The sequence below is a fragment of the Rhea pennata genome, chromosome 5 (genome assembly GCF_028389875.1).
Source record: "Rhea pennata isolate bPtePen1 chromosome 5, bPtePen1.pri, whole genome shotgun sequence".
NCBI lineage: Eukaryota > Metazoa > Chordata > Aves > Rheiformes > Rheidae > Rhea > Rhea pennata.
The window spans coordinates 59,616,742-59,760,920 of record NC_084667.1 but is presented as its reverse complement, the minus strand read 5'-3'; the positions used below and the strand labels follow the sequence as shown (position 1 = coordinate 59,760,920).

General features: G+C 42.5%; 1 protein-coding gene across 1 annotated transcript; it reads right to left on the bottom strand.

Annotated features, from left to right (window-relative positions):
• Window positions 1-39,766: 39,766 nt before the first annotated feature.
• KIF26A (kinesin family member 26A) lies at window positions 39,767-137,607 on the bottom strand. Its single transcript, XM_062577029.1, has 15 exons — window positions 137,288-137,607; window positions 136,922-137,167; window positions 105,383-105,871; window positions 88,227-88,384; window positions 68,501-68,684; window positions 55,969-56,178; window positions 54,007-54,100; window positions 53,260-53,522; window positions 52,859-53,042; window positions 52,400-52,559; window positions 50,559-50,721; window positions 46,613-49,988; window positions 42,793-42,983; window positions 41,807-41,957; window positions 39,767-41,247 (listed from the first exon to the last, which is right to left on the bottom strand). Exons 1-15 carry the CDS (start codon window positions 137,339-137,341, stop codon window positions 41,069-41,071), a joined length of 6,102 nt encoding a protein of 2,033 aa, XP_062433013.1. The 5' UTR covers window positions 137,342-137,607; the 3' UTR covers window positions 39,767-41,068.
• Window positions 137,608-144,179: the final 6,572 nt, after the last annotated feature.

The following is a 144,179-nucleotide window of genomic DNA, read 5'->3' as shown; positions in this document are numbered from 1 at the left end:
TAAGCAAATTCTGTCAAGAAATGCTGGTCCATAGGAAGTTATGGATTTCAAAGACATTTTAAATGATAGGTTTGGGGAGGCCTCTGATGAGCTTTTCACTAATTTGCATAGTCTCAGAGTGAAAGTTTGACTTTTCCAGGAAACTGAAGATTCAATCTCTTCTCAGTTCATATCATAGAATGTATTTTACTCTGCTGTAGAGCAAAGCAAATTTCCAACTTCAAAATCTGTCATCCCTGTCCAAGATTTATCTCCATTATTTGGTCCAGGATCATTTTGAGGTCATTTGTGTGGATCCCTAACAAACCCAAATTCTATATTGAGATAGGGCTACAACATATCACATCCTTTTTGAAAAGCATACTTGAATGCTTGAGCAAGACATACCTTTGGTGAACTTAAGAAAATACACAAGTCTTCATTACTAAGAATAACTCCTCAGACAGCTGCCCAAGTTATAGGTATTTGTATTTATAAGAGCACTGGAAATTACATCTTCTATCACTTGAAACAACTAAATTGACAAAGTTGAATCCTTACCTGATAGCACATAAACTGCAACAAATGTACATTGATGTGCCTCTGCTGAAGAGCTATTTAGAAGACTGAATACTCCTTTTATCTTCATGTCTTCCTTAGAGTAGGCATGTTCACTAAAATCTCTCCAAGTCACTATAATCTTCAGAGCTCAAGCATACGGAAGCAACATAGGAAACCGGAGTACATGCAACATGAGCAGCAATTAGCATTAGCCCAGATACGCATTCCAGGCACATTTTGTATAAAATCCAGCTCCATGGCCAGAGGTAACCAACTATTTACTCAAGGAGAAAAGCCAACAAACTGTTACTCCAGCATATCAAAGGGAGCATAAGCAAAGCACAGGACTGTTGCTACACTTGTCCTTTGGATGAACAGAATCATGATGGAACAGCTATAGTTTCAACAAAAAAAGTGCCAAGAAAAGTTTATCTACATTAGTCTGGACTTCTTCCCTGTGGTAATAATTCTTCATAGCTAAAGCTCTCCCCTAGATATTTCAGGCTCATCTTCCTTGGCCTGTCAGCTATCTTCAGGCAAACACCTCCACCCTGAATGCAGCCCTCCCACGGCATTTTTGATTGTGTCTAAATAATGTTCTCATCTTTCTTTCCAGTCATTCCCCACAGTAACCTCTGAAAGTTCTTCACTGTTTGTGGGACCCACAGGACTCTTTCTTTGCTGGACTTAGTACGATTGCTAGAGGTTGCTTCAGAGGTTTGACCTATAACAAACGCCTTCTGATGAATCTTGCTCATAAGGATTTAAAAGGTTATCATCTCCAATCACCTGTCTCAGTCTTCTGATCATGAGCAGAGGAGACTAATATATATCAGACACATCAGCCCTTGGTCCATTGCAGTATCTTAAACAGCTGAAAATTGTATTTTTATCTACTAAGGCAACAAGACTCACTCACATAAAGGATGTATACCTTTATTGGGAGAGCAGAGGTAAGGACACAGGGGCAGGCAGGCACAGGGGATTTGTAAGATCAACAGTTCAGACTATGACTTTGTCAAATCAAATATTATCAGGAAGTTTTCATAAGTTTATATTAATAGCTACAAGACATAACAGTTCCATAGCCCTTTTTCCAGAGCTCAATGAACTCTGAAAGCTTCCACTGAAATCTGACCTGAAAAATTAAAGCATTTCCAAAGTTAGAGCTCAGATAGGGTGTGAGTGAGTGGGAAGATAGGGGGTGCAGGGAAGGGGTATAAATAGGTTAAAGAAGTAAACATTCATAGTTAAAAATATCTTGGAAAAGCTGAGTTCCCACAGTTCTTTTCTCATTATCACGTGGGACCTTTTCTTCCAAGAAACTTCATAGTTTTTCCACTGGTTTACTTATCCCCCTGTCTGAATTAGTTTGTCAACATGCAGGCGACAAAATCAGGCATGGATTATAAAGCCTTGCATATCTTCTTTTTTACAGCTCCAGCTCCCCATCCCCCCTACTTTTAGTTGAACATTGCTGTTAGGTGGTTCCTCTTAATATGCAGCTAGTGAGGTTCTTCAGCATGCAAACTCCTGGACTCCTAGGACTAGCCTTAGCAAGATGACATATTCTAATTCCAGTCATTTTAAATTTTGTAACAGTGATCAAGAACAGAGGGATTTTCAATATTCAATTAAGAAACAGGCTAACAGCCTAAGAAAGCTTTAGCAAACACACTGAAGGTATTCTCAAATGTTAAAAAAAAATGCTGTGAGACAAAATAAGCATGATTTCTAAAGCTGCTTTCTGAAACTGCTGTTAGAGATAGCAGAATAAACTGTTGTAATCCTAGGCCTGAAAGCAGGGATATTGCAGCTTTCAAACTGCTGTGAGCAGTAACCAGGAGACCTTCCCCTGCCACTGCCACCACCACCACCCCACCACACCCCCCTACACACACACACACTTTCCCCAAGCCTTAAACCTGTTTCCAGCCCAGTGAAGTGGGAAATACAGGCAGTGATATCATGGGCCAGTTTGTCACCAAGCAGATGGTGACTGCTGGAAGCCAGCAACACAAATCCTAGTCACTGAAACTTTATCGGGAGTGCCCACCAATGTGAATAAATGTCTTTAGACGGACTAATTAAAAGGGCTCTTTTCATTAGTTATGACCATCTGTTAGGCCACAGACCTGGTGGAATTGCATACAGGTGGACATTCCTAGGTGGGAATCAGCACAAGAGCATCCCAAGGCTTGCATAGCTATTCTATTCCACTAACATACTAGTGATGTTCTCTGTAGCACAGTCCTTCAGCCTGTATCTACAAAAAAAAAAAAAAAAAAAAAAAAAAAAAAAAAAAAAAAAGATTTCCCCTGCTTCTCTCCCATCTTAGCTAGATACACACTGACTGGTGCCCCCAAGCTCATCAGCAGCTTAGTCTTCCTGGCCATATATACCAAATGTTTCTGGATGGATCACAAGTGGTTGTACCCTCCCATTGTTCTTTGTATTTCCACATTTTGAATCCACCCGTCCCTGCCCCAGCATCACTCTGATGAGAAAGGGAAAGAAACAATCAACATTTTCTGTTCAAATATGATAAAAGGCCAGCTTGAAAAGGGGCAGGAAAGGAAGTCTACAAGCAGAATGAACACAGAATCCACCACAATGGGTTTGGGCACAGAGAGAATAGTGGGTAAGAAATACTTCCAAGCTTTTGCTTAAAACCAAGCAGAGCAGTCTTCCACATCATACAGAGTAATTTGTATGAGACATCATTAATCAGTGTTTAAACCCCCCAAACTGACGACCACCTTCTTTCGAAACCGATAGGCACACATCAAAGACTTGCCATTTTACACCTATTCTTGTTTCCCCCTCACCCTCAGCACATGACACACAGCTCCTTGTCACTACTGCACTGCTTCCATTTGACAGCCATGCTTTCGAACAACAGGTATAAGCAGCTGCCTGTTAATGAAAGGTTTTTATTATGGATGTCAGTATTTTTATGCTTTGCTGTTTGCAAAAGTTGAGTGCTTGCCTTGTTCCTGGCATCTGCCACTGATATTCATAGCTCTTGAAGGCTGATGCCCAAACCCCTAATGGGTATAAGCCCCTGTAGGCCTTGCTGGGTCTACACCAAACACAGCAGCGGTCAGGCAGCCTCGGGTTTGAGCTGGCTATGGCCTCCATCATCTTAAGGTCACATTGTACAATCAGTGACTCTAACTACTTAAGGCAGCTATAAATGCTGTTAAGCCAGAAGACTCAGACCAAGTAGAAGTGTATTTTGAGCTCATGGCTAGATATTGACAAAAGCTTTAGTTTTATGCAGTATCTCTTTATGTGTTTTGATCTAGGAGCTTTGATTTCAAATTCTGCACAACATTCACCACTATTCACGGCAATAGCCATTTCTGCTCTTATTGAAGAGCAGCACACTTACATTTTGCAGTGTTTCACAGGAACATTGGTCCTGTCCTCCTTGCTTTGCTTCCAGAATTTGTCTGAGCACTAGAAAAACAATGAGCAAGCCTCCTACATTCCCAGCTGTGTCTAATTGGAAACTGTATGTTAGCAGTTGATTACTGTATTAAAAAAAAAAAAAATATCCAAATAACATGCTACCAGAAACACTCTCAATGCATCTCATCAAACACTCTAGACAATAATGGTGCTGGTTAGGAAAATGGTTGGAAGCAGTTCTCAAAACAGCAAATGAACCTTCCTTACCACTTAGATGTAATACAGGAAACTGCTCTCAACTGTCCCCCAGCTGGGACGGCACAGTCTGGCTTGGAATTCACTAACATGTCAAAAGGATACAAAAAAGTGCAAGGCCTGCCTTGACTGAGAACCCAATCAGATAATCAGAGTAACATAACCATGCTGTTTTCATAAAATCTGTTTAACTAAAGACAAAATTTTGATCTCCAGATCTAGACCCTGTTGTGCTCACACCCGGCCCCTTAACAAGTGATCTGACATTCAAAGCCTTTGGTCACAGCTCCTGCTGAACCCTGGAAGGACTTCCAGCTGCTCAAGGCTTTGAAGAAAGCTATCAAGCTGCATGCTTATCCCTGTGAAATAAGAAGCCCAAATGTAAACCCCAAATTATGACTGAAGCAATTCAACTCCAAAATTTCTCTTCTGCCAATTGCTCATGTTTCCTGACACATCAACTTCTAATTTTAGTATTACTTCTCATTTGCTTTTCTGTAGCACCTAGAATTCACGCACAGGCCAGAAAATACACAAAGAAATTAGAAAGGTTAAAAATCCCAGTCAAAACACAAATACAAGTATCAGTCATGACAATTCTCCTGTACTATCCCTATATCTATCAAAACTTCTGGAGGTGAGAGCTGCAAGGAGACAACTTCATTGACAACATAAGATAAAGATCTTTAAGGAAATATTTTCAAGAAAAATGTTGTTTCAGGCCTTAGTATACATAAAAAGGTCACCAATGGCTTGTCTCTTTCGCCCTTATACATCACCTTTAGACAGCCAAACAGTTACAGCAACACAGACATCCAGGAAGCTGGCCAGCCAACACACAAGCAGCTTCAAAAAACAGCAGAAAGGCCAATATGTTCCTATTTACAATATTTTGTGACCCTAACCTAATCATCATGTTTTATTATTTCCTCATTTTATAGCTCTGCTCTTCAAGAGAGCCAGCAGCCAACATTTCTTCTCTGCTGGCCAAAGGAGCAGCCAAGTGCCTGCTTCAGAGCCAGTATCAGTTACTGAACCATAGACAGCTAATACAGGGTTATGAATGCACAAGGTAGCAGCTGATTCCCTTCTCCTGGAAAATTAGACTTAGGTTTTAGGCACCTAAGGATTTTCTCCACTGATTTTCATTCATTTGGGGACCAGATTTGAGTTTGTTTGGTCAGATCTGGATTTAAATCAGGGCAGCCAATGGAACTATACTGATTTATGCCAGTTGAGGAGTATTTTAATACTACCTTCTCTTGATTCTGTGCAAGAGAACAAACAGGCAAGAATTCAAGTCTAAAGAAAATAAAATATCATTTTGTAATTTCAAGGCCAGATAGAAGTCTGTATGCTACAATGAGAAACCTTCAATTTAAAGAATATACCTTGACAAAACAGACATGTTTTTCCAGCCTAGGAGACTACAGACATCAGCAGAAGGCTTTCAAGTCTCATGAAGAGATTTGGTTATAGTTAGAGCTAGTCAAAAAGTATAATATACTGTATTCACTCTTAAAATCCTTAACAAACAGCAGTCATGGTTCTTAGATCCCTTCAGCTGACACTCCTACACACAACCAGGAGATTTGTAACTAAGCAATAAGATTGCAATGTTTCATTCCCATTATTTGCAACTCATATAAGCTTCACATAAAATGCAGCACCTTTTCAAGACCTTTGGTCCTAATGATGACTGATAATCTGCTCGTATAACACTGTTTCTGTGAAAGTAGCTTTGTGCAGACAGGAAACCAGTATGTTAAGCTTATCTGAAACCATCTTATCTGAATTCTTAGAAACTAGAGACTCACATTTAGAGATCATCTCACCCCAAAGCTTTATGGCATCCTGAAAGCCTTGAACCTGAGCATGTTTTGTACAGACTTGTGCTCAGGTAGGGATGTTCCAACAAGATATCCCAGGCTGAGTTTCTGATGAATAGAGAATCTAATTATAGCTTGTCTTAGCCAATTATATTAAAAGAAAAGATGGAGGCTGAAAGATCCTAGTGAAGTTCATGCTCATTGTTTACTTTCTAGGGATAAAAGGATCTTTAATTCACTAAACTCATTAGGGCCATCATCTAAGGATTTATATTGCCCTTATCCCTTTGTTGCCATTTTGCACAGATCCATGCAATATTCTCATAGAAAGTAGGCTACTCCTAAATATTAGCTACGCACAGGGACAAAAACTAGCTGAGTATTTGCTATGAAAAAGGATCAACCCAAAAATCAAACTCCTTTTTCAATAGCCAGCCTCCCCCTACCCATATGATTCAAATCAAGCCTGATACATAAGCGAGAAATCCTAAATGTGAACAGTGAAGTATTAAGAAATACAATATCAAATTTCCGCTAGAGTAACATGAGGTAGACTTCAGAAGGAATTTGAATCAATTAAGATGTATGTTAAGCACGAAGTAAGATGCTTCAGTGAGCAAAATTAGTCAATTGGTTTAAATAGCATTTTGTTTCAGCTAGGCACACAGATAGAATTAACCATATAGCGCACCTAGGATTCCATGTTTTTCTAGATAGAGGAAGGAATAACAAGTAGGTAAGATCAATACTGCAATTCCTTCTCAAAAGGAAATTATTTTTTCCAGTACACATCAGAAATGCCAGTCAACACCTTACTCACTTACAAGTTTGTATTCCAGTGCATTGCTTAGAGAGGATTCTTTTCTAACAAACCCAGCAGAAAAATTCTATAAGTTGATTGCTTAGGGTGCTATAAAATACTTTATTTCTCTGATCCTATAGGAACAGTAAAGAGCATTCATAATCCCAAATTTATCCAGTGCATTATCTGTTAAGGATACTTCACTTAACTACATAATTTTGGATTTTAAGAAGCAATTCCATTTTGGTGCCGACTCAAAAATAAGAGAGACCTTTAGTTTGCCTGCCATTAGGGGTTCAGAAGAGGAACATTATGTTAGAGAGATAGTTGAACTTCCCCATCCTCAACTCTGAAAAGAATTACCATAAGTTTAGGGAAGGTATCTCTACAGGAGCCTCTTGCTGCCTTGGTTTGAGAAAGACTAATTTTGAGGAGAGCATCTTTGGGGAGGAAGATGAACAGTGGCGGGGGGAGTACTTTATTATTATTATTATTATTAATGTTGTTTTAGTTCTCCATGTGGAAACATGCATTTTTAACAGCTTCTAACTTCAAAAAGCATGATAAGCTCTTAAGCAGCAGCAGCTAGTGAAATTCCAAGGAGACTTCCACATTCTCCAGTCCTGGCCTAAAAAAATTCTAACAGGTCTTCAGACACTCTAGTAAAAACTAGAATGATTCTAGAGATTGGTATTTATCTTTTGACATATCCCTAAAAAAATTATAAAATTAAAGCTTGCACTGAGGGTCAAATAGAGATTTTGTTCTTTCCTTTACACGTGTTAAATAGGCATCAATGCACTTTTACTGGCACATCAGCATAAGAGTCTGCAAGAGAAAAAGGAAACTGTTTTGAATCCTAGCTCCAGTAGCTTTATTCTTAAACCAGAAGGAACACAAATCCCCTAGACTGCATAGTTACAGTATAAGTTAAAACCTATTCTCCAAATCACATCTCATCTGTTATGCCTTAATGCTCTTTCTTCCTTCCATTTACATTTCATTCCAGTTTCAGTCAAAAAGCAAACCTGTCAACAGTTCCTTCATTCATAACCAGCACTCATCATGTATACTCAATAGAGGGCAACTTTATCCCCGGAGACTGAACATACCACCTCTGTGACATTTAAAACCTCTACAGACTCAAAGATCAAGAAGCGCAAATCCTTTTTTGAACGTGCAAATCAAGTAGTGCTGAGCCTTAGGCATTTTTAGGGGAGTTACAGTTGATCATTTAAAAAGATCATAAATGTGCACATAAAAAGTTGGGGGAAGAAAGTGGGACTAAGACATGCAGCTCAGAGCCACAAGCTGAGGAAAGACAAGTTTAAAATACAAGTTAAATAGGAATGAAAATTATTATTTAGAGTAACTAATCATGCATAAAGCATCACAGCTTGTCATCCCAACCCAACAGACAGGTTGGGAGTAGAGATGGGGGTCAGGGAACAGGAATGATTTACGTACTAACGCATACTGTAATAGCATCCTGAAACTACTGGCAACAGAGGAAGCACAACAAAATGAGTAAGACCGCTCAGCTAAGTATGCCATTACAATGCATGCGCAGTTGTTTCATTATATACAGGCTAGCAGAAGATTGGTACTCATCACCTAACAGCATACGATTAGGTTCACTTCAAAAGCAGATATAGACAGGCAATGCAAATATCTATAGAAACTAAACAAAGCAAAGAAAGGCTTTTAAAAAAATGGACAAACTTTGTCCTCTAAAAGGTGATGCACCTGGATAAGGGCAGAATGATATTTTCCCTCATCACATGTCAGGGGATAAAAAAAACATATTAAGAAAACTTCAATTTTTTTTGATTACATGCAACCATAAGCATCAGCTTGTTTTAATCAAAGGATGGAGTGCCAGCATTTAACAAGGTTTATAGGCACTGCTTAGAGGAGAACATGTCTTCACATTGTTATAATAATTGCACATATTAGAGGAGGGTACATTTCACCATGCCACATGCAAAATGCACATTTCTTAGCAGTGCTATTCAGGACTCCCTGCATGCTTTATGAATTCCACACAAATGAAAACAGTAGGCATGATGATCATGATGATGCCCATCTCACTCACCTAGATATGGACTGATCGTGCTCCATTTACTTCCATGGCACTGCAGTCATTGCCTCTGGGGAATTTTAACTAAGATTCCTCTAAAGCAGAACAAAATGTAACTTTTCTAATGCCTCAAGGAGACTGCTCCTAGCCAGCTGCCTAGCTGCAAAAATTTGCCAGGAATTATATAACCTTATTGGTCACCATTACATGATCCTGTTCTCAGGACACCAGTCCACCCTTTAGAACTTCCCCTGAGTTCAGATGACTTTCTTCCTCCCGGCTCTTGCTTTTTCTTTTTAATAATGGTTTTGGAGGTTTGGCGGTGGTAAGAAATGTAAAAAGTTTAATTTTGTGGTGTAATTTTATGCTCACACAATTTAAAAGTGGCTTTGATATAAGTATTAGAAGCAGGCACACAGAGACCACATGAAATAGTTATTTTAATTTTATATTAAAAAACCAGGCAAGACATGATCCTCACAAATTAACCAAAGGCTATGAGTCAGGTCTTCTGCAGCTGGTACAATAAAAAGCACAGTATCGTCAGCCTTCAAACATCAAACAGAACTCATGAGTCAGGTTCCCAACGTTCAGGAAACAAATGTCATCATTGCTCAGAAAATGAGTACAGAGATGTTTTTCTTGGACTTTCAGTGGTTGAGTCAACTTCAGTCACATTTGCAAACTTCTCACCACAAAAGGTAAACTAAGATTTTCAGGTACTAGCTTGAAATAAGGAAATAGAGCTTTAAGATTAACATCAAATATTAAGATTCAAAATAAAAGCTGAAGAGCTGGAAATACCAGTGCTCCCTTTAAAGCAAGAGAGCTGACTCCACTGAAAACCTAGGCCATGTTACCATTTCCACAGTTAAGAAATAATGTGCTTTCTTTGCCTAGCATTCAAAAGATAATTAGCAGCCAAATATCCAAGTTTTAACTCCTGCTCTACCCTTTACTTCAGGCAATTCACCCAGGTACCTAAAGCCAGTGAAAAACAGGGTGGTAACCTGACAGCCGGCAAGTGGACCATCACATATTAACTAAGCAAAAGTCTTGCTTTTTACCTAACCTGAGCCGATATTATTGTTTGGGATTTAGCCACATGAGTGCAACTGTTTTAGGAATCTAAGCCCTTAGCCTCAGTGGCTGTGGCAATGAATTCTGCAAATTAATAGCAGGAGTGAGGCAGATCAATTAATGAAGCTTGCTTGTGTGTATAAATATGTATGTACATACAAATACATTGGCACAGCTTCAGTTAAAAACCACAAATTACTGAGAACTCAGTGCACTGAGAGGAGAGTGATCTTGGTACCGTATTACATTCAAACATCCCCACGACTTGTCAGTCTGTAATGACACCTGAAGACCGTGACATCTTCTGCCAACTGCATTTGTACAAAATGCATGCTTTCTTCTTGTCCATAAACGTGGCCTTTGGCCCCTGACATGCAGCCACTACCCTGCAGAGCCCAGAGGGCAGCTGAAGCACCAGTTATACACACTGACTGGAAAAACACCTGCTGAGTTTTTCCTCCCATGCTGCAGGAATCAGCAGCTGCTCTTTAGCAAGCTCAGAAGTCCTTTTGCACACGTCCAGCAGAAGGAGCTGACCCTGGTATGAGACAGGATCTAACCTCATATTATGAGATTCTCACCATCGAGCTACTGGGGGAGGGGGGTCTTACTGCATTCCTTTCTACTCCAGAGCAGAGATGACAGGGTTTATTGCATGTCACTGTATTAGATATTGAAGAAATATATGAAATGGCACTATTTTAAGTAGAAAAATAAAAAGTTACCATTTAAACATGCATGCGTTTAAAAGACAACTAAACTGAAACGTTAAAGCAGCAGCAGGCAGAAAATTATGAGCTAGCACTGCTACTCAGTTCTTCCTGCAGCTCGTGTCACCACCAGCACTCCTTCTGGGCCTCCCCTCTGTCTAAATCACACACATGGTTATTTAAATTCATTTAATATACCTGTGCATTGCTCCTTCCTCAGCAAAACAGACAAACCCAAGAAGATAGTGATCAAAGACTTAAAACATCTGCAGTCGGAAGGACGTGGCTTACCCTCCCTTCTCTCTCCCCTTCTAGAATAAAAGGTAGAGGCTTATTGAGAACCAAAGGGAACTGGGGCTCCCTAGTTCCTTCTGATCCTTTAATTAGAGCAGCAGGGTAGGAGCAAATACATCCCGACTTCTACCTTTATGACCTTCAATTTCTGACAGGAACAAGCCACTCTGAAGAAACATTTTAATAACCAAATTCCTCATCAGAGAAGAGGAAGAAAGTGTCTGATCTTCTACTTCTGGTACAGTAGTTTGGAGATGACACACCAAATTTGACACACTTCTGTTCAATCAGCAAAAAATTAATGTTGCTTTCAGTTGAGTAGGGTATCAGGTACTTTGCTGCACAAGTAGAGTTCTGGGAGTTTTGTTTGATCTGGTTAATTTTCTAGTAGATATGATTTTTTTCAAAAACAATGAGTCTGCTTAATACAGCTCTTAAACATTTACTTGATGCTTTTAATAGCCTCTGTTTTGTTCACATAAACTCTGGAACACAAAATGAGACTTTTAATATAGGTCCTCAAGCTGGTATAAATTAAAATAGCTTCTCTAGTAGATTTACACTAGGGTGGGGTTTGAGTGCTTCATTTAAGCAAGTTTTGCTGGTTACCATTAGTTCAAAAAATATTCTGTGAAAAAAGAATATAGTGCAGAATTTTAAAAAGAATACAGCTAGAATTGTTTGGTGTAGTTCCACCAAATGTACTCAGCCAATCCACTTACATCAGCAAGTGTGGTCTGTGGCACGCACTAAGGTTTCAGGCACAAAGTGACAAACAAACAGTCCAGACCTTTAGCTAGCAGCAATATGTTACTAATTTCAGGGGATTCCTGTCAATTTGAAGCAGATAATTTGGTCCGATCCCTTCTTCCTCTGCCCAAATCCGAATGGAGATGCCTTTTAGAGGCATCTCAGGCTATTTAGAGAAACTTTTAAGAAATACCTTCCAAATTATTTGGACATAGCATGCAGACCACATCTTCAGTGGCAGTGTAATTGATGAATACTTCTTACGTGGGCCACCCAAGAAATGGCCATCTTTGAGCACAGAAGCAACCTTTCATTTCTCTGAGCAACACAAAACCTCCCTGAAGAGGTTCCTGTCATTCTGCAGGAGGTCTGAAAACAAGGGAATTGCTGTTAACCATGCCTCTCCAGCTCCGTTGTTAACACTGAAGTTTTCTTCTTTTCCCCTCACCTTTTGTTATATTTCCTCAGGCACATTTTTCTCCCTTTTTAAAATGGAGGCCTACTTGTCTCATGAAGATTAGAAATAAAGACAGTTCACAGAAAAGTCACCTTAAGTTTTCTATATGTTCATGCAACTTTACGACAAAGTGGGTTCACTTTTCTCCAGTATGTCCACGTGGCTCTATTTTATGAGGTAAAGTCATGGGATGGGAATAAGGCTCAGAAGCTGGATGTAATTCTAGTCCCTACTGCTAGCTCCTCATGAAACTTGTGCAAGGCTTTTAGCCTTTGTCTCATACACGCTAAATCCTCCAGACATGCCAGAAACCAGGTTTTGTGGTTGCTAACACCCACTCCCTTTCTGCTCTCAAATGCAGAAGTAAAGAGGACAGACTCCCACTAATCTGTTTTCACTAGTGAAAAAATTGAGGGGCTCCTATTCCATTGTGATTCTTCAAATGCATGTTTATTACTCCCATTTTAATTCACAGATGCCATTGCACTGATACTGCTTTCATATGAAAAACAAAATCACAAATCCTTTAATTTGCCTACAAATGACTTTTAATGCAGGTACAATGGGATTTAATGTACATTGAACAGGTCTGTTCTACTTCCATCACCACTCACCTGAGTTACCAGCTGCAGTAGAATAACTGTATAATCTAAATAACCAAAAAAGTCTCCAAGAAAGCACTAATAAGTGCCTGAAAAATTCTTCCTCACAAAAATTTTCTAATCTGAATTCTAGGGATAAGCGATTTCTATTTAAATTCAAAATAAAGTCTCGGGTGCACTTTTCAGCTAGCATCTGACATATACCACATTTTTACCTTAGTAAAAATGCGAGATCAAAAGAGCATAGCCAAGGGGTATAATTTTCTCCTCTTTTGTCACAACCCAAAATGTTAAGTACATGTTCTTTTCCAGCAATCCCCATACAAAAGGATGAAATGAGCACCAGTGAACTTCAGTCTATTAATGCCACCCAAAATAGGTAATTACCATATGCATGTTAAATGGATACAGTCCTCTCCTTACAAGGTCCCTTTTTACTATCCAGTATATTGGATCTTAATTGGTGTGGCAATGAAATCTCTTGGAGTTGCAATTCAAAGATCTCAAAAACTTCTTCCAATATCTTATTCTAAAGAGTATCAACAAAACTATATCAAGATGATCTTGAAAAAAAGAGTGCCATAAGCACATGTGACAATATATTACAGCCAGAATCACAAGCAAACCTTTAGATTCATGTCTATGCATAAGATCTACACAAGTCACTGTGAGCCAGGAATTGCTGGTCTGTTCCTTTATGGAAAGTTTTACTGCACCTCTGTCTGTATCCTTACCTGTGAGCATCAATAAAGTATGGACATGAGCATCAAGACCTTTCAAAGAATGGGAAAACAGGAAAAGTGTTGGCAAAGGCATCAGCTGACCACTTCAAACCAAGAACTACGTAAAACTTTGAGACTGCACATGAACAGAGCACTTGATTCATTCACTGAGGAGAAAGGAAAGCCATGCATTTCAGTTATATATAGGATTTCTCACTAAAATCCAGGGTTAGAGACAGAGTCTGATTCAGGTTCATCTCAAAGAAATATTTTACAGGGAATATCTTTTCTGATTCTTCTTTCACCAGCTGTCTGAAAATACGTGAAACGGAATGATTCTCCTGCATTCATATTACATCAACAGTAGCCGTGGGAAAACTCTTAAAATTAAGCATCAAAGGAGAAAGACTAGAAAGCACTGTAGTCCAAACAAGCAAAACGAGAAGCCATGTTACATCATGTTGTTTTTAGTTCAAGAAGTCCTAGCCAATTTTCTGTTTGAATTGACACAAAGCTCATACATTTATGCTTATGTCATTTAACAAACTAGAGGGTACTTATAGAGGGTACATATAAAATATGCTGATGTCTGAGAGACTGGATAAATGCTGGCATGTTTTTGAGAGCAGATGATCCACATTACCTTCAAATATTCATCTTCTGCTTCCAAACAGAGCAGCTGATGTTTACCATGAATGACAACTGTTATTCTAGGGGAGTCAGAATCTGAGAAGTGGCTTTTCAGATATGTTTCCTTTTGAAACAACATCTATACATAAATGCTCTGTGATTTTAGGGTCACATCATGTCACTGATCAGTCCATGCAAATTTCTAAAAAAAATCAGGAAGGAAGTTGCATATAGAAGCAAGCTCTGTGCTACCATCTTACTAGTAAGATTTAGAAATCTTACTAGTAAGATTTAGAAATCCTACATCCTTCCATGGGCTCAGCACTCAATTCTCCAAAGCCCACAGCTTTCTGCTTAAGCTGCAAGTCTTCCTTAACAAGTGCCTGTGAGAGTACTTCTGTACTCTTTGTGGGAAACATCTCCTTGCTTCCTCATTGCAGATTCCTGTGTAGAGGAGGTTCACCTTAGCACAAAGAACTGGGGAGAACAGGAAAGAGCAAAGATTTTAATTCCTCAATGACAAACTGTCCAAGAGCCTCCTTTAAATATCTGGCAGAAGTAGCTGCAGCAGAATGCAGGGAGCTGAGAATAACCAAAACCAGCTGCACTGGCAATGCACTGTGAACTGAGCCTCTTAGGAGATTCACCGCTAGTTTTATACTACCAGGAGCAAGGAGGTGAAAGGAAATTAGTTTCAAATTTGGTTTCATCTCACAAAGCTGAAGCTCCAAAAACACTCAATACAGGAGTGGGCTTTCACATTTCTATTCCAGTTTGACAGGGTATTTCTCCACTGCAGCCAAAACAAGCCTGGTTTCCGGGAGCAGACCTCATCCAGCTGGCACTGCTGGAGAAAAAAAAAAAAAAAAAAATCACATAGGCTTGGTGCACCAAGCTACCGCCTCTTTGAGATGAGTTACTATCCCTGCTCCACAGGCGAGCTTCCTGCTGGAGCAGAACCTGGGGAGGGAAGCAGCACTCCAACTCTGTGCACCTTTCTACTTAGGAGGGCTTTATATTTCCCCTAAAGTATTCAACACAGGCATTTATGATTTGGGGGAGTCACCATCATGCTAAACTGACAGAAAACTAGGCTTACCAATCCACAGCAGAAAGATTCAAGAGCAGCAAAGCAGCACAACATAAGTTAAGCAAGAGCAGCACAACTTCTGCACCAAAAACTTTATGGAGAAAGCTGTCTGTGATTCCACCTCCATCCCAGCAGCCACAATTTTCCCTCTCTCAAGGCAGGCATCATGTCCTGGGCCCACACTGCTTCCATCTGCTCTAGTCTGTGTTAAGCTTGGAAATCAACCACAGACCAACACAGATCTGACAAATATCAGTTCCAGATGGTCTAAGTTTTGCAGCTGTTCTTCAGGATCTGAGCCACAACTCATGGGCTAGTTCACCTGAAGAAGTCTTGCCAATTCCCCCACTTGATTCTGCCTGAGAAAAGCAGCAGCAACAATAGAAAAAGGTCATGAGCATCACTGTTCAGCATGTATATTTTCTGTGCTGAAATGTGTTCACAGGAGTTGCACAGATAGAAACCAATTCCTTTCTCCAGGATGCTGGAAAGGAAAGTGGTTTCCTCTACCAATGTGCTGGCAAGGAGAAATTTTTTACACGCTGGTGCTTTCAGATTGGAAGTTCTCCTTGCATCAGGATGCTGGCCAGCCTAACACAGCCCAGAAGTATCTCAAGGCTGACAGTTTTTATTTCCCCAGCAGTAACACTGAAATCTTCAAACACCAGCTTAATTAGACAAAGTAAGTATTATTAAGGATTATTTTAATATATACATTTTCATCCCCATCACTCATGCCTTTGTAGAGGCGCATGAACCATTCTACCATGAATCCAAAAACATAGGCTAAAAGAGCATAGGTTTAGCTTGTTTTGTGCTTGTGCAAAGAGGTTAATCTCTAGCCAGCTGGAACTTCAAATACATTTAATTGCTTGCAGTGTAACAGGGTTTTTTTTTCCTCCAGTTGGAGGATTGCTGCACCCAAAAAGAGTTCGAGCAAATCATTTATATTAGGGCAGCACTCAAGCATCCCAGCAAGAGCAAATTCAAGCACAGTGACTGACAGCCCCTGCCTATACAGAAAGGCAAGACTGGAAGAGGGCAGAGCAGAGAGAGGGCAACTTGCCCAATGCCACATGGAAGGTCAGCAGCAGGGCCAAGGCTGGAGCCCAGCATGTGAGCAGGCAGGACCAAGAGTCTATCCAATCTGCCATACAGGTACCTCTGTCATGTTCAGCTACATGAAACAAAAGTTAAGGGTAAAATGGAACTGATGCACAGTATTTGGCTAGCATTAGAAGTCGGTCATCAAACAGATCAACTGGAGAAGGCATATTAAAACTCAGCCCAAGTTTGGGCCTTTTAAAAATAAACAGTTCACAAGAGTTATTGAGAAAAAAAAATCCTGGTTTTCAAACTCAGGATATCTTTATATCCTCCAGGAAATAAAAGGTGAGAGAGCATACCTTTCATCTCAGATGACTTCCTGTTTGAGTCCCTAGGACCCTTTTCAAGTCACCAAGCATCTCCCCCTGAGCTTTACCTCCTTTTGCTCTACCTCAAATTTATACTCAAGATCTATTATACCCTGTGCAGCATTCAATCACACAACACAGTCACTTCAGCACTGTTAAGGCTTGCTTAATGGAGATGTGTGCTTGTCACTAACATACTGCCCATTGAGATCAACTTTCTTCTCCAATCCACATCAAAACCCTAATTTTGAAGCAAGAACATTCTCAGCTTTGCTACAAGCCACCAGATTTAGATTGAAAAAAAAAATTACCTCTACCTCACATTATATATAAATTAAAAAAAAAGAACTGCAAGAGCTAACTCACACTCCTCAGACACTGTTTGGCACAACAGTTTCTTGTGTAAAGTACACACTTTCTACTGCCTTATAGACACAATTCTGGAAGTGAGAATCAGCCTGTAATTTTTTTCCTCATCTTAAAAGAAATTGAGACTCCCTCATTCACTTGGAGCCTGCTTACAGCTGGCAGAAACCCCATATCCACACTACTACATTGCTTGAGTGTATAGTACACTACTACTTAGCAGGTTTCATTAGATTAGGTTCACTAACATCTACACGGCTTTTAAACAGGAACAGGCTTGGTACAAGGGTACAGAGCTGCATGCACCACACTATGTTGACTGATATATGTATGTGTAGGAATCCAAACCAAGGGCTATTTTTGACTTGAAACTCAGCATGATTCTGTCTTGCTTAACAGAGAAGCATTTTACAGCCAAGGTCTTCCTCAGACAGTTATTTCCTGCAAAATGAAAGCAAACTCTCTGGACAGCAAGTAGCTAACTCCCTGCAGAGTTAGTTCTCTATGCCCTTTAGATTAGTGAAATTGCAGATTTGTTTTCATTTTGAGAAATAAACTGATTAGCAGAAGGTTGTTCATCTCCACCCCCTCCCATCAACTCTAATGTAATATAAATGGAAATCTTACTTAAATGAACATTCAGAGAGCTCTCAGAAAAATCAGAATTCCTGTACATTAAGTGTATTTTTTGCAAATGAAGTGAATGTTTTTAAAGAGGCAGTTTCTATATTTGATTGATAGCATGCAATATGATTAAAATATATTGACCTGGACCTGCAAGTTTAAAATAAATATGGTTGAAAATTAACTCAGATGTTAGATTCAAACACTTCATTAGCTGAGCTTTACACACTGAATGGATATTCTTCAGGCTCTGAAGGTGCCATTCATCTTTGTTTCAACTCAGCATCCTTATCACCATGCCAAACCTCACTAACAGGTTAAAAGAGTACAAGAATCTAGGCAAGAAGGTACTCCTTTCAGGTTGCCACACTCTCCAGGGCCAAATCCTAATCTTTTGCCTAGACTTTCCATTGAAATGTGTTTGAAATCAAAGAATCAGAGCTCAGATTAACACCGAGTAGGGCTTGGGGAGAAGGCACACCAGGCATGCCCATGGAGGCCTGAGCCATGACTGGAAACAGGTAGAGATCATCTGCCACTGGTTTCCCCATGACCCAGGATGTGTCATTCTACACTTTCATTTCTTGCCTCTTCTCTGCCTACTCTACTGAAATTAGAAACTCTGATTCAGGGCTGTTCCTCACTGAGTGCTCACAGTAGCCTAAGGAAGCCTGGGCTGCAAGGGCTTTCCCAAGCATAGGACAATGAGGAAAACAACTCTGGAAGAGACAGTTATAGCACAGAGTGAGCTAGTCAAGGCAGCACAAGTAGTTCAGCATTGTGACTTTATCTTCAGGGGATGAACATCATTCTTTTCCCTTCCTGAAGGCTAGTTCCACAACACATGCAACCCCATGATTGTCCTAGTACCAGGGAGCTGCCAGCATCTTCACTTCTGCAGATGTGCTTTCTCCATCTTGCAGAAGGAGCTGTAGCAGCAGCAATATATCCCCATGCTCAGTCTGTAGTAAAGAGAATTGATCTGGTCCTTTATCCCATCTCATTAGATCTACCTTGTGCTCCCAGTTTTACACCTTTATAAAACACAACTCTTACAAAGCTTGCCAGCATCTGCACTCTCAATGTCAAAATGGCCAGCAGAGTTAAGCTTTTCCCCCCTGACATCACTTAAACCTAGTTCTATATTTTAATACAGTTTTGAGACATAACTAAGTTCAGCATTTCTGACAAATATTCAAAACAGTTTCTAGACCATGGATGAAGATTCACTTCGGGTTCAAGTGATTCCTGCCTAGAGCTTTTGCAGCTAAGCTATGTTAATAAGCTTAATTCTGACAGTAAGTCAGCCTGAGTTTTTTTTTTTTTTTAAAAAAAAAAAAAAAAAAAAACATATTTGCTCAAAGACAGTCAGCAACTTTCGTCTAGGAACTGAAAAGAGGAGGAAATATTGCATCAGGCTGACAAGTTCAGTAAAGAGCTCGTCTCCAAGATAGGTAGCAAAAGTTGCAGCACAGAGGAGTAGAAACGTAATGCTCCTGGGCACAACAGCAAATATCAGCTGTAGACTAAACAAACAGGCTATTTACAGCCAGAATCAGCATAAGCCACTGCAAACTACTGCAATAGAAAAAGACCCCATAATCAGCAAATGAGAAAACCAAAGGGAAAGGAAGGGGCTCTGCATGCAATCTGTATGTTGTTCTCCTACATATGACCAAGGCCCAGCAGTTCACAAGATGTGTCCCCCTGCATCAGCACACTTGAAGTACCAGCATTGTCCCAAGGACAGGAATTGCTGTCAAATACTTTCTCCCTGACCAATCCATAGACGACCAGTGGGGCAAGGCACACAGTAAATGAGTGTGCTTGTCTCTCTTTGAGAATATACCTCTACTCAACAGAGCATTTAAACATGTCAGTTATATTGCAGTCAGCAAGCCTTAAAATGATTAAGTGCTTTCCCAAACAACAGCTTAAAGAGGAAATAAAATTTTCCTGTATTCTTTTATATTTCAGACAAAGGCCCCTTGATTGAAATAAGTTTGTGTTTTAAACTATTTGACTCATGGTTTGAATTTCCTGCTGTATAACATTTCCCCAAAAAACACCTGGAAACAATGAAATATACAGATTTGTTTTAATAGCTATTTCCAGTCTTAGAGTAAGCGCATCAATTATCTGTTTCCTCCTAGACAATAAATGATAAATTGGCATATGAAAAAGGTCAGTCAGCTGTTAAAACATTCTTTAGAGTAGAATAAGATCTAGAGCTGTCATCCTAACCCAGAATCTGGAAAGGAACTGGACATGGCATCATCAGGAGCTCTGCAGTAGAGAGGGCCATAGGATCTCCTAATTCCTCTTTCATTCCTAGTATCTATTCCTGGTCATATTCTCCCCTTAAAAAACAAGTCTGCCTACCATCCCCAAGAAAACATTGAACTCCTACCTCAACTTGAGATCTGGAGCTCTGGAAAGTGGAAAAATCAGGGATCCTGACATTTAAACTCAACAGCCACCATCTAGGGGACAGTTTAAAACAGGCAGGCAAGGCTGAGCTCAGCCCTGTCCATCGGCAGCAGCACTCGTCCCTCCTACGGCGAGCATGGGCTCAGAGCCCAGACTGCAGCCAGTCACACAGATAAGGAGTGCTGGGCTGCAGGGACCTGGCACATTACCTTCATCCTGAAGCCTGTTCATCATGTAACGCAGGCCCTCCAGGGCTATGTTATCTCCAGGAACTCTTCCAGCCTCCTGGAATTCACATAGCTGCAAAACTTTGAACTCTTCCTAGCAGTTTGACTCCAAGAGAAAGAAAGAGTTAAGGATTTTTAAAGCCAAGAGACTGAATTTTTACTATGTGGAATGAATTCAACCAAAAACAGCAACTCTGTGGAGTCCCGAGATCTCTTTAAATGAACCCCTACAGCAGATAATCTCTTCTTAAGCAGTTTGATGCTCTGATAATCAGCTCCTATTTCTTAGCAGGGGCAGGAAAGTAGCAACTGAGTTGATGCTAGTTTAAAACAATATTCTGAGACAGAAGTGATTTGTGTATGCAAATGCCAGAAAGCCCTAATTTACAAACACAGGCAATTCACTTTTATTTCAGCTCCATAAGTCTGTTTGTCTAATCTCGGAACCTTTTGAGGGATTTTATGTTAGTCCACGTGCATATCATTCCACTTGCCTGCACCGCAAAATTTGCTTGAGTGTACAAAATATAGCAACTTGTTGGGCTGAGTAATAGCAATAATCCATCTAATCACAGTCAATTCAGCTGCTGGCTGCTTATGGGCATCTTTTACACATTAATTTCAGGACTGAATAAGCAAGATCAGAGCAGCTATTCAGCAAAAGCATATTCATACAGCTAACTCTAAGCACATCAACACAGAGAGCATGCCTAATTTCCAACATTCTTTTAAAGCACAAGCTTACTAGTTTTAATCTTTCCATCTTTCCAACAATCTCAAGTCTTTTTTTGGGGGGAGAGGGGGAAGGAGGGCTTAATTTATTGCTAAATAACACAAACTTCTGATCACCAATTTGGAACACTGAGGAAGAAGATTGATGCAAACAAATACTTGCATAAACACCTCTCACCCACTCACCTCACTCACAGCTTACCTTATTTTTGGGTTACACTCAGTCTGTCAAAACTCCTCCAGCATGGTGTCAGGAAATCAAGTAACAGGGGCCACAGCTTCTGCTGCTCTAACCCATGGTGTCCCCTCAGAGGAGTCTGCACCTGGGTGTGGGTCACCCAGATCGTACGCAGTCCCCTCAGGGTACCTGTGCCTGAACATGGGGCACCTGCAGGCCCCTCAAGGGTACCTGCACCTCAGGCTGTCCTCTCCATGGCATCTGCACCTCAGGTTGTCCATAGTGCCCTCAGAGGAGGCCACACCTAGGTGTGGGGCACCTTTGCCCAGGTGTGGGCCCCCATGGGCCCCCCAATGAGAGTTCCCACACACACATGGATATCTATACCATGGTCTGTCTCCCCCTTGAGTGGCACAAGTCCCTATAATTCACTGGTGTTAATACACTGGTTCACACCAAATGAAACCCTAGTCTAACGAACAATATCTTTTTCTTATTTACAATGGCAACTTAGCCTGAACTTAGTGAGCCCAGCCCTGACCTCAGTGAACATTCTCCACTGACAGGCATTTACATAAAAATCATGGATTTAGCCCTTTAAAGTTACTCCTGATAAATGTTAAAGCACAGCACAAGTGTTTGACCCAGTCACCCAGGAGCAATTCTCTGTACCGAGTTTTTCACACTTTTGCTGGAACCCATTGGGCATGCTCAGACTCAGTGATGGTCTCATGTCTTTCAACATACCAAACTATAAAGAGACTTAGATAAGAAATCATCAGTAGGTAATTATTATTCAAGCACAGCACATGTTTCACTGAACACACAGAAACACACCAAAATATGCACCAGACTAGATTATACCACAGGCAGCCTACATAATTGCATAGCAAACATGGTGCAATTACCTACAGTTCACAACCAGTAGGGTACAGAAAACACATCCATACATTGCTAATTCAGCTGTCCCAAGCTGACTGTAGCATGTTTCACTCCTGCTGCACCTTTGCTTTGGCAACTATTGTTTCCACTACCCTTCTAGACAAAAGACAGTGGCTTCACATACCTTTCTGCAAACACTCCTACAAGTAGTGCCACAATGCCTCTCCCTATTTGAATCAATGGACTGTACTCCAGAGCAGATACATCAACCCTTTCTGAGAAGGTATTAGCTATAACTAGCTAAAAGAAAATTAACAAATTCTATGTTTATCCTCCTAGAGATGCCCAAAGCAACTACACCAAAGTTTTAGTAAATAACAGAGCAAAAGATTAGAACCACTTACTAAGAGCTGCCAGACCCTGCTTCCCAGCATAGTCATTGCAAAGACATTCCTGTTATGTCTAAGGTAGGAGTCTAGACTATTTGGCCTGAAAACACCACAGAATTGACTAACCTCTCCCAATGAGGGAGAGAGAAGCTACAGGACAAGTATTCATCCCAAAGTGCTTCAACATCAGTGGCAATGTACATTGCATTCCGAGGAATTGTTCACAGGTGTGTGAAGACTCACCTCACCACATGAAGGTCACCACATCATTAACTTCCATCATTACACAGAAAAAAGGGTAAATCATGCCAGAGTCAGCAGATGCTGCTATCTAATCTCACACTAACTGGAGGAGATGCAATGACTTACCATTTCATAGAATCAGTAAGGTTGGAAGGGACCTCTGGAGATCATCTAGTCCAACCCCCCTGCTCAAGCAGGGTCACCTAGAACACGTTACATAGGGTTGCGTCCAGGTGGGCTTTGACTATCTCCAGAGAAGGAGAATCCACAACCTCTCTGGGCAACCTGTGCCAGTGCTTCGTCACTCCCACAGTGAATAAATTCCTCCTTGTATTCAGGCAGAACTTCCTGTGGTTCAATTTCTGCCCATTGCCTCTTGTCCTGTCACATGGGACAACTCAAAAGAGTTTGTCCCTATCCCCTTGACACTCTCCCTTCAGGTGCTTCTACACATTGATCAGATCCCCCCCTCAGCCTTCTCTTCCCCAGGCTGAAGAGGCCCAGCTCTCGCAGCCGTTCCTCAGAGGGCAGATGCTCCAGCCCTCTGATCATCTTCATAGCCCTACGCTGGATCTCAATTTTATTCAAACCAGGATGGGAAAGTGGAGAGATAATGGAATGATATTGACTTTGGCTTCAGTTTACCTTCAGCACTAGGCTTCTAATCAAATCACTAGACTTATTCTATATTCTCTTTTGAAGCAAGTTTTAGATGTATATGTATCATATACATATGTTTCTAATGCACAATGTTGATTTCAATATATAGTAAAGCACACAGTATCTCAAAGCCAGAAATCTCTTTCCTTCTCCACTATAAAACAAAATCTTAAAATTAACAGACCCTCTAGTTAGACTTGCAAGAAAGGGCACAAAGATTCAGCATTTCAAGTTTTCCCCTATAGTGTATATATGTTCTTCTACAACTCTTCAAGTGAGTAAGTATCAGTAAGTCTGTTCACCACAAGGGAATTACATTTGATAGCTTATTTAGTTCACAGGACTAGCACAGTTGCATTAAACAGAGGCTTCTAATAAAACATTACATCCCTCTCCCCTGGCACTCCATTTGCCATGATGTAAAAGGCAGACACCCCATAGAGAAATTAATCAGAAAGAAGGAGAATGAATCTAAGGAGTGAAAATTAAAGACCCCATGACATCTACATCCATCTACTACGTTCAGATGAAATGCTGTTCCTCCCAAGACTCAAGGATGTATTAAGATCCTTCTGAGAGATGGAAGTGGTTGTAAAATTGAGCATATTAACATCATAAATATAAATTATAGTTACTTAAGTGGAGAGATCTCTCTGCTCATCATAGAGGCTCCACAGAGAATGTGGTGTCTTTTAGATGAAAGCACACCTGTTTTGCTCAGCAAAGTGATGCAAAGACCTAAAGCTGGAAGGCAAGGTCCTGCAGATGCAGTGTTAGCCTGACTTCAGTAAATCCTTTACTGCTTTACCTCCACTAAGTACACAGCTTAAGCATCCACACTTCTCCCATGAGTGAAAACTAGAGGTAGTGTCTGTTCAAGGATGGAGAGATGATTGAGTGCCCCCAAATACTCTCAAAGCTTTCAAGCATAGAAACAAGTTAGGGTCCTTTTAGGGTGCTTCTCCACTTAATACCTGAATTATTCCAGCATAAGGAATGCCTTAAGGTCTCAAGGCCATCTTTGCTACTATTTAATCTCTAACTAGACACTCAGTATCACTAAGAGAGAGGGGAAAAAAAGAAAAAGAGAAGAAAGGAAAGATTTTAAGGTCAATTCCTCAGAGCTTCTGGCACTCCTGGATAAGCTCAGATGCAACAAGTGTGCCTGTACAGAGGCCATACCAGCCAGGTAGAGAGCAGCAATGGCAACAGACCAGGGGGGAAGCATGTTCCAGTAACTGATGGTACCCAAACAGGTGATTAGAAGCACAGCAATAATATCAGGGAGCACTCCTGAAACCAGAGTGTTTTTATTCAACTCAGCATTTGAACACAGGTTTTACTTTTCACTGAGAGTTCAGCATCTAAGGTGTGTATAGGAAGTATCACAAATGCCTGGGGTAACAATTTGGCTGAAACACCAGAATGAATTAACCTGCGTGAGTTGAAACAGAAGCAGTCTTGGCCGTAAGCACATGTGCACAACACACGTTTTAGACTTGAACTCGGTACAGAAGCAGCTTTAATCAGCAGTGAACATAAAACATTCTGAAAAGGGCACATATTCTGCATCGTGTACTCTTATCACGTGTTGTAATCAAGCACATGAGTACATGGGTGTTGCAACACCCCAGATACTGGGATCTTAATCTACAGCATTCAAACACAAGTATACAAGAAGGAAAAAGTTTCATAAGCCCTAGATGTTGCAGACACAAGGCAGGGTACTGTATGAGATTTAAGAAATGATAGCCAGGTTAGAGCAGCTTGGGAATTTTTTTCTTTCAGCTAACCTTTTTTCCATTCTTCATTAGAAAACATCAATCTGTCAAAGTTAAAACTTCCTTGGGATACAGGAAGTTTTCCTTCTCCACCACAGTGAAGCTTCTGATTAACAGAACAGCTCCAGAAAAACAATCAAATAAAAAATAAAGATTATTCTTAGTCCCCTGAGCTAACTAAATGGAGCGTTCTTGATAATCTGAAAGGCTTCTTTCCCTCAGCCCCTCATTTCAGAGATGTTACACTTTGCATAAATAATGTATAGTGGTAACCAAATAGACAACTGGCTCAGCACAGGTAGAAAAAACAACTGCAAGATCAAATCTTTAACATGAATCAGGTCTAACAAGTTTGAAAGTAGTATTTCACATCCCACACTACTGACTTATTTTGAGAAGTCTCCTTATCCTTCTAGACCAAAAATAAGCTAACAGCTTTCTGGTGTCATTCAGGAACAATTTGGAGAAGCTTTGGAGTATGAAAGAGCTTTAAAGGGTGGGAAAATTATTTCCCACATGCTTCCATCCAATACTGCACCTGGCTAACAGAGTAGCATCTGTAGCACTGATTTTTATAGAAGAGCCAGCTGAAATCCTCTCCAGTTTGACTGTAGGTACTGATTCATAAACCAGGGAAATAACAAGAGCTGAAGATAAAAATATCATCTCCCTCAGCTGTAGCTGTCGGACCCCCTCGTAAGAAGCTTCCCTACAATTAGGCACTAGTACAGTTACAGAGTGCTGTTTTACATGCATCACTCCACTATGGTTCCTAACCCGCAGAGGTCAACAGACCTAAACCTTTTGAGATTTGAATGGCTTACTCCATACATTTTGCATCACCACCCCCCCCCCTTTTTTTTTTTTTTTTTTTTTTTTAAGTGTTTGCAATAGTCATTCACATTGCTCAGTATCATTTTTCAGACTCAGAATAGTCCACTAGTAACAGTCTAGAAAAATCTATTCTAACAGCAACCACTCCTCATGGATATAGACATTCCCACATCTCGCCAACCTTTGCTGCCCCTTCGCTTGTATGGCTGCCACAGTTAACCCTTCATGAGGCTAACTGGAAGCTAATAGAACCACCAAGATGAAAAAGGTAATTTTATCAGAAATAATAAATTTGAGTGCAGATACTTACTGCAGGTATTTGCAGGCTGAATAAAGTGCCCAAGGCTAAAACATTTCACTTTCATTTATTTTAAATTCTATTTAAACTCATCTCTTTTAGAGGCACATAGCCTTAACTTGCTTTTAGGAGAGACTGCAAAAATCTCAGCAGGACAAGAATTTGCAGTGTTAAAATGCTTCTTCTTTCATACACCAAGATTATTCCAATCTTTGCATCTTTGGGTCAGCTATCACAACTGGGCCCCAGAAGATTATTAAATCAGTATTAAAGCAAGATGAGGACTATATTACATGCTCCTACTAGACAGAGTCTCACACTTTCTATGTCACAAAAGCTGTTACTTTTCAGCAAGTGGCTGCATACCAGAAAATAGATAGGCAATAGTAATTTCAGTTAGAGCTGATTTTCAAAACACATGTCAATTTATTCAGAGTGAGAAAAGCTTCTCACCCTGTGCTCTTGCAGGCTGGTGAGTTGAGGAGAATACAATGATTTGACCTCTTTCTCAGGAGGGATAGTACCATCAGATTCCTGCTGAGGGTGGAAAGGGTCCTGTTTAAAAAATGTGTTCATATCCTCATTCCAGTATGAACCACGATCACAGCAGATTGACAGCAATTAGAGACTGTGCTCCCATTAGCTGCTACTGGTGCAAGCCCACTGCCGCTTTTTAAAGCGGAAATTTTCAAATCAATGTCCGATCGGTTTGTGTAGTTTCATCCACATGCCTCCACAAAGACTTGCTCTAGCTCTAGAAACTCCGTTAGAACCTGCTTAGTACTTCTTGGGAAAAAAACACAAAACAAAAAATCCCACATCAGTTCACCTTCCTGAGGGCAGCAGTAAACACATGTAATAACTGAACTTAATTTAAAAACTTGCATCTGATGACCTTTTCAAAAGGTTCAAGTCTGTGACAGTACAAAACCTTGAGTCTTCTTCCCTTCAGCTAAACAAAATCTTACATTCAGACACAGAGTTACTGACCACACTCTTGCGCTTTCTGTACACTAAAATACTGTTTCAGGTAGTGACCATACACAGACCGCAGGGGAGATGTAAAATATGCCTAAAATACCTCCTCAGCAGTCACAGCTGGCAGAATGAAAAAAAATTCGTGGTTGTTCCGTTACTGACACACTATGTAAGAGGCAGCACAGTAAGTGAAGTGTCCTAAAGTGTGTTGAACCACATCCATGCTAAGCTAGTGAGTCACCTCTGCTTGACCATTATAGCTAGCATCTCAGTTAAGACCACCACTGAGTTTACTATCATTTACAGACAGACCACAACAGAGAATCATGACTATGTCCAAGTCTATCCCAGTACTTACCTCTGAGAGAGGAAATTCAGCTTTGGTTCTAAGTATCTCCTTATAATAATGTCTTTATTGCCAAGATACCTTATTCCCCCACAGCAGTGGGAGCAAAGTTCTACCCTGGTTACATTACATTCATAGTGACAAACGAAGTCAACATGAACATCTATACTTAAATGTGATTTGGAGGGTACTCTTTTATTTACCTGTTTAAAAAAAAAATCTAGATGGACTAGATCTTAATACTGATCAGCACTATACATGCAAACACTCCATAGAATATTAACTAAGTGAAGTAAAATGAGCTGGAATGTCATGTGCTTCCTACTTCATAATGCCAGATTTTTGTAAGTTAACTCACTGACTTACTCTACCAGTTTCCCTTCGTTATTTTCCACTAAAGACTTATCAAACAGTGAACATTTCATTACTGTGCTCAATAGTACAGTTTCCTCCCTTTTTGTGGTACCGTTACAACCTTCTTTCTGTTGTTGTACCTTTTAAGAGAAGGATTCGGCCCCATAAACCCTTCCTAGAGTTTGCCTTTGACACATGAACTAGCTCCCTAATAGAGCAGGCAAACAATAAGCAAGATAAAGGCTTAAGCACATGAATAACTTCCAGCACATATATTAGGCTGAAATTAAGGGTAACTTCACTCAAGGGTTAATAATCTGCCCAAGGTTAGGGCCTATATGAAATATCAGGATTTGTCTAAAGCTGTAAGGAAGACTTGTTCCAGCTTTCAACACCAGCAAATAAAAGACCTTATTTTAACAAGTTCACAAAGCAAAGTAATTTTGTTGTTACCACAGTTCTTTGCCTGAATGTATGTCTGTGTGTGTACAATAAAATGAATCGGTTAGTACAAATCAGCCTTCCCCAGGAATGAAACAATATCCAATTGTAAAAATAACAGCAAAATCCTACCTGAGGTAAGTTTAACAGAATTCAGATTTTATAATTATATAGTGCCCAGATGAGCATCCTTCTTTCAGGAGCTCTTTTTTGTCTCATAAATAACGACACATTTGATTCAACAGGTTCGGGCAGGTGCAGGCAGTGTTAGACTGGGTGCTCCAGAATACAGAGGTTTTTTTCAGATAGCCAGCGTAAGGAGGAGGGAGCTGAATCTCCTGTTAGCCCCACTCACTTGTGGGCCTTTCTCTATGCCTGAGTTTACCTACAGCTCTTCTAATATTTATTTGCTATGTTCTGGTGCTGTTCGAGGACAGACATTTGTAAAATACTTAAGTACTGGGCACCTTGCACCATAAATATAAATTCTAATAGTTTCTCTTTCACAGCAGAGTGCTCAGCTCTGAACCTGTCAGGTATTTTAGCTGCCAGAAAAATATAAGAAAAACTTAACTGAAAGTACTTTTTCAGACCAAGCACCTCCATTCAGACTTACAATTTACACTAGGAAATTTAACATCTACTCCAGGCTAAGTTGTACTTTGAACCACCGTAGCTGTTTTCACTTTGATGAGAACAGACAACACTAGTAGGAAATACACACATCAGCACTTTCTCTTCTCCCTTTAGCACAAACACAGACTTTGAAGTAGGAACAAATGAAAACAGGTGTATTTGGTAAACAATTTTTACATGAACTTTTGAGTGTGGATTACCATATAAAGTGATCAAAGGACTCAATGCCTTCCTCTCTGCAAAAGCTAACGTAAACAAACAATCATTCCTTTTTTGCAAAAAAAATTAGGTTGATCAGTTAAGCCTACTGCAGAAAAACTTGAATTAGTCTGATTAGTCTCAGCTACTTAAATTCAGAAACAGATGCCTCACTTTGCAAGTCTAGTGATTAAAGGCTGCATTCACAAAAAAAATTGGATTACACATGCTTAAGACAATACCTAGCATTTTCCATCCCTCCCCCTGCAGCAGATGGCCTCTACAATTAGAGGCTTCAAAAAATTCTGACTAAAACTCCTCCAGAGCTAAGACACGGCTGGCCTCACTTCAAGAGACAAAGGTATACATGAGCCAAGACAATTTTAAATGTTCTCCTTGCATTAGGATTTGTCACAGAGGTCAAGAAAGCCATTCAATTCATTTACATAGGAGCATAAATCAAAATACAGTGCTTGCACCTTCCTAGAAGAGTCACTCATATGGTCACTGGCAGCACCAAAGAGGTAGAAGACTAATATAGCACACCAGACAGCAAATAAAACCCACATCTCACCCTGTTAAGGCTCCAGCAGCAACTGAGAAAGCAGGCACTCAGAGGCAAGCAAGCACACACCAAAAGAACCAAGAAAACAAACAAAAAAAACCACTCATTACCTCTCCCAAAAGACTCTGTACTGCCACACTGCTCTTTATCAAGTCCTTAACAGGTGTAAAATTAGCACTCCTTATTAAGGACAATAGAGTTACATCCATTGCCAGCAGCTGAGGAAATGTGCTAGGATTGTTTTCACCTCCAGTTAATTCACTACCTTTTCATAAGGGGTATGAAGCCTGTAAATTAGCAAAGTGCTTGCTGAAGCATGGTGGTAAATTAAGCCAGTGTGTAAGCACCTTTTCCAAACACAGGTGCCACAATCCAGATCACATTTTCATCAATGTTGATGTAAGTTCAGACAAATGAAATTCCCTTGAGTTTACTTTCTCTGGATCTGCACTGATGTAATCTGTAACCTGGATCTGGAGCTAAAAGAAATCTTCATAAGCAAATTCTGCAGCAGAATTATTTTCAGCTTTTCTAGACCTATTGAACATAGATCTACCAGCTTATCTATGGAGAGAAGCAAATCTCTATCAGATGTATCTCATTACAGAAGACAACCTCAGGTTTAGGGCTAGAAGTCTCTGAATCACTCTTAGGAGTATATAGCCTCATTACATATTTTTCTCAGTAATATGCTGAGCTTTGAAAGCAAATTATTTAGATTCATGCTGTGCATAGGAACTTCTCTAACTGTTGAACCATTTTTATTCAACAGCATAGAACCTCTCGCCACTCTCCCCCTTATCCCTAGGAACTTGGAGAGCACTGGCCAATATCAAACAATACTGATGAAGGGCAGAAATCTCAGTGATAATTATATTCCCACGGGGTTTCATGAAAACTGGCAGTGAGATAGAGGAGGAAATTAGCTCCTCCACCAAGCGAAGAGTCAGGCATCGCACAGTCCCGTTGGCAGTATTGGACAGCCAGCCAGCACCTGAATAGTCTGCACTAGCCACAGCCTATGTTGTCTCTCATCTGCCAAGGTTGTCACAGGGAAGGTGTCAGGAGCTTGGGTTTACTAGGAGAGGACGGAAGGAAGGTGTTTACAAATCAGTAAGAAACCATGCTTGTTTTCACGGCCAAATACCACGCACAACCCGAAGTCTAAACCATGGGACAAAGCTCTCTTGCATTAATATATTCTGCCACTGCAGTGTGTGGCAATGGTACCGATCTGGGTAAGAATGGCAAACTCAGAGATGATAGTTAATAGCCACAGGTTCTCTTCTGCAATTTTCCTATCATTGTTTTATGATGCAGTCAGAACATGTCTGAAACACCCAATATAAAAAGTGAACTGTTACTGTCTATATTCAAAGGCCTCTGTTCAAGTCTGGACAAAACTGGAAAAAAAAGTTTGCTAAGATTCCAAAAGCTTATTGCTGTTCTTGGCTCCTGGCAAATCTTAGAAAAGGTGAAAATGAACATAAAGCAAAGAAAAAGAGTAATTTATCTTTACATAGAGCAAATCTCCAGCTGTTGTTGGATTGGTAGGTATGGCAAGTCACCAGTACACTGCCGGGGCTGCCTCAAGCTGGCTACAGTACCTATCTGGGTCCTTCCACAGGGCCACCACTCCTACTTATGATGACTTCAGCCTTTTCATTCCTTGCTCCAAATGCACAGTGAAGTCTGTTATTTCTTCATAAGTCTCACCTCCCCCTGGGCAATGGGAGCGATTGCAACCTGATACATATTAATGCTAGCAAAATGCCCATTTTGATGTTAAGTGGTTTAAAACTTACGGTACAAGTACAGCAACTGCAATGCAATAAGGATAAAAACTGGAAAGGTTCCAAGTGACCTGCAGGGCCCTGCCACACTGGCACTGAGATCAGGGACATTGCTTAAACTAGGCCTGGCACTTTCCAAAGACTGGGACCTAGTAGGAGAACTTGAATCGTAGCCTAGTTACCACAGATGCTTCTATCAACCAGTGAAGCTACTCAGTCATGCACCGATCCTCTCCTCAGCCTACAGGCACACACTCCATTAATAAAAAGTAGCAACAGGTCCCTTAGATGGATACGTGCCAATGCACTACAACCTGGCAAAAACCCGTCACTAATTCACTCTGATACAATGATAGCACAATAAAAGCAAGGCAGGTGCAACACATTTGTAAATATGAAGCCAGGCTGCCTTTGTTAAATAAAATATTGCCACATTTTAAACTTACATACAAATAATAAAACTACTGTCTGTGCAGCCCATTGTTGCGGGAGATTACAGTTAAATCACACCTTGTGAAGTATCGGGACCCCTATGCAAACAGCAACACAGTGGAAGCCACTTGAAATGCATGCAACAACTTGTATGGGTCCTAGAGAGCCTGGGAGCAGCTCTACATGATCTCGTCTACCATCAGCTGGAAAATTATTAACTAGTTGCTACAAATACATAGAGGGCAGAGAGAGGTTTTTGCAGTCCCTGACATTGGATACACATTTTCCTAGGGGAGAGAAGGGAAGGTAGGATGTTAGCATTTCCAGACATTCCGAGTTAGTTTGCACGTGGTACTGTCAGCCTGCTATGCTCATTTGCAACTGGATTATTAACACTGCTAAAGGGGATGGGCCTTGGAGGGCAGGAATTGCACTGCTGCATTCCTGCGCGCAGGGAGAAAGGCTGGTGTGGAACAGCCTGGTACATACAAAGATGAAATCCCTGGCCATATTCCCAACAGATATAGACATATCTGTTATATTAAGTAATCTTAAGGCATCAAAAGCTTAAATGTTACATCCATAACATCCGTGCTGGAGGCAGGGAGTATGCAACTCTCCAACTTGCATGTACAATTTATATATCTGAAAAGGGATGTTCAGCCTCTATGGCAAACCAGTCAGTGTATTGGTAATACATCTGGAAATCTCTCCTGTCATAGTTAATCCAAATAGCTTCCAGTAGCATCTATTTTTAAAGGAAAAGCAAAAGGAAAAAGGTGTCATGAAAGTTTAATTCTACAGTGCTGTTTCAGAAGTTGGTTTGTGTTCAATCAGCTGGTTATCAAGGACAACACCATTACGCAGCTTCGTCATCCAGACTGAAGGGAATAAATGTTTCCAAAGTCATCAGATTTCTGAAGAGACGCCTAGGGCACCCCAAGAATATATTGGACCTTAGTTTGATGATCCATTGCTTTTTTTTTTTCTTTTTGTAAAGAGTGCCTTGATAAAGCAATTTAATAAGCCCTCAACATGTAAACCTAGAAAAGCAGTAGGTTTCCACATTCAACACTCTTCATTCAGCAGGCTACTGGATATGTTCCAGAGAAGTCCCATACCAGTGAGTAGCTGTCCTGCTGGAGCTCTTTGGAGAATATGTGATGCATATGCATTATTCAGCAGTTGCTTTAAAATACCTAAAAAAAAAAAAAAATCTTAACAGTTCAAGCTTTGATCTTTTTAATTTTGATTTAGTAATCATGATGACTTAATGTCTACACCCAACAGTATAATGAGAGTATGGCACAAAACTCTGAGCAGTTCTCAAATGCAATTCAAATACAAGCAGAGCTCAGTGGACTTCAAGCAAAGAAATCCCAACCTGTAATACGTGAAGATCACTAGTAAAAATCTCTGCTGTGCCTATCAGCACTGCTTGTCTGATCCTAAGCATAACTTCACTGGCCTCATCACAGCCAAGTGTTTGAGTCCTAGAAGTTAACTTCTTTCCCATTTTTTTCCATCTGCAAAGCTACTTTTCTTTACCAGCCAACGCTTGCTTTCTTATAGATATATTTTCCTGGCAGGGCTAGCTTACAATTAAAATATGGACAGCACCTAATGGTAAAATGCATTTACAGCTGGAATACTAGCGACGAATAGCTGGAAGAGAAGGCGACAACACTTCTTTAGATATCAAAGAGCAAATGAGAGACCAAGAGAGACACCCAAAGAAGTCACAGCAAGAAAAACAGAAGATGCCCCAAAGCAAACTAAAAATTGGGAAAAGGAGAAAACAGGGAAACCCTGAATTTGTAAAAGCATTTTATAAAACTACTGCATCAAAGCTACCTGTAGGATTTGCAAAGGATTCAGTTGGACGGAGGTTGAACAGTGATGTGACCGAGGACATGAACAGTGTTGGGGGACAGCACATATCTGCCCTAGAGTGGTTTGGTGTATACACTCTTGCCACCCCTTTATATCTGCCCAGTATGCACACAGCTTTTGCAAACAAATGCAGTCTGTCATCTGACATTTTTTTTCTTTATGAGTATATATTACTGCATTTTTCTCTTTCTGTTTTTCTCCCCAAAAGCTGAAGGGAAAGCTTTGTTTTCTCTCATTTCCTGCTGTTGAGGTAAATAAGATTTCTTCACTTTGAAAACCAAGTGATTTGAAACTGGCAGCCCACTGGAGCCTGTCTCAGTGTTTCAGCTGCCAGGTCTGAAGGTATTCCTCAGCACTCAGTAAAGGACATGGTGGGAGACTTATTTTTAAGAACTGTTACATGCACAATTTGGAGGGAAACACACCTTGTCCTTCCCCTTCATACCCTATTTAGACTAAAAAAAAAAAATTGTTTTCATACAGCACTTAGCCCCATGAGACTGAAGCCTTTAGGTACAAATATAACCCATTTAAATGGTAATGTACAAAGAAATGAGTGGCAGCCTTCAAAACCAGAGATGTTAGTAAGTATATCAGTGCCAGGTGCTGAAAAATGGGGTGTCATTGGTACAAATGCAGGCAGAGCTCAGGGTGGGCCAGTATTTAAAAGTCAGTTTTTCCAGTCAAAGGCCAAACTCTAAAATGTCTGCTTATTTCTCTGCTGCCTGTGCCCTGGAGCATTGCATGTGCCTCCCAGAGAGCAGCACATTAGGACACTACAGGTAGTTCCCATACAAGGTCAAATCAATTAAAAAGTGTTTTAAATCCAGTTACGTGAGAGGTGCCAAGAGCTCTGCAGACTTGATTACGTCCCCGAGGCTCTGAAGGGCAGAATCAGAGGCGATCTGGTAGGCGATCCTACAGGTGGGAGAGGCCAGTATTACAGAGGCATCACCGTGGTCTTTCACCTCCCCGGGACTGAAGGCTTTGCCCCTTCAGGACACTTAATACACAGACCAATGAAACATCAGTCCTGGCAGAAGCTAGCTAATGACTGCTTCTTTCCTTGCTGGAGTCAACAGCAAATCTCCATTTAGTCTCAGTAAAAGACAAGCTTGGGTTTTCAAAAGTCAAGCCGAGCTGTGTTAGCCATCCCAGGGAGACGAGGCAGCACCATGCAGGCTGCTGCATTTCTTTGCCAGACCCCACAGGAAGCTCCCATGGAAATAGTTACATTAGATTATAAAAAAAAAAAAAAAAAAAAAAAAAAAAAAAAAAAAAAAAAAAGAGCAAGAGAGAGAAGAAGAAAAAGGAAGAAAAAGAAGTGAAACCTTTGCAGAATGAAGCTGTACAGGTCCATGCCAGGATCCAGGCTGTCTGTTTTAAAGCCAAATCAGCAGAATGAAAGCCAAAGAAGACAGAACTCCTTACCAGAAGGGTTCGAGGAATATCCTAATCTTTATAGCACACATCAACCTAAAGTGTACCGAAAAGTGAATTAGGTTAGTAACTCAGTGTCGATACAGTGGAGGCCAGGCAGGTATGTTACCTAGAACGGCTGTTTCATATATAAGCATCTCTTTACTGTCCATCCCCCAGTGAGCTGTAGGGAGTGCTGCCCATCCCACCCACCTGGGAGCTGCAGGAATATGCCCAGGAATATCCTAGCTCAAGCTGAATGCATCAGTCAGAAGCAACGGATCTAGAAAAGACAGGAAAAAAACAGGCCGCTGGGGGAATGCGCGTTGCCCAGAGTTTCCATGCGGGCTGCTCTGAAGGATTCCCCTGCTCACCACCACGCTCCCACAGCTCCCTTGGCTTTTGGGAGGAGTCCTAAGAAATGGTAAGTGGAATAGTATGTCCCTAAGTAAGCTGTTGTAAAGGTATGGTAGTAACTATCATCAGGCTCTACGGTACCCTATCATCAGGCAGTCCCCTGCAGGTCTGATAATAAATCTCTCTGAACATTTATACTGTCAAGAGTTATGTCTCACTCTACATATTTCACAAACAGCTTTCTGTAAGTCAAATTCTGCGTGAAGCCATGAGATACTACATATGGGAGCAGCCTGGGAGCTGGTTTCTGCTTTCTAATTCGCACTCATATCGTTGCACATCAACAAACTTATTCTTTCTTTTGTCCCAAATACTGCTGTTAAATAATATTTTTTGAGCAGGAGTTTCATCTGGTAAGAGTCAGCATAACTCCTTTGAACCACTGCTAAAGCACTTTACACAAAAATTCAAGTCAGTGGGATATAAGCCAAATTTGGAATGTTTTGCTGGGTATAAACCAGATTTATGCACTTATTTAAGTAGGTGCTTAAATGCTCTAGTGAGCTTGAGTCTATATACACCACCATGGTTTTATCTGTGTCCCTTTTCTGCCAGCTTGGACATCTGATATAGAAGTCATCTTATAGCTAACCCTTATTTTTTTTTTGCCTTAAACCCTGCCTATAGCCACAATATAGAACAGCTGCCTGTGGAGTCATGTTCCACACATAACTTTAAAAATAAAATGCAAGTGACTGGAAAACATGGGTTTATAACTAGAAACAAAATACACAAGCATCTTGAAATAGAAATAAATGAAACACTTTCCACATGCTGAGAAAAGAACAAATAATCTCATATTTCCATTGCATTCTCTATTAGTACTGGTGTTTCAATACGGCAGTTCAGGGTATCCTAGAAATATAGTTCCTTAGCTGGAACTAGTTAAACCAGAAGCACTGCGAGGAAAAAGATTTTACCCATACGTAAGTTTTGCATACACACAGTAAGACTGCTCAATAGCAAACCTATTTGTAACAACTGCACTTCCAAAGACTTGAACCAACGTCCCCATAGATACACACTGCTTAGTACACGGTTAGCAAAAACGCAGCTTACAGGAGTGACTAAAGACTCATTTGTCCGTCCAGTCCTGCAATTCTGACAGCTCCCAGGAGTGGTTTTATTTATCAGCCCATGACTGTTGGATAGGAAGAGCTAAAACTAAGCTTGGAGGCTGTCTCCAGAATCTAGGGCACTTTTGAAGGAATCCAGACCTACTGCTGAGAGCTAAGCATGATGTGAGCCCGCTTGGTGAATCAGGTCCACAAGGGAGCCAGAAAGTGTTCCCGCAGCAAGGAGGACAGAGAAATTTCATGGGAAGAGCTGCAGGCAAGGGAGGGAAGGAGTCCTTTAGGGCATATGGAGAAGTGGAGGCCTTTCTAGTGTGAATTAGCCCTGCAAAAAGGGATTCACATAGTACTCCAATACTGGTGGGTTTCTAAGGTTTTATTTAATACTGTAACAAATTCAAAACCATCAGTTCTTCAAGTGTATGCTTTAGTGTCTCTCTTAAATCATTAAACCTTGGTGGAATAGTAATGAAATAATGCATCTAGCCACATTTTGCAATTATCACCTGTAACATTATATAACTGAGTCTTTTGCAAATATATGCTAAACTTATATTTGTATAAATTTTAACTGGATAGAACAGCAAAAGTAACCAAAAAAAGGAGCATTACAGGATCTGAAAACTTTTCTTGAGACATAGAAGATAATTTACTCTCCACAAGTACAGATAAAAAGTAGAATTTGGTTAGGGAAAAGTCTACTATTTCATTCATCAGTGCCTCACCTTGTTTTGCATCTATGACTGTTTTATATCACTGAGCCAGAAGCTAAATGCATTTAATTTGCATTCTAGTGCCATGTAGACACGGAACCAAGCAGCCCTGAAATGTCTCTTTTGTTACTTTGTAGAAAACATAACCCTGTAGTAAAAAAAAATAAGGAGAAAGTACCATACAATGCAGGACTGATCAGCAAATTCTATACGGTTGAGCATTTAAATACATTGTCATGTTTATATAATTAGGGGTGGGCAATTAGTGGCTTGATTTTTATTTTAGGGGCTTTTAATGTTGCCAGGAGGGGACATAGCTAAGACTTTTGAGAAGAGGGTGCAGTGACAGGAAAAAGAAAGCCAATAAAAACCCTTGTGCTTATTCAAGAGGGGTTCATAAGCTACCCGGAAAAGACAGGACTCCAGCTCTCCTGTGCCCGGGGGATCAGAGCCCACCAGTGGTCCTTTGCAGAACCCACCTTGCAGGAACCCCGTTAAGACACATACTTCAAAGGAACAGTCCCAAGGCACCAGCAGCGTCGCCAAACCCAGCTCCCCACCAAACAAGGTAAGCTCAGCAGCCCAGCTGCAGCCTTTTCCCTGTACCCAACAAGGTAACTTCTTCTGCCAAGCACAGAGCAATCCCTGAATGCATTTACCTTTGGCCTTCTCTTGTGTGAAGATTTTTCCCCTTTACCAACGTGTACTTGTCTCTCAGCACTCTGCTACCTTTTTTAATTGTATTTATTTATCTGACACTTGCTCTGAAGAAAAAAAAAAAGAAATGCCTCACAATGTATTGAATTGCTGCAAGGGTTTGTTTCTGTCTTTGGAAGAAGTGAATTATCTGCGACTTTACACAAAAATACAAAATAAAATAAGAATTTACCTAATACACACATGTGGCAATCAAGGGTATCAGCAGGAGGTCCTACAGAAACCCCAGACACCATACCCCCGTGCATACAACCCGGAGCAGGACCAATACTTGATAACCAACCTGAGGTGTGCCCTTTCCAGGGCAAACCACAGAGAGGTAAAGCAGGCATCATCACACGGCTCCCCTTAGCAGGATTCATCACCAGTTTTGCCATCTGAGGACAGGATTGTGTTTAACTCTCCTTGCTGTGAGGAGGCACAATTAGAACACCAGAGACAAGGACAGCTGAAGATATAGGATTGTCCAAAACCCATGTCCTTATGCTTGAAGTTTCTCCACTGGTCACTGAAAAGGACAGAGGAAATAGGATGATACAATGTCAGGAAGGTACCCAAATCTGCTGTCTCCGGAGCACAAAAGTCTGCCTAAGGAGTGGCAGTCACTTTGTGTGACTGTCTTGGTCTCCAAGAAGAATCACCACCTCATCCAGTATGTTTTAAATAACGAGTAGCAAAACAGAATTTGGAATTAGGTGACCTGTGTTCAGCTCACCTCTCATTTCAGTGCCGTATTTCACGTGTGACCTACGTAAAGTCATGAAAATATTTAAATATCGAAATCTTGCTCTCACTCTCACACTCCACACCACCAGCTGCAAAATGAGGAAAAAAACATTTCTGCACTCTTGTGAGGATGAGAGAGCTTTCTTGCTGCTTGGATACTAGGCTGCTAAGGCCACATAAAGAGAGAGAAAGCAGGAGGAAAAAAAATAATGTATTACAGGCTGTTCGGCCAAATAGCTTGAAGATACTCAAGATTATGCCATTACAGGCACCAGTTTTACATTAAATCTGCCTAGAGTTACAACAGCTGGCATCAGTGGGAGATGAGGCCCGGGCACAGCTACCTTTTAACCAGACAGTAAATGTAACAGAAGAGAAACAAACCTGCTGACTTGTTATGATGGACCTATCCGTGGATGGTTGATTCCAGTTCTTAAAGTTTTCTTGTATTTGTAACCTCATTTTTAATTGCTTTTTTTTCCATCAGGGAAAACAAGTATCTGAGCCTCAGGTCCTTTTTCTGTAAACTCTGTGATGTGCTAAGAGAATATAAGTATTATCATTGCTATTTATTTTACCCTTTGGTGTTTTGGCTCTCTTTCCTGATTGGTTTATTATGACTAATGTCAAAACTCCGTTTGCAGTTATCTCTCTTGGGCAAAGAGATAATATAATGTGACATTTAATACCGTGTACCACAGGCCATCTTCTCTCTTCAGAGCATTAAAATCACATACATAGCACGAAGCAATCATAACAATAGATGTATCTTTTATTCACAGATAAAAACTGAAGCAAGCTGTTATAATACATATTTGTACAAAGGATTTGAAAAAACCATAAAAAGGAAGATGATCAGAAAATATGATTCATTATGAAATGTGGTATTACATACACTATTAAACCTTTTCAAAAGTATTCGTTTGGCAACAATTTATCAATAGTTCCACACTTAAGTGGCCTCCTTCAAAAAAGCACAAATCTCATGCAGCATGTATAAACTTGATCCTGAGGGTTTGCCTTCCTTAGAAAAACTGTAAAAAGATATACTATTTGTCTTAAAAGTTCAAAATGCAAATGTTATATTTATAGACAAAACTATATAAAAATATGAACCTAACTTAACATTTACAAAAACTTTTTGTTTCTTTTTTTGCTTGTTTTATGGTTTTGGTAATAAACATAATTCTCAATTCCTGCAGTCAGAGAGGGAAAAAAAAAACAAAAAACAAAAAAAAACCAAACCACAGTGCCCTTTGTAGACTTCCTCACATCAAGTTAACGACTCCAAAAAGACCAAGTCCGTGATAAGTGAGGTTAGAAACCAAGGAAGTAGGTAAGCAGTTAATATATATCTATATATGTATATATAAAATGGAAAACAAACATTTATTTTGATCTGAAAAAGCAATAATACAAAACTTGAATGTAAAAGAATCATCTCAAAATGCCATAATACAACTTTTCAATAGATAAATGTTCATAAAAATATCTTGAATCCTAACCAAGAAAACAATTATAATACAATTTTAATTCTGCTACATAAAACAGCTTTTCTATGAAACAAGAAGGCAAGTTCAGGTATGAAAACATAATTTACTTATTGCTTTTGCTACAATGTTGTTTGTTTTTTACATATAGTCATAAATACACTATACAGTATAAAATATTTCATAGGAATACGTTTTGTGGTCTGCTTAGGTTTGCTGGCTTTAATTCTAGCACCAAATACAAAAAAGAAAATCAAATGAACTTTAAAGGCACTTCCATTGTTTGTTTGTTTGTTTGTTTTTTAAAGTCTTGGTTTGCACTAAATTTCTTCCCTCTGGTAGAAGCAACATTTGTTCCTTTTATCTTTGTACAGTTCAGGTCACGTTGAGGCACCAAATGATTTATGGACATTCCCATTCCTCAGCTGTTTCATTCTTCTACAACATTCATGTTGCTTTTTAGTCTTCACATTTCCTCCTTCACTTCCTAGCTCCCCATTCTCTTTTCTTCTTCGTGTCATACGATTCAGCTTCACTTCCTTCAGTCCTTTGAAAATCTCTCTTCAAACCTCCACTTCCCTTACTCCATCTTGCGCATCTGTTATCATTCCAATATCAAAACACGTCACTATCATGATATGTGACTTGCACAGATTAACACACTGCTCCAGTTCCTCTGTCACTTGTTCCAGTGCCTCCAGGTATTCCTGTGACTCCTTATCAAGGTCAGGATCCACTTCAACTGTCAGTCAAAAAAAAAGTGGGTAAGAGAAAAAGCTCACAATAAAACATTATTCTACTGGCTGCATTTAACTTGGATTTCATCACAAGGGAGAAAATCATGTGGAATACAATTTCATTTCTGTTGAACTAAGGAGCTTTGTCACTGTGTTCAACAGAGGCAAATCTCTACCTTGAAGCTCCAGTCAAGCACAGCACTCAGTCTATAAACAAATTTCAAGCCTCAGTTTCCCAGTGGGAATGTTTTTTTTCATTCTTTGGAAAGAAAGAAAATCCACTGTAGTGGATTATAAAGGTTATATATAAAAATATTTAATATTAATAATAATCACAGTGAGTCTCTGCACTGTTTCAACTTCCTCTTCTGGTTGAGCTTTTTGTTCTTTTCTGGTACTACTCAGCACTGAAAGCAAATCCTGTACCACAGTAATGCTCATGCAGTCACAGAGCTCGATTTTGCCAATAATCTAAACAAGTGCTTAACTCTGTCAGTGGGACTGGTCACATACTGAAAATTGGTCACATGCTTGATAATACTGCTATTTTGTAAAAACACTTACAGTCTTCTTTCCACTTATCTGGATCCATCATCAACCTGCACTTTGTCTCTTCCAACTCTTCCTTCAAAAATTCATGCTTTGCTTTTACTTCTCTGATTCGTTGCTGGCGTCTTTCTAGCATCTTCAGCTTCGTATGGAAATACATTAGACCCTTTTAAGACACAGAAAGACAATTTCATGAATTTGAGTGTTATGAGCTGACCTCCGACAGTTTGACACAAATTGCTCCTGGCTCATTACTTGTCAGAGTTAGCAGGTGGGTTGTTTTGTTTGGTTGGGTTTTTTTTATTTGAAGTGTACATTAATGGATTCTAATCTAGAGAACAGCACGCCACATCACTTCAGCATTTGTTGTACTTTACTGAATTAGCAAACATCTCTAGTACATTCTATAATTACTACTGTTTGTAGAGGATTTTTTTTCCAGCAGTGCAAATGATAAATACAGCCTAACAATAATTAGAATTATATTTAATACTAAGCCATAAGAATCTTTATTTTCTTAAAAGCACTCCTACCTTCTCAACATCCTGGAAAGGCTATTATGAAAGAAACAGGAAAAAGGCATCAGAAGAATATAGAATTCTGGTCTCCAAAATAGAATTAGTGGAAGTGTTTTCCAATTACAAGTAAATTAAACTCAGTGCATCCCTGATGTAATAGAATCTTGCCATTTATATAAAGAGTTAATGACCCTACAGTTGAGAGGGGCTGTAAGGTTTCATCAGCCAGGCAGGCTAAGACTATAAAGTCTTCTCATAACGTATTCATTGGTAACTTCCATTCACATCATCAGTCATGTTAAACACAATTAATTTTAGACAGTAATCATTTTCATTTTCTGTGTTAAGGGTACCCCAACATATGAATTGTAAAATTAATAATTATAGTGCTTTAATTGCAATCAATTTCCTGACCACCACTCCAGCATTCAAGTAAGGATTCTGCCTGTGTATCGTAACAGTTCTTGTAAAATATGTGCTGACCTCAGTTTCCTCTTGTCTGTGTCGCTGTAATCTTTCCACATCATCAATCTCATAAACTTTAATTTCAAATGGCTCTTTTAAAGTGCCTGGCAAAGGTGGTAGATCAACCCATTGGCCAGTGACACTGGGTTTTCTTCCTAGGGAGGCAGCATCCGGCAATGGAGCAGGAATCAGTCTACGACGCTGGAGACCTGAAATACAAAAGACAAGTGTTCCTCAGATTCAGAGGCCTAACAGATACAGAAGGTACGGTGGCAAATTAAAGATCTAGGTTCTCAGGATGCTTAGGAGGAAATGTTTCTCTTGATCTTTTCCTTTCAGTAAAGCAGACTCAGGCTGCTAACTGACTTACTATCTTGATGAAGTATGTTCCTCTCGGCTTACTGATGGGATTAACAGCAGTTCTTCTCCCAAAACAGATGTCTGGGCACCATTTCTTTATTTCCCCCTTCCAAAAATATTTTGCCTGGATTATTTTCTCTTTGGTGGGCAATAATGGCATTCACTACCTTGCTATGGCAATGAGACAGTGACTAGATTTCAAATCAATACTGATAATGCCAGAAGAATCTGAAAATCCCCCCCTCCTCCAGCTAAAGACAAGCAAGGCTATCTAGGTAAGATCCCATTGATAAGATCTCGTTTTATTACCTCTTCCAAGGACAAACAGTTCCCTCCAGGACCACTACCAATGCTTTAAGGTGCTAAATACTAGCAGTTTTCAATTACTTTGTGGGATTAGGATGTATGGGCACTTCAGAAGGCAGCAACCAGCCAAGCTGCAACTTGAGTCACCTCTAATGTCTGCATATTACTGTCCATTTGCACCAGCACTCAGAAGGTCAGAGCATGACCTCATCTACTCCTCAAGCACAACACTCCAAATTTATGAACAAACAGCAAATTGTCACCATGAGGCATCTGCTAAGACTCAAGTTTCCCAAAGCACAGACTGATCTGTGCATCTGAGGCTGACCTTTATATTACATCTATCAAGGATGAATATATGTATAGGGGTGATCAGGCAATGTTATAAAGTTGTAGTCTAATCCTTAGGCAAATAGGAAGGCTGAAGGCCACCAGAAACAAGCTGAAGTGCAATGTGGTAGTAGTACGTACAAGCAGCATCTGGCTGACAGATGACAGTAAACTTAGTGCCTGAAGTTTTTCTTCCTCTTAGGGAAAACCAACTTAGAGGATAGGTCTACTTGCTAATAGGGAGCACATCATACAGACAAGTCAGTGCTGCTCAGAGGAGGATACTCCTGAAATAACTTCTGAGACCTTTACAGGAGAGTTAAGTGCGAGCAAAGGTTGTAGGGTTAACCCTGCCATAAAATTCAAGAAGAAACAGAGAAAAATCCCAGTACATTCCCTGAGAGCAATGCACCTGGACAGATAACTCAAGAGTTACCTGGTATACACATTCTCAAGAAAAAAAAAATCCCTTACACTTAATTGCTTCCCTGTTAATTTCTAAGTAAAAATAATAACCACAAAGGAAACATTTTGGAAAGGGGAAGACTTGATCTTACTTCTATTTTGACTGGAGAAATGGCAGAGAGGAAGAAGGGCAGTCTTGGGATCAACCAGCTGAAGTACAGCTTTATGGAGAATGACCTGGGGATCCCAGTGCACATTGAGTTGAACATGAGCCAGCAACACTTCCTTGCAGCAAAGGCCAACAGGATCCTGGGCTGTATTAGGCACATCTTTGCCAGCAGGCCAACCAAGACAAGCCTTCCCCTCTAGGCAGCACTGGTGAGGCCATACCTGGAGTACTGGGTCCAGTTCTGGGCTTCTCAATACAAGAAAGACATGGACCTGCTGGAGCCAGTCCAATGAAGGGCCACAGAGATGATTAAGGGACTGAATCATCTCTCACATGAGGAGAAGCTGAGGGAGCTGAGGCTGTCCAGCTTGGAGAAGAGAAGGCTCAGGGGGGATCTAATCAATGTGTACAAATACCTGATGGCAGAGTATAAATAAGACAGAATCAGACTCTCCTCATTGATGCCCATTGACAGGACTATAGCTAACAGGCACGAACTGAAACATGGGAAATTCCACCTCAACACAAGAAAATGCTTCACTGTAAGGGTAGTTGAACACTGGAACAGGTTGCTCAGAGAGGCTATGGAGTCTCCATCCTTAGAGATACTCAAAATCCAACTGGACACAGTACTGGGCAATTTTTTCTAGTCGACCCTGCCGGAGCAGATGGATTGGATCAAACGATCCCAAGAGGTCCCTTCAAACCCCAACTACTCTGCGACTCTGTGATACAACCCAAGGAAGAGCTGAAAAATAGTCTCTCTGGACCATGAAAAGTTAATCTATGTAATCTATGTTCATCGCTGCCATCACCCCAATTTATTTACCCTGAATCACAAATACAGACCTGCCTGCTGAAATTACTCACTGTAAAGCTCTGATCCTGTAACCTGCAGGACCTCTCTGAACAGGATACTGAACAGATGTAGTCAAACATACATAGCATGCAGATTAACTTCATCATTATCATCACCTTGTGTCAGCCAAGGCCAACGTCGTTTCTTTAAGGTGAAGATGAAGTTAAAGAACAAGGGGAAAAGGTTTCTATTGACATCTCTGAAAGCAGGTTCTGTCCCCAGGATGAGTTTCCCTTCTAAAGCCTCCTTAAGTCTAGAGACTACAAGTCTTCAATACAGCTTGATGGTTTAAGCTACTCCAAGAATGTGTACAACACTTTACAATGACGACAATATATTTTAGGCCAATAATGGTTCTACACAAAACCTTTCTTGTAAGAAATAGTTAATTTAGCTCCTAGGAAACCTCATTTCATATATAAAACATGTTAGTGTGTCAGAGTGTAACACACTGAAAAAGTAATAGATAATTTACCGAAAAAAAGAAATAGTTTGTCATTTTTAAAGATGTTATAAGCATTTCCTGTGGCAAAAACAAATACAAATCCATCCACCTTCTCAATGAATGTGCAACTTATACAGCTGTTAATATTGATTTGTAGGAAAGGTTTGAGAGGTTGATGTCCTATGGAAAGAAAACTGCAGTAAATGTTGCACTAAGTCTCCAAACTGTTTTATCACCTGCTGAAGCAACTCAGTTGCTTTGACTAGAAAGCACCGTGAAACGTCCATCAACTTAATTCATTTTGTTCTAGTGTCAGAATTGAGCATCATGCATGTCTACAAGGATTGTAATAGTTACCCCCTCTCAACCAAGGAGTCAGATTCAGCCACACTCCTGGTATCAGTGCACGCACTTTTTCCAGTAGTAAGCACGCTTGGGTTGCTGCATCACACTGCTGGCCAGCAGCTGCAGCACACAGCTTGTCTCAGATTCTTCACGATACTACAGCACTTCCAAGCTGGACCGGTAAAAACGACTCTGTAACGCTAGTCATGGAAGCCTGATGCTGAAGCTGGCTACAGTCAGCCGCACTTACAGGAGCGCCACGTGTGAAAGCATCCGGCCGCGCCACGCGGCGCTGCGAACAGCGCGACGGCTGACGCGCCACGATCGCTGCCGATCCCGCCGGGCAATCTCCTCTCGCCCGTCCCCCAGGCCCTCCCCGGCCTGCCTGCGGCCATCTGCTCCCTGCTCCCTCACCGGCGCCTGGGAAGCACCGTGGGGCACGCCGCGCTTTCCCTGCCCCCCGGGATGGGGTGCCTGGGTCGCGCCTGCGAAGCGGCTCTGAGGTAAAACGAATGCCCGGCAGCGCCGGCGCGTCCAGCCCCGCCCGGCGTCCCCCTCCGGGGATGCGCCATGAGCCCGTTTCGGGCAGTTCCGGCCCCGCGTCCTGTTTGTTCCTTACCTGTTGACCTCTTCTTGGGGGACTTCAGGCTCCTCATGCGGCCCGGCGACGACATGCCGCTCTCGCTCATGGAGTCGTGCGCCGAGGAGGCGCTGCCCGTCGCCTCGCTGTCCCGAATCATGCTTTCATAGCCGCTGCTGCCCCCGCTGTGGTAGAAAAGCGCTGTCCTCCCCATGGCCGGCGGCAGTTCCCCGCTCAAAACGCTGCTGTTGTCGCTGCCGTGGCCGCTGCTGTACCGCTGCGGCCTCCGGGGAGCCGTTATCTTGCTGTAAGGGGACGGCAGCACTGGGACCTGCGACTTCTCGTCGCTGAGGTTGATGCCACTGTCGTTGCCGCTGTCCGAGTCGGTGGAGCCTCGGAAATGCCCCATCTTGGCCGAGCCGCCCGACACGAGCTCGTTGACGCGGCTGTTGGCCGCCCTCATGGCCTGCTTGGTCCCCATAATGGTTCCCCTGCCGGGTTTGCTGCCGACCGCCTGCACGGCGCGGGGGGCCGCCTTGCCGCTCGGGGCCGCGCCGGAGCTCTTCCCGACGGGCTGCGCTAGGGACTTCACAGAGGAACTGAGAGACTTGGAGCCGCTGGCGGAGAGGCTCCGGCTTTTATTTCCGTTGGCTTGGACCTTCTGGCTAGTTGTGCTTTTTGCCTGGCTGTTTTTGCAAGGCACAGAGGCAGCAAAGGACTGCGGTAAAGTCACACTAGAAGCAACAGGAGGGACGCCCAGCCTCGGGACGGAGCGCCCTGCCCTGCTGTTATTAGCACTCGCGTTTTCCCTTGCCACGTTTACTTTGGAGCCTACCGATGTCAGGCTGTCGCACCTTTCAAGGGACATGTGACTGCCGTAACGGTGGACAGCTTCACTCTTTGATGCCTTCGTCTTCAAACTTGATGTCATCTTAGGCAAAGAGTGGTCGCCCTTCAGGTTCATTCTACTGCTGGCACTTTCACTAACACAAGATCCAGCTTTTGACCGCAAATCTGCTTCTTCTTCAGCCTTTGGCATGGCAGCTCTGGCAAAGTCCAGGCTAGCAGCTTTTCCCCCACCATTTCCCAGACCAACAGGTTTCTGTTCCAGGCTCGATTTGCGTACAGGAGGTGTTGGAGGTGTTGGTCCACCTGGCCTAGGTAACATACTTGACTTCTGGGGCACGCTTTTCTTTCCTAATGACGATTTCAAGCTGCCAGCAGCCAAGGGAGCATCCAAATTCCCTCTGGTCACAGCCTCTGACAAAGTACTGTTAGTGTGCGATACTGGCACCACGCCTAGCGTAGTGGCTCCTCTCTTCAGCTGTGGCATCTTCATCACAGCTTCTGACTTCTTTGCAGCACTGCTGGAAGATTTGCAGGCCATTTCACAACCATCCACAACTCTCTGAGAACAGGCAAGCATAGTCTGTGACTTAGTTGGCCTGGATGACGTATTGAAATACTGGGCAGCTTTTCCTGGCTGCTTATCAGTACCAAATGTGTGAGATTTTGGAGAGGCTGCAGGGTTTGTTTCCAACTGATTATCCGTGCGCAAGAGCCAGGGATCTTCAAATATACAATGTGGACTCTGCAGCTCTTTATAGCTGAGTACAGCGTTATGGTGGATTGCAGACGAGGTAGTTTTTGTTTTCCTAGGAAGACTAGAATGTATGGTTTCTATCACAGGTGTATCTCGAGAATTAATAGATTTTATTTTTATGGGCTGATCAGTGACACAAAAAGCACTTTTTATCTGAGATGCTTTGGTAGTTTCTGGGGTTTGGGGGCTTTTGCTGATGCCTGAGGACAGCTTGCTGGAATTCATGCTCTCACTCTCCAGCTCAGAGAAGCAAAAACCACTGTCATGCAGAGCACTTTTCAGTGGTATGGGTACATTAGGTGAATCCAAATTGAAGGGTTCCTCAGATTTACTACAGCTGTAAGACGACTGTGCAACGAAACTGTCACTAGAATGTGCTCCATCACTTTCAATTGTACAGATGCTGACTTCGCTAAGCCATGAACTGATGGAGGAACGTCTGCTGCTGGTAAAGGGATCCTTAGCAAAGGGCACAACAATATCAATATTTACACCAGTAGAACCTTCCTGTGAGGTATAAGCATCAAACTCATCATTTATGCTGCTGATAATACTAACTGGCCTGGAACCTGATGCAAGGGCCTGAAGTGAGCAGTCGCTGTTAAAGCTAATGATACTGGAAGGTCTTCCATTATCCAAAATCCCACTAATGGATAGTTCTTCCACCACTGTGAAAACAAGCTCATCCTCTCCATTCAGCTCAACAGGCTGCTGCAAAGTCACCGTGGTGGTTAATATATCCCGATCAAAGCATTTACCTCTGAATGCTGACCGGAAGCTGTGTACCTCTATAGCACCCGAATGATTCTGGGTGTTGCTACCAACCAGAAATGTGCTTCCTATTGGGCTTTGCTCAGGTTTGTTAGCCATCTGCTTGCTCATTCCCACAGGAGGAGTCCGAACTGCATTGCTATTGTCCAACTCCAAACTCTCAGCCTTGCAGCTTGACACCTGTTCTTTCTGCTGTGGAGGTGGAGGTGCTGGGCTTGGCAATGGTCTCTTCACATACAAGGACTTTTCTTTAATGACAGGTTCAACTGTGGCTTTACTCTGCTCCTGATTCCTTGAAGGGCTACACCTTGAAGACTTCGGAGACTCTGTGATTGTCTCTCTTTCTCTTTCTCCCTCCAGTACTGAGTCTATTATTTTGCCATCAGCTTTGCTCTGCTGCTTGGAATGCTCTGTTTTGAAGTGAGGGATGCTCTTTTCATGACAATTGCCACCCCTTGGCGTAACAGCCTGGAAATGAAGATTATATCCTTTTTTTGGAGATGCACTATCTGGTGGAACCGTTTTCTTAAATCCTGCAGAAGGAGAAGATATCTTCTCCTTTATCAGTTTAGACTGTGCATTTTCTGTACCTCCAGGGACTGGATTACAATTGGATGCAACAGAGTTTTCTCCACAAGCAAATTTGATGGGTTCCTCACTTCCGTCAATGCACTCTAACCTTTCTTGCAATTCAGCAAAAGTGTTGCATTTAAAATGATCCTTGTCAGAACTTCTACCAATAGCAGAATTGTCTTTACTTCTCTTCTTGTTTAGGGATGGGATTATGGGAACAAATTCTGGAGGACCTTCATTATCTGTCAATTCCCTGTCAGACAAAGCTGCACCATTGGGACCGACATAAATGACAGTATCACAAGACTGTTCACTGCTGGAGGAATAATCAGGATCACTAGATATGCTCAGGACAGGAAGGTCAGGGTCAAGGGCAACAGTTCGTGGATGGAATGGTCGCAAATGGGGCGGTCTCCGGACATGTCCTTCTTCACATGAACTCTCTCCTCCAGATGAGCTGGATGCATACTGCAAATGATCAGTAAGGAAAAGGTTATTCATATTAATCGAGGCTTATGTATGTAATTATATGAATGTGCATATTATTGACAAAAAAAAATTAGGTATCCAATATACTGTGCTTTGTGTGCAGTATTATAACGACATGTAGTGGAAAAAATGTTACAGTGTGAATTAAAATAATAACGTCATACTACATATATTTTACTGTATCAGGAGTAATATAACAAACACACTTTTTCAGACAATTTTCATTAAATATTATACATTGTCTTTCTCTTCATCAGTTTTCTGTTCCTTTCTTACGGGTTTTTAATTAACACAAATTGCAGCTTTTGCGATAGTTCCAAATATAAGCAATGAAGGAATACGTGTTTGCAACAAAAAGAAAGGGAATTTCAGGATTAATGATCAAGGGGAGGGATGATGGCTGTGTGCCAAGCCATTTGTCAACTTCTCTCCTGAGCTTTTATGCATTTTGTATCACTTCTTACTGCCGAGAAATCCCACGTTCCCCCACCAAGAGGTTAAGAAAACTCATTTTTAAATGAATTAATTGCAGCTTGTTTGCGCACCAACCTTGGATTTCTTCTTCCTCATTCGGTGGATTCGTGATGCAAGCTGAATAGTTGTGAGAGTTTCTGCATAATTGGCTGGGGAGTCAGAAATATGTGCAATCATGGTTGTTCTGCAGTTGATGTTCCCAAGTGACTCCCTCAACAACATTGTCAACTTGTTGTCCCTGTGTAACAAATGAGAACAATAGGATGGTTTCAAGAAATTACCATCTTTTTTGCAGATTTTTGCACAACAATTGTGCTTTCATTCTCATAGGATATATGCACGTATGGTACATGCAGATAAGAAATATGCTGCTATTATTTGATCACATTTAAAACATCTCTACAGGTAACATACAAAGATGCCATCATTTTGATAATTTATCTGCATGTGTAGTTGCAGTATGATAAGTCATTTTATTTGTTACTTAGACAATTCTAAAACAATTTATTTCTAGTTTAGTTATCTCAGGTTTAGCTCATATTACCAAAACAGCAGATGGGTGCTAGATATTTATCTGGGCAGACTCAGCATCTGGACATACAAGCTCTGTGAGCCATATGCAAACAATTTTGATATGAAGAAAAAAGGCAAGTTAACAGAAATGGTGAAAAAAATCTAAACAAATATATCAGAAATATATTATCAGTTCTATCCCAACTAATCTAGTTTCCCTTCTGCTTTCTGACTTTCCTCTCTGAAGGCTTTCCTGGTGACATGAGTCCTCAGCTACGCACAGCAAAACTGAGAAGTCAATGTGCTTTGTCCTCTGCTGTTCTCCAAGACATCTCTCCAGCAGGGACCCCAAAGTACCCTGGAGGCTGCTCCCTCATGCTCTTCTGAGCTGGCCCACACACACAGAAACTGCCACTGTGTCTCTGCTCCCCAAACCAGCTTGGGTGACAAAGGGATCACTCCTGAGGAACTACCCTTCCCTATTCTAACCACCCACCCATCCTTGGCTCCATCAACAAACCTAGCAACTAGCCTGAGAAGAATGTCTATTTTCTGCCTCATACACAAGGACAGGACACCTGTTTGAGATACTGCATTAGACAAATATGTGAAATGACATGATTGATAATGAAGGCATTCTAATGCATCAAGACAAGTAAAAATTAAATTTTTAGTATTGCAGGCCAAGTTCTGGTAGGGGGGTTTACAATGTGGATGTTGTCTTTAGGCTGGACTCTCCACAGGTGTTTGGCATAACATTACTTTCAAGCACACTCCCATGAAGCAATACACCTACATGTTCGCTTCTGCTAAACAAATGTTCAAGTGAATAACATAGTCTTCTTTTTTTTTTAATTGAAAAGATTAATATGTATCTACCACTCAAAAAGCCATACTGCTAAATAGTCCTTTGATGATGATGATACTTCATATAGCTCATTGGTATTTTCTAAAATTTCAACAGAAATTCTAAATTTGGAAAAAGGAGAGAAAATTGAATTAATTTTTTATGAAAATATTCGCTACTTTTGTCCATCTAGCTTAGACTGGTCTAAGTTCCAAATTCAGGAGACAGAGCGGAGGGAGGAAAAAAGAAAACATTTTGACAATTTCCCTCTGTTTTTTCAAACATCAGTCTCTCCCCAATACACACACATTTCACCCAAGTTAAGTATATGACAATATCCTAGGATTTTTAGTCAGTTGAGTAAGAATTTCATGTTACTACGGGACCTTAAAAATATACAATATAATCATTAGTGACCTTGAAAGAACACAGATCCCTCTCTAATAAAACTTTCCTTAAGAACTTCCTCTTATAGGAAGAGTACACTGTTGATGCAATTCATTGTTCAGTAACACCAGCCACGTATTTAAGGTAATGCATGCAATAATTCACTTACTTATATGGCACATGCTTAGCACCATTAATTAAGGCCAAAATTACATTGCCCAGGGCAGAGAGAGACAAACACAGAGAGCCTCCTCCATCCCGGGTCTTGCTCAGCACTTTTTCACAGCTCCCTAGATCAATGAGATGCAAGCGGCTGCGTCCTCCAGACACTAAAACAATAAGAGGAAAAACATTTGTACATCACATGATTGCATGGACCCAAGCCAGACTGAGCATTCAAAATATATTCAAATGAGGAAAATAATGACTGCATCATGGGATAATGCCCAAATTAAATATTAATGGCAGAGAAACCAGATATTAGCCATAGCTACCAAAGTTAAAGGTGACTGTTAACTGGCTTGAGGGTTCACTTCATTTTTCCTTTGTAAGTTTATTGCATATTATTATTAAGCTAGTCCCAAACCAAGTCATTTAAAAACAAGCAATTTGGGAAGATGATTCATACTTCCTCCTTTGCCACTTTTCTCCATGCGATACTGGTATATGTGAAGAGTGAAGAGCATATGAGAATTCCTCCTATCTTCTTCCTCGCATTCAGGTTTGCTGGTACTTCTGGCAGCAATTGCAGCATCAAGGAAAAAGGCAGCTTTCTCTGCTGTCGGAGCTCTTAGCTCACTTTGGTTTTGGAGCTTGAATACAAACAAGAAAATGACTAATTAGCACAGGGGCTTTTTTTTTTTTTTTTTTTTCTGAACTGCCTAACTCTCTAGGGCACTAAAAGAAACAAATATGTACACCATGGGAGCAGGGCTTACAAATTAAAAGCAATACATTTTTTTTTTTTTACTGTCTTAAAAGTTGTTAGAATTGTTGTCAGAAAATCTGTGTTGTGATAATCCATTATACCTGGGTTCCACATATTGGATCTTCTCTCAGATAAACCCCGGGAGACTGGCCATCCTGAAGGCTGCCAGTGGCTACTTCAGCTAACAAATCCTTAAGGTTTTCATCTTTGCCACTGATCTCCACAGCAGATACTCTAATAGAGAAACGAGTCCCAGTTTTTTCTTTACGTTCATTGATTAATTTGAAGAGCCAAGAAATTGCACAAGGGATGATACCAAGGCTTTGTGTGGAACTATCTTTCCCAATCATGGTGTAAGATTTTCCTAGAATGGAAAGACAAAATTGAATTTAATTCACCTTTCATGTACAAGACAGTTTCTCTTCATGCTATCACTACTGCACATTCTATGCAATGACATGTACTGTACAGATAATAGGAAATAACAGATACAAAAAAAGGCAGAGGATTTAATTATTAATCCATTACTATTTATTCAATTCATTTTGCCATTTTTGTAACTCAGACCCACAGCAAATTAAATTTTAAGAACACCTCTGTTCTTTTGATTTTCATCACAATACACCTACATAAGCATGCTCCTGAATAAGCTAATCTGATGTTACATTTTACCTTTTCAAATTAAAACGTACAATCCCTGTGTAGAAATAAACCATGATAAGTTTGCAAAGCTAATTAAAAAGAAATTCTAATCTATTCATATACTCCAGGTTTATTGTTCCAGGAGCTGACAGCATGTAATTACCAGGCTGACATAGTAATTAACTGTAACGAATTTGGGAGCTCACCAAGCTTGACATGACCAAAGCAAAATATGCAACCATCTGCACCATTCACAACAGACTGGATTACTTCTGCTACTGTTCCAGAGCATACCTCCGCCTGAAAGAAAGATGGGAGACAAATAAGTATAAGAGCATATACTGCTACGGGTTTTGCTGTTTTTCTACATGAAAGGAATGATTGAGTATTTTTGAAGCACAATACTCTCCCCATGTTTATGGCATCAGTTGTATTATTTTAGTAATTATGCTATCTTAAAAAATAATAAAATCTGCTACTATATCCTAAAATAGTTTCAATTCTATTAAACCAATTCTCTTGGAATATTGATTCTAAGACTAATGTAGCAAGCTGAATGCTAGCCAACCAGGCTTTCTGCTGGTGTAATAGCTTAGCCAAGGGTTTTCAGCAACAGCAGCAACTCCGTTGAAATTAAGCTTCTCAAGAGTGCTCACAGAAATTAAAAAGACATTCATACTTGAGAAAACGCATTAAGATCCTTGAACAGGATTTCACACTATCGCATTTTCCTTTTCTAGGGGAAACATCATTATTAGTAAAGAGAACTTGCTAAAATACTTGAGTGTACTAAAACCAGTTTATCCATGTCCATGAATATTTCAAATACAATATGATATATTAAGAATGGCACTTGGGTGGGCAGGGGTAAATACATAACTACAGTGAAATGGTAAGGCTCTGTTTGCAGAGAGCAGGTCTTGAGCAACGACACATGCACTGAAGTCGCTGTGCTGGCCAGTATCATTCACACATGCGACAAACAGGCCCCTGGAAAGGTCCATCACGAGAACCTGAAAGAGCCTAGCTCATGCTGCGGTCAAAAACCTAGGGGATGGGTGCCAAAATCAGGACAGCAGCAGACTGCCACAGGCTGCCTTGCAGCCAGGCTGGCAATGGGACCTTCAGTAATTGTAAGAAACAGCTACATCCAGCTCCAGACTAACACTGAGATCGGTGATGGGAATTCCTGCACAAAGACACTGTTCGGCTTTTCCAGCATCTTAAAACCAGGCTCCTGCTGAGGTGGCCATGACCTTATGCACAGGTCTGTGAGTGACATTATTCTGCATCTTCAGCGCTGAGCTTAGGCCAAATAGATGTTTTCATGTATCTGATCTGGGAGTCAAAAGGAAAACAAAATAGTAGTAGAAGACTAAAGGATAGGTTTCTGATTTCAGTCTTGTCTTGTTTTCTCAACTTTAATAAACCATTTTCACTTTGAATGTTTTGTGTCTTATATTTTTTCCATCAAATCCTTTTCTTTCAGGCAGTTTAAATCTGTAGTGGCTCTCCATATTCTGCTTAATTTGTTCCCCTTTCTAAAGCTACTATATATTGCACCCACAATTTTGCTTGGAAGAGAATTTCAGGTGTCCAGTAAACACACCCTTCTGCAGGGCAAGAGAAAGACATGCACCATCAGCACCACCATCAAGATAAAAGAATCAGTGAAATACCCAGCAGAAACAAACTGGTAAAGGAAAGTAAAATACAAAAGCTCCCCATCTGTTTCTGTATAGTAATCCCATGGGGTAAGTGGTATCTCTTCTCCTAACAACAGCAGTTAGCTTAACTTTAAGCACACACTCATTTCCTGTCGAAAGCAGCGGGGAATGACTTCATTTCAGTGACATCACATGGGTTAAAACTTAACCGAATGGAAAAGTGAATTTCAAATTGGCTGTGTTTCTTTCAAGAGAAAATGCAGGAAGATAATTTACTCAGCAAATCTATCTCCTCAGCTATTACTCCTTAATTTTACATCTCAGCTAAACTGAAAAATGTAAGAATTTACCCACTCATCTATTAATTACTGCGTTTTGTTCCAGGAATTAAGGCAGCTCATTCAAAATTCCCCAGAAACAGAACTCTTAACGACAATCAAATGCATGAGACAGCTCAGGTCATGAGAAGGCTCAGGAGGCTCATGCGAGTTTCTGTAGTACCTGTGAAGCATCCTGGGGGAACACTGCATCAAAGGCAAACATCTTTGGGACAGCAACAACGCCTCTCCTGTGACCTACATTGGAAGGCCCACTTGTAGCTGGATCGTAAAGCGTGATTTGCTTTTTTCGTGGATCTACCTTTAGGAAGGACATGGATTCAGATGTTTCATGTGCTCCTTGAGAGGGACAAATCCTTACCATCACCTTCACCTGCAAGTATTAAGAAGGAAATGACAACTTTAGTTCCCAGCTACAGATAAACACATGCAAGGCATTCCTCCAAAATCCACTCCCCCACCCAAGACATGATCATTTGTAACAACACGTAGGTGTGTCAGAACAACAGTGAGACATAATCAGAGCCAGAATTTCCAGACGGGCTTCCACCCTGGGGTGTGCACTAAACTCACTTTTAAAAGTGTTTTTGCCCCTTCAGTTAACTCTGTTCCAGTCTTACCATTTCAATTTCTAAACACTTGAACTGCAGTTATAATCTTCTGTAGGTGTAATACTGTGCCTAAAGAAAAGGAAACTCTAGTCTCCTACCTTTCATGTACTTAATGTGACTGAATGTACAAACTGTTCCACTCCAAAAATCAGTGTGAGCAACGCAAAGCTTGGAGAGCTAGCATATATTCACACTGAACTAAGTCTGGAAACGTTCAGTTCCTTGCTCACATTCTTCCAGCAAGAAGGTGCTTCCCATGCAGCTGCCATTACACCGTTATCGCTAGGTTCTTCAGTGGTTAGCTGCCAATTTATTGGAAGTCTCAAGAAATGGAGAAAAAAAATTACAAGTTCTGAAGTCTAGCCCTGCACTCACAGAGTATGTTTCTATTGCAGTAGTGCTACTGCTTGTTTCCTACACGTGACATTTTGAGACACAGAGCTCAGACACATTGGCTGTCATTTCCAGAGCAGCTTACAGGAGCCAAGTGACTGGGTCTCACTGAAGTCCAGTGAGGGCTGCACATCTGCTTCCTCTAACCTCTTGGAAATCAGCCTCTTGTTTTGGAAACTGTGTGAGATATTGCCTCACACCCACTTATGACCATTTCTCCTTACGAAATGCTACCAGGTCAGAACCAACATTCTTTATGCACCTGGCACTGAAGTAAATGACTATTCCAGGCGCAGGGAATCACTTTGCAGATCTTCAATTCTGTACTGCCCAGCAGATTCAAACTTAGAGAAAAGCAATGCTTTGCCAGAGTGACTCTGTGCCCAGTGTGAAACATTTCAGTAACAAGCGTAATGACAGTATTAGGTCCTTAATCCAGCTACAGGAGCACCATCACAGCAACTGTGATCTTAGGTTTCACCAGTGTTAAGCTAGATGCTAAAGGAAGAGCCTCAGAGGCTGTGATCTGCTACTGCCAGCGGAACTGGAATGATTTACACCCGCGCTCTCCAGAGCACCCATCACAAGCCTCACCTTCTGCAATGCACCTACTGACCGTTACCAAACGCACATGCCTCCTTTTAAGGCATTTGCATCTGATTTACAAGTGGAGTGATAGCGAGCAACCCCTCGGCTGCAAATCTGCCAGGTGAATCCCGCAAGCACAGAGCATGCAGCAGCTTGCTGACTTGAGTCAAGCCCTGTTCTAGCACAAGAGTTGCATGTTGCATGGGGAAGCTGGGCTGGAAAGCATGGGTTTTTGATGAAGAAAGATCCCACTTTTCAGTAACTTGTTGTTGCTGAATTTAACCTTAAATCTCCTAGAACAATTTGACTCCCACTTACTATGTTCCACTAATGTTTTTTGCATTGAAGTGTTGCGCATTTATTCCACTGTCACAATTTGACTCATTTTGTTTATACAAAACAACATGCTTAGCGGTCAACACCTCTTTATTGCAAAGTGCGAAGAGGGAAGAGCAGGCCGCCAGGCACTGCCATGAACAAAGACCTGAGCAGGCTGAGTCACCCCACATGGACCTCCTTCCACACCAGGGGACACGATGTGAAATGGTGGATATGGTGGCCTCCTCGGCTGCACCTTTGGGTACAAGCCAAGCGTGCTGCCCACACGAGGAGGGTTCACAGCAAATGGGCAGGAGCAGCACGACGCACCATGCTGAACCACCCTGCCTGTATCCGCCGGGGATGGTGTGCTATCTGAAGGTCTCATTTACATCCCCAGATGTTTTGCTTCTCCAAAACCTCCTTTCCTCTGCATGCAGGCATCCCTGCACGGTCACTTGGGGTATGGCTGCGCACCGTCACAGAAAATACTTTCCAGAAAGTGACCCATGAAAATTTCCCCTCATTTTATCTAAGATAGAGGTTAAGAAACAACCATCTCCTGCAGTAAATGCTACAGGAGGTAGCACCAAATTCCTCCAACCCATTGACTCAAGCACTTTGCTTTCTTTCTCCTTGCATACTGATATGAATATGAAAATACGGTCTTAGAAAATAAACGAATCTTAAAATAAATGAAACAGCTGCTTCAAAAGCAAAAGTGCATCAGAGGTGATAGGCTCAAGGCTGTTTCCCCATAAAAGCTCCATGAAGACAGCTTTGTGTGGAGTTACCTCAACCTTGACATGCTACCAAGGAACTCAGAAAAACAACCTTCCCCAGGAAAATTAAATAAATAACTAAATATATTTATATAGATATATATATACGCATGCCCACTTCAGGGTCACTCAATTAAAATGAATGTTTAAAATACATGCTTTTTTTCAAAGCATGTCTCTAAATAGTCCTTTCTTTTCTCTCTCATGCCTATTATTAGATTATAGCAGTCGGAGCTAGTATAAGAGGAAAATTGGTTTGCTCCTGACCTCAACAGTGTGTTACCTCCATCAGCATTGCTCCTGTTAACACAAAGATGGTTTCACCCCCAGAAAAAGCTCATGTGTCAAATCAGCTTTTTGAGTCCATGTCTCTGAAGCTGCAGGACACTAAATGCTCTCCCCATAATGGATCAGATTCTAACTCTTTCCAGGTCATGTTCATTTTTCCAGTGAAAGTGAGTTTTCAAGAGAAATGGGAGGGAGAAGAGAAAAGGGGCTGGAGAGAACTCCTTTTTTAGTGTTTTGTACATAAAAGCTGATTTGCAGCGTAGAGAAACACTGATTTCAAACCTAGTTTCTCTACCAGCTAAATCTGAATCTAAGTGATAATTTAATGTAATTATCCAGACCATTAATGTTTAAAGGCTATCTACTAGAAATTGTAGGGCTATAATAAGTCACTCTTATTCATGATGCTGAGCTGGACACTGACTTCACTTGGAAATAAAGTGGAAATGCCCATGTAAGTATTACAAGAAAGAAAGATTACTCAAATCCTTTTGGAACAGCAAAAACCTAAGTGCAGGCAAATTCTGAGTACATGCACATGGTTCTGAGCACACAAAAGATAAGTGCACCTAAACTACACTGATATCAGCTCCTGGTAACACTTTGCAGGTAATGATAAGGACAGGACAGGCAGTGACAGAGAAGGAATGGCAACAAAAAGAGAGACAGAGAGAAGAGATAAACACAAAAGAAAGGGAAGACCATACAAACATAGTAGTTCCAGGAAAGTCACCTCAGGCTCAGGACATCTGCACCCTGACCACTTTAGTCTCCTTAAAGGGAGCTGAGATGGCACACTCTTCCTGTGATAGCAATGACCCTTCTTTTTAGAATAGGGATTTTTAGTAAGTCCCTTTATTTCACTTTTCTGTATTTCTTCCCTTAAAACATAACTGTTCTCTTCAATGTCACAGAAAGATGCATAGGAAGGAAAAGAATTATACTTGGAAGCTTTATAAAGGATATAGGGATTGGTAGATATACATTCATACACACATTGAATATTGGGTGGAGGATAAATTTTAATGAGTGTATTGACAAAGAGGAGAGCTTTGTATCTCAGTTCAATTTCTGCAGATAAAACTAAAAGAAACACAAACATCACCATACATGCACATTATTAATATTTTCCTCAATGCCTAAAGCCATCTTGAACCATGCAAATCACTGAAGTATCTCATTAATTAACTGGATCTGTAATCTTGTGGGTTTTGTACACTGGGGGTCAACATACAACTGCTGAACTTTCCAAATTCCTGCTTCTGCAGGAACCAGGAGGTCAGCGGAATCGCTGAAGAAAATCCTATTAAAATCCAAAGCGTCTGGGAGAAGAAGATGGTAAACGCATCCTGAATATGCCATTAAAAGATAAAGAATTTAATAAATAAATATATAGCATATAATTTGGAAAAGCCTTGGAAAAGGGCATGAGGTCAGAGGCCCACCTACCCACACAGCAGTGGGTGTAATTTTAATCATAACTGGCAAGGATAGGAGAAAGATTCACAGTAATTGGGGAGTTTTTTCTTTAGGTTTATCTATCTGTCAGTCCACAGTAGAAATCAGAGAAAAGAAAGGTTACAAAAACAAATATCTCCAAGTTACAATTCAGTTTGTTCCAGCCATGGCAGGACAAACCCAGTGGATGAATACTTCTAGCATAAAAAATAAAAACAGAAGTCAAACCACTGTTTTAGGCACACATCAGTGGAGTTCTAAGGTAAACAGACTGACAAAAGGCAGATTTCTGCAAAAAAAAAAATGCAACTTCCAGAATCAGAGAGAGAAAACCCCTTTGTATGGAGAACAATGGAAATGGCTAGACTCCAGTTAGTTTTTAAAACATCCAAAGATACCATTTGAGAACGACTGATCTAGAGAGTACCCTCAAATATCCGTAATCTGTGGGAGATAGGCCTGAACCAAAACTAGATCTGGACATCTTTGACCCTTCTGAGGGTAAAATCTAGGTACATGCTTAGCACATACTTAGAACATCGCAAAAACACATCTGAGCTCGTACCAGCCCGTCCTCCTCTTACAGGTCCTTGCTACAGGCTCCCGTTTGGCACTTACAGGCCACAAGGAGAGACTCGGTGCCCCGTGCGGCTTCAAACTGGCTAGAGGTGAGGAGAACAGGGAAAAGGAGTCACAGCAACCAAAACGATGGGCTTGCTGCAGGATCAGTCAAGATAGTGCAAAACATCAGGAATATAGTGAACTGTCAGAAAGTAGGTTTGCGAAAAGTGAGAGTCAGTCCAAAAAGTCCTGAACCCCAGATTTCTCTCAGGCATGTCTCTGACAGCAGACATGAATGTGAGACTGATGGCCAGAGCCAACCTAGCAGTTTTATCTAATATAGCCCACGAGTTTTGGATATGCTGAACTGAAGGGAGCTGCAGCAAAGCCACATGTCAACGAACATGAAACTCCACCAAAATCAGTGAGACAAGCATCGTCTCAGAAGAAATCAGGTCCAAGGCTGAATTTGTAGAGCAACAAGCCAGTGGATAACAGAGACAACAACACAACCCTACACAATTTTAGCTGACAGATCTAAACAAAGAATTACCCACTGTGAGTCACTGAAAAGGATATTCTGCACTGCAAGATACAAATAGCCAGGAGACTGAGACAGTCAGGACCACATCGATTATTACCATGTAATCAAAAGAGATGGAAGGGCCATCAACACCGAGACCAAAGAGAGGGTAGAAACTGTCTCGCACCTAACACAAAGAACCAGATGATTTGGATTCTGTGCCTAGGACTATCACAGACTGCTAGCCCATTTTTCAGACAACGAACACAAAAACTATTATATATGGGAAAGTTGGTCATTCACCTTTCAGTGGAATGAAGGATGCCAAACACTCTATAGTTTAATTCGGGGCAGACACATAGACACTCCACTAATTCATTAAGTAATGACTAGACTCCATGGCATTTTGAATGCTGAGGAAATTAAGACCTTGACCCAGCCAAATATGTTAGCACAGCCATAACTATAACATATGGTACCTTCTTTGAAATTAATGCATCTGCAGGGCTCATGCATTTCTAGTGATGCTTTGTTAGCATTTGATGCTTATATAGTAGTCAAGCTTAAAATTAAATAGAATGAGAAGAAAAAAACAGAAGGCACATATTAAAAAAATGTAAAATTTTAAAATACATAAGCTCAAGTCTTTGCTGCTAAAATAAACTCTGACTTTATCTGTCTGTATTTTGGGAAAGTGTTGACACTATACTGGAATCCATTCTAGAAATGCTGGTCATATTCTATGTTACAGTAGTATCATAATCCTTAAATGAACAAGCAATTTGGTCTTTAGCAATAAATGTCATTATATCAAATTTGAATGGACACTACATATTCCCTGGAAACACACATCCTTGACAGGCATCGCTCAGCCAGGAAGCTAATTTTGTCCAATGTTCACAAAATGGCATATAACAGCAGGTTAATTAAATAACTGTGTTTAGCCATCACCATTCTGAATTAAGATTTCTCACCAAGAAATTACAAAGAATTCACGTTCAGTTGAATAAAAACTCTTTTCCAATGAAATCACTTATTTTTTCATCTACAGTGTAAATCAAATTACAAAAGTCCTAGTTCAGAGCCAATATTTTTCATGGATTTAATTGTAACTGACAGATATATAACGCTTGCTAAATTGGTTTACTGTGAGTAGTTCTTACAAGCCTTTCATATACTGTCACTACCAATGGATGGCAAATTTATATGCAAAATTGCTATGCTAGTATAGACCATCTAGGTCCCCTGGGAGAACCTAAAAAAAAATCACTTCTGTATTGTACTCTGTTAAAGAAGAATTGATTCTCTATTCTCAGGAGACATAAAGAAAACTGTTTCTTTTTAAAGGCAGAAAGAGAGTAGAAGTTGTGTATTTTTATCTAATTTTTCACATTTTTGTTTAAGCTGTTCAAGGTATTTCAGCAGGTACATAGGAATCTTGGATTTTAGAGGCCTGCATACATGGATGGAAGAGTACTTAGTATGATACATGATTTATATCAGAAATAACACTTTAGTCATTAGGAAACAAGCAGCCATAAAGATGACAAAATTAAGTACCTATTTGTTATCCGTCATCAAACTATCATAAGAACCAGTGAATGGGACATACAACACAGTTAAGAAAACCCTGCAGGATCAGTAAATCACATTAGCAGCATGGTAGCTATGGCTTGGAAAAGAATAAATGAAAGTAAATGTTTAAAACGTGTAAGTGGAGACTAATATGTATACACCTGTCCAAGAAACATATTTGGCAATTCAGGTTCCCTGTAAATGCACCACTTCAGTTGTCTCACATAGAAGGCTTCTGTCATTCTGACATAAAAAAAATTGACAGGATCTTTGGAAGAGCCAAGCACTTAAAGTTGCTGTTGTAAGTGGTACAGTATTATAAAGTGCACTGAAGAGAATCCTAGAAAAAACATTTTGCATGAAAAAGGCTTCCTACTATGCTAAGAAAAAATAGCAAATTAGAATGCTACACTGCAGCCCTTGTAAAAAGGATGTCTTTTTTAATAACACAATATGATAAATTATCTTAAGTAGCACATTAATGTCAGGAATTGAGCATAATCTAACTTCTTTCCAGTGACAATATTAAATGGCTTTCAGATGTCTTTCCTACTATTCTGACATTAAATTTAATAACACCCAGAGAGACCACAAAAATGATTCAGTTACAAGAATCATACTGCAGTGGATCATTGCCTTTTAAGTAGGATTCAGCAAAATGATTTGGACTCTGATGTTTTTGGCACTTTCAAGAGAAAGGTATGAAATTTACTATGTAACATTTATCAGTAGTAAGCAAAATTCCTTTCAGAATACAGTTTGCCAATGGTAATGGGATTTTCTTTTGTGCATGAGGGTTTGATAATTGTTGATTACATGAAACAGGCCCCATAGAGATCCTACAGTTCTAAATTTGTTTCAACCTTTCCCTGCTTGGTCTTCCCGAATATTGAAGCCCCCCGCTAGCACCTGTTGGAGTATATAACATTTTACACTCTCTGTGAAGAAGAGTAAGCAAAGGCTTAATTAGAAATTCTTATCATGGGACAAATCCACATGCTTCTGCTGAAATTCTGCTAAGGGAAAAAACTGGCATTTGTGAAACGTAAAAAGGATTAATGAGACATTTATCTTCCACCTTCCCAGAAAGTACTGAAAACAATGAGAAATTGTAAGTAGAAATTGCAAAAGATGCATAGATGCTCATTGTTGTAATAAGTGGCTAATAACAAAGGTATTCAATGCCCACAAAAGCCATACAGCTATTTCACGAGCAGAACCGCAGGACATGCATGGGGATGATGTTGTTAAGAACAAGCTCATTAGGTTCAAATCATCGATAACTGAGTTCAACTGCAAGAACCGGCTACTACAGCTTTCTACATTCTTGCTTCCTCCAGCAGTCCTGACTATACGCACTTACCGTCTTTGCTATGGTCACAGAGTTTAATGGAAGTTGGAATTCAAACCTCCTCTCATCCCTGAATGTCTGTGGAGCTCCTAAGTAAAAGTGAGGTCCTACAACCAGTGCAGAACCTGTCAGCCAGGTTCATTGATTCCAATTCTAGTTACTATAGAAACACCTAAGAAAATCCTGATGCTGCATATGCATATGCTTAATTCAATCTATTCCTTAGATTCAGTTGTTTCTTACCCTAATTCAGAACTACTCTTACACAGGTGTTTAAATTAAAAAACCAATGAAAAGAACGTAACACATGCAGAAGCACTCCACTGAATCTGTGCTTTGGCAACGAGGGAGTTTCCTTGCCAGGGTAAGCAAACAGTCATGGCAGGGCAGCTCTGAAAGCACGAATCAAGTAAGAAAGCTAAAATTCCAGGTGTGGATGTTAAACAGTCTGTTTGGTGAGATCTTTTTTTCCAAATATTCAGGCCTGGGATCCAGGTCTGGACCAGCAGCAAAATACACACAGCTGCTGCCCCCACCATCCTAGCATCCTCTGCATGCTGGGGTGAAGGATCCAGCCTTCCCTCGCTTAGCCACACAACTGGCTTCCACTTGAGAAGGTCATTTAGAGATGCACACTGTGAGAGGAGGGAAATCCTTGCAAGCTGTAATACGTTTCCTCATTTCTTCCCCTCCTTTATTAAACTTCTTGAAAGTTATTCTCTCAAAGCAAAAAGGGCAGTAAGGAAAAATACGAGTGACTCCTTCTTATCATTGTGAGCATGAAGAGGAACATACCATACTGCTAGAGACCTCCTACGATAAAGATGCTTATCTTGTTGCCTCCTTAACACTCCATAGAGTTTTCTTCAAACATTCACTCATGAAAACAAACCTAATGTTGCAGCTAGCATGAAGGCTAATAAAATGGGCTATGATCATGCCTGATTTCCTTGGAGCTTATTGTTTGTATATGCATAGTTAGAGTTGTTTTTATGTGCGTTGCTTCCTTAACATTAACGTTCATCTGCCATTTTATCACCCAATTAACTTCAGCATCATGATATCCTTCCGCAAGTCTTCAGAGTTAGTTTTAGCCTTGGCTGCTCTGGATATGTTGATTCACTCTTTGTCCAAACCACTTAAGATGACCCTGAACTGCATGGACCTCCGTATGACACCACTGCTAACTTTGGTCCATTGTTAAATCTGACCTTTTGTTTCCTACCAGTTATTAAACCACTAGAGGACACATGACAGCTTAGGGTTTTTTAAGAAACTTAGGTGAGGTCACTTGTCAAAAGCTTTTTCGAAATTCAAATGCACTCTATGAAGTAGATCAACCTTATTCAAATGCTCACTGACTCTTCCACAGAGCTCTACCATATGCATTCTGCCAATAAAAGCTCTATCACAGATCTCTACCATATCGTACTTACCCACGTGTCTACTAGTTTCAATCTTTATTATTGTTTCAACCACCTTGCCTGGGATGAACGTCAGCCTTACTAGTCTATAATTCCCAGATTCCCTCCACAGCCCATTTTTCCCTCATTTTGGCCCTGAAGTTACATCATATTTTCCACCTTCTATTCCTCTGAGGCTTACAATGTATTGAATACGATCTGAAAGACAACACTGAGCACAGGTTGAGGGGGGGAAATAGTAATGAGAAAGCAGTAGTTTCTCACATGTACAGCAGAAAATGGCAAGGAACCAACTCTCCATGTAACAAGTAACCTCACAGGACAAACCAGCAGCAAACTGGGAGGTGAGGAAGGAAAACATTGCCCTAGTAGCTGCTTAATGCATTATAACCATACAGTAATAATAGGGCCAGGCACACTGCTGACCCAGGAACAATCAAAGAAACCACAGAGAGAGCCTCCTACAGCCACAGATGCTGCTGTAGGAGAAACTGATTCCAGAATCCAACTTGGATTCTGTCCCATAGGTGGACATCATACTTACTATTGGTCAGGCTGCAAGAAGCAGCTGAGGAAGAAGATAGCTAGGAAGAGTCTAAAGTAAAAAGCTGTTAGAAGAGACTCAAGTTAACAAAGGATCTCAGCACTTTTGCAAGCATTTGCTGATTTCTCTCTCAATTGCAATGATACTTAGAGCAGTGATGAAGAAAGGTAATTACCTTATTTGCATCACCATCATAAGGAGATGCTGTCTGTCTAAGACTGACCAGCAGAAGCTAGTGAAGGGGGAAAATATGATGGAGAACGTTATCCCACCATGCAATAAATGCTACAAAAGCTACTTAGCACTAGCATTTGCTCAGAAAAGTTGAAACTATGAGTGTTCAGCACTAAAGAACACCCAGAAAGGGTTGACATCTTTCCTTTGACCAAAAGTTGTAATTAGGATAAATGAAATTTCATTTGGGCTGACTCACAATTTTACAAAGCGCTATATCGCTGGAGATTTTAAGGGTAAAAAATGTAATTTAAAAATTTGCAAAGGAGGGATGATTTAACAGAGTCATTTAAGAGGAACTGCACATTTTAAACTGTGAGTGAGAGAAGATGCCTAATTACCTTCTTCTAAGAGTAAGACTAACAGCCAGGGCCATCAACATTTGGACGGTCTAGATCTTAACTCATAGAACCAAGTAGGTGTGAACCTGCTGGCAGAGAGCTATTATCCTCTGCAGCACAGCACATGGGTTTTCCAAACAGTGATCAACATGTATCTAGTGAAAAGCCCACAGCTGGAACCCTGAGCCCAAGCAAATAATATCTTCAACAGTATTTTCAGCTGAGAGCTAAACAAGAGACATTTGAGGGTCCACAGCAGCTTGTCAATCTAAAAATTCTGGAAACCCTTGCTCTCATATGTTAGGCAGGGGACAGATACCACCCACATTGCCAAAATGCTCCATACATCCCATGTTGGAGGAGAAGCTCCTCAGCTGAACAGGTTGGCACAGCCCTGGTCTGTGGGTTGGCTCAAGGTCCTAGTATGTTCTCAGGCATTCTAGTAGAGCTTTTCCCTTTGATTAATTTCTGCTGTGCTTACTAATTAAAAAGATAGGTAGACCACATGATCGCAGACATATAATTTCCTGCCATCTGGGACCATGCACTTGATCTGTATTAGACTCTGTTGATCTCTTTGAAGACACCAGACAAACCAGGGCTTTCTATGATGCACAATTTATGCAGGTTGGCTCCACTAACCACCCTGAGAAAGCAGAAAAAAGGCTCAAGTCCCTTGGCTACACACAGGTGTAGGCACAGAAGTGCTGTGAAGTGCTGAGAAGCAGTTCTTTGAGCTGCAGGCACAACGAGATGCAAATATGCTTTAAGAGTCTTTTTAAGACCATTCCTTAGTACCACAGTAAGTGAAGAGGCAGACACGACAAATGGTCTCTGCTAAAACATATGCACAGAAAGTGTGTTTCTTATTCAATTCTTCTGCCACCTGAGAATCTCTAAGTCACTGTGCCATGCTTACTGTATTTTACAATATTGCATCCTCCTTTCTAACATACTGGAAAAACAGTGACAGAAACCATATTTTCATCTGTGAGTTCATAAAAATGCAAAGACAGTTTTCTTTTCCATTTAGCACAAATTCACTGTCTTTACAGAATACAAAGTATTCTCTGTAAACAGCAGTGTCAGTTATAGGTATTTAGGCTGACAATTTCTTTATGTTAATGCTGTGTTGTATGGTTACTGAAAATGCATATTTTAGCTCTTCTATGCACATTAAGTACTTTGATTTTATCTTCAAACACTAATGCCAAGTAACCTATGTAAATAAGTATTCAGCAACATGCCCTCAACATATTCCCTTAACCCACAGGAGACAGACAGCATCAGCAGTTGATGCTGATCACCATCACCAAGATTGAGCCTTCCAGGCAATGCAGAGACTATTTCTGCCTGAGGTGAAGCCCACATATGTGCATTACTTTTGAATGAATGAAGTCAAACAAAAACTCTGCTGCTTACTTCAGTGGCAGGAAGGTCAAAACAGCCTTTGTCAAGACCATTGGTAGTGGTGTCCACTGGCTTCAGTGAAGCCAAGACTTGTGCAGTGAGTCTACTGTGGGGCTACCAACTCTCGAGTCAACAAACGGGAACAGCTCTCAAGTGCATTCACAGATGTGCCTATCTCTCTATCTTGCAACCACTCCCTTGAGCTTATTCAACTCTGCTTTAGGCTGAGAGTTTCCAGCTCTATTAAAATTAATCTAGAAAACTAATTTAAAAATAATTGAAATCTGAAGTTACCTTTCCAATGCCAGGGTTGTCCTTGATTTTGGACACAGCTCTTAGAAGGCATGGTGGTGCTGGGGGAGGGCAGAGCTGCAGGATGCCACTGAAGTTAGAGCCATAGACGGAGAAGTCATGTGTGTGCGGCAGGGGAGGATGGTATTTCTTTCTCTTGGAAGACAGGTTAAGCTTCTGTGCTGCTCTGTATAAAAGTAATAGCAAGAAAGGACAATGTTACTGAGCGTTAACTGCAATCTGGACCAGCCAAACAGAGATTCATTGTCATCATTGTCTGTTTAACAAATCATTTCATTCTAACCAGATTTCATAAGAACACACCATCAGGATACTATGAAAAGAAAACAGGGGTAAAAAATTACTGGTAAAATATTAAATTAATTTCTCCCCCAACAGAGCTTCAGTTATAATCTAACTTTCATTTCTTCCCTCAACAGCTTCACAGCTGACTCCTAAAATGCTAATATCTCACAGACATCATGAAAAGCTGAAATAATTCCCTTGTCACTGGCAGGACCAAATGGACTTTGCTGATGATAACATTATGAAAGTGATGTTTTGTATTCTACAAGTTACTCAAGACAGAGGCTGACACTCCAAATCAGCTGAGCTCAAGATACTCTATTGTTGGCTGCACCAAAATCATTAGATAATTTCCTTCCAGACAGATTGCTTTTTCCTCCTCAATTCCATTTTTCCACATTAAAAGGGAAAGCTATTAGAGAGACATGCTTTAATGTTCTAAATGATAATGATCCCGCTTTTGAAATGCAGAATTTCAAAACAGAAAAGATGAAGAAAAAATTAAAACGTGATTATAATTGCAACATTCTTCCCTGTTAATAAAAAATAGGCATATAATCAGTGTTTCTGCTATCTTCCAACAGCAACACCAAACAGTATAACAAGAAACAAAAATAGAAACTAAACTCTACATCAAAACCTGTACAGAAAAATCAGTCTGCAGAGTTAAGCAGAAGAAATACACGTTAGTGAGCATGTGCTGGGGAACCACCAACAACTGGGTGGAAGCAAAATCTCAGCTCTGCTAAAGTCAATGAAAAGTTTTGCCAACTGAATAGGGAAGGTGCACTCTGACCCCAAAGCTGTCAGTAGATAGCCCAGTCTAGTCAGATGTGCATTGTAAAAACATCTAACATGCTGTCTTTTAGCATTACTTTGAATGAGTCTTAAGCCACCAAAGACTCAAAGTGTTAAACTGCTAGTGTCCATGACCTGAGACCACAATACTGATACCAACAGGTTTTCTGGGGGCAAAGCACTCTTCTGATCCATGCCTGCAACACAAAGCTCTGTTGCTCTGGATACATTCATTTATGCGTACAGTCATTTATGTATACATTAGTATATCTGACCACAGAAAGTCTCTTTACACAATGACTACTTTATATTTTTATCATGCCTTTCAGCCCAGGATTGCAAAGTACTTCTCAGTCAGAATGAGCTGCTCTCAGCAGCTGCAAAGTAATTACTGTAGGCAACAGACACATGGGGAAACTAAGGCAGTGCTTTGCTATCACACCTAATTCGGGGTAAATCTAGACCACTAACCTTGCCTTCAATCTAGTAATCAGACAGCCTCAGGCTGAATCAACTCAACAAGCTGATCAGGCAAGAAAACTATCCCTTTGCTTATTTTGGGGGGATGTTAGAAGCAAAAATGAATGCTGAGAGCAGGAGGGCTGCATGGTTTCTTTCAGCAGTAGTGCTTCCTTCATATGAGTTACAGTGTGAAGTACTGGTTGTGTCCCAAGGAGCAAAATGATTTACCTGGGTTGAGGTTACACAGGTAACCGGTACTAGGGGTAAGATTCAGAATACAGATCTCTAAAATTCTTAGTCCTGTGCTCTAAATGCCCAAACTTTAAACTCCTGAACCTTTCTCCTTCATCAACTTTGAGAGATGTAGATCCCCATAGGCTTTCTTCTCCCTCTGCAAACACTGCAGTATTTAGAAAAAGACAAAGACTCAAGTGAGGAAAAATCAGGCTCTAGTTCCAAACTCAGAGGGAGCCATAAGTCCCCTCAGGAGGGACGAGCTGGACTCCTGCCTCTAAGAAAAACAGAAGCATTTGACTCCTGCTGCATCCTGAAATCAGCAGGAACCATGTCCCACAGAGAAGCAAAATACTGCAGGCATGGACAAATACAGAGCCTTGGATTTTTGGTGGCAATGAAAACTGATTTAACTGCCTAAATCCCAAATCCCCTTGCTAAAACCCCATTCAGTATCAAAACATACGCCTGAAATAGGACACCAAGCAAACTGTTGCACAACTTCACTATGGTTGCAGCTGCACATTAAAACCATAATGCCTCCTAAATAAGCAGCTTTATTGTGCGGAAAAGAGTCTCTACCTGTTGGCACACTCACTCTGGAACTCAAGACAGTCATTACTCTCTATCTCCAAGTACCAATTAACAGTCGCAGTTATTACTTAATCATCTGGTTGATTAATAGGAAAGATAATGTTTATTTCTTTGTTTACATGCTATGATTCCTTGTTAAAATGATAAAAACAGCTCCAGAGAATCTCTTCAAAGAGCAATCAAGATATGCATTAAATCCTTGTGAAATAATTATTCCTTCAATAGATCTAGCTGAAGGAGCTCCTCTGGGAAGCATATGTGAAAGGGAATGCGGCACAAAGCACAAATTTACTCAGGCAACATTTATTGAAGCACCTAGACTAAGCACTAACAGTCAACAAGCAAATGCACTCAGAAAGGCCAAGCTAAGTAAAACACACAATTAAGTCAATCACATTGAAGCACAGCAGGTAACATTTCAAAAAGCAGGTGGAAGACGACAGAGTTACTACTAGTTAGTAGTTTTCTTAACTTCCCCACCAAGATAGATCAATTTTCAAACTGATTCGCTTCCAACAGTACTCACACCCTTTCTGCATCTCCACTGTTCAAAGGACAGTGCCACATGCTAGCTAAAGCAATTAACTGCTATAGTGCAGATAAATCCTTTTCCTATGAGTTTGGAGAGCCATGATGTATTAAGAAATTTGGCAAAGGGATTGCAGATGTCCACATGGGATAACAGGAAACTGAAAAAGCAGAGAAACTGGAGTAGCTGTTGCAGAAAATAATCAGTGCTTTGATGGGCAACAGGCCAGCTGCACTAATAATGATGTATGTGGTCCACATTTAAAAATCATCTTTTCTCAGGTAGCACTGTACAAAGCTTAATTATATATCTCTTTGTGTTTGTATGCAAGAATCATTTTGCCTGACATTGAAATGACTTTGTTTCTGTAGTAGGAACATTGCAGATAGCAATAGCAAATAGTTTAACTTTTCCCTTTTAGGAAAAAAAAAAATCTAATGGAAAGAATTGGGCAATATAGGCAAATGAAACGCAACTATCAAAATCTAGACTCTGACTACAAAGATAAGCAACCTCCATCCTCAGCTCCTATAAAAGTGCAGTCAGTTCTCTACCACCAAAGACAGCTGGGCAGCACACTTCACATACGGTACTTGGGCTCCTCGACCAGGCCAGGCAGAGTACCACCAAGCACTCATCAGTCCTCATGCACTTCTTCCAGCACCAGCATTCTACACGGTGGTACCCACCACTAGGCCAAAACATAGGCCAGGCTGGTTTGGCTACAGGCCCAACCAAATAAAACAAAACGTGACTTCACAAACCTTACTTCAGTAAAATTTCTGGTAGTCTCTATATTTCCAGGGAGTCATTTGAGACACTCAAGAGCACTGGATTTTCTGCAGCCCTTATGCAACACCTCATTACACCTAAGTTTCCAGTGCTTTCTCTAGCATTTTTTTTTTGGGGGGGTCTTTCCCAGGTGGAATTTGTCCCATGAAAAAAAGAAAGGCTAAGTGTTTGCACTCTGGACCTTTTTTGTCTAGCAAGGCACCACAGAGACAGAGGCACAGGCTATTATTAGAGCACTTCTCATAGGTATCTAATTAGGTGCCATACCTGTATCCTGATTTGCTGCTGCTTCTCAAAATTAATCTTGCATAGGAAGCCCTTACATCGATCTTCGGCAGCACAGTGCGCTGTCTGTCCTTCACCAGTGTGAATTTCTCTTTCCTAACAGGGAAAATTATGTCCCCTAGCATATACAATGTGAAACTTTAGTCACCTATTTTTCTGAGCATTTTCCAAGTATTTTGTCACAGCTTTGACAGAGGCGTATGCTTACCACCTATCTTCATTTTCCCGATTCAACTTAGGCCAAGCAGTCTAAGAAACATTCTTGCAGGGGACGCCACATCCCATGCCTCTAGTCCCATTAAAGCTTTAGAGACACCCATGTATATTATTTTTACCTCTAGCTCTTGAGATCTACTGTCTGTATTTTGCTTAACTCTTTTCATCTTTAATAGAAGTTGTCTTTTAAGATGCTCTGGAGAGTTCTTTCCTCATAGCTAGGTGTCATAGTGGAAAATAAAACTAATATACAGCGCATGCAGGAGCACTCAAATATCAAATGACAAGGGACAGTCTCTAACCTGCTCTTTCCCCTTCACAATTTACAGATTACTAAGTTTTCTGCCACACAGTGAGGAAAAGCATGACTAGATCAATTATAAAACGCTCAGCATCTGGGGAATACGACCACGCAACAACAGTAACTACAAAGCCTGGCCATTAAAGGAACCATACAACTGTTTTTTTAAATACTGCCTCCTGTGAAGTTAACCTGACATTTCAGATATTTGGTCATACAGCACGCTTCTTCCAGCCTACATTCATTACACATTCTGCACATTACAGCTGTGAAAGTAAACAGCACAATTTAGATCCCGTAAGAACTGTTCCTTCTGGGCATAGTTTCTTCAGAAAAAAGAAAAGCAGAATTTAAACCTTTGGAACTATGCAAAATTATAAAATTCCAAAAAGTGCTAAGCAAATATTTGTTATTCGGAAAGAAGAGTGACATGAGAAATACTGAGGGATACATACTGGAAATAAGTCAACTAACTACATGATGGCTTTACAAACCAACCACCACCACCAGTGAGAAATAGAACTGGGAATCCTGCTTCCCGTTATTAAACTCCACTGACCAAAAACTGTAACAAGGGAAAACAAAATTTTTGCATATTCATTTCAGCATGAGTCCTTACATATTTTAATGCATTTTTAGCATTATTAGCCTGCCTAATCTTTTGGAGATCATTGTTTTTACTTGTGTTGTGAGAATGGATAAGGGCTTCACTGGGAGGGTCAAGGCCAAAGCCTTAAATGCAGCCCAAGTTTTAAACAGCCTACATTTCTGAAGGGCTCATTCAAGGGTTTTGGTACAATCTTGACAGATACTGGAGGAGCTATTTTTTAAGTTGATTCTGAACCTTCTGCAAAGCTTAGGAAATTCTGCATGCAGGCTTACATTGGATAGCTCAGAAACCTTTATTCAAAAGCAAGACTCCTCCAAACTTTCCCAGTTCCCAGCTCACAAACTTAGCCATCACTGCAATGTTACATAACCAACTTAACAACTCTTTCCCACTGCAAACCAACTTGAAAGGAAGCAGTGGGAAAGTCACATAGTCTGTCATTGTATCTGCAGTTCCAGTTATTGTTTCCTTAATTACTCGTCAATACAGACAACAAATAGACGGATGTCCTACAATACACCCTCCAGCACTCTGCCCTGAGCCTTCCGTAACTCACAAAATAAACTTGGTTGGCATTATTACTTTTATTATTGCTATTGCTGTTTGATTTGTGGTTCTAAAATTAGAAAGGCAACACAATGAAGCAGTACAGTTGCTACCAAAAACCCCATGCAAGCTTAAAAAAACAAGGTATCAATTTCCATTAACAGCATTAGATTTAGAAAATAAAATCCTATTCAGAAAGAGACATTTATAAATGGAAAGCTAAGAATGTCTAACTGTATCGTGCAGGTCTGGAAGGACAGACGCCATCCACATTTCTGCAGCAACTGTCTGTGGACAGGCTACCAAAGAAAGATGCAGTTAAACTGAGGAACGCAGTTGGAGCTGGAGTTTTCCAGAACGCTTTAAAGCCTGCTCTCCCTTCGCTTTCTGCAAACTATCAGTTTCCTGAATTTAAGGCCAGATTCTCAGAAATCAGCAAAGTTGTACTGGTGTCCCTCGCTGCCCTGTAATTTCTCTTACGGAAGATCTCATGCCAAGCTGTTACTCTTTAAGGGGTTGGCCCATCCAATCCTGCTTAGAGGTCTTTTGGACTGTTCCATCTCAATTCCCTCTGCTTGAGGGAACTAAACCATAACGATCTTTGCTTAAGACAGTTGCCATGGCTCAACTTTCATATACTGTACTTACACTTAACATGCATTTTGACTTTATTAACATGTTAGTCCTCACGACACCACTGAGAGTTATTCAGGCATGCAGACTAGCAGTAATCTTGGCTGACACTGAACAAGAAGTCACATATAAAGTGTATGTTATATTTTGAGATTATGGTGTTTCTCTGCTAGAACACGCTCACTAGGCTCTTGTGTTGCATATATAGCTTCTGGAGGATATTAAGGCTTTCCTCACTTCAGTATTAATATACAAGAACACAACCAACCCTTTGTTTCCTTAGCTGTCCCAGCAATGCTGTCAAGAAGCACTGCCAGGAAGAACAATTAATGTTCCCTATTTCAGTAGTTCACCTTCCTCGATAAATAATTAGTTCATCTGGATCATAATGCATAGCCTCAAACAGTGGCATTTTTATAATGGGTGATGGTAATACAGTTCAATAGAAAAATGTTATTCTGAAATATTCCAAAATGTCAAATCACATCTAATATTGTGGGGATATTACCAAGCCAAGATTATAAGAGAAAGTATCTCTAATATGAGATTAAGTTCATGCCTTGCCTCTCACATATAGCATAATCTTGTATTTCAGGCTTGAATTTCAGCCTCTCGTGTCAAGTGACCTCTTAATTTTCTCTTACTATCTCTTATTAAAATCAGCAAGGCAGAAAAAAACAACTATATTGACATATTAGGAACATCATCTGCTCAGAGCTGATCAGAGAAGATGAGACTGGAAGGGATTTTAAGAGGTTATCCAGACCTTCCCCATTCCCCATGGTGGGATGAACTTCATCTGATACATTCCCAGTATATATTTGTCCAATTTGTTCTTAGAAATCTCCAGTGAAAGCAACTCCACTGCCTCCCTAGGCAATCAATTCCATCTTTTAACAATTCTTACTGTTAGAAAATTCACATCTAATATCTTGTATAAACCTATCTTGCTGCAATTTATGTTCATTGTTTTCCCTCATCTCCCAAATAGGCATGCAGATGAATTTATTCTCTTCCTGCAGCAGCAGCTTTTACCTATATAAAGACTGTTACCATGTCTCCCCTCAGTCTTCCCTTTTCCAGGCCAAAAAATCCCAGTCTTTCCAACCTTTCCTCACTGGTATAGTTTCCCAGATTTCTGAGCATCCTTGTTGCAGTCCCTCTGCTCTAGTCTCCTGATCCACATCTTTCAAGTTTCGTACGTAAAATCAACTACGATATTTCATTTATCAGTCATGTAAGTATCAAATTTCTTATTGATCAGAGCAGTACAGAATCACGCCCTAAGTCTGTGGGGCTGTTCAGACATGTGATGTTAAAATAGATACAGTAAAGAGAGACTGTCAAAGCTTGAGAAAGCACAGAATTAAGGCCTAATGCATGGAGGAACAACAGTTGAGATTCACCTGAATTCAGGCACCAGATAGAAAGATCAAGCAGAGCCACTCGGGGAGAGACTCAGAAAGACCTCTGGAAGATGATGCGTTAAAATTAACCTGCAGAGTACCCCTGAAATCAGAGGAATTTTCTCATGCTATACAGATCCAAGAGCTGATCCCGTCTCTCGACCGCACATTAGTATTTGAATGGAAGCAACCAACCAAGCCCACTTTCCAGCATTCACAGGATTTGCAGACAGGAACCCAGGAAGGAATTTTCACAGCTCTCCTCCTTATTTTTTCCCCATGTGTAAAAAACCTCAGAGGACAGCTCTTCAGCACTGCCTGTTACACACCGGGCGTTTTTTTCTGCCCTCTCAGATCCAGTAGCCTTTGAGGTCATTGCTACAAAATTGTCACGAGTGATGTCACCTCCATATTCCCCTCAGCTTGCAGATTTAAGACACTTTTCCGGTCAAATAACTCTGCTTTAGCAGCCAGGCCCAAGGCTCAGGAACTGACTTATTAATTTATACACCAGAATAACAACTAGTCACCGCAGCCTGCCACATACCATCTCCAGCTCTGTTCACTAATGATGTTAAACAAAACGAGAGCAGATGAACACATCACTGTACTTCCATACTTGCTGTTTACAATTGTACCATATGACAAACTGCTGAAAACCTGTGTAGGTTAATCTTTATGTAAGCAAGACTGTCAACACCTAATATAGAAATATGTCAGTTCCCGGGCTGCTCGCAGCATAGATAACTACATACTGAAAACAGAGCTACCTGAGTGCCAACAATATTTTCTCGCTCTATTTCATGAACTAACTGAGCTAAAGCAGGCAGAACCTCATCCATCTAGGCACATTCCTTAGGCAAAAAAAGTTAGGCTTATTTGCCAGCAAGACACAGACTCATGAAACAGGGAGGTTGAGGGAAATAAAATTTTAGTCTCATTTGTATTCTATCAGGAAAAAGTAATAAAGACATTTTTTAAATTACAAAGCAATGAAACAGAAACAATGGTGCTAACTAGCCATTTATTATTAAAGTAATTACTTAAATAGATCACTTAACATTTTGCCCTGCAATACCAGCTCCCGATGTACAGAAAGAAGCCAGGATCAAAATGACTTATCAGGCAATACATTATTTTTGTTACAAAGGATATTACACTCCATGCTATTTATCAAAAACAATCTGCTATGAAAAGAAAAGCATTCTGCTCATTCAGGCTGCTCTAGGGAAGAAACAGGCACATTTGTGAGGGAAAAAGAGAACAGAAAAAAGCAGGATATGGTAAATATGGAGTTCATTTGATGGATGAGGTAAAGGAAAACATCAGGCAGGGCAGAGGGGGACTGAACTAGGGGGAAATCCAGTATTTCCACATTCCCAGTCACATATCACAGTCTGAATACAAGTTAGCATCTGTGATATAAAGCCTCCTTTACTGTTAAGCTCCAGGATTGACTACGTTTTTAGGTTACCTTCCTTTGCCACAGCATACTGTCCCCACAGATCACATACCTTTCCCACCACCACCGCCTCCCTCAGTCCCACGTTTCACTGTGTATCTAGTAAATCTGCAGAGGGTCCATCCCTGCTTCAGCCAGGTTTTAGTTCAGATGCTTAATCAAAGGCTTGACACCTATACTGCCAAGCAAATACCTTCTCAGTGGGACGTTTACTTATGCCTCATGTTACCGAGTTAAATGGGCACTGACAGCACTAAATGATGCAATGGAAATACAGCAGTAGAGAAGTCGTACGCCCACACAGTGACGTATCTTTAATCAGAGGAGGATCACACAGGCTTCATAAAGCCTGGCGTTCCTGTGATTTATTTAACTGGCATTAGCTCTGTAACGATTCTTCTCAGAGGTGTAACAGGCTGACACCGCAGCACCACGTAAAATAGCACTCAGCAGGAAAACGTAAGGCACACGTTCTGCTGTCACTGCGGGCAGACGGGCGAGGACACGGACCCTGCCCCAAAAGGCTCCTGGCGGGGAGAGAACAATGCAGCAAGCACGCTGCTCCCAAACGCCCCCCTCCAAACCCATGCCTGCTATGACAACAGCTTTTAATGTTTTTGACCCCAAAACGCTAAGTTCAAATTTCAGCAGAAACAAACACCACCTGAAGACCCGCTCAAGACACATCACCAAAGGATATTCCAAAGCCTGCCCTGGACTGCAACTAGCTTCACTAATAACACTAAAATTAGATTCATTTTATGCTAATTAACTTCCATTGAGTCATTTCCTTCCAGTAAAAACTCCATAGGGCAGTATTTCTTAGTAAGTGAGATCCACCACTGAGCGACAGAAAAGCCCAACAAAGCATAAAGCATCACTCTGTGACCACCTGCACAGAAGCAGCAGCTGATGCTGACTTAGCTACTGGCTAAGCTGTTTGAAACACACTGCCAAAAGAAACATCTTCCAACCTTGGTCAGGAAGGGTGAGGGAAGTTTTAGCCAAAACTCACTATTATAAAGAGAATTTTAAAGCACATTCAGAGTAATCCCACAGTTGGTCAAACACTGAAATTTATAATGCTGATGTATTATTCTGGGTTGACGTTTCATTTTTCATTATAAATGATAATGTGAGATGTCTCGTTTTGTGCCATTAGCACAAGCAAACAAAATGGGCCAGTTCAGAATATGGCCAGCGTCGCCTGAAAGTCCATCTGCTCGGCAACCTGCACCCATCACACTCTTAACACCGAGCGTTAGAGTGACTGCAAGTCAGCAGTGAGGAAGAAAGATTCGATTAAGTATCAATCTGACTTTCCTATTTTGACTGCTAAGTCTGTTTATCATAACGAAGCATTAAAATAGTTAGTTAAATATGTTATTGGAAGAGTCGAAAAGTCAGCAATGAAGCTAAGAGAAACAGGTGTGAATTGTCAAATTACAACCCTGCAAGAAAGTCTTCGTTATCATTTTACCTACGGAATGCTTCGCTCCTCCTGCAGCGAAGTCACCAGCTGCAGCTGCCACTGCTGCCGAGCTGAGGGACCCTAAATAGGGGAGTCTGAAGCAGTGCTGATGGTCAGGAGTCAAAGAACCAAAAAAGCAGGCAGACTGGGAGGGTTACAGTGGGGGGGAGGTGGGAGAAATGCTCCCCTTGACAAGTTAGGAAAGGCAAAAAGATGGGAAGAAGCCAAAGAGAGAAATGCCATATATTCAGGAATGCAGAATCAGGAGGGGGCATTCAGCTCTGAACAAACGAGGCAACAGAGAACAGCTCATATGAAAAATGCCTGAGGTAAGGGACAAAACAGTAAGTTAAGGAAAGCAGAAGAGTAGAGAGGGCGAAATAAGAATGAATATCCTCAAGGCTGTAGTCAATATTATCCATGAATACTCCAGACTGTTCTCTAGTTAAAAACTCCTAGAGACATAGGACATCCTTCCCTTTGCATCTCCAAAGATGAAGTCCTATCGCAAGAGCCATGAGATCCCTACATCACTAAATCTGGCTTGCTCCTCACTCTTTTATTGTCTGTCTTTCAATTTCCTTGGTTTTCTGTATTTCCTGGTTGTCACCAGGCTCCCATCTTGCTTCATTTTGCCACCTCCAGCGTGACCCTTTTGCCCATCTTGCTCCCGTACTTCCTCTGTGGCCCATGCCAACAAACATCTCTGCTCCTCATCTCCCTAATGCTGACACCTTACATAATTTCTCCTTGGTTCTTACCCCAATCCCTAACCCTCTTCAAGCCAACAGCCCTGAGATCGTTGTTTGTCACTTCAGTCTCAGAGTCTCCACAGAGGAGCCGTTTGTAGCAGGGAACATCACTTACCATACATTGATGTGTAAACATATGATGCAGTACTAGCAATGATATCAGTAATGATGGTCTGCTCTTAAATGCGCTGCCCTGAGAGTCATTTCTGTCTCCAAGAACAAAGCCTACTAAATTCACGCTTATCTTCTAATTTATCCTCCTTATGGGCTAACACGAAATGGGATATATCTAAAGCACACACTGCTTTGTTTGTCCTTAATTATAGGCAGTATTATGCTGCCACAGCAACTAGGAAAGCCCTAAGATGATACAAGATACTGCACTATGCTACACACCCTGCCCGGTCTGCTGTCCCCACATAGCGCTGCGCTAAGCCCATGTCATGTTATTCCCATGGGGATGGCTAGCAACCACATTCCAGCAGCCACAGCCTGGCACCGGCAAGACGAGGCAAGCCCTTCAGCAGCACCCACTCCAGCTCCATTTGCACGTCTGCGCAAAGGCTATCGTGCTCTCTCCAGCTCTGTGCAGAAAGGAAAAGGGGGCTGGGAAGGCATCTGCCTTTTCAGCATCATGGAGTGACACCCTGCAGCGACCAGGCTGCTTCAACCCATTAGAGTCAGAGGAGAGACTCAGTAAGGGGAAAAGGCTAATTAAACATCCAGCTCCCTCTGAAACAGCTGGATGCTTCACATTTGCAGCTTTCTCCCAAGACGCAGATTGCTCACACATCCCTCCCAGCATGTGGAAAATGTTGCAGCTTGAGAGGGTTAATGTTAGCAGGATGCCATTTCCAGATTGGCTCTTCCAGGACAGGGCAGCCCCACTCCATCCTCCCTATGCTGGGCTACAGCCTTAAGTGCTGGCATCTAGCTTTACATGTATATGTTGCAGTCTCTGATATAGATGTAAACCTGGTTATGTATTAATGTTAGGAAGAAGATGGGCTTCCAACAGTAATTGAGTGGTAGCAAGAGAAACAGGGGTACTGCAGGGCATTTAATGAAGATAAGTTGATATTCCAAGCAGTAGTTAATCTGCATTAAATACTAGTTAGTCATTACATCCCTGGAACAGTCTTGTATCTCCCTTGATACTGCTAAGGCACTGCCAAGTAGAGATGAACCATACATAGGTCTTTGCACATATCTGTCAGCAAGACAGTCTTAACTGGGAGGAGCTGGTACGCTGATTTTCTGGGTAATTAATTCAATTTTAATTTTTCCCCATCATCTCAACATATGATTTCTTGGGTGTGGATTATGTTTAATGAGGAAGCTGTGACAACCAACTCTGCTTCTTCCCTTGACTTGTCATTCACCAAGAATTTACTATGGTTACCCTTAACTAAGCTCTTCTATTTCAGCCTCACAAACTAGCCTTACTACCACAAGTCAGCACTAAGAGGTCTAACTCATGATCCAATGACTCACAGATTTTCTTCACCTTCTAGTGAACTACTTACTCATAACCCAGTTATCTACTTTATCTGTCAAAGAGATTTAAATTATGCCAGCTCTGCACAAAGCCAGGATACCAATGAATCCCAGCAGGGTAGAGGATAAAAGTTTACAGCTATTAGATGTAGAGAACTGCTGAACTACATTATGAACTTAGAAGAAATATAATTCTTGCTTTTAACAGAGCAAAGAATGACAGACTGAAGCGATTTAGCTACAAATATCTTGAACACGGCAACTTAAAAAACGTACATTTCATTTTTTTGTGCTTTTTTTCCTGTATTAAATTCTGAAAGTACTGATAGTCATGGAATAATCAGGTTTAACAGGTTACTGGTAATTTATGCCTCAAGTGTTTCTAATACATCATAATCTTCTTTCACAGAATTTGCATCACTGTCAAACTGAACTACAGATTTTTGGTTGAAGCTTTTAACATGTTTCTATGGTTACTTTCCAAGGTCGCATCACAGACGCCTGAATAGCAGTTCAGAAAGACAAAAGGCATTTTGCATCCTTCACTATATTAAATAATTTATGAAAGTTAAGGCATCCTCATGGAAAAAATTCCTCATGGAAAAAAAATCATAAAAAATAGGTTCTGAGGTTATTTTCTCAGCAACAGTTTAAAGCATAATAAAATCAATATCTCTACAGCAGCCTTCAAGAACTAGACTATTTGACTAATGTTCCATATGGTACAAAATGCCAAAGAATACATTCTAAGTTTAGATCTATTTGTGCAAGCCTATATGAAGTGCATGAATGGATCTTAAAGCAGAACATGTAGATATCTAATTTGCTACTGTCAGTTCTATCTCTTAAATGAAGCACCAGCTATTGCCTCAGAAAGAATTTCTGAGTCTAAAAAATGTGAAAATAAAACCGAAAAAATGAAGTTAAAGTGGTAATGACAGCTTTTATTATTTCTATCATTTTTTTCATGCAAAGCAACACAAATTTCATCTGTCCCCAAAATGCTACAAATCCTGACTAGCGTAATGAAAGCTTGTACACAAAATATCTGAATCCTCTGCCTACTGCTAACAGTAGATCACATTTTATTGGAACTAATTGAAGCGTCTGAGGCTTGGAACAAAAACACATTAGTCATTTAGTGGTTGTGCTAATATTGCTATGCCTAGCCTGCAGTTTCATTAGATACAGACTGCCTCAATACCCTAATCATATGCTCAGTCACAGTGCAATCAGTACACAGAGTACTGACAAGCTGTCCCACCATGCCTAAAGCTGATAAGGTGCCTGCTCTATGAGTAACCTCAATTATTGACTGTATTTTATGGTCAATCTAATGACCAAATGCTTATCAGTGAACCATCAGGTGCCTGTAATAGGATAGTGACCCTTAGTTTATATGTACCATTACTGCTCATTAGTGAGTAATTAGATTCTTTAATCCACAACTCAGATGCATTAAATATGATGGAATATCTTGAATCTAGAAAAAGACCACTATGTTTATTTTAGCTTTAAGATGTTCAATTACATTACTCGGAGATTGTGTTATGTCTTGTTAAGAAAAGCTGCTTGAAGAAAGTGTATCACATATAATGTTTTATGCCATGCCTAAACTGACACAGCTTCTTAAACATTTAGGAATATGAAGAGAGTGGAGAGATAACAGGTCTAATTCACCATTTTGGCTCCCCAGATTTATTGACTTAAATCGTTTTAAAGAAGCAAAGTCCAGCAACGCACTACTGCAAATAATTCAGAAACCTAAAAAACTTCCCTCCAGTAAGTGCTGTGTTTCAAAGAGAAATTGTTCCGACAGAAGCAGCTGGGTGCAAGGGAAAGTAGCTGCAATCACACAGCTGTTCCCCAGCTTTCGGAGGCAGTGGTCCTAGGGCAGCTAATGCAACTCCGTGACAAACTAGTTTGAACAGACAGGAAATAATCCAGTAGCAAAAGAGATTAAAATTTAAGAGAGTTTGTGTGATACATAACTCCTTTCAATCAGCTCTGACTTCACCCACCCAGTCACAGCTCAGATCTTCCTCCCATCTCTTCCCAAGTGCATTCCCATTCCTGAGCTCCACCTCCTCCTCCTCTCTGCCCTTCTCCTTCCTATTCTTGGAAGCAACATTTCCTTTCTTTCCCAGGGGCCCAGCTAACAAAAAGCCTGACAACTTATTACAGCTTTATACTGGCTTTTTTTATTTGGCTTTTTTGTTGCAAGCATAAGAGGATGCAGCCCACAGAATGGTTCTATAACTATATTCTCAAATATTTTCATTAATAATCTAAAGTTTGTTGAGGTTGTTTATATAGAAAACCCTGGAAACAGGTAGAAAGTTTGGAGCACTGCAGCCAGGCATGGCTCAGCCCACGCCAATGGACACGGCCCAGTTGTGTTTTTGTTAAATCTGAAGAACACGAGAGTAAGCTGCTCCTGCATTAGCAGAGTAAACTGGGACCCTCTTTGCAGACATTAATGCTCATATGCTGTACTTTTTGCTCTGGCGTTCTTAAAGGCTTTCACAGTCTATCACTGACCCACTCGGAAGATGTACTTTCTGCCAAATCCTGTAGCCCTTACGTAACATGGCCATTGAGTAATGTCTGGCAATTTGCTTGTGTGACACGGCCATACGTTAATCAGAGCTTTTTTCCTTCTATGACAGATCAGAGTGAGAGGGAATAAAAGCTTAAAAATGATTTACTTTCCTAATATTCTACCAGTTTATAATATGTGGCTTTGATTTTGAATAGTTAGCACTTCCACTCCAGATTCTCTGCATTTCTAGGTAATGAATAAAATGCTATTTTTTAAAAAAGCAGAATGTAATTAAGCTTGAAGAAATTAAGTCATTCAAATGAGAAAGCGCTTTGGATGAACATGCGGATTTGGGCTGCATATATTCTTAACAAAATCAATGCATTCATTGCAACCACCACCTTAAGGATCTTCAATCATGAGTGCAAATTATCACCAGCTACACATTTTGCTGCAGCTCTTAGTTATTATTTTCCAGGTGAGGACACAATCCCTTCTGTATTGCCTTATGAGTCTGTGACCTTACAAACACAAAGCTATGATTCTCAGTGAGGAACAAATTACAGTAACAGAAAAACCACACAACTACAACAAAAAACACACAGGCCTCCCCCCTTCACAGGCACAAGACAGCACAGAAAAGTCAAAGGGGGCTACTTCACTGAACAAAGACGCTAGTTTTAATGTGGGGGAAAAAAAAAAAGCATTTATTTGCTGCCAGGAAATAACACAGCAGCCCAAAAGCTAAGTGTTAGGACCTGTGCAAACACTCTTAAAGCCGTTTCCCCAAAACAAGACTGGAAGCATTTATTCATGTGAAAAATTCCACACCTACTGCTGCTGCTGCTAAATAAACCAAAGGTGCAATTTCCACAAGGACCCTACCAAGCTTTTAACGTCCAAAGCAACTAACTCCACAGCACAATACACTAAAATTTAATATATGTGCCCACTTTTGCCTAGGTGTTTTATTTCTATGACAAAATAGGCCTTTTCCCAACCTCTAAATCCCAACGACAGCCCCTTCTACAACAGAACTTTTGAAAAAATTGAAGGTACTCAGAAGAGTTGATCAAAAAGAGGGCAATGCTTTAGAATATATGTATGTACATATGTGCGTGTGTGCATATTCATAATTATCAATATAACACTTGTATTTATTCCAGCAGGCAACAAGAAACAAAATGTGCTGAGCTCAGCATAATTCAAGAGTAAGAGAGTGGCCCCACCACAAAGTTTGCAATTGCAATAGCTGAAGAGAAAAACATGATAAGGAAAAGTCCAGAAAACACAGGGTATATGGACCACATCATAGTGCTAGTGCCATGACTTCTCTTTCATTCAGGATGTTTGCTGAGAGAGGATGGGATAGAGGAGAGAAAAGAGAATATTGCCATGAGGAATTTGAGGCAGCAACGACCTGCTTCCCCAAAACGCAGAAAGCTAGATGGTGTGAAGGGACAGAGGAGATGATACTGGGAAGGCCAGAGCAACAGGCAGTCATCTGCAGCCCATTAATACTGAACAAAACCAGCTGAAACAGGTGGAACTGGTGTAATCCTAATACTTGTGGTGCCTGAGAATGCCACTTCTCTACCGCAGTTCCCACCAGTATCTCTCTGACACATTCCTGAAGATCTTCTCCTCTTTCTGTCCCCCCCCACCCCGCCAGGGACTGCATGGCACAGAGGGCTGGAGGAAGAAGCAGTGCCAAAACTTGGGTCAGTCAGTCCCCATGGGAGGAGGAGGAGGACGAGGAAGAGGAGTAGTGGGGACAGGGAGCCTTTCCTGGGATTGGAGGCTGACGGGGATGGGGCAGCCTGGCCAAGTCCATGCAAGCAACGGTACCCACCTGAGCGCTTGCTGAACATGTTTATGATTGCCAGAGATTTAAATGGATCTCTCCTCCCTCCTCCTTTGTAAAATTTTCTGCATTTCAATCTGTATGTTTAATCACAGTCATACCTGAACTTGTTTTTTGGAATGCTTTCTTTTAGGGAACAAGAGATTCTTAGACAGGCTCTGGAATACTGAGAATGAATGCAGACAACACATGAAGCAGTAACATAATAAAACATGAAAATACTACAGAATTAATTCACATAATTTTCTTTTAACAGTTATCAGCTGTCATTTCTTGCTTAAGTCTCTCTCCAACAACCACCACACACAAAAAGAGAAATCAAAGTGCTATCTGCAAAGAAAAAAAAAATCAACTAGTGTTGTTGTTTAGTTAAAAAAAAAGAGAGAGAGAGAGAGAGAGAGAATCAATTTTGAACAGAGGCAACATGGGTAGGGAATAAGCAATGTACTAATGGGTTGTAAAATGTTTTAGCCAGCACATAGCTGCTAAAGCTATAAAACTGATTGACTCAGGGCAAAGACAGATTCATGAGAAGCAATCAGGGCCTGATCCAAAGTCCAATGATATCATTTGCAGTCTTGCTGTTGACTTCAAGAGTTTTTTAATCAAGGCAAAGACAACCTGGATCTCTCACATCACAGTAAAATTAGAACAGAGTTTTGCTGACAATGACAGAAGCATAACTGTGAATAAAAGGTTTTGGATCTTATTTCAGATTATTAGACATTGATTTCTTTCTCCTATTTCTGGGGGTTTTTGTTCTTTTCTGGATTCTCCAGGGAAAGCTATAGTCTTTACGTTTGCATAAAACATATACTGAAATAAATTGTAAATAGATTAAGTAAACCAGAATAAGACTATTCATACACACAATCTGAAATACAGTAATATAAGATATGCTACTATCCAGTCTAGGTAGTTTGGAGTAGATTCTTTTGCCCTTAACTAGATAACTTAAAGAGAGAGAGAGCTGTTTAACTGAGCTTTTCACCATACCCTTGCTCTATGCTTCCACCAATTTCAGACACCTGTCTTAAAAAAAAAAAAATCAAATGTGTCATCCTCCAGAGGTAACCACTTCTCTGTGCTGACAATAAAAGGAATCTACAGGATTTAGCTCAGACACAAAGGTCTTGGGAAGCTGAGCTCCTTCTAAGGTCAGATTACAAGTTAATTTATACTAAAAAGGCATTCTTTCAATGTTGCAAAACATTTGAAAAGATCATGTAGAAATTCTGTTGTTTCCTTTTCCTTGATTACATGATAAGCATTCTCAGTGCATAAATTTTACTTTAATGCCATTCACGGACATACGTTTTTCAATATTGTCTCAAAACATGTTCAGTTATGAATTAAAAAAGGAGTTTGGAAAGCAAGTACAAAGCCCTGTATTTTGTTGTTTTAAATACCATCTGCTTGAGAGTGTATTGCATTTAATCAACACTGCTAATTACAACAAACATTTCACAAACAAAACTAACAGATCATTTTCATTATAAGACCCAACATTAAAAAAAAAATGTTCTAGGTTCCTGCTAGAAATGACTGCTTTATACTGTTTCAACTGTTGTTATCCGCTACAGAAAAAAACTTCTATTTGCATGTGTAAACCATGCTACTGGATAAAAAACTGAATAAAAACTTTTTATTCCTCTCAAACAGATCAAGATGATCATCTTTGATCTCCATTTTGAATAAATAGGAAGGAAACAGATATCCAAATGTGCATGGATCTTTTTCTGCCATCGCTCAGTCGAAGTTTTCCTAGGTGGTATCTGTTCACAGAGCAAGGGTTTGCTTTATATGTTAACTATCTTCCTCAGTCAGTTACAGTAGGTGGAACAGCAAAATAATCCTCTGACTGTAGAGGAGAAAGCACACGCAAGTGTTCTGGAAAAGGCAAGCAAACATTTCACAAGCTCATGCAATAACTGCACTAGTATGAAGAGAAACAACATTAGCTCCAGTCAAGCCAATCATCAATAAATTAAGGTGAATTTAGTGTTTTTTAGAGGGATTTCTTCTGAGAACATATGTATGTCAACTGCATATGCAGGACAGACAGCTAGAGAGGGCGCTCAGCTGGTGCAGACAAGATCTGAGAGGAAAGACCTTGTTTTTCCAGCCATGCTCCACAGAAACCTGCTGAATGACAGATTTGTTACAGGTGGAAATATCCCCTAAGGACTAGGCAGAGCCCACCACCCACATTGTTGGTTTCTGGTCAATCAAGGTCCCAGCTGAGCTCTCCAGCTAGAAAACCAGCACATCTCTGCTCCCCTGGGGAATCCACAGCCAGGGCAGAGTGCCTGACTCCGCGTCCACTGGCAGCACGTACCACACATCTTACTCATGGCAAAGTGTCAAAGGCATTTCACCACCACTTGACAACCATTAGCAGTTACAGAAACCAGAAAGGTGAAAACTACCTTATGAAGAACGAAGCGGCAGCTGAGGTACCTGCGGAGACCCCAGCAGGAGCAACCAAACTCTGCGAGCTGCCTGTCCCGGCTGGGTCCAAGTTGTTCTGCCCTGAGGTGACTTGCACATTAGGACCATCCCGACCACTTTCTGGTGCTGTTTCTGCCTGAAAAAAAAATAAAATAAAACACATATAGAGGTTGATATGCTTGCTGAGTGGCTACAACATCTTAGAGAGGTGCTTCCAAAATGTGTCTTCACAAGGGCAAACACCAAGTTCAGCGGTAGCGGGGAGGTGGCACCATGGGACAAGCGTACCACAGCTGGCTCTGCAATTGAGAAGGTAAAAACCATGAGTGCAGCAGACAAGCAGAATGGCACAGAGACCCTATGTGATGGGTACTGCTCAGTTAAATAGTTTGACAGGCATGAAGAAATGGAAAACAATAAGCAGAATCCTTTTGTTTTACAGTGTTATTTGGCAGCTGGCAGAACTGTTTATCTGCTTCAGTTATAACTGTCAGGAATTATTTCTCAGTGGCACATCATCTACAAGACCTATCTATTTGTTTAAGACAAACTAACCAGTCACATTTGTAGCATGTTTCCACATGAATAACCCCAAAAACCAAGTTAAAAAAAAAAAGGGAAAAAAAAAGACTTTTTAAAAATCAATATACAGGCCTGCTTTTCAACATTATCTATCTTAGTAGCATAAAAACATGGCATTTTTGTCTCCTGTGAACAGTTTCAGTGGAAAAACAGGAGTGACTGGAGATGCACCTTTTCCAGCATAATGCATCTGTGGTATCTGAGGCAGAGTTTGGAGGGGACAATTGTTAGGGGGTTTTGCCAAAATATCAGACATCTGTATTGTGAAATCATGTCATGACAATATCTTCATGCTTAGGCCGTTAACTCTTTCAGCGACAAGTTCAGTTAGTCACATCAGTGCTGCAAAGATCTCCTTTTAGGGAAGAACCTGCTCTATGTCTAAGAGCACTGAAAACTTAATTAAAGACGACACCACAATAAATATTTGTCAAAAGAGTTAATTGCTTCATGTATGATAATATATGATGTTTCTGTCATTTGAAATACTAGTCTGACATTTCCAACTAATTAGCTAAAATAAATTCCCGAAAATGAGACAGCCTTGTAATGAAGCACAAATGCAATTAAATGCTTCCTGGGATGCCACCAAATTTTAAAGTTGTGCTGCCATAGATCATGTTTTACAACTACAGATATGCAGACATGGTAACAGGGCCTTTCCAGTTACATACGCGCCCTCAACTTTATCGTACACTGAAAATCCAAACAGAGCTTTTCTCACGAGAACTGAGGCAACCCAGTTATTAGGTATCAAGTAAAAGAAAATCCTGCCAACCATGCAATGCTTGATTGAAATATAAAAAACTGTCTGGCGTTTCGCTAGACTCATTCCCATAGGTTCCAAGTGCTGACTTCCCAGCTCCCAGTGAAGCCAACAAGAAGAAAGTATGCTCAGTTCTCTAAAGGCCTGCTCTTTAAATATTAATATTACTGTCAGTGTTATGAAGTGGCTGACTAATGCTTTCCTCTAGACTTTTACATTTAAAAAAAAAAAAAAAAAAAAAAAAAAAAAAAAAAAAGCTTTTACAGACCTCACCTAAGAGATTTGAGGCCATAGGGGAATATTCTCAAAGATTAACTTAACCCTAGTGAAGCTATTCTCCCTGGAAGCCTAACTGGAAACTTTGAATAACCATCCACAGAAAACCCTCTTTTTTTGTAATACAGAAATCTCAGAAGACTAGATTTCTTATGCTATGCAGGCAAAAGGGCAGAGGCCAAGAAGCACTAGAGGTCAAGGCCAGTACAAAAATTGGTGTGCCAGCAACACAGGCTTAGAAAAGAAGGAAGCCCATCTATCCCAGCTGCAGTCCACTGGCAATGAAACAAAGAACCGTGAACTGAAATATGTAGAAAAGGATCTGATTTGCTTACATGGTTAAGTGCTTAAAACTAGGTGATGGAGTAATGAAGTGGTAGTTAAAGCAGATAGTTGAGCATTAACAAACTGAAGCAGGACACGTACCGCCTGACCCGTACCAGCCATGGGAAATGTACGGCACAGCAAAATAATGCGGACGAGGAAACATCCAAATATGACAAAGTGATACACAACGCTAATGACAGATGGAGCTTACTATGTCCTTAAGCAATGGATGAATGAAGAAACCTACAACAGATGCATGAAAGGGAGTAACTGAGGGCAGAACGCATGACACAATGTCACGGAAACGATCAAGCGCCCATGAGGAAAAGGCGGACTTACGATCTTTGGCCTAAGCTGCTGGATCAGCTGTAACGGCACGCTGCCCTCTGTGGTTATTGGCACGCTGTGCTATGCTTCACCTCATTAAGAAACCCAAGCGATGAAACTAGAGTTAAACTACGCAAAGTGACTAAGCAAGGCTGAGCGAGGCTGGTTCCCGGACAGAAGCGATGAGGAACACTTCGGTGCAGGCACCTCTGGCTCTCAGGTTGGCATGCCAAGAGGCAGCCGCGCACAGTGGCCGGTGGTGTAGCAGCCAACTGAATTCCCAAGACACGTTTTTCCACTTGATTTCAACAGGACTACGTGAGACAACAGGATTTTGAAATGAAGAAAATCATAGATTGAAGTGAAATATTGGAAAAAATACAGAAGGAGGAAGGGGTTTCTAAGCAATCATACTTCAGCAAAACCACTTCACAATCTAAAGGTAAAGGTGAATTCTGCAGAGTTAACATGATACTTCATGGAATTTTATGGCAGAGTGTAACATTTGTAAGAACTCACTGAAATCTGTCATTCCCTTAAAAGATCTTCACATTTAATAAAAATGTGAGCAATGGATAACATGCATGCTTTTTTCTCCACTTTCTATTCCTGTGGGAATTTAAAAGCCTAGATTTCTAAAACAGACTAGTAGTTTTGGACATATTATGAGGTACCTTACTTGAAATATCCAAGCCAAACATGATTTTTCAGGTGGCAGAGGCTCAGTACATTCCAAGCATCAGTTTCCTACCTAAGGTATCTCAAGGCAGATGTCCCTAAGTTGGCCACTTCTGCAAACAATAATCACTTTTGAAAACTCAAACTGCAATTTCTGGATAAATTTAGAATTTTTACTCTCAGCTCTATGTGAAAAATTTACATCAAAGGAGGACGAGAGGAATCTGAGGAGAAAGCACTGGTCCTTGGAAAGGGCAAAAAAAAATGAAGCAAGACAAGCAAGACAAATTCATCAGAAGACTAGCGTAGGTACAAACAATCCATATCTTTTCCACTAAGCCTTCAATTCCTTAATTAGCATTCTTAAACACAGAGGTAACATCAATTTTGCTATATACTGACAAGCTGCAAAAAGCCAAACAAGTTCTTTCAAGTTTAGGATTTGTTTCAGGGACTGCCTGCACCACCCAAAGCGCAATCCTTTTCTAGCACAGTCATCTTCAACTCTTGCTGAGACACCTGCCCCTCTCCGCTGATCAGGAGGGCAGGGTCAGTACTCCTACCAGCATCCCTAGCCAAAGCAACACTTCAGCACAGGTACATTATTTGGGAGCTCACACCACCTTTCCAGAAGTGACCTGAGGAATGTTCACATGGTTTAGAACACCCATCAGTGCTGCAAGTTAGCAAAGGCTGTTCGTGGGCACTGTTCCACGGACACACTGGGCATCAGGTGCACTGAGGTGCCAGTGGCTCAGGAGCCCGCTCCCCAGCACCGTCATACCTGGCGAGAAACCAGCAGCACCCTGGAAGAAGGGAAGAGCAAAGGCAACTCTGGGGAGACAGAGGAACCAGAGGATGAGAAAAACAGGGAGGAAACAAAAGCATCGAGAAAGATGGCTCCACACATACGTCTGTCTTTGCAGTTGCAGACCAGAACTGCTGCTGGTTCAAGAAAAGCCAGTTCAGGTATGAGGAAATTTGTCAGGTCCGAGTCATTTGCCACGAGGTAGGAGAACTAAACGCACATAGTGGGACCTCCTGCACGCTCTGGTTTGCCACACTGCAGTTTCAGCTTGCCTCTCTTACAGCTCCTGAAGGGTTAAGAATAAGATGAAGGGGACTGTTTTTAAATTAAATGCAGGAATTACCTCATGCACTTCCCTCATCTCAGTATACACCGCGTTCTTCTAGGGATTGTGCGTGGAAAGCGTAACTCGCCAGAGGAACGGGAGCAACTTTGCTAGGCCTTTTACATATATATATATGTGTGTGTGTGTGTATATATATATATACACACACACACACACACACATATACACACACACACACACACATATATATATATATATGTAGCTCACAAGTCTGCACAGGGAGAAGACGCAAGGGAACCGTGCTTTGCTACTTACTACATTTTCATAAATCACTCATGATCAAATGTAGAAATCACAACCTTGTCATTATAAAGTGTTACTGACTGCACTGAATATTTTAAATGTCATAGGCCTCCGCATGCAGAGATTTATGGTTCTTAATTTTCTAAGAAAAAGCGCGGGGGGGGGGTAGAAGTCATTAACCCTCTGGAAACCAGCTAATCCTCTACGGGCAGATTTCCAGAACTGCTTTATAAGGCCTCACCTCCACCATCCCAGGAGAAGCTGACGGTGCCCTACATCCCCTCGCTGCATAGGGGTGCCGGGAAGTGCGAAACAAAAAAGCCAGGAACTCAACAGTCCCTGAATCCCACTGCACGGGCTCCCCACCGTGACCGAGCGGCAGGAAACATCTGCATAGGTTTGGACAAGTTGAGCTTGTCCCGAATTACATTGTCAATAAATTTGCCAAAGATTAAATCTCCAGGTACACAATGCTCTGTCAGGCCATTCCCCTCCTAAAGGGCAATTACAACCCTAACAAGCTCTTAACAAGTTTCATGTCCAAAGCCAAAAATTAAGCCATAATGTTTCCAGTTTCCTGAATATTTCTACTCTCTGGATATTGACCTTTGTGCAGGGAGCCAAAAAAGCCAGGCTGGCGCTGCCACCTTGCCCCCATAATTCATGCAAACATGAGCTTGATGACAAGCAAGAAAAATAATTGGAATATAAAAATCTACATGGAGAAAAATAAATCAACTCCTGAATAGCACTGTGATGGTAAAAGAAAACCATGAGAAAAGAAAATAAGAAAGCTGGAGGAGCTGCAGAAGGAAGTAATCAGATATGATGGCTAAAAATAAGTATCAAAACCAGCTTCAGAGAAGAGGCAATGTAGGAAACTGCAAAAGCATCAACACTTTACTCTCATTTCAAGAAGTTACATCCACATGTCTGATACACATCCACATAATTAGTCAGAATTCAATCTGATTTATTTCCTACACATGGTCCCATAATGAAAGCATTCAGAAGTTCAGTAGTGACTTGCATGTGGAGCTCTAGCAAGACCAAGCCTCTGAGTCTGTACTGGGGCTCTTTTTGTGTTTTAAGTACCATTATGACTAGGAGGCAACAATACGAGATTCTGAGGATTTGCTCTAACTTAGCATTGTTCACTTTCAAACTAGAATGTCACAGCTAATTAAATGATAAAAACTGCTTGGTGCAACAATTTTAGAATATATTAAAGCTACTGTTTGTATAACAATAAATAATTTTCCCCCTAAATGATTCATGCTAAAACTCCATGATCTCCTCCTGCTTACTGGAACAAATACGACGTAAATCTCTACCTGGATAAAGCTCACACTAACCACCCTCCTTTTCCTCAAGCATGGATGAAATCCTGCATACATCTTCTGCGTTAAACATTTCCCTCTCAGACTGAATAGCATTATGCAAAGCTAACAGGGCAGTATAGGCCAAGCTGAACTGAACAATAGTCTGGATAAACTTTTTACTACCAGCTGACAGTGCTTCTACTGGGGCTCATTATAAAGTATAAGGGCATTTTATAACTAAAATACACTCCTGTAGTCACTTTGTAATCTGCAGCTGCAATGTGGTAACAAGATTGCTGTTTCTAGTAATCTGCACCTAAACCCGTAGTTTCAGACTTTTCACATGCATCGCGTGTTCAATGTGAATCAAATGCAGAGCATTATATCCCTTTCCCCCCAAACAGGGTATCAGCTGAGAGAGCTGCTAATGCCTGGCGTATTGCCGAACTCTGAAAATAAGGCAGAAGGAGAAAACCACAGAAAGGAAGGACTGAGGAAGAACAGGAGGGCCAGCCTGCTGCCTCGGGCAGGAATGAAAGCCACTCAGAAGACCTGTATGCAATCTCAGGCCCTTGCTTTTTGAGTGAATATCTGGACTACTAACACAGGTGAAGGGCTTGAATCTTCACCGCCAAAAATCACAAGCAGTATGTGCAGCATGTACAGTCTGGGCCTCTCAAAACGCACGGCGCTTGCAGCCTGTTGCCCCCAGCACTGATGCCCAGAGTAGTACAAGGACAGAGAAGAGGCAGCTTGTTCCTCCCTGTTGAGGGACTACTGATCCCACTCCAAGAATAACTCAGACCTGCTCTACTTTCTGCTCCTCGATCCCCAAGATATTCACTTGCTTGTGGGCAGGTCTTGCTGAGGCCTCCTTCACCCCCAACATGCCTGTTCCCTCCTCCAGCCTGCCCAAATTCCCGCACCGGGAAGCCTCTGCAGCCAGGGCTCCAGCGAGCACAAAGATGCCGTGGGGCAGCGACGAACCTGCTGCCCCTTTGCTGCCATTTCACACCTTTACAGTGACCCTGTCCTCTCTGATTCAGTGGGTTTCGCCATCTAGAGCTTCTGTACCAACGCAGACGACTTCACATTCCAGCCATTCGGGGCGGCAGCACCAGAGAGGCAGCAAGTGACGCTCCGTCTTTTCTCCCTCACAGCGATCTGACTGCTCATCACACAAACCTCACCCTCCCGGCTGCACACGTAAACCCGCCAGCTGGAAAAGGTATCAAAAAAAAAAAAGGTAGTTCCTGCTGCACACAAGCACTCTCAAATCAGGACTTTTAACGTGCTGTGGATTTAAAACAGCCAGAGTAGAGGAACTGTTTCTTCTAATGCCTCCAGGCAAGCATCAGAAAATGTTGCTCTAAACCTTCCCTGCTGACGTGTATTACAATAGTTACAGCCTCCAAAGCCAGAGCCAAAAAATATAGCTGTGTACTGCTTAGGGTGTTTCAATTTACCATTGTGGTCAAAATTGAAAATGAACTGTTTATTCCAACGGCAAATATACAGTTGAATCCCTGCTTTTTGTCAAGCACTGATATGAGCAGGCGAAGGAATTCATTAACAAGCTCATAATAATGCAAATTTCCATCAGCTTAGGATTTGTTTTCCTACAAGGAGACAAATGCTTTTCCATTAGCACAATTTCCAATGGCCAGATGCGTCTTTGAACAAAAGACAAACAGTGGACACATACAGAACTTCGACTGAGGAGAGCTTGTGTCATCTTCCTGATGGCAAAAAAATTTCTACAACTTTAGGCAACTTGGTTAAAATATCCCTGTGCCTTGCTTTCTCCATTCTGCAAAATGAACTAATCACATTGCCAAGGATTACAGGTCCTTATTATTACAATTTTATTATATTATAATGATTGTAATATAATGCCAGCAAATAAAAGGCAAAAGTAGATGGAGACTGTCATACCTAATTTCTATTTCAATCACGCTCAGACTGCCTATATATTAAATATAACTGCTTTAAAGAGAACACCCTTTGGGACCAATTTGCCTGTCAGCTACAAAGTGCAAGGTACCCCTTTACTAGTATCTTACTTGCAAAGGTATAAACCCTATTTATATGAAGCGTGAACTGGTTCTTTAATACACCCAACAAGGCTCAATGATAGGCGAATTCATGCAGCAGCGTAAGTCTGGGACAGTTCAGACCATATGATAATTGTTGAAGGACACCAAGTTTCCAAAATAGGGAAGATGCTGTGCAGTGCTATTCCTTTTCCCCTGCTGCTGTTCATTGCTGACCTGCTGTTTACTCTCCACCCAGAAGTCACGTAGCAGTCATGATTCATTGTGACTGCAGTGAAATCTCCAAGTTTGTGGATGTCTCAAAGCTCTTTGAATGTGGTGCCAATGATGAGGAATTCCAGAAGAACTTCCCAAACTCGAGAGGGCAAAGTGCCCGCTCAAGGCTCAACATAGATAAAGATCATGTATTTAGGGAAAAATAGTCTAAACCATACCTAAATGCTGCTAAACTTGGAACTGGCAATTACAACCCAGGAAATATCTAAGTCAGTGACAGCTGTCTGAAATCATCAGTTCAACACGCAACAGCAGGCAAAACCACCAAACAAATCTTGGGCATCATCAGGCAGGGACTGATAACAAGAAGGGTGTCCACATATTGAGTACCAGTGCAGTTCTAGTCCTTCATCTCAAGACAGAGGTAGTGGAGAGAGAAACAACAGAGATAACAAGTAAATGATCAAGGAGATGGAGCAGCTGCCTTACGGGGAGAAAGAAAAAAGACTGGAGCTCTGGTATGGAGAGGAGAAGGCTGAGGCGCATCTGACAGAAGTTTACAAAGTCATGTGGGTGGTAGCTAAGCTGAATGCAGAACTGCTGTTCACCAAATCAACAATATAAGCACTAGAGATTATTCAGTGAAACTAATAAGATATTGGTTTAAAAGAAATGAAAGAAGTTAAGTACTCCCTTGCACTGAGGCAGTGAACTTCTGGAACTCGCTGATACAGCAGGTTGTAAAGGCAAAGAGTATCAGACAGGTCAAAAGTGACTAGACAAATCCATGGACAACTTGTCCATAAACAGATACTAGAGGGAACAGACAGAGATGTGCTTTCTAACCTCCAGCTGTGGGTGCTGGGGAATACAAGCAGATTGCAGAGAGTGGCCAGGCTCCACAGCTCCCCCTAAACAGCATCTCCGATTTCCACAGCTGGAGACATAACCATGGCTACAGAGACTGTAGCTCAGATGCAGGAGGATGTTCCTTATATTCTTGTCATTCCCAATGATCTCCATGCTAGAGTTCTGGCCTAACATAGTAACAGGAGATCAGGCCCATAGGTCCTTGTGAGTACTTCAAAGTCATCAAGAGAGGTTGGTCAGAGCGTGAAGGGGATTCTCACACTGCTACTCTGCATGGACAGAGTAAAACTAGATCCTTCCCAAGACAGTCATTACACGAGTCCCCGCTCCCCTTCTCCATCCCTCTCCCCTTCTCCATCCCTCTCCCCTTCTCCATCCTTCCACTATCTTCCTTCTTACACTAGTCTTGCCAGACTTCATCACTGTGAGTTTAGAAGTGGAAGGGGGAGCTTCTGGATGGTAGAGCCATTATCTTTGCCCAACTTCACCAAAAAAAAAAAAAAAAAAAAAAAAAAAAAAAAAAAAATCCATCGATGGCCTTCTGCCTACAGCACTGTTAAATGCTTCCTTCAAATATGATGATCAGAAAAGAACAAATTCACACAACTTTGGGACTGTGGCAGCTATACATAACTCACAAGCACTCAGGACACCTTCAGTCACTAAAAAACTGGAAAAGCCCTTGAAAGCACCAAACTTAAGACAAATAAATACACTGGAAACTGCTTAATTGACAAGTTTGGAAAATGCCTAACCACCACATCAGTTTGTATAACAACTTATATATACACTCCCTTCCCTAAAAGTGTTTAATACTTGAATCTTACAAGTACTACTTTAAGATTCAAAACAAACCTCTAATTATTGATCCTTTGTTATACCGGGAAATTACCTCATCGTAGTCTTAAAGTTCTATTTATAAGTCTAATAATCTCATCATTGATTACAGTGACTGTATTCTAATTATAAATCCATTACCTTCCCAACAATGAAATAAAATCAATAGTGCACATAAATGAAAAAAAGGGATTTAAATGCATGCATTAATGCCATTTCAACTAGCAGTATTTTATGCACCATCTCTAACAAAACTGTGTCACATCATCAGTAATAATGTGAAAAATCTTTTTCAATTAACAGAGTTGATTTGATACTATGTTCAGTAAAGTGGCAATCCATTTCCATTAAATATACATACGAAATGCTTGAAACATGAACTCCATCTATACATCATAAATTCTCACCCAAGTGTAGAAACAGAAATACGGATACATTTTCTATCGATGCTTTTTAAACCTCCTTTCAAAAGCTAATTCTCGGTGGCAATTCTAATTCCAATAACAAAGAGCATCAATATTTGCCACACACACAGCTGCTCGCGTCACAAGACAACAGAAGACACACCTAGCAATGGCCACATTGCACCCAGTCTGCTCTTCTGACTACCTGCAGTCCCACTATCTGGACATGCCACCATTCTGGTACCCAGCCCATGTAGCAAATGTTAAATTCAAAGTGCTTCCCAAAAAACGTATGATGCTCAATCCCATCTCAAGCAAGCAGGACAACTGGGCAACACTCACTTCAAGTGCAGCCACATAAATAAATTCTTTCCATTTGTTATATGCAGGCCTGTTGTGAAAGACTTTTCCTCCACCAGCCTTCACAGGACCAACGGAGCTCATCTGTCTGGTTTTCTGCTGCACTCACATCCGAAATCGCAAGGCATCTTTCTGCTGGATTCCACCAGCAACACCCAAGGTTGCCGATGCAACAGCAGTGACCTTATGAAAGTATTTAGGTACACAAGGAAAAGAATCTTTTTCAAATGTCTGATGACACTTTGGAAGTCCAAAAGGCAAAAACTAATAGCCTTTCTTATACAGGGATTTCCAACAGGGGAAAAAAAGTGGGGCGCATTGATTAACAATTAGCTCACTGGAGAGTTCAGAACAGAGCATATACATAGCATAAATGGACTAGCAAGAAGTAAAAGAAACTGAAGCAAATTGGGTGAACAGACAAGACCATCACAAAGTAACCAGTTCAAGAGGGAGAGTAGAAAAATTAAATATTTGGAGTAAAAAAAATGAGAGACATTTTCTATCTTAAACTGTATCCTATGATTGCTGGATGAGCGAAAGACACGTGGACCTACCTCCCCCTGCCATTTTACAGAAAAAATTGCACTCCTATGGTATTTCCAGGGAGTTGCTCAGGAAGTTACACTAAGCATTTCTGGAAGTTTTGAAGGCAATTAGCCTCAGTAACAGGCCTTGAGATAAGATGAGATACAACAAAGGTAAATTCTACAGATTAGCATTGGCAAATAACCTCTAAAGTCTGCTTGTCTTAAATCTACCCTTGATGAGCACAGGTGAAGTCTGGGCCAACATTCTTTATTATTGCTTGTTGACTTCAGTTGTCAACAAAGGCTAGTATGGACTTGTTTCTCTGCGAGAGCTACAGTAATAACTGCTTAGCCTAGAGGACTGAAGGATTAAAAGAACTGTGTTTTCAGGTGGTAATTTGAGCCTCGAGAAGGTCTGAATCCCAGGGATACTCCTTATCCTTACCCTGTCCCACAGCGGTAAAATTGACACTGTGGCAGAAGTGTCAAATACACGGCATAAAGAGATAAAATCCACACCCTCACCTAAGAAAACGCTCATTTCCATCGTGTTGCCAGTGCCCCTTATGCCAGCTCTTACCCTGTTATCCTGACTCACTGTGATACCTACGGTTTACTTTAAAAAGACCCCTCATTTCCGTTGTCAGAATCCTACACTGGCGGCAATTAAAAAGAGGGGGAAAAGAATGGAATTTTTAGCAATTAAACCAACCGTAGGGCTGCGGCTTTTCGTGCATGTTTAAGGCTGAAGTTCTAACCTTGCTTCATTTCAGACTTTCTAATCTCACCTGCTAATCCGGTGACCGGGGCAGGGTCTCATTCATGAGCCTGAACGCAAGGCAGTGGTGTCGGCATCGCTCCCCTACATCGCCACTCTCCTCCGTATTTGCTAAGGCCACACCGCGCTAGGCAAGGCAACGCCAACGCAACTAAAGCTAAAGGGAAGACAGAAAAGCCTCTGTAGAGTCCCAGCCCCACTGACAGTCTCAGGTTTGCCAGCGACTTCTGCAAAGCCAAGGTTTTATACACGGAGTCGTAGAGGTGTCCCAGTGCTCAAAGTCATCCAGCCAACTCATAGATGAGATTTACAGTCAAAGCACCGTATTTAATTTATTTCGTTACAAGACCCTCAAGTATATTTCTTGCACTATACTAATAAAAGGTCACTGAGAAAGCTATCAAGAAAGATTTTTAAAATTAATTTAAAAATTCATTTTGTGTGGCATTTATCAGTCACATTTCTACCTTATGTAGAAAGGTAAGCGGCGGAAAGTAACTTTTTTCATTCTTCTGTTTTCCAGAGTCAGCTTTTTTATTGTATTTTCTAAGCAAAACTTAGGTCATCCTCATTATAAACAAACAAAGTGGATTTGGAGAAAGTTAACAGGGGCTGAGCTGTACCTTCAGATAAATCCATGTGGATTACACTGGGATAAGTAGAGGATTTATTTCTAAGAACAACAGGGTACTTTGAATGGTGACTAAAATAACTTCCAAAGATTTTGCACGTAAAAATAAATGAACATAACTCCTTTAATTTCAGAGCCTACACACTAGTTTACGCATATCGTGGTCCCCACCCTGCCCTCTCACACCTGAATCAGGCCATAAACATACAAGTAACTTAAAATTTGTGAATAATATGAGAGACGTACATTGGAACGCTGATAAATGTACAATTTTAGATACAAATACTTTAAAAGTTTTTCTAGTATTTCAACGTTTCCAATTTCCTAATGGTGTATTCTTTAATACTTTAAAGCCACTTGGAATCTGATAAAGAGCTAAGGAGCCAGAATATTTTGCCTCATAACCAACAGCATTTGTTTACATGTGAATTAGAAAAATAGTGTGCCAAGGATTTCATTTTGCACAAGATGAAAGAAAAAGCAATTTGCAAAACAAGCTCTATTTCACTGCAGTATTTTTCCATCACATTACCACTTCTATTAGTATGCAGTATTATATACTACAGAACAAAGTCAATTGAAAACACACTGTTGGACCTCTTTTCTCCACAAGAAGCAACACATATAGATATTTCTAATAAGTGTACAATGTGTTTTCAGTGGTTTTAATTTTTAACATCACAACCAATTTCCGGTGTAACGAAGCAGCCTAAATTCCCCTTTTGATGCTGTTTCCGTATTGAACTGAGTGGTAATGCTGAGCACTGCTAACGTACGTTGTGTTTCATTTGAGCAGTAACCTGGCATTCAATTGTCAGATCTAGAATTGAAAGTATCAATATAAAAAACTATTTATTAAAGTTGTCAGTGGTCCCCTACAAATCAATCATCTTACACAAGTGTTATATCAGCTCTCTTCCCTTCACAGCGTTCACTGCCTGGTCAAACTACTTACCAGTGCTACGGGTTATTATTCTTTGCAATTTTTCACAACGGGTCACTTGGGGAAAGCAGCTGATTACGCTCTTCACCTTTTGCACCTTGGTTGTGATCCTGGTTCTTCCCCTCCCTGGACCTTCCCCCAGATCCTTAATTATTGTTCTCCTTAATGGCTCCTGTTATTTGTTATTATTTTATTTATTAAATAAATTATATTAGTTATTATTTTGGTTTGAGCAGCACCCATGCTACATTCCAAAGACACATTCCTGTTCCAAAAATGTATAATCCATACTATGGATTTTCAATCTTGAGCTCCAAACATGTATTAAAAATGTACGATGTTCTGCACTCCTGACCTCAAGCTTTCGGGCCAGCAGTGGCTTTGCAATCCTGAGTGACATTAGGAGGTAACACATGCGAGCTTGGGGAGGAAAATGAAAAAAAGGAGAGATCTGGTCTTTTTTATTTTTTTTCCTAAATGCAAACAATTCCACCACCTCCACTGTTCAAACTAACCATAAATAAAAACTACGGACCCTGGAGAAATGGCCGCACGTGCCGGGTCCCCTGCGGCACGGCAGATGCGCGCTGCGGTGCTTTTAGCCCTCGGCAAGGCTGCGGGGAGGCAGCGCTGCCCGGCGCCGGCTGCCGGAGAGCGGGGCTTGCTCCGCGCCACCCACCCGGGCTCCACCGGCACCAACAACGCAGCGACGGCACCTTCGGCAGACAAGTCAAGCCAAGACAGACGTCTCAGATAAGAAGGATAAAGCGCCTTGTGGAGGTGCCTGTTGCTCTCCCATAACTATAAAGGAAAGCCTGGGTAATTACCTTCGAATAAACATCTGTCTTTTTGGCAGCTAAAAATAGTTTAGACGAATCCCAGCCTTTATCTACGTCTGCCTTCCAGTCCTTAGAAGATGAGTCATGCTTACTTCATACACAGCACTGCGTTAAATCACCAAGATGAAGTACCCGAACTCCTTGGTGGGAAACTGTTATTCAACACTTGCTTTGAGAAGAGCTCTCTCGTAAGAAAATGAGGGACAGTTATAGATTTTGAGCCTATAATCGGTTTTCACAGAGTAGTCAACTAACATCATAACCAAGATTATAAACTCTGTGGGCAGGGGCCACCTTTTTTGTCTGCAGCATCATGCTTAGAAAGGGCTGAGGACTCCCAAGACGCAATCACATTACACATAATAAATAATGTTCTTTGTGATTCAGCGTTATCCTCTAACACTTTTGTTTCCCTTGCTCCAGCATCTTGTGAAATGCAAGAGTCTGAAGAACAACCAAGAACTGCGGTGTCCACCAGCCTCTTCATTTTGGTGATGCCTCATCTGGAGCAACACATCCAATTTGGGGCACTGCTATTTAGATGAGTGTGCGTCAACAAGGGACCATCGAGAGAAAATTACAGACCAATCATAAGTTTAGAAACCATGACCAACAAGGAAAGGCTGAAGGTTTAGGAGGTTTTGTTTTTAATATAGGAGAGACTAAAGAGAAACATGATCACCAATTTTGAATAAAATATAGCTATTAAGAGGAACAGAATAAACTCTTCTCTATGTCCACCAACTGGAATAATGGGCTTAAATTACAGTACTAGTGACTAGAATTAAAAAAAAAAAATTGCTAATGGGAAAGGAAATTTAACATCAGAACTGACAACCAGCAGAAGTTGTGAAATCTCAGTCTTTGCAGAACTGTGAGGTGAGATAAGCTTTGAACAAGAATGTCCTACAGTGGATGCTAGACTAGCCAATCCCCAAAATCGTTCCCAGACCTGCTCCTTCCAACACCCACGATTCCTCCTGGGGAAAGTGTTGGGCACAGGGCATATTCTGCCTTACACAAATAGTTTCATTGGGCACAAGGCTCCCAAAAATATAAAAAGGCAGCAAGACAGTTCATAGAGGCACAAAAAAAAACAGAATTTGGGCAGATGCACACCAGCCTTCAGTAAGTACAGCTGGGCTTAAAAAAAAAAACTAGCTTCTCTCCAGAAACTGTTCTAAATCTAAACTGTCCTTGCAGCTAACTGAATCACATCCAAGCAATCTCGAAAACTCACCATCTAATGGTGTTTGTCCTTAATTAATGGTCACTGTTTTCCAGGCTGCTGATTTTTGCACATTTCTAGATCACACTTGAGCTCTGTTGCATTATACACATGTGGTTTTTCTTCACTGAGGTTACATGAGGTAACTAAATTTTATTCGAGAACAATGCAGTAGTTAGGGAAAACCACATCTCAGTCAGCATGGTTAAGCAAGATGAAATCTGGAGCTGGGTGCTAGTGAAATATTTAAGACAAGAGTAAGGGCAGACAAGGACTGAGCAGGGAAATGGAAATAATGCTTCCAGAGAACACAGGCTTTTCAAGCCAATAACTTTTCCATTTTTTCTGTTTCTGTGATATACACAATATTTGAAGATACCATAATGTCACACACCTTATTACATGGGCCAGAGTGATGCCTAATGCTTAGCGAAGCATTTTACAGAACACCACTCACTGTAGCTGTTCCCCGGATACCATGAAGAGTTAAATTGGCCGGGGTTTTCTTTCCTTTTTTCTCAACGCAATATCATCAGAGATCAATGTGACATCACTGAAGATTCAAGGATTTAAGTGGGGATCCCTCAGAGGTGGGAAATGTGTGCATTCACATATTTCCACGTAAGTGAGAAGTATCAGAGGGAAGAATCAGTTCTCCAAGCCTTTACTGGAAGCAAACACAACAGGCATCTGGTAACAGGAGTGCTGCACAACAGCACTCTTAAATATCTCAGGTGATCATGGATCTCAGTCAGCTCAAAGCTATGAACAATTTTAGGTAGTGATTATATGAAACCGCTTATAAAGGTACTTATGTCAAATTTAAAGCTGTCTAGCACCAATGTTCCTGGCGTTGCAAAATGTACTACAAATGTCTTTAAATGACAAGCAGAGAACTTCTATTTGTACACATCATCTGAATGCCAGGAACAGCAGCAGTGCAGTGTCTTTTCACACTCCCTGTTCACTGTCACGGTGAAGAGGTTTGGGAGTCAGTCTTAGTCAAAAAGGGTCCCTATATCCCCTCCTTCCTAGCAGCCTTCCAAAGATCTGTACAGAAAATCACAAATCTGCAACGAACTTGCTTCTTAAGGTAACATGCCGCTCTATAAAGCTTTTTGCTTCCCTAAAGGGATGATGATCTACATTTTTAAAGCATACAACGAATACAGAATACACTGATCCAACACCCACAACATTTACAATCTTAGAGCAATAGCATTTACAGAGATATGACATTGTGCTAACGTTTGAACATCCTTCTTCTTTAGAGCCAACTGTTTTGCAACATATTTAACCTGAAGATTAAATTTCTCTATCACAGTATACCAACAGCATCCACTAAATTCAACACAACCTTAGCAACTCAGTATTGGACTGGAGGGTCAAGTTCATCTTTGATGTAACTTCCACACAGCTCCCACAGTTTCAAGTGACAAACCTGGCCTTTTATGTTTTTTGAAGTGGTCACCAAGTATGTGACAGCCAAACAACATCACCTGCATACATGAAGCTCAAATAGATGCAGAGACATCTGAGGAAAGGATCTCACTACCTGAGATAAGAAAGCAAATTCTCTGTGACATCTGATAGAACATCATTGAAAGCGCTTTTTCAGCCCCTCAGTTCTTGAAATGTGGTTTAAAAGAGATTAGCTGATTCCCACTAAGATATCTATGCACACACAAAAGATTTTATCTTTACCTCTCAGTATACACACACATGTACATATATAAACAAACCTGTGAATCTGGATTATTGCTACTTACTAGACAAGTCTGAGGCAGGAAGCTGTTCACCCTGGAGATACTCCACATGCCCTCAAGGTACTGCTGAGCTTGGATGGTCACGGAGCTCAGAGCACCGCTGAGACCGCTGGGGGCCACCGTGACTTGAACGCTGGAGTTTGGAAAATTGCCTGCACCTTGAGGCCAACCAAGTCCCTTCTTTCTCTCTGTCCCAGAGAAGAGATTTGGCGATTTTCCAGACTGTCTGCCCACTGGCCCAGCAACGAGCGGAAGGTCTCTCTGGGAAGAGATGGCGACCATGCGGGGCATCATGCTGGTCACGGCGGTGGCGGCCGGTGGCAGGTCGGGCATGTCGGGGTGGCTGCCTTGGACCATCTGAATGGCTTCCTGCTTCAGCTGGTTCAAGTGAGTGGCACAAGTTTCACATCTGCTCTCTCCTTCATTCCTGTTTTTCTGTAAATAGTCAGGCACTTGAAGCTTGTCAAAAATTAAAGCTGATAATCGCGGGTCCTAAAGAAGGGGGTGGGGAGGAAGCAGAAAAAGAAACAATATTGAGTAGAAAGAAAGAAAGACAGGCAAGTTCCCTGGTGACTTGCTCTTCACCCACCAAAGTCCTTGAAAGCTATCCTGGGAACTCTTCAGGTTTCTCTGAATACCCCAAAAGATTCACAGGTCACAACTGATTAATAAACCATAAGTAGCCTCATTTGTATGAAGGCCAGCATGAAAATTATCAGCAGAAGTCAGCAGTGAGGCTTATTGTGCACTTGCTAGCTCATTTGTCTAATTAATTCTCCTTCCGAGCCATCGTGTGTGCTCGCGTTTCTCGTGCACAGGGGCAATGTTAGTGCTGATGCCGACTCTATAAACATCGTAACGCGTTTCAAAGGCATAGCACCATTTTAAGGCCAGGAATATTAGACATCAGAGCATTCAAAAAAATTACTGTATGACCCGGTAAACTTTTCGTTGTCCTCACCCTCAGAGAGGACTAATCAAGTGGCATGAGAAACAGTTTGCAGGGTACTGCCCACAGCTGGCTCCTCCGCTAGCGAGGACCGTTATTTCTGATCTTTGCAACCCAGATGGCGGCAATATTTCCTTCCGCTACAGTTGCTTTGATGAGAAATAGATTTGAGCCTACGGCCATGTGTGAAGGTGTGACAATGTGCACCCCAGAAGCTGATTTAAAAGCAACACCTATCTTGCTTCCACAAAGCAATTTTTCTTCCCTTCCTCCCCCCCAGCCAGTTCATTTTAAGGCTGCCCAGACACTTTTAAACCCACCACTGTGTTTCCAGTTCAGAGATAGAGTTACCTATCTCCTAAAACACACAAACGCCTTCCCATCCCCAACCTGCTACTGTAGAGATTAGTCAAGAGATTAAATCCAGCTGTGTTGTAAATCTGCTATCAAGACTAATGCCAGGCAGTAAAACTGACCAACTTCACACACTCTTGCTGGGCTCTCCAAACAATTAAGGTTTTAATGAAATCACAGCACAGCCAAAAGGTTTATTTGTTTAATTATATTAAGCGAAACTATTTAATTTACTTGTTAATAATAGGGGCAGGCAAAGCTAGTAAGTCAGCCATGTTACACATGCTCAGGGTACCCCCAGATCAGTGCTCATTTTAAAAAGTGTATTACTTTATGCCAAACTGCAATTGCTCCCCAGGAAATGAGTATCCTATTAGAAAACTAACTAATTCTGGTTTTAATTATAACACACATCAATAAGACTCTTTTAAGAAGTCTTGGCACTGGTACTTTGGCCTTTCTTATTATTCTCTTTCAACTGTGCTCTTTCCCTTTGCTCTCAATTCACAAAGTCCTGAAACACTGCTGAATTTCTCCAATGGAAGCATGGACTTTATTTCATTTTCAGCTCCTGGACTACTCCTGCAACAGCTTCTTAAACCTACCTCCCAAAATACAGTACTGTGTTGACAGAAACCTTTGCAGGTACGTCCAGCATCACATCACTCCACCAGCCAAAAACCACCGACAAAAGTTGCTTTTTTCACCATAGTCTAAATTAATGTCTATTTAATGACTTTTTTAAAAAGTCACTTCTGAGGTAAAAGCAAGCTACTCCTGCCGCTGAACAGTAAATTGCATTCAAATTAGTGAACTGCTTAACGGACTCAAATGAAAGGTGCAGTTTAATTTTTGCCATTTTTCTTTTTATTGAGGTTTAGATCCTGGTAAAACCACCTTCAAAGTTGCAGCATTTGCTTATAGTCCTAAGCATGAAAGTCCTTTCCCTCCAAATCTCCCCAAAGACTGTAATAATAAATTAATGATTATTAGTCAGGCAAAAATAGTATTCTAGAAACCTTTTTCTAACCCATTAGCCTCTTAGGAGAAAGTGGTATTAGTCAGACGGGAAAAATATGAATAGTGCTGCGAGCACTATTAAGCCTCAGGCAAAACAAAGACCGTGCAATTTATCTCCCAAGAAAAACTAAGAGCGCCGCAGTCCACGGAAACCTTTCCAGGAGAGAACCCTCCGAGCAGACTCCTGCAGACGCCGACACACAGCATCTCTTCGAACAGCCCCCCGAAACGCCCCTTTCCCGCGCCCGGGGCCGTACTGCCTGGCCGCAGCCAGGCCCGCGGCGCGGCTCAGGCCTCTGATTAAAGCCGGGCACCTGCACGAGGCTCATCTGGCAACGCTTAAATTGCTATCAAATGTCCAAAGTTTCAAATAAGCAATTAAACTGAATTACTAGGTGAAGCAGGCCCCTCATTTAAAAGAAACGACTTCTTTTGATGTAAAGAAAATTAATGACCCCAATTCTAGTTCCATAAACGCGGTTTACAGCGTAAGACAGACCAGAGTCAGCCCACATTGCAGATATACGGAAACCAAGTGGAAAACAGGGTGGAGAGAAATGAATTCTTTACTTAAAAATTTCACAGAAAAATAAATATATAAGCACACTGTATTTTGGATTTAAACCTTTTCACTAAAAAACAAAATAAAAAAACACCTCCAGCGCCTGCGTTTTGCCAGGCACTCACAAGAAGCCCTTCGAGCCTCTCGCCCCGTGGCTGCGATCGCTTGTTCGCATCCGCGGCCCTTCCCCTCCAGCCCCTCACCAAGGGACCAGCTGTGCGGTTAGATTACTTTTATTTTTCCACTCTGTGTGACAAAAACACCTGGCTAATGGCTGGGCGTGAAGGGCAGAGGAAACACAAGGTACTGCTAAAAACATTAACCGTAACTTGAACGTTAAAGCCAGCGCCGTTGAAGAGGTCTGACCATGTGGGGGCACCGCCGGGCCCCGGGGACCCCCCGTTTCGGCAGCCTCGCGCTCTAGCGAGCCCCTCGCGCTTTACGGGGGGAAGGGGTAAAAGCGAGCGGCGGCGGGGGGACGCGGCCGAGGCGGTCCTGGCTCCGGCTCCACGGGGCACAGAGGCAAGGCGGGCGAAGCGGGCGCCCGAGCCGCCAGCCCGCGTTCACCGCCGGGCTCCAAAGCCCGCCGCGGTCCACCGCGCCTCGGGGAGGAAGGTCTCCGTTTCCCCCTCCGGCGCCGCGCTCGTCACGCCGACTTTCCAAACGCTGTTCTGGCCTTCCGAGCGGCGGGACAAGCCCTGCACGAGCATTTTAATTCACACGTCTCTATCCGATACGCAACTCGGCAGCTGCTTTTCCTCCCAGGGAAATCCAGCAAGGATAAAGGCGGTTTTCCCGCTATTCGGTTCACACTGATGTGCTGCTTGTGGGGCACTCAAGCAAAACCCCACGTTCCACCACTGCAAAATACTACGACCTGAGACAGTCACCCTTGAAAGTACAGGTATACTGAAGCCAACTGAGATGTGCCCAAAGGCCAGGACCTCAGAAATGCCCCGATCCAGTTTACACACCAAAATACTAGCCAGGTTTGCAGAAGAGTGCAACACCAAAGCTGAACTCTTCCGACATGCGCTTAAAAACAAAACTTGGATCTTCTGGAAATTTTGTCCCTGTTTGTGAGTTCCCAAGTATCTAAAGTTTTTCAGTTAGCTCTTTTGTTTAGCGAATAGGGACTAAGATGGAGCATCTCCACTGCAAAAGAGAAATAAAGATAAAAACTTTAGTCTTACCTGCAGCTATTGACTGCTGACTCCCAAACTCAGCAAATGGAAAGGAGGGAGGAAAGCATCTGGATTCTCACTTAAGAAGTCGCTGAAGTAATACCCACCCATCTGTAACCTAATCCTTTCAGCAAGGAACTATCCACAGAGTGCGAACAAACGATGACGAACAAACGATGAAAAGTCAAACCACCAGCAGCCACCCCCAGTAATTACCTGCAATTCTGCCTGGCACTACTTTGTGCAATGCAAGTATCTCTGGAGCAGTATTCTGAATTAAATGAAGTTCTTGATATAAACATAATTAAAAAGAATGAAATAAATGCTAAATGTTACACTGAAATATTTCCTTAAACACAGACCTAGGCACACAACATTTTTACAAGATGGTTTGGGAGAAAGGATTGTATTTTCCCAGCGCAAAAGGATCAATGTTAATGATTTTTTGTCTTAATTGTCTTTCCTGATTTCTGCCGTGCTGCTTACAAATTAGCTTTTATCCTACATGACATTGCGGAATATCCGCTAATACCTTCTATACTGATAAATACTTTGAAGGCTGATGCTTACTTCAACTGTCTAGTCATTGTCAGAAAAGGAAAAGAGAATATAGTACTCAGCAAAACCAGAGGCCACTCAGTGTAATCAGGGAAAGAACAGTGCTAACAGTTAATTAAAAAAAATGCCATATAGTTAACCATCTCAAGGGAGTAAAAATATGAGCTAAATGTCTTCAAGTCACTCATGTTGTAAATTCATTCAATTATTGACCTATTTCTTATCAGAATATAAACAATTAGGGGAAAACAAACATGCAAAGCTTTCACAGAAATTGAATTCTCGAGAAGTCCTATCTTTTTAAAAGTCTAAGAGCAGCTGGAACTTGCAACTTAACTTTCAAGCACTTAACTGTGCTTGAAAACAGCCCTCTGAATAAGCCAGAGAGCACTCCACGTTCTCACAGCGGGCAAAATGTGCATGAATTAGAGAGCAAAATAGATGCATTTTAAGGCCAAATTCCATTTGGTCTCCTTGCCTGAATGTTTCACTACCTTTAAGCAGAAAATTACTTTAAACCCAAAACTTGTGGTCCTCCTCCCATGCTGTCAGCTAGTAAAATTTCTTCAGCCCATTATTCTGTTTTAAGCACGTCCTGAATTAGAGCGCACAGACACATCCCCGTTAGCTCCCCAGCTGAGACGTAAGCCAATTCCTTTTCATCTTGGGTAACCCAAAGAGTCAGAAAAAATATTTTAAGCACGCTTTCTTACTCGTTTTAAAAGCATATCGCATCTCTTTGGAACAGCACCCGGCTTTATAACAGAAGCGAGGAAATACGACAGATCTGCTAAAAAACACATGACCCCACGCTAAAAATGACTGCAGTGTGTTTAGTTATTCTGAAGCCTCCGCTGAACTCTATTTATTTCCATTTCCTGCCCACTTTAATGTACTTCAGTGGCCCGCAGTAAAGTTAAAGCAATAGGTGTCTGTCATAAAGATGAATAGTGCTATTGGAATGCATAATACAGTGGAAAGAGGAAATGAGAGCAATCTGGTTTATTTACATCTCGGGCTCCCATCAGCACCTCAGCCCACCTCCCCACGCCTTCAGCGGCCTTTCCTGTTATCTCGCTGCACGGTCCCCTGCAACGATTTGGCTTTTAACCTTGCAGCACCAGAGGGTACAAGCTGATCTCCGAGATCCGCGTCTGCGAGCAGGCAGAGCGCGGGCGCCAAGAGCCTTGCAGTGTGCACAGCGTAAAGGAAGCAAAATAAAGGTAATGGGAGTGATTTAAAATAATTAAAGGCACAAACAAAACAAAGGACCCCAAAGAGATCTGCTATCGTCTTTAAATTTAGATCAACGCACAGGAACCTGACTACTTCTGAAAAATAGTAATTACTGTATTACAAAATATTACTTTTAATCTCTTTTCTTTACGATCTAATTAAACAGATATTTTACTTGCATTTGGAAAATGTTTTTCTTAATTTGATTCAATTTTAACATTCTGTATATTCTATAAACCACACATACAAACTAGTATGTAATGTTGTGTTTATTTTAATGGTATCTGACTTCATTTAAAAATGATGACTTTTAATTTGCATGTTTATCGTTGGGTTTAAGTAATCCTTTAATTTTCCTCTTGGTTCTATAGCTTACTTCACAGTGAAGATTCAGTGCTGATTTTGTTCATACAAAAACATGGTCTTCCAAAACCCATTATGTTTTTCTTTCTCTCTTTTTTTAAACTTTCATCGCAGTATTATCATTTTGCATAGTGATAACTGTTTGGGGAAATAGTTGCAAAGCCATCACCACACAATAGTTTGGTGTCTGAAAATCTTTTGTTTGCACATCTCTTTTAGAAACACAATTAGACAAGAATTTTTGATAGAAATTAGACACTTAAATAAAAGATGAATAGCATTCCATCTTTAATTATTTCTTCCTTTGAAGCTTGAGTTTAAATTCTGGTTAGCCTAAGAGCTTGGTAATTCAGATCACAGAATCTCTCCCTAGACTGCAGGAAAAGTTACTACTCTTTTTTTTTTCCTCTTTAAAGCAAATTCAGTGCTTATGAAAAGTGCTCAAATGACTGTTCCAGAAACTGATGTCTTGAACACCTTCATCACATTGAAGGCCACCTACTGCACACAGAGTCTCAGTTCAATTAAGTTGTCTGGATAATACAGTAGCCCCGGATTTCCACATCAACGTGAAAATCTGACAGCAGCATCCACTATGTACAGAATATGTTGCCTTGTCAAAACGCATCCAAACCATCACCTGCTAAGATCATTTTACCAGGAACAAAACGCTGCTTTTATGATTATATTTATTCAGGCAATAGCACCTCTTTTCAGAATCGCAATGGTAAAGCCTTGAGAGAGGGGCTCCTTCACGGATGACCTCTGGCCAGAGACCAACAACCCAGCTCAGACAGCCCAGTGAACCAGGAGGGGAGTAATGCTCCAGACGAGATCTTCAGCATGTTTAGATGGTTATAACTGGATTTATTTCAGCAAAATGGTACCCCTTGTATCAGATCCTTAGCAAATGTAGGACTTCAAGAAAGCCTGGATCCCAGGCTCAGCAAAAGCAACACTGGCTTAGAAAAATCAGATAGGACTCTCTGGGAAAAAAAAAAAAAAAACACTTGCAGAACTCAGGACATCTGTATATAAACTCTAGAACTGTTTCAGTCCAACCATCTGAATCCAATTAAAAAAAAACGCTCAGCAGCGGAAGTTAGGGAGTGGACACATTTTCCAAATGAACACTATTAGCATAATGTAGATTTAAAATCAACTAAGACCACCAATGCCTGGCACTAGATTACATTCTCTAAGCGTTTCTTTCACTTGTTCATTTTATCAATTATTTCTTTAGTAAATGAATACTTGAGGACCATAAAGTAATGACATAGCTTTTAGAACCAAAGGGCTGCCCATTGTGTATTCCTCCTACAAGCTACAAATTGCTGCAGATAGGGCATAGTTAGCACACCAGGCAGTCTGTCCCCAGGAACAAAGTGGATTACATTTATTCTTTATCTTAATTAAAATACCACTGCTTCAGTTTAACTGCTTCACCAAAAACTGACTTGTTGGCTGAAAAATCTTGGGCTTGCATCTGAATTTAGAGTGTACTATAGTAGGTTAGAATTCTTCCTTTTCTTCCTTGCTTGGGCTTAAAAATGAGGAAAAAGAAAAAAACTTCCAAATAGGGTTGGATAGAAAAAGAAATCATGAGTATTTCTAAATCCTCAGTCACAAGCAGGCCACACATTGGCTTTAAGCAGTTTGGTGTAGTTCCTTTGCCTAATCGGCAGCACGTATATGAGACACCACCTCTCTCCCCAATCTGTTCATCCCACTGCATCTGCGTTAAGCTGGATTCCAGTTCCTTTTTATCCTACTCCACAGCAAAGGAACTTCAGCAAGCAAATCTGGGCAGTCACCATTAGCGTATGTTGGAAGGTGAGGCAAAGTTCTCCTTTGGTTTCAGTTAAGAAGCTGGTACATAGAAGTAACTGACCCCAAACTGTTGGCCCCCTCTCGCATTAGGGAAAAAAAAAAAAAAAAAGTATATATGCAAATCCTAAGGTGGAATCTTCAGCTGGGGGCACTGCCCAAAACATCAAATAATCATCCTATGTAATGTTATTAGTGATGAAGTATGATCTCAGCCATACAAATAGGAGATGCAGACAGACCATTTGGAGAATATCTACAGGAAAATAAGCAGTTTAGAAAACAACGATGTAGGAAGTTTAAAGGCTTGGTCGTTCATTCAGTTTAGAAGACAGAAGATTGTGAAGAGACTTGAGAAGACTCCTCCAGTACACAGAAGGTAGATATAAAGAGACTGATGACCAATTCCTTTCTGTGTCTGCTTTGGAAAGGAAAAGAAGAAGTCATCTTACTTTTCAGCAGGAACGCCTTAGATCAAGTACGATGAAAAACTTTCAAAAGGTGTGTAAATACTGGTAAGGCTTAAAAAAAGATGTTATGAAATCTCCTTCTCTCACCGCAGGTTCTAAAGAGCAGGTGAGAAGCATCCGTGGGAAGTGATCTGGAGATAGGTGTTCCCATCTCAGCTAGCAAAGCTGGACTACCTTTTGAAGAACTGAATATCCTTTCCAGCTCTACATTCCTCTGATCTTAGTGCCTAGTACCACCTCCAATAATTCCTCTTTTGCCAAATACTCATAGTCCATCATCATTATCCCCCAAACGTTCTTTATACTCACCCAATATATTTGTCTTTCAATCTACTGTTACAGATAAAAAGGATGGAATTGTTCCCTACAGGTTCAGAGGGTAATTTTAAGAATCTAAGTCAGGTACCTAAATTAGATGGCATTAGTCCCAACCACTCCTGTCTGTCCAGGACATTCTAGAATTAAACATAAGATTGATTAAAATCTCAGAAATGAGAATTGGAAAAAAAAGAGAGAGAGAAAGCACTAGCTGCATTACAGTAACCAGATTGTCGTCTTCCAAAGATTCAGAAGAACTCATTGCAAAGCCAACTGAAAGGAGCAGTGAAAGAATGCAAACTAGCCAGACCAGATTAAAAGTGGAAGACATCTCAGGGTTGTGATGGTATATTAAAAATGCTGGTAACAGGATGGCATGAAAAAAATGAATCCATAGTTGTCTATAGGCTTATCTGCCCAGATGCTTCTAGAGATCCAGCTATCAAACTTCACAGCCTCTTCATAAAAATTTGCCTATTAAACCTGTTACTCCTCTGACCCAGAAATATGTTGATCAGGTTTCCAGGAGTAACAAACAATTAAAAAAAAAACACATACACACACAAAACAATATTTTCCCCCAGACACCCACACAATGATAAATGGACAGAGATATCTAACACTCAAATGTATGCACTGAACAAAGAATGACAAGGACTAGTTACCTGAAGATTTCCCAAAAACTTAAACAGCTCAGTGACAATACTTTATTTATATGCTTCTCTTATTTCAGTATTTTCTTTAGATGATAAACCCTTTAGACAAAGATCATCTTTTCTTTTTTTTCTACTGAGCTTGTGCAGCGTGGACCATGAACCAGGCTCCTGTAATGGTGGTAGCAGTGTCACAGTAAGAACAAGATTAGTAGTAATAGTAGTAGCAGTAGTAAGATATTCATGTTGCTTTTCTTGTTCCTATTGTTCTTCATCAGCTATTTACCTACACAGTATCAAAAAACCCTTTTCTACCAAATTTCTAATAGTCCTATGTCAGATCAGTTAATTTGTTTTGCTCCTTCCCCAGCAGGTGAAGAAAGGAGGGAACTGTGCACAACAAACCAGATAAGCAGCCTCGAATCTTTAAAATACTTGACTGGGACGTACAGGAAGGCCTTGAACATTTTCTAAGCAACTTAAACATCAAGTAAGAGACTTCCTTTTGTGAGCTGCTCTCCTGTATCAGCGCAGCCCGTCACGCGGGTGTGCGCCGGACAGTGACAGCCCTGTGATTAATGCCTCCATGCAGAAGTTATTGCAAGAAGCCCTGCAGTGGTCCCGTGAAGCCCATGCGTTGTGCAACCTCTCCCCACGCACAGGGCTGGCGTAATCAAAGAGCAGCAACTCCCCTTGCCTAAGGTCTCTCTTCTACCAATATAAATCAACGTGGTTATGCCCACAAGCAGACACAAACCTATTCGACCCATGCTCAGAGCATCTTGAAATGTTAATAGGCTTGGCTACAACACAGAACATAAACATACTATAAACATGGGCAGAGTGAGCTTGTATCTCCTTTAACACACATACATGCAGGCATGCCCAGAGATGGCTTGCTAGAACACCTCTAAACTCTTTCAGCCTCCTCAAAAGAGCAGTCAAATACCTGGCAACAACTTTCAACACCCTTCAAGCCAGATCCTATTAAAACCAGCAACGGAGAGGCGGAGAGACGAAAGGCTCTGGCTCGCTCTACTTGACACTCTTAAAGGGCTTTTAAATATTTATGGCATCTACTGTTCCTTCTACAGAAGTTCCACAAATGCAGACAATGCCTAACATCATAGCATACACTTATGTCTCCCTGTAATTGAAATCACTGCATAAGAGGTTCTTTTTATTTTGTGTTCTAGGACCTTGGGAAAGAAGCTGCCTCTTCATCTGCTGGAAAAGGGCGAGCTACTGAGGAAGAAAGGGTTCTTCTAGGAAGAGCAACTACAGCCCCTGGGTGACATTCTGGCCCTAAAGGCATCCATGGCAAAATTCAGACTGAGTACAAAGTTAGCATTTCACCCTCTGAGTTTCAGCATCTCCACTCCTAACTTCAAATCAACAGCGAACATTCTTCTTTCACCTCCTTGTCTCTTCATTGCACAATATGTCCATGAAAACATGTCTACAGTTATTAGGTGATAGGCTAAACTAATATGGCAGTTTCCTCCCATTTTAAAAATGAAGTTTTATGGCACTAGTTATTGTGTCAGTAAACCATTTGCAGTAAACCATTAAGAAAAAAAAAACACTCATCTAGTGTTTCTTATTCCTATTATAAATGTAAATGCACATTTAAAAAAAAGGGAAAGGAAATTGTGGGCAATCATGCTTTGCTAAAATACTTTAAAATCTGACAGCAAGTCAAACCTGTCTAACTGTGGATGGTGCTAAAGCGGTTCCACAGATCATTAGAGTTTAAGGCCAACAAAAATAACCATCTCGTCAGGCATCCTGCAGATCACAGACCTGCTAATTTCAATGAGAAGAAGTTGACCCCAACAGGCTTATTTAATGAAAACAAATGTTGTAGTATTTTAAGGAACACTGACTTTCATTTGACGTGCATATCTTCCAAAGCCACTGCACTTCTGAAAGAATTACGTTTTTAAAGTACAGGTATATGAATAAAAACATACAATCAAACTTACAGGGACAGTACTTCAGATGATGTAAATCCAGAGCTGACACACACTATGCTTTGCTCCTGTGCCAGATTACATCAGCTGGGCCAGAAACTTTACTGTCTCTGATCAATTTGAGAAATCAGATTGGCTGATTGCAGGACTCAGCTCATGAGACAGTACCATCCTGGACACTGACTCTGTGTCAGGTGTGGTAAAATCTGATTTATGCTTGCAGTTCTAGTGTCAGAGAAATTCATTATGTAGGATATGCTCAAAAATGTGTGTTTTCTTTCACAAGACATGCCATGATTCACAGGGAAAACCTGCACAGAAGGCACAGCCTGGGACGCTACTGCTCCAGCTCCAATCAGCAGCTCGTCACTGATACAAATTCACACCGGCATTTCATGGAAGGCCCTGCATGAAAAAGTTCAGCAAGATTTATTCAAGACCACAATCACAAAAGTGATTCATCACAATCAAAGGTAAGCCCAAAAATAAATAAATAAAGACAGGACCAGCTAGAATAACAAAGTAGCTTGGCCAAGCCAGCAGCCACATGACAGCCAGAGGCATCTCCAGAGCGATCCGAACAACTGTCCGCAGATCCTGCCAACGAGCCAGATGCTGCTGCTGGAAGAATGCGTGTGTTGACATAAACTCAGAGATGCGAGATGCTTAACACCAAGAGCAATCCATCTTCCCTATTACCATGTGGCTGCCAAGCTTCACTATCATGCCACAGAACGACGAAAACAAACTTCGTGAAACACATGCAGATTCGGTACGACATTGAGCTTCCCTCTCCTCCTTACTACTACCAGCGAGCTGGGCGTAACTATAAATGATCTGATGCTTTTCCTGACTTAACAACAGAACCAGGAAAGAATATCCTTGGCTAAACAGCTCACTGCACACACTGCCAAAAAAACAATGAACTTATCATACTGTATAGGAAATTCCTATCTTCCACACCAATTAGTGACCCAACAGTGATTGATTTTATAATCCCAAACTTGACTTACAAAGCAACCTCCTCTGGGGCCAACTTTCCATTACCCAGCATGCGGAAAATTGCATACAGTCAGTGCGCTATGAAAATCAAAGAAAAATAAGTGCTTTTAAACCCCAATTCTACCATGCCTTCGCATTCTTGCTTTCCTAAGGGAGATGCACTTTTGACAGTTACTTCCTTTCCCTGCCCTAACATCCTATCTCCGCCATACGTAGGCTGGGCACTCAATCAAAACAGAAACAACAACAGGAACCAGCAGCTATTCATTATAATAGGATCAAAACATTGCTAGGCACTCATGCTTGGGCCAAGTCACTGTCCTTGAAGACCCTGCCGTAATCCACTTCTTCCCTCCCACTGCAGACACCGTTATTGAAAGTGTCTGCACTTCACCCTGAAGCATCACGTATTAAAAAAAAAAAAAAAAAAAAAAAAATCACTGCTTTTTAATCACAGCCCACTCCCTGGCAGACAGTCACATCTCGAAACCGCAGGAGGCAATGAAACCGAGCAGCTGAAAGGTGAGAAAATTTACTGGCCAACAACACGGGCTGATGTTTGTCCTTTATTTTAATCAAGCTAACATTAGCTTCACTCTATAAAACCAGAATTGCACTGCACACTAACTACTAGTGTAATCACAGCAACAGTACCACAATATGATTACCGGACACTAATTATATCTTATAAAGAGTTAAAGACAATCAAGTACGTGTAATAAAGATTTATATGTGATTTTCCAGTGACCTGGAAACAGCTTCATACATTAGTAAGTTAACATTACTGCAAGGAACAAAGCAAACAGTTCCATCTACATGACAAAATACATGGAGCACAAGAGCCAGATGTTGGGTTCTTTCATCAAGGAAGCAATTATTTAATTCTGAGGAAAAGATTTTCTCTTTATTCCATCAATACATAATATCACTCATAAAAGACCAAGTCCTGGTTCTATGGCCTGGCCTGGATCCAAATCTATGCTGCAGCAAAGGGACATGAACCCAGGAGTCTTCTTTTCCTACCATACGGTTGTTCTGGGCAATAAGCATGGGGCATTCTCCAGCAACATCCACGTCTGCTCCATACCACATTTGGCAACGTGGTCCCCAGAGTGATCATCAAGGGAGACTAAGCCACCTCGCACCCCTTCAGGAAAGCCAGTTCTTGGTGGACGAGTGGTACAGAGAACACCAAGGGAATTGCTGGTGTTCTCCACGACGGCAGCCGGCTTCCAGCTCCCAGAGAAGAGGTGTCACTTGGCCACCAACTTCAAGGCTCCCCGCTCCCAACACCAATGAGAATTGCAGGTCCTTGTTAAGTCATCCCAGCCATACCCTTCTCATACATCATCCTGCCTCCCAGAAAACAACAGCCGATGTTCCTCAAAGGTGGACACACAGTGACCACAATCGACAGGCACTCAAAGGCAGAAAGAGGCTTCTGCTCCAAACTCCGCAGCCAAAGTCAGAGGCATCCTGCACATCACGAGGGCGCCCTTTCCACGCTCGGCTTTTTGCCAAAGTGCTTACAGAGGCAAGAGTAAATATTTATATATTGGTACCATTCAAAGGCCCAAATGTGACTCAGGCCCCCACATGCCAAACTTACTTACAAGTCTAAAAAGTTCAATGAGTTTATCAAAATCCCAAATTACGCACAGCTCTGCACACATGCGATTCAGCAGTTCTGCAGCTACACTGCTATGGGCACTGTGGCCAAAACGTACTTTCCTCTGCAAGTTTACACAGAGGCTGTCCCTACACTAAATAGCCAGATTTAGCCTGAAAATATGACATTTTAAAAAAGCTCCCGTGTAAGACATGACAGATAGAAACACTTAATAAACAGATCCATTAACTAGAGAATATCCCTGCAGCAATTAAAACTTTGCAAAGTACTATAATGTACACCTGATTATTGCTCCAACATCTGCTTAGGTTTTCTATGTGTTTATAAGCTGGACCAAAGAGAAAAACAACTGAGTTTATGGACATATCATAACAAAAATCACAACATGTTACTGTTAACTGTTCACCAAAAATGGCATAAAAACTCAAATAAAGCATGTGTACTGTTTGAAATGCTTCAAGTTATTGCATTTTACAATGAATCACATATAATCAAGTGGTATTTCTCCTACTGCTGAAGAAGAATAATTTTATTTTAAACTAAGGATCCCATCATAAAATGAGAGGAAATTCAGAGTCTGAACAATCACAGTTGTGTTGAGCACATTTTTAGGCATATGGCAATTTTACAATGGTCGTTGGGAATGAAGAGCTAAAATTCTGATGCAGCCTCTGAATTTAAGATATTTCACATAAAACTGCACATCTCAGGAAACAAATAAATTGTTAACTGTGCAGCCTCATAACACTATGGCCAATACTCAGCATATGCAAATCTGACTGTCTCAAAATGTGAATGCTATTTTCAGTACAAGGACCCAATTACTTTTTAAAAGGGTCTGAAAAAGCAAGAAAATTTCTTCTGTCTGGAGACATCATCAAAAGAAAACAAATATAAGAATATCCATCTCAGCTATACACAATTCAGGTTACCTCAACACTATGCAGCTACAATATACAATCCAGTGTTCCCAAGCAAATGCCCTGATTACTATTGTTAAGTCTTTCATTTAAATAGTTCCTTCCTGTTTAAAACATAGAAAGCCAAGGGTGTTTTCCCACCACTAAGCATTGTGTAAGACTCCTTTTTATTCCAGTAAGCTGCTGAAGATGGATGAGCTTCCAAACTGATATCATTTTTAATTACGCGTTTTTCTCTCATTACTAATTTCCTAAACATGTGTCTAATCTTGCAGTGAAATCTGAGTGCAGTAGTGTATCCACATACATCACGTTCTAGAAAATTAATATGAGATAACGATCACGACTGCCATCACAACATAACCTGAAACAAGCAAGATATACCAGGGGTGATACATACTCATTAGACTCTAATCTCAAGTGTTTCTGGAAAGCAGCTGTTAATGGCAGTTTCCCTCCCTCCTACATCTTGGAGCCACGTGTTTATGGGGGTCTGGGAGAGGGAGACATTTCAAGCCCACATTATAAAGTCACCTCCCGTTTGCACTTTCCACTAGGCAGTTAAAATGTGATGCCAAATGCATAGACACCCCTTCGCTTCCTCACTCTAAATACTCCACCATGAAGCACCTTTTGCATAAGGGAGACAACGTGACCTCCTCCTCCACAAATGTGGCCAATCCACTCCCTCCCACCATCAGGTCTCCTGGTGGGGCTGTCTCCACCAAAAGCGCAGGAGAGAAGAGACGTTGGAGGTAGCTGGCGCCCTGGCAGAGGTGGGAGGGAACATGCCCACGCACCCCCCCACACTGGAAGGGGGTCACCACACAGCAGCTCCGTGCATCAGATCCTCTTTCAACGGGGCAGGAATCAGACATGTCGGGACTCATCAGCATAGGTCAAGCAAATACCAGCCAACTCTTCACATCTCAGGCATCTTTCGCTTCCTAACGGGCATTTCACAGGCAAACGTGTTGCAGCATTGAATCGACGGAGTAAGTTGGCGACTTTTAGGGGAGAAAAAAGAAAAAAAGAAAAAACAAAGGGAAAAGCCAAGGGCAACTGTCACTGCTTTCTCCCCCGCCAAACTGATTACACCCAGCTCTTCAGAGAGCAACGCTTTCCACACACCAGCTGGCTTCTCTTCAACAAACACTTCCCAAAGAAAAGAGGCAAACCTTAGGAACTTCTAAAATTGTTTGACATTTAAGGAATCAAATAAAGAAAAACAAGATAAATCACACCACTTAAAGAGGTTTATATCTTCCAAGTGTTCTTAAAATATGACACAAGTATGACTGCCTACTCATTCAAAGAAAATTGATCACTGCTGTTTAACAGACAAAAATAATGATGGTACAGGGAGACTAACAATGTAATTTTTAAGTATATGCACCACAGTAATACATATAAAAACAGTGCATATATAAGGAAGGCCAACAGGAGAGCTATGGTATGTATGTATGCAATTCACCAATCTGTAAGGGCATGCTGGGCAAAACGCATATGCTAAATGCAGTAAATGCATTTAAAAAATGTAATGCTAGTTGATTTGCACTAGGTCCCTAAGGAAGTCTATAGCACAAACGAAACCAGTAGCCTGGTGCTGGGATGTTTCACGCTACTCACATATGTTCCTAGGAAAGCTGGCTGAAGAAAAAAAATATTATTTTTCCAAAAATGTCCATAGTTTCCCAGAATTGCTACAAGATTTCATCCTGTTTTCTTACTTGCTGTTCATCTACTGACCAAGATCAAACACTTTAAATCCAAGCTTTGACTTCCTTAAGAAACTGATAAAGAAATTTGATCCTCCATGAGAAAGTTAGTCCTTCCTGAAAATTGCTTCATTCAGCACAGGGAAGGAAAAACCAGGGGACAACTTCATTTTTTCTTTCCCACACTGTATTGAGAGGAACACCAAGAAGACAGACACAAACCCAAGGTTTTCCCAGTTTTACCGCACACCATGCACCACTTTCACTGGAAGCGACAGCCTCGCTTGGACTCGTGACAGCACATTGCACTGAGCTATGCAACCCTCAACCCCAAACAGGAATCAACTGACCGCTGAAGTCAAGGCAAACCTTTCAACTGGCTTTGCTGGGTTATGATAGGGCTCCTCCTACTTTTAAATTCTCATTAACATTCGCTGACATCTCCTTTACAACCAGAGGGACAGGTTCCTTGCGAGACACTGTTTAGGCTCCCTTAGCTAATTTCTTATTCGACAAACCGAAGCAGGTCGGATTATCTACATGCATCACAGACAACATCATGCTTCATAAGCTATTCTTCTGTTTTGGTAAAGAGTAAGCACGTTTTCATTTGTTACTATGTTTACGCATTACCTCACTAAGTGGCATTATTGTTATCCCTACTGAGGGTCTCTTAGAATAGGAACATATAAAACCGGATTTCCTCCAGCTCTGCATACCTAGTTACTCCAGAGTCATAAATGACATAGGACTGGACTGAACAAAGACTCAGCATCAAACGCACATTCAAAACTGCCTGGAACAAAAACATCTCTGCCTGGAACACTGCATCGCTTCTCTGCCTTCCAACAAAAATACCAGGGAAGCATAAATTTGCTTTAAAGACCGTTTTTTACACAAGTGTTTTCATGAGAAAAAGGAAAGAGCTAAACACTTGCATGTGGAATATGTTTATACCTCCCAACTGGTTCCAAATTAAATTTACTGCAGCTTTTACATAGCAGTCTATACATCAAATTGTCCTTTGTACTGCAGATCAGAAGTAACTTCACTGCCATCAAAAGGAACTCCACAGATGGAAAAAACAGAAAAGCACCGAGTCCCACATGGGAATCCTCCAAAAATCCAAACCAACTGCATATTGTCCTCCACATGATTACAAGCGATAGATAAAACATCCAGGGTTAGACAACACTGCTCATCTCTTTAGATTTTAAAGAAGCCAAACTCATCTGTGATTGAGCACTTCAAAAAATTCTCTAACCACCATCTTAAGGAAAATGTATAGATGTATTTTCCTTAAGAAAAATACAAACCATATTGCCCTGAAATCTGTAGAGCTTGATTCCTCAGGTTGTTACCCAGGTAGGGTTTTGGATGGAGGCCGTTATCACCATTCCTCTTTCCCCTGCCAGAACATGCCTCCCCGGAAAACTGGCACCACACGGTCAGTGACACCCACAGCACTGCCCTGCGGGACGTGCTGCTAACGATCCACCACTGAAAAGCAGGGTAGCAACCTCCTTCTCCCTTACCGTCCATCTCATCCCATAGACAGACTCTAGAGGAGACTAACTCAGGGTACACTTCCAGAAGCTGTGCTGCAAGTACCTCTTCCCTGAAAATCAACAGGAATTTGGAAGAAAATTACAGAAAAACAATGAAGAAAACAAGTCAGAGGCTAAAGACTGTCCACATAATCACTCTGTAAAGCCTAGCATTGCCAGGACATGAGAGAAATGGCATAACAGCTACAAGGATACTGCTTGGGTTCAGTCCTTGCTGTCCAAAATCACCTTGGCAATCTCTTAAAGACGGCTGCAGAGGGTGCGTGAGAGCACAAGGCAGTGCTGGCCCACCAGGCACGCGGGCGGGAGAAGCACACGTGCCAGTAAGGAGGCTCTACGAGCAACACCAGCGTCTGCTTAGTGCTATCAGCACCTGCCTGAGGACATTTCCTACCTCTGCCTACAAACACAGATTTTGATTCCCAAACCATTAAGTAAACATTCTTTGAAGATAATGAAGCTTATTCTAATCTCACACTGATTTCACTCCTGTATTGTACTCCACTGAGCTACAAGACTCCTGGGTTAAGTCCTCTCTGAGATCAGGATTACCTTAACTCTTGTGCTCTTGCAAAGACTTAAAGAATCCCGTTGAGGCAAAGAAAGAAGCTGATTTTTCACTCGGTAGGTTTACATTTTTTCTTGTCGAACAATCATAGCTATTTTTCAGCCTACTTCCTTAGACATGGATGAGCTGCTTCTGTACTGTTACACCTAAGCAGAGGGGATGCCCTGGACCAGTTCAAACACCAGCAAGCAGAGCTGTCACTCCAGTGGCATGAGGAAAGAAAACCACATCGAACCTGGACTAGCAAGGGGAAGTGAAATGGAAGCTGCAGAAAGAAAACAGAAAAATAAAGATATTCCAGTGTATTACCTCAGAAAACAATGCTCCTGCATTCTCATTTGTGTTCACTTCCCAGGATCAAGTGTTTACCTCTGCTCTGCATTAGAGTTCTTCAACTGTCTTCTGCTCTACACCCTTTCCATTGCACTCAATGCTAGAAGCAGCAAGCCCTCCCACAGTAACAAAAAAACCCAGTGAAGAACTTGGGGCAGGTCAGGAAAGCCCACCCCGTCTATACCATACCTTTCACATCATCAAAAGATTTGCCAGTAAGATGCTGCCACCCAACTCAATTCCTGCAGCACAGATCAGAGCTCTTTTGCTCCTGGGCTGTGTGTACTTCCTAACAGCCATGGACAGACAGTAAAAGCATATACAGCACAAATCTCAGAGAAGAGGCCCAAATACCATGCTGCTGCTCTTCAGGTATCCTTGTATTGCCTTCGCAGAGGGAGGCACCAGTAGGCACCCACTCACTCTCTCTCTCTCTCATTTCAGCTGTTTTCAAATGCCACAGGTTGAATATTCAAGCTCAGTGTCAGTCCAATGGCAAATTTCTTTTAAAAAGTTTCAGTAGTACCAATCTGGCTTGTATGCCTCACAGATGAGCCACGGCTAGATTTGGATAAGCTATGTCTTAGTTACACCAAACAGACCTTGGCATTATAATTTTTTCCACAAGTAGATGATCATATCCCCAGTGAATGGAAAAATTAAGAGGATGTGCTGGAAAAAAGCACACAGAGGTAATGCTACACCTATGCAGGGAGAGATTTGAAATATACTCATGGATCGAGTTCTGCAGGCTGATTTCCTCCTGCTTCATCAGTGTAAATCAACTGAAACTACACAGAGCCAACAGGCTTCATTTTCCACCTGTTAACATGGTTTTTCGATTCCACTTTCGATAAATGAACCATGATGCAAACTGTTGTGAAATGAAAATCAGCTTACATATGTAACAGAAGTCAGAAGTAAAGAGATGTACCGCCAGATTCAGGACTGTATCTAGTTGAAAATACTCTTCCGTAAACCCTGTCATGGCTCCCCAAAGGGCTGTTGCCAAAGACAGGGCTATTTTCCACTGCGAAACAGCCCATGGGGAGCCAGTAAGGCCATAGGCTAAGAGCAGCCAAGGTGCTGCTCCAATTTACACACGTTTGTGAGCAAACTGGCATATGCCAAGTGCAAAGTCCATCCTTTCATGCCAGAAAGCAGCAAAAGCCATTCACAGCCTATATTTCACATGTAAAACACATTAGCCTGAGAAACTCTTTAAATCAAAAAAAAGTCTTCTGAATGTTTAGCTCTTGGTTAAAGTCACAAACTTTAAGCTCTTGAATAAAAAGCAGCTTCACCAGAGGTCAGTCAAATGGCAGTAAGAATATACAAGGCTGCAGGTTAAAGCATCTCATATTCATAAGAGTATAAGCATGAAATTCAGAAAGGGCCCCCAGGGATCCCAGTGCAAGACATGAAGGTGTAATTAAAAACCATAAATCCATCAAACGAAAAATATGTAAACTTCATACATTACATTCATACATTAAGGCATATATTTTTCTTCCCTCTCCACATTTGTCTTACTCTACACTCCTTTGAAGCCTACAAATAAAAAATTAACAAAATCAGAAGAAATATCTTTTAATAGGTAGAATGTGCATATCAATAATAAATGCTTTTTATTTTATTCTTATAGGTAATTGCTGAAGGAAGCTCTCTCAGCAGACTGCTGAGACTCTATGCATATTATAAATTACTTCAACTGTATCTCCTCTTTACAAAACCCACTGAAGGACAGTATCTTACAGTGTCTCCATGCCACTCAATCATCCACACAAAATTACCCTTGTGAGAGCTTGTTGGAGGAATGTCAGATACATTCTCCTTTCTTTACAACGTAATCTTCAGCAAGAGAGAGCGAAATAGCTGACTTCTGTGTTCACAGCTATAAAGCTACACTAACACCTGATCATTTTAACTGGAGATTGTAGGCCTAGTTTTAACTTTCTATTTAATTGTAAGCTACAAGGAAAATTTTGGTCCATGTTTCACCCACAACATAGATTTCAAGATATTTTAGTTCACAGAAATTCTGCAACACTCATAGTTCATAAAAGGCTAAAAGACACCTCGTCTTAAGAGTGGTATTTGGGACAAACCAGCTCTCCCATCTGCTTGCCCGCAGTTTAGCAAAGGAGCAGAGGCATAGCCCTGAAAGGAGGTGGGAAATGCACCTGCGCCTCCATCCTTCAAAGGTCGCTGTGATTCCCACCAGGAACGCAGAGCAAGTTTATTCCTCATCACTTAGGACCGTTTGCTTGGGACAAGACAGCCCAGGGCCAGGCAGTGGTGTAAGAACACTTCTTTTCCCCCAAAGGCACTCAGCTTTAGGGCATGCATGGACAGTGGGAGAGTCTCACGAGAGGTCCAGCTTGGCTTCCTCCTCCTCCCTGGAGGCCTGCTGCTGCAAGCTCTTGGCTTCTCAACACCAAAGTCTACCAAAGCCCCTATGAGAAGAGCACTAAATGCATTTATTTGGTCTGGCTCTCAGCCATTTTTCTCCTGGAAACTTGGCAGTTGTTTGCTATAGCCAGCTGCAGTTAGGCAGCAGATACAAGTGCTTTTACACTACTCATGGCAGCCAAATTGGTGCTAAAGATAGGGTCCGACACAGCACCAGTACTCAAAGAGGGCCCAAGCCCTTACATCAGAAAGGGCTTGAATGCTTTCACCATACCATTACAAGCAGTGCAGAAGGACCTAAAAGTAGTAAATTAACAAGAAACAAGGATGGCCAGATTTCCTGATCATACGAGCCACTTACGTGTCTTCATGTTCTGACAGCTGCTCTTTCTTGGGACAGGAATCAGCTGAGCACCAGCATGGCCCTGTGCTGCTAATGTCAGCACCCTGCAAGATCGCTTCCCTGCACGGAGCCACAGAAAACTCAGCTGCACAGCTTTGCTGAGGGCTGCGTGATGCAGGCTGGGCACAACTGCTGCATCTGAACTGCTTAAGAGCCACGTAAGAGGCAAAAGCAGTCCACCCCTGCCAAAAATTATACCTGATAAAGCTACATGTTATGGTGTAAGAAACTGCTGAACTCTGAAGTCCAGAATACATGTACTACAACACACAACAGGAACAACATCATGCAACGAAATGAGTATATAGAAACTGGACACATCTGACTTCCCAAATGACTGTTTAAACACCAAGCCAAATGCTGCCCATCTACAGTGTAATCAGCACTGATCAATATATACGCACTGACGGTGACACAAACCATGCTGTAACAAATTGCATGATGTGGTAAAACAGGAAACACATTAAAACGTAATCTTTTAGACGCTGCAAAAGCTGGGGTTGATGCTTCACTTCCACATCTAACACTGCAAGCCAGTCAACGCTCAGCCTAGCCAGAGGTAGCACGTTCCAGTTTTGTTCCAACAAAACTTCCCATCTTGTTCAGTGAGCAGCGCAAAAATCCCTCAGCAACGTTAGGAGAAGATTTGCTAAGAGCTAAATGAAAATTGATCATTTTCCCACAGCCGCCCGGCGTTCCAATCTACCCCGCGCAGGTATTGACATATGGTAATTCCCCTCCGTCCCCAGCCAAAACTCGGAGCTCCCTGCCAAATTCCAGGAGCGCGGATCAAAGGCTCGTTTTAAGGCCTGGCTCAGACAGAAGGATAATTGTGTGCACCTAAGCCTTTTTTGCAAGCAAGCGTTGAGATTTCGCTGATTCACCCTACAGGAGGCTGATACACGCACTACAGCCAGACTCTTAGTGACAAAATAAACATGCAGCAACGGCAATAAGCTGCCTGGAATAGATCATTATATTTATACCGGTTAAACATTCTTTTTCCAGCATGGAAATGAACATCTGCCACTTGGACGCCTTAAAAATTCATGCAGCTTCCAAGTAAAGAATTCAGTCAAAATAACTATACACTGAAAGTTTACATTCAGTTTTACATACTTTAAAGAAAAATACATTACTGCTGCAAAGTGACATCCTCTCTTTGCTTGGGATAATTGTCTGAATGCTTTGCTTTTAGCTTTCTCTGCAAATTCTTTTTTCCACTTAAAAATAATACATTTTTAATGAAAAAAATAGTAAGGAGCATACTTCAGCATAAATTTCAATAGCAGCATGAGGGACTGAAGGCACTCAAGAGTTCCTGATCCACGGCAAGGACATGCCAGGCTGCCACAATGCAGCTTTCTAGTTTCGCCGCACCGCCTCACGGTGCAGATGAGCTCCTTCTAGACACGATCATTACGGCTCTCATCTGCCCTCCTGGGCTGGTCATAAAGCTGCTACTTGCACAAGCTCCACATCACCTGGACACCCTCTGCAGCACCACAGCCCCCTCCACTGCCTCACCACACCCCCTCTTTGCTAACCGGACAGATTTTCAGGACTTCAGGATTTTCCAGTTTCTATTTTCCTGGATTATCTGAGGTCCCCAGCAGTCAGACAGCCCATCTAAGACCAGCAGTCCATGATGCTCAGTGCTGTCAAACTGATAGCAAGAGAGAGTCCCCACCACACAAAATAAATTTTCACTGAAAACAAACAAAGGATGGAAGAACTTTATCCTTCTTGGACAAAGGAGGAAATAAGCACAGAGATATTAAACCATTTGCCCAAATTCATGCACAAAGTCTGTGACAGGTCTAGAGAGTAAACTCAGGTCCTGCATCCTTACTCGATGTCCTGATGGGACACGGCTCTTCCCGTTGACAAAGCCAGTGGGAGATCACAGAATCACCAAACCTCAACAGGTTGAGGTTGGAAGGGACCTCTGGAGATCATCTAGTCCAACCTCCCTGCTCAAGCAGGGTCACCTACAGCTTGTTAGACAGGGTTGCATCCAGGCAGGCTTCGAATATCTCCAGAGAAGGAGGCTCCACAACCTCTCTGGGCAACCTGTTCCAGTGCTACCTGCAGACATGGCAGCCCTCGAAGGCCCAACATTTCCTCTCCTTCGCTACTGCTCTGAAAGACCTTACAAAACTAATAGAGATTTGTGACAGAAATCAGCCCTTTCCTGATCACAGGCCCAGCCAATGGCATATAGCAGACTCCTGCCTTCCCCCAAACACCTTCTGTTCCGGGATATATTGGCAACATAAGTACAAAACAGTTATTCCAGTGCTGCAGCTCTGAGGTCAGAGGACATGCAGAGTATTCAGACAAATCAAATTCCAGAGATTTTTGTTCAATAAAAAAACAAGGATATTATATTCCCAAATAGACAGCTGTCTGCTGCACTCCATATGAGCAATATCCAAATAAAAATAGATCATGAAGGTAATCCAATTCCCAGGCAACAGAATGGCAAGAGCATCCTTATTCCACGATGGAAAAATATTTCATTTCAGACACACAGGCATTTCCAGATAGAAGATTCTCCTCCTCCGGGCAGGACAAAGCAACGTCTCTGCTCGTGATTCAAGACAAGATGTTCATCACCAGCTGAAAAGTCGGGTGTTAGCTGGCTCCTCATTACGTCGGTGCCTTCAGTGCGAAAAAGGATTCGGACTCACATAGTGCAGTTCTTGCGGGGCAGCCGAGCAGCGGCAGACCCATGCAGCAACTGCGTATGTGGTGGGCAGTCCGGGTCTCAGGAAAGAAAAATCTGCTGGCGGTTTCAGCCATTCCTACTGCAATGCACGGCACTGTCAAGCCAAGAGAAACCATCACGATCAGCTGCTGCGGGCTGGGGACAAGGAGGATGACTAGTTCCTCCCACAACCTCGCTCTTAACAAGTCAGAGGTTGGAATCACTGTAGGTGGAAACTCTTGGCAAAAACAATAAAGCAACTACTACATCTTTCAACAGGTTCAAAGTAACCTCAGATGTTAGGAGCAGATGCTCTTTCCCACCCCCTGGGATTCTGAAATGGTTTATGTGTTTCCTCCCTGCTTCCTAATAGGCCAGGGTGCTGAAGGAATTAGCTACAGAAAGAGCCAGAGCAATACTAATTACTCTCAGCTACCCGGCAGACCACAGTACCTTGAGCTAATTGCACAACCTCAGCTCCCCCACTTCAGATCTCCCAGTGAGGAAGGTCTGTTGCCTCCAGCATCTGTACTGCAAAATAATCCTGCTCACCTGTATTTTAGAAGGGCATGCTTGAAAATCCTAAACGTCTAAAGCAAGCTCATTACAATTAGGTTGTGCAGCCTGTAATATAGCACGGGGACTGCCGCATTGACTGAAACAAGTGACCTGCTCATGTCAACACATCTGATGCAGCATTGTTGCTAGCCCCTTTATTAGACTGTACACGTACCTGAAATCCACATCTGAGCCTATAGCCCGGAGCACTCCACAGCCAAGTCTCTGCAAGAGTTTCCCTCACAAAATTAAATATTAGAAGTGCATTGCAAAAGAAAAGCCCTGTAATTTCACATTTATTAACTCAGACATTACTTTTCCACTTATACATTTTTGAAATTTTAAATATAGAGCATTTTAAGGTGCATTTAGTGCTTGTAAAGTTGCCCTGAAAAGCTGATTCTGCTACAGAGGAATCTGAAAAAAAAAAAAAAAAAAAAAAAAAAAAAAAAAAAAAAGACAAGATTCTCCCATTCCCCTTATCCCCGTCCACACAATTACAGAAAAGCCTCCTATGAAAAGAAAAACAACCCCCAGTACAGGAGGACCCCAAGGCTACACAAGACTCAGCACAGTGATTCTAAAGAGTCACCTGGATTCTGCAATTCTACATGATCATGCCACTCAACCAAAAGGGCTGTCGTATTAATAGAAAACTATGGGCAAGGGAAGAAAACAAACTCCACAAGGAGTCAGGGCTTGTTTCTAAAAGCTTAGATCTATCACCTGTGCACCTCCAACATTGACAGATGCTCCCACGTGCACTGAACCCTTGCTCTCTCAGGAATCTGCAAGTGAAATCTAAGCAAACAAAACCCACTCCCACCTCCTGTGCATTCAGCACCAGCCCTAGCCTTCTGAAGCATGTAACAGTCCAAACAGTGAGGACACAGGCACTGACAATTAGGCATCATGCAGGTTCTTCTTGGTACTAATCCTGGGCAAGAAGAGCCACTGACACCAGGCTGTCAGAGCAGCCAAGGCAGGAAAAATAAAGCGGACTGGGCCTTCTAGAGCTCCATGCCCTCCAGACTGCAATCCTCCATCCTGCCCTTTCAGCCTGGTTTTCTAAAGTAATGAGGATTGTATTGTCCTCCTCTATCCTTGCTGCTAGTCCTCTTTAACAAATTTTGAACCATCAAATGATCTGAAGTTGAGGCAGAAGGCTCAGAGTAAGTCCTAGAGCTTCCAGAAACGGGCAGTGAGAGCAGCTGGGCAGGACCCAACCATTATTAGTTGTTTCGCCAAAGCCAGATGGCCACTGAGTATTAGCTTACTAACAGCCAAACAGCATGTGTGTAGCTCCCAGAGAACATGTTGTCTCTTATTGGGGGGCAAACTGGGAACATCTGGGACTAATGCAGTGGTATAGGGAGGACAAAGGAGATGAACAAAATGTTCATATCCAACTAAGGTATGCTTCCTTAGTTCTGCTGCTCATGGAAGCATGGGGGGGGACTATTTAACATACATGCGAAACCCATGGGAAAGAGCATGCCATGCCCAAAACCTTGCTCTTCATCTCCCTTTCAATTCAGGCAAGAGCAGGGATGGCCAAACCTGTACCGAACTCCAGAGGCAAACACTGATCTCTGTGGAAGACTGAAAATGTGGAGTACTGTTAGTTTCAGTGCATTCCTTGATAACCAGATATTAACACTACCAAACAAGGAACAGGCACTTTCCTCCTGTTCCCATTCTTCTCAGACCTAGGCCCAGCAATCATCAGTATCCTCTCAAATCAACCTATTCCCAGCCCAAAGCAGCCTGATTTAAGTGGGAGGTTACACAGCCTATGGGTAATAACGCGACACTTCCCAACATCTGTACAGTCATGTACATGTTCTGCATGTTCTGCACCAGTCAGCACGGTACGTCTAAAGACACTGCTATCCTCCTCATTTTCTGGAAAAGCCAGGCTTCCTCCAGCTCTAGCTGGTATAACGCACAGCTGACCTACCTCACAAGAAGGAAGAGCTGCCAAGAACACAGCAGGCTGCTACTTGCTTGGCTCCCTCAAATGATTCATGGTTCGTTAGCAACTAATGGAATGACCTGTCCTGGGCACCCAGACTCTCCATGGGCCAGGACCAGCAGGAGACCTTTTTTATACACAACCACTGCTTAATTGGTCAACTGAGAACACAAGGAATTGTGGAGGAAAAGCATTCTCCATGCCTACCCTCAGATCATGGCATGTCCCATCAGCAAGAAAGAGCGCAGGTGCTCACTCCTTTGTTTCTCCGGTTCCCTAGAAGCCTCATCTCCTTTCAGTGGTGTCCCTCGTGCAATGCAAAGTGAAGATGTGACAGGAAAAAGAAAAAAGCAAAGAAAAGAAGCTCTCAGAAACTGAGTAAGAACTCAGCTGAATTCAGGTTATAATACAATATGCTCAGTTTTGCCCCATAATGTCATCTGTCTGCCTTGGTCGTAGGTACAACACAACGAACTGGGCTAGTGAAATTAGGTATCTGAACTCCTGAGCTGGAAGAAACATGTTCTTCAATTTTTATCACTCGCAAAGTGAACTTTCCAAAGTTGGCCTCTTTTTAGTACTGATTAAAAAATAACTTTTGTTACAAAATAAGTGGGTATGATTTTTTGTTTAAGCCAAAATAGTTACACTAGTAGAAAACACTTCTGCAGATATACTTGTATCAGGTGCACATTCCTCATACCTAGAGAGCTTTCTCCTCTGCTCAGAAGGGATTAACTAAGAAAATCTTAAAGTAGCCATATATCCTTATGGCTGTGTCTGCACTAAAGAGAATGCAGAGTTTAATTCCAATGATACAGCTGCAAAAATACATCTTTTGTGTAGGACAGTCCCTGCCTGTCCCCTTTTTTCCTGAGACACACACCTTGTTGTGACATTACCTCTTTAGAAATGTTTGGGCTTACTGCACAGAGACATCACGCAAATTAATTAATTAGCATTTGTGAAGTACTGTGAAGATTTTAGGTGCTAAGTATCATTATTACTAATTTAATCTACATTCCCATTCAGTCCCTCTCTTGTGAAACTGCCAACGAGCATGCCAATTAGTGATAATTGTCGTGGTGGTTTTGTGACAAGGCTGTTTGCCAACTGGGAGCGAGACAGGGACCACCGACTCATTCCAAACGGATCACCCAACAGCTGCCAACAGGAACAACTTCCAGGCACTAACAACCAGGCCTCAGCTCCATCCAGAACCCCAGAGGTAAGAGATCCCATATCCCATTACCGATTCCCCGGGCATACAGCCTGCAAGACAAATACAAAACTTTTAATTAGCAATAAACCAGGACACCTTTTTTATCCCCTTCCACTATTTCAACACATGATCCAGTAACTGATGCTGCAATATGATCTGAAATTATTACAGATGAGCAGTTCCAAACTTTACTTGTTTCCATTCTTGCTTGATTAAAATTGTATTTTAATTCGCATACAAGCCTCACTGTGGCAGCAAACTGTAAAGACAACAACAGTAAAAAGAAGGGAATTGGCAGTGTAGGGTGCAGTAAATCTTGGAATAAGGAGCCTTATTTGAGAGTTTTAACATAAGCAAAGAAGTGTATCTTCATATCAGTGGTCAGCAGAGATTTGGAGAACTTCACAGACACAAACAACTAAACAGTCTTCTCTAATCAATGCATATCATCTGAGTACTGAAACTTTATATTATTTATATATTTAAAATACCTTTAATTGAAAGGACAGTAACATATAAACTGTATGAATCATAGCCCTCTTAAGCAATTAGATTTGTTATCCTTGCAGACAACAAACAGTATGTTGGCTTTTTATTCTAACGGCAATTCAATCCCTTGTCAGCTGCCCCACGCATAAGAATACAACTTCTCTCTTTCATCAGTGAAGATATCAACAGCAGGAAACTAGCCCTTCTTTCATCTCCAAGGCACCCACTCACCTTCCCAAAGAGTTTTAAACCAGGTGTGGAAATCTTTCTGAATCTATGCTGAAAGATCCCTTAATTATTATGGCAGAGGACACAGAAATCCTTTGAGCAAGCAGCATACTCCCAGCAGCAGCCTTGCTGGTGTACACTCATCCACTGGCTGCTTGGTTTGACAGAACAACTTAGAGGTCGACTTTTATTTTATGGGCATGAAACTCTTACAAGAGGAGCTATTTTTTCAGACGTCTTGTTATATAATTAAAGAAATAAAGAAAGAAAAAACGCAAGCTGGCTTTCTGGCACAAACATTACACAGTACTCAACCTGCCAGCATATTGCATCAGATTCTCCCCCTAACGCCAATTCACAGCAGCTGAGTATCTGAACTACTGACTCTGATCTCCTGCTAGCTAACTTCGCACTCAGAAGGCAATATAAGTAGGACTGTTTATTGCATCTTCCTTCCTGAAGAGCTGCTCACTACATTAGGGCGACTGGGTTTTGACCATACAGTTAGGCTAGAAGTATCACAACCATTTGAAAATATATTAAAAAAGTTATCTCCTAACTCTACCGTATGCTACTCAGCAAGTAAACTCCAGGTATCTATTACCCTGTGATCAACTTTGTCAAGGTTTTGACATCGTGATGACTACTATTTTATTACTTCTCTAGGCATGCTTTGAAACCCTGCAGAAAAGGAGGCTTCATTTCCCCATCATCAAGTGCTTATCAAGGAAGTCCCCCGGGACTCGCAGAAACGAGACCACACAAACAGGCCTTTGCTCACAGGTCTCCTCACCCGCACACCTGGGCAAGGCCCGCCACCTCTCCTGCCCCCCTGGCTTTTTTTTCCCATGACAAAGGTCCACTCGCAGACAGGACACTATTCTTTCCCATTAAGGCTGAGATCCACTCGAGGATGAGAACAGCGTTTTGTGCGCTCCTCCCTGAGAGGTACCACACACGCTTCGCAATGGGAAATTAAACTTCTTTCCACCACTCATGGCAACCCAAGAAACAAACGATCCAGCCGTTCGGACTGAGAGAAGACACGCGACCTTTTACACTGCACCAACAAGAACTCACTCCGGACCTCGTGAATCAAGAGAGAAACTCCTGTTGATTTCCAAGGAGTTTGGATCAGGCCTGAAAACACAAACCTCGCTCTGCATTCTGACACTGCTCCACAATGCATTTCCAAGCAAAACTATATTTAGATTCAGTGGGAATTCTGTAGATCATACAGGAGCTCTTTGAATGAAAATGAAGGTCAGCAGGGTTTGGCTTCCTCTTCAGACCCTCCCCCCCATTCTTGCAAACATCCAGATAAGCATTGTTTAGAAAACAATATGTTACTTCCAAATGTTATCAAAACCCTAGCACACGTTTTGTGAGCCGTGAAACAGAATCACGGCAACTTTCTGTTGCATTTTGCCCTGTCAGCTAATCTTTACGATCTCGTAAGGTGTCCAGTCAAGACAGGGTGTTTTTTCACCTGTGTTGCCTTTTAAGCACTTTGTTTCACATGCTCTTACTGAAGCAAGAGAGACAGGAAGCAATGCTAAGGAGCTCTGATATAGGGAAAAGAAACACCTAAGAAAAACCTGTGCAGATAATACAAATAAAGCCGCACACGTGCTAAATGAAACCGCTGGAGTGCTCGTGAGTTTTACCCGTTCCCTAGCAGTGACGGGCGAGCGCCCGTCACACGGCACAAGCGCACGGAGAAGGATGCAGCCCGAGCGAGACCGAGACCGAGGGCGGCAGCCAGCCCAGGGGGCACCGAGGTACACCCGAGCCTCCAGACGGCGGAAGCCCACCAGAACCACCCTTCCCAACCTGCCTGCCAGGGACGCAAAGCAGGCATGTCCCAAACGCGAGCGCGGGATTTTCAACCGCATTTTATGCCCCCCTGGGAAGGAGGAGCTGAACCGCGGCCACCGGCAGCTTGCGATAAAAGGCTTGAACATGCTGAACGGGGCTCCGGGGCAAAGGCCGCTGCGAGCAACTTCCGCGGCGCTGGAGAGCGAGCTCGCCCGGCGCCCGCGCGCCCTGCGCGGGGTCAGCGCGCAGTGCAGCGCGTGTCCCGGGCGTGCTCGCCCGGCGCTTAACGCCCCGCCGCGCTGCTCCTGCCAAGCCGCTGCTTCCCTCCCACTCGAGCAGCCGGTGCGGGCGGCGAGCTCGCAGCGGCGCGGTGCCGTGTGCGGAGAGCCTGGACGGGGAAATCCTTGAACTGCTGAACACCTGGAAATGGCCCCCCGCTCTCCTCCCGAAGCAGCGCGGCGCCCGCCCCGCGCCCCCCGCGGTGCTCGGCGCTGCGCCCGCCCGCCGCGGCGCTCACTTACCGGCAGGGCGTCGGGCGCGCAGCCGGCGGCGGCCAGCCGCGCCGCCTGCCTCCGCAGCTCGCCCAGCTTGGCCTGGCAGCTGCGGCACCAGCCGCCGGCCGCGGCCCGCTCCAGGTGGCGCGGCTCGGCGCCCGCGGAGGCCCCCGCGCCCTCGGGCGGCGGCCGGCTGGCGCAGCGCTCCTCCTCGGCGGCGGCCGGCGGCCTCTTCCGCGGGGAGAGCTCCCGCGCCGCGCTGCCCTCCGCCACCTGCGGAGGAGAGAGCAGAGCTCAGCGCCGCGGCTCGCTGCAAATGCAACACCTCCCCCCTCCAAAAAAAAAAAAAAAAAAAAAAAAAGCCGTCGGGGAGGGATGGTTACGTGGACTCACCCCCGGCGCCCGGGGCTCTGGTGCCGGAGCCTTGCTGCCCGCCGCCGCGATCATGGTGCCGGCGGAGTGCGCCCCGCTCCGCAGCCTAGCGCGGGCTGCGCGGCGCCCGGCGGCGCGGCCCGTCCGCGGTGCCCATAGCGGCGCGCGGGAGCCAACGCGGGGCAGAGGCGGGGGCCGGCGGTTGCCGCAAGTTCAGCTCCTCGGTCCCCGCCGCGCAGGCTGCCGCGGCTCGGCGCTAGGTGATGTTGCCTCCCATGTTGCGAGAGGAGTAAAGTTTGGGCTGGAAGTCGGCAGAGGGGGTGGGAGAGGGAGGAGGAGTGCGCTCCCCTCGGCGGCACGAGAAAGGACCGGGAGCCCCGGAGCACGTCGCAAAAAAAAGCTGCCGAAGTGCTCGGAGGGCCGCGGAGGAGGGGCCGGCGGGGGGGTGGGGTGTGCGGGGAGGGGGGCTCGGCCAGGGCGGGACGGCACCCGGGGTTGGGAGGTTTTGGCTTTTCCTAGTGACCCGAGAGTGCCGAAGCGGTGTCACTAAGCGGCGGCACCGCCGCAGCGGGCTCCTTCACGCGGGACCACGCGAGTCCCTTAGGAGTGGGGGGAAAAGGGGGGAAAGGAGGAAAAACGGGGAGGGGGGTGGGGCAGCCGGGCCCGCCGCGGAGTGCGGAGGCGCCCGACAGATGGAGAAATTAACGCTCGCAGCTAATTGTCTGCTCGGCGGCCGCTGCGGCTCGCACGTTTAGCACTTTTCTCTCTCTTTTATTTAGCTTCGCCCGAGAGGGACGCGGAGGAGCCACTCACCAGCCCTCGCCCCCCCTCCCCCCCCCGCCCCCAGCTAGTCCCGCGCCCCCCGGCAGCCGGGTGGGCAGCGTCCGGCACCGGCCGGAGCCCCGCCGGCAGCGCAGCGGGTGGCGGCGGCTGCGCGCAGCTCCGCGGCGGCTGCGCGGCGCCGTCCCTGTGACCAGGGCGCCACCTGCCGGCGCCGCGGGGCGCAGCGGGGGGGGGGCGGGCCCGTGCGCGCCAGCTCCGCACCCGCACCGCACCCGGGCCTGGCCCCAGACCCGCACCCGCGGGGCGGTAGCGGCTTCCCCTGGCGCTGCTAAGCGCTGCCTCCTTCTTTCCTTCTGCCTCAGCCCCGTTGCGCGGACGGGCGCCGCAGGCGCGGTGCGCTCCCCGCCGTGGGGTCCGCCGCGACTTGAGCAGCGCCGAGCGCAGAGAGTACGGAATGAAAATAAATAAATGAATAAGAAGGGCCACCTTCTTCGGCCGCGTAAACTTTCCTGGCTCTCTAGAGCACGTGTCTTAAGCAAGCTGCCCCCCAAAAGGCTGCATACCCCCATGCAGGGGGTGCGGCCATGTGCCCCCCCCCAGCAGGGCGCTGCGCGGCCCCCCCCCACCCCCCCCGCGAGCGCGCAGCGCCTGCGCGGCCGCGGGGAGCGCAGCGGGCAGGGCCCCTCGGGGCCTCGCGGCTGCGGGCGGCTCCCGGAGCTCCACAAAAGTTTCGGAGGGGCGGAGAGGGGAGGAGCGGGCCGGGGGCGGCTGCCTGCCCCGCACCGCGCGGGCACCCGCCCGTGCGCACGGAGACGGGCCCCGGAGCGGGGCGCGCCGCTACTCGGGGCGCCCTGCGGGCCGCCGGTCTCGCGCTTAAATATATCATGTGCCGGAGAAACGGCTGCAAAAAACTCCTTCGTCTCCCATGTCCGGTTGGACGAGGGGGAAGGGGTGAGGATGTGCTCCGCTCCCGGTGCCCGGCTAAGCTCCGAGCAGCGCGGCCGGCCTGAGCCACTCTGCCATTTTTATTTAAAAAGAAAATCACTCCTGGAAATACTGAGCCTCCCCCCCCCCCAGCCCTCTCCTCTCCTCCCCGCGCGGTTTCGGCGGATTCCCCGCGGTCTGCAGCCGGGCGGGGCGCCCCGGGAGCGGGCCGGGCTGCGCGGCGCCCCGCGCAGCGCCGCGGAGCCGCCCGGGCTGTTCGTGGTGCTGAAACGCGCCCCGGCGCAGCAGCCGCCCCGCCAAGTTTGCGGTGCCGTTTCCTGCGCCCCTGCGGGAGCCGGGCCGGAGGCAGGGCAGGCTGCGAGCCCTCCCGCGGCGCCCCTTACCTTGCCTTTCCTGCGCAGGAGGTGGCTGGTGAAGCCGAAGATGATCTCCGAGTCCAAGCACAAGGCTCCTATCTCCAGCAAGCTGGGGTTTTTCCTCGTGGAGGCATCGGGCGGTTTTTGAAAAGCCATAGTTTGCGGGTGAAAATATCCGGCTCCCTGAGCGGCGGCGATGTATTTGTATACCCCCCAAAAGAAAAAGAGAAAAAGAAAAGAAAAAGATAAAATGGCTACACCCGCTAAAAAAAAAAAAAAAAAAAAAAAAAAAAAAAAGGCCAAAAAGCCAGACGCGGTGAGTTACTCCTTCATCTGACAGGGTGCGCGCCGCCGGGGCTAGGTAGCCAGCAGCCGGGCAGCAGCAGATCCACCAGCCTCTCTGCCTCTCTCTGCCTCTCCCCGCCGCTCTCCCTCCCGTTTTATCCCCCCTCGAGCGCACCTTGCCTGACGAGCGAGCGCGGGTGCGAGCCCCGCTCAGCGCCCCGCCGCCGCCGCCGCCGGGGCCGGGGCCGCCGCCGCTGCGCCGGGTGCGCGGGGCCGGCAGCGCCCTGCTCCCCCGCCGCCGGCCATCAGCTCGCCGAGCGAGGGGGCTCCCACCGCCCGCTGGCCAGGAGCCCGCACTGCGAGCCTCCTGCCTCCCCCATACACTGCTGGGTGGGTTTAGGGGTGGTTTGGGCTTTTTTTTTTTTTTTTCCTCTCTCTCTCTCTCTCTATTTCCCTCCTCTTTCTCCTCCTCCTCCGAGGTGAGTGCAAGGAGGGAAGCGCTGCCAGCGAAGTCAGTTTAGGAGGGAGAAAAAGACAGGCAGGAAAAAAAAGGAAGAAAAAAAGAATATAAAAAAGGAAAGCCTGAGGGAACAGAGGTAAAGCACTTTCCGGAAGGCGTCCGGTCTTCTCTCCTCTAAAAGGCTCCCCTCCTCTTTTTTTTTTTTTTTTTTTTTTTTTTTCCTGCTTAATTTTATTTGCAACGGGTGAGTATTGCAATGAAGGAGCAAGCTCGTCCTCATCGAGAGGGCAAAGAAACATCTCTGCGATGGCTGCTGGGGGAGCTTTCCCTGCAGGCTGCCTTCTCCGGCCGCCCCTGCCCCACGCGGGACTGCCGCCCACCCACGCGTGTGCCCCGCGTGCCCCAGACCACCCTTCTCTCCCGCCCCCCCTCCCCCAACAGGCGGGCTGGGACAGAGCCCTTGCGTTTGGGGCTGGCGCGGCCCGCCGCGGAAGGGCGCGGAGGGCACAAGCCCCGGCCGTCGGGGCTGCAGCGCGGGGCCGCCGGCGGGGACGGGGCTGGGGCTCCCCGGCGGGGACGGGGCTCCGCTCCGAGCTGTCATCCCTTTCCCTGCGCTTTCCCGCTAAACAACTAACTCACGTCGAGTCCAAAGCATGATCCCGCTTCGCAGCGTCGGCAGCGAAACTGGGTTGAGTAACCCCGGCTGCGTCGGGGCGCGCATCGGGGCTCCTCCAGGTCCGGCGCTGCCGCGGGGCGCGGGGCTCCGCGGGCGCGGAGCGGAGCCGGGCAGGGCTCAGGCCGTGCCCGCCCGCGGCGCCGCCTCGCTGGGCAGCGGGCACATCCGCCCGTGGGTGCGGCGTGGCCGTGGGTGCCGGAGGGGGAGGGGGAAGGGGAAAGAGAAAAAGGAAGGAAGGAAGAAAGAAAGGAAGGAAGGGAGGGAGGGAATAATTTAAGACTCTAAGGCCACAAAAGGATGCCATAGTGTCTCTTTATTCTGAATTATGCTGGGCCCCTTTTGTGGGGTTTCAGACGATCAAAACCTTGTGCTGTAGATAAGAGAGACCAATTAAAGTGTGGCTCCCTACAATGGGAGAGGATCTGGACTCCTGCGGGTGCAGGAGGGATGCTTGGATGGAGGGGAAGAGGAGGGGTAGTCAGATGTTTACAGCTAAGGGGAAAGGATTAATCTGACTTCCTTATTGCCTCCATTCCTGATAGAGATATCTAAAGCCAGAGATGAGCAGAGGTGTCAGATGGGTCCTGACCTCACCCATGAATGGAGGCTGCAGGGACCTAACCCATCTGTGCTGTTCATCACCACCTCCTCACTGCCCTCACCTGTACAGGTGGGACATGCCCCTGGCCATGATGGATCCCCATGTTGGGAAGGTGCCACATTTCCAAAGGGGTGGGTAAAGGGATAGTAAAGGGGAGGGGAGAAGGAAAAGCATTTGTAGCAAAATGGTGGTGTGGAGACCACCACCATTGGGGAAAGAAGTTTGGAAACATCACAGGGCAGAGACAAACATAATTACATCAAGGAGGCTCACGGCCTACTTCAGAGGAAGCCCAAGGCATTTCTCTCCATTCCCCTACATCTTCAGTTCAACTCAAGTTCAAGCCCTCAGTCTGCCCTGGCCTAGCCCCAATGAAAATCAGGCTCTCCCCTGGTCCCGTATCACCGGGTGCCCAGCCCACTAGGTCTCCCTTCCCCACCAGGTCTCCCTTCCCCACCTCAGTCTGCCCCTATTCCCAGGCTCTCTGCTTAGGAGGGACGCTCTGGAAGGCCTGGATCCAAAATGTGCCCTGCAAGTCAGGCACTGAGGGGCCCCATGTAGCCCTCAACCTCAGTCCTAATCCCAGAAAGTCTCTCTTCAATAACGCCTGACAAAGCAAAAAATCTCCCCACCCCGCTGCACTCAGGTGTCTTGCCGATAAACAAGCTGAAGGGAAAGTTATTAGCTTTTATTCATGGTGTCTAAACTAAAGTAAAACATCAACGGGGTGACTGTACATAATAATAGACTAGATAAAGTCCATTTTTCTTGGGCCCTCTGAAAGCGATCCCCAAGCATTAAAACAGGTCTCTTAATAAATATCTTATCTCCTTGCCACAGCGCCCTGGCTGCAGATAACCAGACAGCCATTACCGTACCTCTGAAATAACCCCATTTCCATCAGGGCCACTTCAAACAGGCTCCTCTTTATGCCCCTCTCCCCGCGAAGGGGGGCGAGGGAAGGCTTGGCTCTCAGGGCCAGGCACCCATGGCAGGCAGGGGGTCCTCCCCCGCCCCGGGGACTCCTGCCCACAGCGGGCAGGATAAGCCCTGGCAGGGAGGGGGGTCATTGCATTGCAATGCATCTTCCCCCGAGTCGAGGCTGCCTCTCTACCTGGGGTAAATTTGGGGGCAGAGCTTGCTCCCTGCGTGCTGGGCCATGGGGACCTGAGACTGGCCTCGGCCCTGCAGGCGGGGGTGGGCGGCCCACACCTTGCCATGTCACTGCAGGGCCAGCCTAGCCGGGGTCTGCAGAGGAGACACTTAAAAATACAGAGTTAAGGAAATTGGGAGCTCTCTCTGTGTGTGTGTGTGTGTGTGTGTGTGTGTGTCTGACCAACCCGTGGCAAGGCCAGGGCAGGTGCAGGCTTGTCCTCCCTAGCATGATCCCCCTCCCCCCCCCCCAATTTGGCGACAAGGTGGCTTGGGTCGTTTTTGGGTCCTCTCGCAGCGCCAGCTGCCCTGGGGTGCAGAGGTGGCCACCTACTGTGGGAGGGGACACATGAGGGGGGTACGATTTCAGCGCTGATCTCTTCAAGCCAGCCAGTCCCTCCCACAGGCGAGAGGGCAGCTGAGCATCAGAGGAGGGACACGCGTCCCCGCAAGCCATGGCTCCTGCAGAAAAGGCCTTTCCTCCCTGCTGCTGCACACATGGGCTGCTGTGTGATGCTGTACAGGTTGCATTGGTGCTCATTTATTAATACACCATACAGGTGATAGTGGATTTATTAAGTATATTGCTGTGATTTCACATTTAATTTACTAAGAATACAATGGTTTGGGCTAGAGGACCCAAGGGAAATCTAGGCAACAGTGAGCAAAAATCCATGAAATTCAATGTAGCACACTAATCATGGAGGCATTATAGTATTAATTGCTATAATGATATACTTCTAATCCTATCTTACACTGCGTCACATAATTTCATTGGGTAAGAGAGAAAAAGGAATTAAATTTAGTTCAATATAGGCAAGTGTGTAACTTAATAGAGTAGTTTGACTCCTGCACACTCACCGGTGTCATGCAATGCAGTCTGCCGCGGGGAGGAAGGACGACAAAACACTTTTGACACCCTCACCGAAATCTGGAAGCAATAAGGAAAAGTGTTAGATTTCTGCTTTTCAAGAGGCAATCCGGCCATATAAAGGATAATTAGAATTCGTTGTAAAGATGATTTATCATGTCTATCATTGTGCTTGAAAAGGCTAGGTCACCCATGAATGCTGATGAAATTTCAAAGATCTACTCCCCAAGGACTTTCCGCATCTGCTGCCCTCTGAGATGGGGAAATAGCCCAGGGCAAGCTTCTCATTAATAGCACAGGAAAATATAAGCATTTTGTCAGACATAACATTTTTCTTCAGTATTATACCTGACACGATCAGACCTTTAAATAACGTGGTAATAGGGCTCACTTTAAAGTTCATGTACTTGTCGTCCGCCCCCCCCCCCCCAAGTTTTCATCTAGGTAGTAGCTCTACCTAGATGAAACACTGTAATAAGGCAGTGTTTAGACCCGAAACACTCCTTTTCCCCTACCAAATATTGAGTGAGGTGGGCGGAGGTGCTAAACGTAGCTTTTGATCTCGTTTGTGTAATATGCAAAAGAACATCAAAGCAAGGGAAGAGGGGGAGGGAGAGAAAGGAAAGCAGAGAAGGGATAGCCCTCGACACTGAAACACTAAATAGCTGATGAATAGCTAAATGAAACGTAATTAGGAAAACACAATAAACGCAGCGGTTCTCCAAAGGGAGAGCCGGCGAGGCGGGGCGCGCCGGGAGCGCGGCCGGGCAGGCAGCGAGCCCCC

Coding starts and splice junctions, on each gene's coding strand:
- KIF26A (XM_062577029.1), bottom strand. CDS start 137,341: ATGATCGCGGCGGCGGGCAGCAAGGCTCCGGCACCAGAGCCCCGGGCG. Junction 56,179..68,500: donor ACAACCCTGGCATTGGAAAG/GTAACTTCAGAT, acceptor TAATACTTGCAG/GTGAAGGTGATGGTAAGGAT. Junction 54,101..55,968: donor TCCCCCAGGATGCTTCACAG/GTACTACAGAAA, acceptor TCTTTCTTTCAG/GCGGAGGTATGCTCTGGAAC.